General features: G+C 49.8%; 7 protein-coding genes, 1 long non-coding RNA gene and 2 pseudogenes across 27 annotated transcripts; 5 read left to right on the top strand and 5 right to left on the bottom strand.

The window, feature by feature from the left end:
• Positions 1 to 16,935: 16,935 nt before the first annotated feature.
• On the bottom strand, positions 16,936 to 17,049 carry LOC112131426 (small nucleolar RNA SNORA26; annotated as a pseudogene).
• Positions 17,050 to 18,982: 1,933 nt separating this feature from the next.
• Positions 18,983 to 37,948, top strand: SLC25A44 (solute carrier family 25 member 44). 8 transcript variants are annotated; one of them, XM_063724126.1, is made up of 5 exons: positions 18,984 to 19,257; positions 21,161 to 21,317; positions 24,992 to 25,629; positions 33,106 to 33,182; positions 35,401 to 37,948. In XM_063724126.1, the coding sequence occupies exons 3-5, from the start codon at positions 25,005 to 25,007 to the stop codon at positions 35,590 to 35,592; spliced, it is 894 nt and encodes a 297-aa protein (XP_063580196.1). In that variant the 5' UTR covers positions 18,984 to 19,257; positions 21,161 to 21,317; positions 24,992 to 25,004; the 3' UTR covers positions 35,593 to 37,948.
• Positions 37,949 to 38,086: 138 nt separating this feature from the next.
• On the top strand, positions 38,087 to 65,557 carry PMF1 (polyamine modulated factor 1). 3 transcript variants are annotated; one of them, XM_002810035.5, is made up of 5 exons: positions 38,087 to 38,328; positions 57,865 to 57,970; positions 59,167 to 59,267; positions 61,826 to 62,021; positions 65,064 to 65,557. In XM_002810035.5, exons 1-5 carry the CDS (start codon positions 38,168 to 38,170, stop codon positions 65,115 to 65,117), a joined length of 618 nt encoding a protein of 205 aa, XP_002810081.1. In that variant the 5' UTR covers positions 38,087 to 38,167; the 3' UTR covers positions 65,118 to 65,557. The 3 variants fall into 3 exon arrangements, with proteins under 3 accessions (XP_002810081.1, XP_009241342.1, XP_054407323.1); XM_009243067.4 differs by having other exon boundaries at positions 38,141 to 38,328; positions 61,887 to 62,021; positions 65,064 to 65,103; XM_054551348.2 differs by lacking the exons at positions 38,087 to 38,328; positions 57,865 to 57,970 and adding an exon at positions 58,202 to 58,405.
• LOC129058455 (uncharacterized) lies at positions 38,335 to 50,182 on the top strand. Its single transcript, XR_008523550.2, has 3 exons — positions 38,335 to 39,927; positions 44,732 to 44,824; positions 48,908 to 50,182. It is a non-coding gene; the product is annotated as an uncharacterized LOC129058455 (long non-coding RNA).
• Positions 65,558 to 65,670: 113 nt separating the features above from the next.
• Positions 65,671 to 68,981, top strand: BGLAP (bone gamma-carboxyglutamate protein). Its single transcript, XM_002810036.6, has 4 exons — positions 65,671 to 67,959; positions 68,217 to 68,255; positions 68,426 to 68,495; positions 68,697 to 68,981. The coding sequence occupies exons 1-4, from the start codon at positions 67,896 to 67,898 to the stop codon at positions 68,824 to 68,826; spliced, it is 303 nt and encodes a 100-aa protein (XP_002810082.1). The 5' UTR covers positions 65,671 to 67,895; the 3' UTR covers positions 68,827 to 68,981.
• Positions 68,974 to 74,337, bottom strand: PAQR6 (progestin and adipoQ receptor family member 6). Of its 4 annotated transcripts, XM_002810033.3 has the most exons (8): positions 73,666 to 73,754; positions 72,383 to 72,458; positions 71,830 to 71,957; positions 71,489 to 71,694; positions 71,247 to 71,373; positions 70,792 to 70,888; positions 70,411 to 70,561; positions 68,974 to 70,053 (listed from the first exon to the last, which is right to left on the bottom strand). In XM_002810033.3, exons 2-8 carry the CDS (start codon positions 72,431 to 72,433, stop codon positions 69,779 to 69,781), a joined length of 1,035 nt encoding a protein of 344 aa, XP_002810079.1. In that variant the 5' UTR covers positions 72,434 to 72,458; positions 73,666 to 73,754; the 3' UTR covers positions 68,974 to 69,778. The 4 variants fall into 4 exon arrangements, with proteins under 4 accessions (XP_002810079.1, XP_054407256.1, XP_054407252.1 ...); XM_054551281.2 differs by lacking the exons at positions 71,247 to 71,373; positions 72,383 to 72,458 and having other exon boundaries at positions 73,666 to 74,337; XM_054551277.2 differs by lacking the exons at positions 70,792 to 70,888; positions 72,383 to 72,458 and having other exon boundaries at positions 69,524 to 70,053; positions 73,666 to 74,337.
• A 593-nt stretch (positions 74,338 to 74,930) lies between these two features.
• On the bottom strand, positions 74,931 to 108,507 carry SMG5 (SMG5 nonsense mediated mRNA decay factor). The gene is made up of 22 exons (XM_002810027.6): positions 108,385 to 108,507; positions 104,715 to 104,813; positions 103,710 to 103,833; positions 102,905 to 103,061; positions 100,413 to 100,502; positions 99,175 to 99,264; positions 98,110 to 98,188; positions 94,081 to 94,206; positions 93,905 to 93,973; positions 93,260 to 93,468; positions 92,322 to 92,459; positions 91,562 to 92,161; positions 89,142 to 89,317; positions 87,070 to 87,145; positions 86,205 to 86,380; positions 84,663 to 84,821; positions 79,110 to 79,169; positions 78,595 to 78,754; positions 78,084 to 78,174; positions 77,073 to 77,147; positions 76,540 to 76,678; positions 74,931 to 76,352 (listed from the first exon to the last, which is right to left on the bottom strand). The coding sequence occupies exons 1-22, from the start codon at positions 108,456 to 108,458 to the stop codon at positions 76,269 to 76,271; spliced, it is 3,051 nt and encodes a 1,016-aa protein (XP_002810073.1). The 5' UTR covers positions 108,459 to 108,507; the 3' UTR covers positions 74,931 to 76,268.
• Positions 108,508 to 108,650: 143 nt separating this feature from the next.
• Positions 108,651 to 118,781, top strand: TMEM79 (transmembrane protein 79). 2 transcript variants are annotated; one of them, XM_002810030.5, is made up of 4 exons: positions 108,651 to 108,844; positions 110,965 to 111,764; positions 112,043 to 112,256; positions 117,507 to 118,781. In XM_002810030.5, exons 2-4 carry the CDS (start codon positions 111,008 to 111,010, stop codon positions 117,718 to 117,720), a joined length of 1,185 nt encoding a protein of 394 aa, XP_002810076.3. In that variant the 5' UTR covers positions 108,651 to 108,844; positions 110,965 to 111,007; the 3' UTR covers positions 117,721 to 118,781. The 2 variants fall into 2 exon arrangements, with proteins under 2 accessions (XP_002810076.3, XP_063573152.1); XM_063717082.1 differs by lacking the exon at positions 108,651 to 108,844 and adding an exon at positions 109,197 to 110,177 and having other exon boundaries at positions 117,507 to 118,537.
• Positions 114,428 to 121,805, bottom strand: GLMP (glycosylated lysosomal membrane protein). Of its 7 annotated transcripts, none has more exons than XR_010137693.1 (7): positions 121,624 to 121,779; positions 120,857 to 121,114; positions 120,455 to 120,655; positions 120,109 to 120,327; positions 118,979 to 119,302; positions 117,095 to 117,224; positions 114,428 to 115,212 (listed from the first exon to the last, which is right to left on the bottom strand). XR_010137693.1 is itself a non-coding variant. In XM_054551318.2 (6 exons), exons 1-6 carry the CDS (start codon positions 121,741 to 121,743, stop codon positions 117,171 to 117,173), a joined length of 1,176 nt encoding a protein of 391 aa, XP_054407293.1. In that variant the 5' UTR covers positions 121,744 to 121,779; the 3' UTR covers positions 116,187 to 117,170. The 7 variants fall into 7 exon arrangements, 4 of the variants coding, with proteins under 4 accessions (XP_054407293.1, XP_054407279.1, XP_024098919.2 ...); XR_008523534.2 differs by lacking the exon at positions 114,428 to 115,212 and adding an exon at positions 116,187 to 116,475 and having other exon boundaries at positions 117,076 to 117,224; XR_008523538.2 differs by lacking the exon at positions 114,428 to 115,212 and adding an exon at positions 116,355 to 116,475.
• VHLL (VHL like) lies at positions 124,800 to 125,219 on the bottom strand (annotated as a pseudogene).

Here is a 134,026-nt window from a genome sequence, read left to right as displayed (position 1 = left end):
TCCACACCTCTCCCACACTTCTCGTGACTCCAATTCAGCCCTGCTTCCCCACTGCAGCAGTTGGCTTCAACTGTTGGTAGACAAATTTATAGAAAGACTGTGCATCCACCCCCATCCTGGCCACATCTTTCTCAGTATCTGATAATGCTCTGTCCACACCTCCACACCACCTTCCTCCTCTACCCTCTGTCACAAAGGCACAGGTCCCTCTTCCACCAAGGCTAACCAGCACATCTCTCCCCCCATCACTGCCAGGGATCTGTTCTCTAACCATCTGACCTCCAGCATCCCCACTCGCTTTACCCACTTCCTCCTCTTTCATCTCTCCTCTCCCACCTACAGGTGTGTTCAGGCGTTCTCTACATAAAAAAACAACAAAACACTCATCTTACCCCAAACTCTACCCATTCACATCACCCCCACTCAGTCTTTCTTTCCTGGTACCACCAAACACAGGAGTGGGTCCATTCTGGCTGCCCCCACCTCCCTCCATTGTCACCTGAGCTCTCTCCGATCCCCTGAGGTCTGGCTTCTTTCCCCACCTTTCTGCTGAAATGGCTGTCTCCAAAACTACCCATAAACCCCTAATGCCAAATTTGACCTTGATGTGTGTATACCCCTCACATATTGACCACCCCATTCTCACAATTCTATTGTGGGTTCTTAAATTTTTTTTTAATTTAAATCTTGGTTAAAAAAAAAAAACATATAATGTACCCCCTTAGCCATTAAAAAAAAAAAAAAAGGCTTGGCATGGTGGATCATGCCTGTAATCCCAGGATTTTGGGAGGCCGAGGCGGATGGATCACCTGAGGTCAGGAGTTCAAGACCAGCCTGGCCAACATAGCGAGACCCCATTTCTAAAGTACAAAAAATTAGCCAGGCGTGGTGGCAGGCACCTGTAGTCCCAGCTACTCTGGAGGCTAAGGTAAGAGAATAACTTGAACCCAGGAGGCGGAGTCTGCAGTGAGCCGAGATTGCGCCACTGTGTGTGTGTGTGTGTGTGTGTGTGTGTGTGTGTATATATATATATTTTTTGAAACAGAGTCTTGCTCTGTCGCCCAGGCTGGAGTGCAGTGGCACAATCTCAGCTCACTGCAGCCTCTGCCTCCTGGGTTCAAGCGATTCTCCTGCCTCAGCCTCCTGAGTAGCTGGGACTACAGGCGCCTGCCACCGCACCCAGCTAATTTTTGTATTTTTAGTAGAAACGTGCTTTCGCCATGTTGGTCAGGTGGGTCTGGAACTCCTGGACTCAGCTGATCCGCCCGCCTCGGCCTCCCAGAGTGCTGGGATTACAGGTGTGAGCCACTACACCCAGCCTAATAAGTATATATTTATTTTTAAAAATTAGAGATGGAGTCTGACTGTCACCCAGTCTGGAGTGCAATGGCGCGATCCTAGCTCACTGCAGCCTCATACTCCTGGGCTTAAGGGATTCTCCTGCCTCAGCCTCCTGAGTAGTTAGGACTACAGGCACATGCCACCACACCTGGGTATTTTTTTTTTTTTAGAGATGGGGTCTCGCTATATTGCCCAGGCTGTCCCGAATTCCTGTCCTTAAGCAACACTCCTCCCTCAGCCTCCCTAAATGCTGGGATTACAGGCATGAGCCACCATGCCCACCCCTAACCCTTCTTAGCCATCTCTACCTATATATATATGTATATAAGTCGGATATGGTAGGTAGCCCATGCCCATAGTCCCAGCTACTCAGGAGGCTGAGGTGGGAGGATTGTTTCAGCCCAGGATTTTGAGGCTGCAGTGAGCTATGATCATGCCACTGCAATCCAGCTGGGGCAACACAGTAATCCCCGTCTCTAAAAATAATAATAATACAAAAAATAAAATATATTTACTATTCATTAAGTGGAAATGGATCATCACAAATGTTGGCTGAGTAGTCTGAGGAGAAGGAGAAAGAGGAGGGGTTTGGTCCTGCTGTCTCAGGGCAGAGGCGGTAGAAAATCTGCTTAAGCCGGGCGCAGTGGCTCATGCCTGTAATCCTAGCACTTTGGGAGGCCGAGGTGGTCAGATCACCTGAGGTCAGAGGTTCAAGACCAGCCTGGCCAACATGGTGAAACCCCATCTCTACTAAAAATACAAAAATTAGCCAAGTATGGTAGCACGTGCCTATAATCCCAGCTACTTAGGAGGCTGAGGCAGGAGAATTGCTTGAACCTGGGAGGCGGAGGTTGCAGTGAGCCAAGATCATGCCACTGCACTCTAGCCTGGGTGATAGAGCAAGATTCTGTCTCAAAAAAAAAATCTACTTAAAAATGGACTTACAACAATTCCATTAAGAGTGAAAATATCTTCTCTCCCTCTCGCTCTCGCTCTCCCTCTCCCTCTCCCTCTCCCTCTCCCTCTCCCTCTCCCTCACCCTCACCCTCACCCTCACTCTCCCCTTTCTTCGGTCTCCCTCTCCTTTTTTCGGTCTCCCGCTGTTATCGAAGCTGGACTGTACTGCCATGATCTCGGCTCGCTGCAACCTCCCTGCCTCGGGCTCCTGTGACTCTCCTGCCTCGGCCTGCCGAGTGCCTGGGATTGCAGGCGCGCGCCGCCACGCCTGAATGGTTTTTGTATTTTTGGTGGAGACGGGGTTTCACCGTGTTGACCGGGCTGGTCTCCAGCTCCTGGCCTCGAGTGATCTGCCTGCCTCAGCCTCCCGAGGTGCTGGGATTGCAGACGGAGTCTCGCTAACTCAATGCTCAATGGTGCTCAGGCTGGAGTGCAGTGGTGTGATCTCGGCTCGCTGCAACCTCCACCTACCAGCCTCCTGCCTTGGCCTCTTAAAGTGCTAAGATTACAGCCTCTGCCCCGCCGCCACCCCGTATAGGAAGTGAGGAGCATCTCTGCCTGGCCGCCCATCGTCTGGGATGTGAGGAGCCCCTCTGCCCGGCCGCCCTATCTGGGAAGTGAGGAGCGCCTCTGCCCGGCCGCCCATCGTCTGGGATGTGAGGAGCGCCTCTGCCCGGCTGCCACCCCGTCTGGGAGGAAGTGAGGAGCGCCTCTGCCCGGCTGCCCCATCGGGGAGATGAGGAGCACCTCTGCCCGGCCGCCCCGTCTGGGAGGTGAGGAGCGCCTCTGCCTGGCCGCCACCCCGTCTGGGAGGAAGTGAGGAGCGCCTCTGCCCGGTTGCCCCATCTGGGAAGTGAGGAGCACCTCTGCCTGGCCGCCACCCCGTCTGGGAAGTGAGGAGCGCCTCTGCCCGGCTGCCACCCCATATGGGAAGTGAGGAGCGCCTCTGCCCAGCCGCCCCTTCTGGGAGGTGAGGAGCGCCTCTGCCCAGCCGCCCCGTCTGGGAGGTGAGGAGTGCCTCTGCCCGGCCGCCCCGTCTGGGAGGTGAGGAGCGCCTCTGCCTGGCCGCCACCCCGTCTGGGAGGAAGTGAGGAGCACCTCTGCCCAGCTGCCCCATCTGGGAAGTGAGGAGCGCCTCTACCCGGCTACCACCCCCTATGGGAAGTGAGGAGAGCCTCTGCCCGGCCGCCCACTCTGGGAAGTGAGGAGCGCCTCTGCCTGGCTGCCCACTCTGGGAGGTGAGGAGCGCCTCTGCCTGGCCACTCCGTCTGGGAAGGGAGGAGAGCCTCTGCCCGGCCACCCCGTCTGGGAGGTGAGGAGCGCCTCTGCCCGGCCGCCACCCCGTCTGGGAGGAAGTGAGGAGCACCTCTGCCCGGCCGCCCCGTCTGGGAAGTGAGGAGCGCCTCTGCCTGGCTGCCACCCCGTATGGGAAGTGAGGAGCGCCTCTGCCCGGCCGCCCCGTCTGGGAGGTGAGGAGTGCCTCTGCCTGGCCACCCCGTCTGGGAAGTGAGGAGCGCCTCTGCCCGGCCACCCCGTCTGGGAAGTGAGGAGCGCCTCTGCCTGGCCGTCACCCCGTCTGGGAGGAAGTGAGGAGCGCCTCTGCCCGGCCGCCCCGTCTGGGAGGTGAGGAGTGCCTCTGCCCGGCTGCCACCCTGTCTGGGAGGAAGTGAGGAGCACCTATGCCCGGCCGCCCCATCTGGGAGATGAGGAGCACCTCTGCCCGGCTGCCCCATCTGGGAGGTGAGGAGCGCCTCTGCCTGGCCGCCACCCCGTCTGGGAGGAAGTGAGGAGCGCCTCTGCCCGGCTGCCCCATCTGGGAAGTGAGGAGCGCCTCTGCCCGGCCGCCACCCCATATGGGAAGTGAGGAGCGCCTCTGCCCGGCCGCCCCATCTGGGAGGTGAGGAGTGCCTCTGCCCGGCCGTCACCCCGTCTGGGAGGAAGTGAGGAGCACCTCTGCCCGGCTGCCCCGTCTGGGAGATGAGGAGCACCTCTGCCCGGCCGCCCCGTCTGGGAGGTGAGGGGTGCCTCTGCCCGGCCGCCACCCCGTCTGGGAGGAAGTGAGGAGCACCTCTGCCCGGCCGCCCCCTCTGGGAAGTGAGGAGCGCCTCTGCCTGGCCGCCACCCCGTCTGGGAGGAAGTGAGGAGTGCCTCTGCCTGGCTGCCTCATCTGGGAAGGGAGGAGCGCCTCTGCCCAGCCGCCACACCGTCTGGGAAGTGAGGAGCGCCTCTGCCCGGCCGCCCAGTCTGGGAAGTGAGGAGCGCCTCTGCCCGGCCGCCCTGTCTGGGAGGTGAGGAGCGCCTCTACCTGGCCGCCACCCCGTCTGGGAGGAAGTGAGGAGCGTCTCTGCCCGGCCGCCCCGTCTGGGAAGTGAGGAGCGCCTCTGCCCGGCCGCCCGGTCTGGGAAGTGAGGAGCGCCTCTGCCCGGCCGCCCGGTCTGGGAAGTGAGGAGCGCCTCTGCCCGGCCGCCCCGTCTGGGAGGTGAGGAGCGCCTCTGCCCGGCCGCCCCGTCTGGGAGGTGAGGAGCGCCTCTGCCTGGCCGCCACCCCGTCTGGGAGGAAGTGAGGAGCGTCTCTGCCCGGCCGCCCGGTCTGGGAAGTGAGGAGCGCCTCTGCCCGGCCGCCCCCTCTGGGAAGTGAGGAGCGCCTCTGCTCGGCCGCCCCGTCTGGGAAGTGAGGAGCGCCTCTGCCCGGCCGCCCCGTCTGGGAGGTGAGGAGCGCCTCTGCCCGGCTGCCACCCGGTCTGGGAGGAAGTGAGGAGCGCCTCTGCCTGGGCGGCCCCGTCTGGGAAGTGAGGAGCGCCTCTGCCCGGGCGGCCCCGTCTGGGAAGCGAGGAGCGCCTCTGCCCGGGCGGCCCCGTCTGGGAAGCGAGGAGCGCCTCTGCCCGGCCTCCCTGTCTGGGAGGTGAGGAGCGCCTCTGCCCGGCTGCCCTGTCTGGGAGGTGTACCCAACAGCTCCGAAGAGACAGCGACCATCGGGAGCGGGCCATGAGGACGATGGCGGTTTTGTTGAAAGGAAGGGGGGGGGGAAGTGTGGGGAAAGGAAGGAGAGATCAGATTGTTGCTGTGTCTGTGTAGAAAGGGGTGGGCATAGGAGACTCCATTTTGTTCTGACTAGGAGAAATTCTTCTGCCTTGGGATGCTATTGATCTATGGCCTTTCCCCCAGCCCCATGCTCTCTGAAACATATGCTGTGTCAACTCAGGGTTAAATGGATTAAGGGCGGTGCAAGATGTGCTTTGTTAAACAGATGCTTGAAGGCAGCATGCTCTTTAAGAGTCATCACCACTCCCTAATCTCAAGTACCCAGGGGCACAAACACTGCAGAAGGCCGCAGGGTCCTCTGCCTAGGAAAACGAGAGACCTTTGTTCATGTGTTTATCTCCTGACCTTCTCTCCGCTATTATCCTATGACCCTCCCATATCCCCCTCTCCGAGAAACACCCAAGAATGATCAATAAATACTTCATAAATTTAAAAAATAATAATAATAATAAAATAAAAAAAATTAGCCAGGGGTAGTGGCGGGCGCCTGTAAGCCCAGCTACTCCGGAGGCTGAGGCAGGAAAAAAAAAAAAAAATGGACTTACATAATTAAAACTCATGTTGGTCAAGGTTCAACTGTATAAATAAGTAAGCTAGGTAGTGTGGGGAAAAGAAAGAGAGATCAGATTGTTACTGTGTCTGCGTACAAAGAAGTAGACATAGGAGACTCCATTTTGTTCTGTACTAAGAAAAATTCTTCTGCCTTGAGATGCTGTTAATCTATAACCTTACCCCCAACCCCGTGCTCTCTGAAACATGTGCTGTGTCAACTCAGGGTTAAATGGATTAAGGGCTGTGCAAGATGTGCTTTGTTAAATAGATGCTTGAAGGCAGCATGCTTGTTAAGAGTCATCACCACTCCCTAATCTCAAGTACCCAGGGACACAAAACACTGCGGAAGGCCGCAGGGACCTCTGCCTAGGAAAGCCGGGTATTGTCCAAGGTTTCTCCCCATGTGATAGTCTGAAATATGGCCTCGTGGGAAGGGAAAGACCTGACTGTCCCCCAGCCTGACACCCGTAAATGGTCTGTGCTGAGGAGGATTAGTATAAGAGGAAGGAATGCCTCTTTGCAGTTGAGACAAGAGGAAGGCACCTGTCTCCTGCCCGTCCCTGGGCAATGGAATGTCTCGGTATAAAACCCGATTGTATGTTCCATCTACTGAGACAGGGGAAAACCGCCTTAGGGCTGGAGGTGGGACATGCTGGCAACAATGCTGCTCTGTAAGGCATTGAGATGTTTATGTGTATGCATATCTAAAGCACAGCACTTAATTCTTTACCTTGTCTATGATGCAGAGACCTTTGTTCACGTGTTTATCTGCTAACCTTCTCTCCACTATTATCCTATGACCCTGACACATCCCCCTCTCCGAGAAACACCCAAGAATGATGAATAAATACTAAGGGAACTCAGAGGCCAGCGGGATCCTCCATGTGCTGAACGCTGGTCCCCTGGGCCCCCTTATTTCTTTCTCTATACTTTGTCTCTGTGTCTTTTTCTTTTCCAAGTCTCTTGTTCCACCTAATGAGAAACACCCACAGGTGTGGAGGGGCAACCCACCCCTTCAAGGTAGGGCACATTAGATGATGATGTACTACAGGGAAAAAATGGATCTGGGGAAAGCAGTTTGGGAGTAGGAAGGGTGTCTACAATTTTTTTTTTTTTTCTGAGACAGGGTCTCACTCCGTTGCTCAGGCTGCAGTGCAGTGGCTCAATTGTAGCTCACTGTACCCTCAACCTCTTGAGCTCAAGTGAGCTTCCTGCCTAGCCTCCCAAGTGGGTGGGACTGTAGGCATGTGCTATCATGCCTGGCTAATTTTTTATTTTTATTTATTTATTTATTTATTTATTTATTTATTTATTTGAGACGGAGTTTCACTCTTGTTGCCCAGGCTGGAGTGCAATGGCGCGATCTCTGCTCACTGCAACCTCTGCCTCCCAGGTTCAAGTGATTCTCCTGCCTCAGCCTCCCAAGTAGCTGGGATTACAGGTATGCGCCAACACGCCTGGCTAATTTTTGTATTTTTTTTAGTAGAGACGGGGTTTCTTCATGTTGGTCAGGCTGTTCTTGAACTCCCGACCTCAAGTGATCTGCCCGCCTCAGCCTTCCAAAGTGCTGGGATTACAGGCGTGAGCCACCGTGCCCAGACAATTTTTTATTTTTTGTAGAGACAGGATCTTACTATGTTTCCCAGGCTGTTCTTGAACTCCTGGACTTAAGCAATCCTCACTCCTTGGCCTCCCAAAGTGCTGGGATTACAGGCATAAGCCACATTGCCTGCCTTTTTTTTTTTTTTTTTTTTTGAGATGGAGTCCCACTCTGTCACCTAGGCTAGAGTGCTGCAGTGGCGTGATCTTGGCTCCCTACAACCTCTGCCTCCCAGGTTCAAGTGATTCTCCTGGCTCAGCCTCCTGAATAGCTGGGATTACAGGCACCTGCCACCATGCCTGGCTAGTTTTTGTATTTTTAATAGAGACAGGGTTTCACCACGTTGGCCAGGCTGGTCTCGAACTCCTCAGGTGATCTGCCCACATCGGCCTCCCAAAGTGCTGGGATTACAGGTGTGAGCCACGGCGCCCGGCCCTTTTTATTTTTTTTATTTTTTTTTTTAGAGATGGGGTTCTCACTATATTTCTCAGGCTGGTCTTGAAGCAATCCTCTCACTTTAGCCTCCCAAAGTAGATTTTTTTTTCCTTTCTTTTTTTTTTGAGATGGAGTCTTGCTCTGTCACCCAGGCTGGAGTGCAGTGGTGTGATCTTGGCTCACTGCAACCTCTGCCTCCCGGGTTCAATCAATTTTCCTGCCTCAGCCTCCTGAGTAGCTGGGATTACAGGCGCATGTCATCACACCTGGCTAATTTGTGTGTGTGTGTGTGAGACGGTGTTTCACCATGTTGGCCAGGCTGGTCTCGAACTCCTGACCTTGTGATCCGCCCGCCTCGGCCTCCCAAAGTGCTGGGATTACAGGCGTGAGCTACTGCGCCTGACCAGTAGACATATTTTTAAGATAAAGCTAATGGTATTTGATGATACATTGCACATGGGGTGTGAGAAAAAGAGACCAGTCAAAGGGTGACTTCCATATTTTTGGCGCGGTCAAGTGGAAGATGGTGTTGCTAATAAACTGAGATGAAGACAGCAGATAGCTGAGATTTGGGGGAACAGGATTCCATTGATGCTAAGTATCAGTCCGGGTTATTCGAAGAAACAGAACAAGTGATTTTTTTTGTCTTTTTTTTTTTTTGAGACAGAGCCTCACTCTGTTGCTCAGGCTGGAGTGCAATGGCACAATCTCAGCTCACTGCAACCTCTGCCTCCCGGGTTTAAACAATTCTGTGTGTCAGCCTCCTGAGTAGCTGGGATTACAGGCACGTGCCACCACGCCGGGCTAATTTTTTTATTCTTAGTAGAGATGGGGTTTCACCATCTTGACCAGGCTGGTCTTGAACTCCTGACCTCGTGATCTGCCCACCTTGGCCTCCCAAAGTGCTGGGATTACAGGCGTGAGCCACCGCGCCTGGCCACAAGTAGATTTTATATATATATGTTGCCAAGTCTGTCCCACAGACTCTGGCCGAGCAATGAATGAAAGGAGTACTCAGACATGGGTATCCAGTGAATTCACAGCCCCCCTAAGCTGGTAATCCATTTATTTAGTGCAGATTTTTTTTTTTTTTTTTTGAGACGGAGTATCGCTCTGTCGCTCAGGCTGGAGTGCAGTGGCACGATCTCAGCTCACTGCAAGCTCTGCCTCCTGGGTTCACGCCATTCTCCTGCTTCAGCCTCCCAAGTAGCTGAGACTACAGGCACCCACCACCGCACCTGGCTAATTTTTTTTTTTTTTTGTATTTTTAGGAGAGGTGGGTTTCACCACTTTAGCCAGGATGGTCTCGATCTCCTGACCTTGTGATCCACCCACCTCGGCCTCCCAAAGTGCTCGGCTTACAGGCGTGAGCCAATGTGCCCGGCCTATTTAGTACAGATTTAATGACAAGGGCTTGGAGCAAACACAATTTGTGGGTAATAAACATTGTCAACCCCCCAAGTAGAGAGCAGTCCTGCGTGCGAATGATCAAAGGTTGGTTTCTGGAGATAGGAGTAAACAAATTTATCTAGATAAGTTCCTTTACATTCCCCTGTTATCTACCCTTTGCTCTCAGGCTCTGGATAAGAGAATTTGGCTGCCTTCAGCCAAATTTTCTTTCCAAGCTTTTGCAAAACCTCCCGGCCTTCCAAGAAGGTTTGTGTCTTTCCCTATAATTTCTCCCACCACCCTGACCAATTTCCTACATCTCCCCCTTTTCTGTTTTTTGCATCAGGTTTTGTTGATTGAAGAGTGCAGATGTGTGCAGCAACAGGTTTGTCAGGCGTAGCGGTCACTGCTTGTATTTTGGCTTTGCATCCTAGAGTTAGTAAATAACGTAAGACAAACATGAGTATAATCAGTAACATTCCTTTCCAATCAAGGAGTGACATGTAGTGTTATTTGGCACCTCAGTCTAATGTGTGCCATTACTGAGGAACCCCACTTGGGGTAAGTCAATCCCTTCTAGCCTAGCAGTCGCTTTATTAGAAGCTGGGAAGGGGGTGTTTGTCTAAGTAAAAGGGTGGAAGAAAGGCAGAATTAGAAGATGGGCCTAATAGAGTGTAGCAGATACAGGTAGTAGGCAAAGTGAGAGAATAAAAAAGGAACAAATTATTTGGAGTGAACATGTTTGTGTTTGGAGCAGGGTTCGCTTAGCCTCCTGAGTTGTTTTCTTTAGCAGTCCAGGGCCTGTGTCGTCCGAGGAAGCCACATTGTCCAGGGCTATGGGTCCTGCAGGATTATTTTCTTTATTACTGGGTTAGGTTCTACCCACGCTCTGGTAAGGTTTGATGCACTGTGCTGGAATCCAAAGAGGACCTGAGGGGGTGTGAACACAAGCATATCCTCTTCCTCATGTTAGCAAATCATCTGGACCACACCATACATTACTATTTACATCTTTCCATAAAACTGTGGGTTTTATGTCTTGAGAGGTTTTAGCAAAGTGCTTTTCTATAGCTGATTGAAATTTATCATTTAAATTTAAGAAATTAAGGGTAAATAAGGCTTGTGCTAGTAGTGTTGCAGGGTCCTTACTCATAATTCCCCTTTTTAGTTTTCTGAGCATATTTTTAAGAGAGGAATGGACACGTTCTACTATGGCCTATCCTTGGGGGTTATACGGGATGCCTGTGGAATGTTGGATATTCCATGTATGACAAAATTGTTGAAATTGTGAACTAGCATAAGCCAGACCATTATCACTTTTAATTTTTGTGGGTCACCCCATAAATGCAAAGGTTAAAAGAAGATGTTTAATGACATACCAGGTGGACTCTCCAGGAAGAGCATGAGCACTAATTAAGTGAGAATTGGTATTAACAGATACATGTACATATCTTAGTTTTCCAAATTCAGGTACTTGAGTAACATCTCTTTGCTATAACTGATTAGGTTCTAGTCCCTAGGGTTAGTACCTGTTAAAGGAGGGGACATGCCTGTGAGCTGGCAATCTGGGCACCGCAGGATAATTTGTTTAGCTAGTCTTTGGGTAAGTTGAAATTGTTAAGTTCCTCCAATTTTGGTGGAAAAATTGATGTGATTGTGTGGTTTGGTCAAGCAGTGACGTCATAACTTGCAGGTCCGCTTGATTATTGCCATAAGCCAGTGGACCAGGCAGTGAGCTGTGGGCTTGAATAGTGTGTGATAAAAATAGGGTGTGTACATTGATCCAGCAATTGCTGAAGTTGAAGAAAATGTGCACACGGTGGGCTCAAGAGTAGACTTAATGAGGCCTGTTTCAAGGTTCTGCAATAAACAGAGTAAGCAAAGTCACCAACAATATTGATAGGCTCAGTGGAAAATGTCTCCAGGCCAATATTAAGGCTTCAACCCCAGCTCTCTGAGTGCCAGTAAATCCAGAACAAGTGAGGGAATTATGTGGTCTCCACCAAATAGCCACTTTTCCATTTTTACCAGAGCCGTCAGTAAAAAGCATTAAAGTGTTAGGTATGTGCCTACTTTTGTAGGCACAATTACAGGAGTACAAGAACTGAAGGAGTTTGTCAGCAGTAAAGGCATGCTCTATATGGCCTACATAATTAGAAAGTGTTATCTGAAGATTTAGAGACGGGGCAATGCTGCTTCAAATTGCTTTTTACTCAAAGGAATTCTTATGACATCAGGGTCATAACCTAGCAACTGATTGCATCATCTGCGGCCTGTGTAGATGACTTCAATAACTAGCTGGATATAGGGAGATGGTGTTTTAGTCCCGGTATGTGAGCAAAAAACCCATTCTAGAAAGCATAGCCCTGGGGCCATCTGTCCTATTAATTCTGTTGGGGAATGTTTAGTAGGAAAAACAAACAATAGAACTGAATATCATGGGTCTAAGCGATCTAGCTGCCTCTGAGAAATAGTGTGCTCTATTTCCTCAATTTCCCTTTTTGCTGCAGGAGTTAAATACCTGGGAGTGTCTAGGGCTGTATTGCCCTTTAGGACAGAAAACAGGTTTTGTAACTTATCAGTAGTTATGCCCAAGATGTGGTGAAGCAAATTAATACCGCCCACTATTTTTTGATAATCTTTTTTTTTGTATTCTTTTTTTTAATTTTTATTATTATTATTATACTTTAGGTTTTATGGTACATGTGTGCAATGTGCAGGTAAGTTACATATGTATACATGTGCCATGCTGGTGCGCTGCACCCACTAACTCGTCATCTAGCATTAGGTATATCTCCCAATGCTATCCCTCCCCCCTCCCCCCTTGATAATCATTTAAGGTGTGTAAGTTGCTAGTATTTAATTTAACCTTTTGAGGTCTTACTGACCGAGAAGTTAGTATGTATCCAAGATACTACCAAGGAGAGGACAACTGTACTTTTTCAGGTGCTATGATTAAACCTCTTAACTGTGTATTCTTTATGACAGAGGCATAGAAACTTAAAAGCATTGGCTCTGTTGGGGCTGCTAGTAAAATATCATCCATAAAACGAATAATCTTGCAATTAGGAAATTCTTTTCTATTGGAGAGCAAAGCCTGATTTATATGATACAGACATATCCAGACACAGGTATCCAGTGAAAGAGTGGGCTAGGACTGTTCAGCATTCCTTGAGGAGGAACTTTCCAATGAGACTGGTGAGCTGGCCTTTCATTATTGACAGCTGGTATTGTATACGCAAATTTTTCTCTGTCCTATTCTGCAAGGAGAATAGCATAAAAGCAGTCTTTTAAGTCAATAACGACTATAGGCCAATCTTGAGGAACTACCATGGGGGAGGCCCTGTTGAAGGGGCCCCATAGGTTGCAAATTAGCATTGATAGCCCGTAAGTCATGCAAAAGTCTCCATTTGCCAGACCTTTTGGGAATGACAAAAATGGGCGAATTCCAAGAGCTGTTTGATGGTTCTATATGGCCGACTTTTAATTGTTCCTCAACTAATTAATGGACTCCTTGTAATCTGTCTCCCTTTAAAGGCTACTGTTCTACCCAAATAGGATTTGGAGAGAGCCACGTTAGGGGATAGGGGAGGAATAACAGTGGCCATTACTAGAAGAGGGTTTGTTGTTTACATTAGTCATCAAATTCTGCCCTCCAGAGGGGGTACTGACTGGTGTTTAAAGTTGTTTTTGCTAGCATTGACCAGTCCCATGGAGTCATAAGGAAGTTGTCTGCTACGGCCTCAGTTAATCCTTTCGTAAATGGGCTAGTGGCTCCGTTTTCTCTAATGCTTTTTCTTATCTCTTTACAAGCGTCAGAAGAAATGAGTTCATGTACCTGATTGCCTTGTCGATCTTGCATTACCAGGCAAGCTAAGAGCTCCCCTTCTAATGCCACTTGCCTAAGATAGGGTCCCATAACTGTAGCATATCCCTTGTCTTTTTAACAATTTATAGGAGGCCGGGCACAGTGGCTCACACCTGTAATCCTAGCACTTTGGGAGGCCGAGGCGGACGGATCACCTGAGGTCAGGAGTTTGAGACCAGCCTGAACAACATGGAAAAACCCCATCTCTACTAAAAATACAAAATTAGCCGGGCGTGGAGGTGCATGCCTGTAATCTGTTACTCGGGAGGCTGAGGCAGAAGAATTGCTTGAACTTGGGAGGCGGAGTTTGCGGTGAGCCGAGATCATGCCATTGTACTCCAGCCTGGGCGACAAGAGCGAAAACTCCATCTCAAAAAAAAAACAATTTATTGGAGGAGGGGGCTCAGGTATTTTTGCCCAGTGATAGTGGGGCTGAGGGAGAGGGAGGCAGATAGGAAGGTGATGGTTTCTCCTCCCTTCGCTTTTGAGGCTCTTCTGTGTAGAGCAGGGCCAAAGCAGCCCTGACTAAGGCCCATAACGTTAGAGATGTTACTGGGACCTGTTGCCCTTGTGCATAATGTTGTTTAAGATTTCTCCTCACTTGTTCCCAGAGCTCTATGTCTAGCATGCCTTCTTCTGGGAATCATGGGTTAGGGGAAACAACAGTCTGTATTAGGTCCCTTAATTCAGCCTGTGAAACCGAGGCTCTGCTAGCTTTAAGCAGCTGTTTCAATACTTTTATATACTGTTGCTGTTGAGCTGATAACTGTTGTCCATGATGAAACCCTAGCATGAACAATTCCCTCGAATTTGGAAATCCTGAGCAGGCACCAATGACTTACTGACTTACTGACCGCACAGTCTCTTCACCTTCGTTTTCGAGGGTTCCATTGCAATCCATTAGAGCACTCCTCACATGGGGCACCACCTGCCAAGTCTGTCCCACAGACTCTAGCCCAGCGATGAATGAAAGGAGTACTCAGACATAGGTATCCAGTGAAAGAGCAGGATAGAGAACTACCAGCACTAGGGGCTGAAAAGAGTTCGCAGCCCTGCTAAGCTGGTGACACTCACATTTATTTAGTACAGATTTAATGACAAAGGCTTGGAGCAAACACAATTTGTGGGTAATAAACATTGCCACCCCCCCAAGTAGAGACCAGTCCTATGTGTGAATGATCAAAGGTTGGTTTCTGGAGACAGGAGTAAACAAATTTATCTAGGTAAGTTCCTTCACATTCCCTTGTTATCTACCCTTTGCTCTCAGGCTCCAAATAAGAGAATTTGGCTGCCTTCAGCCAAATTTTCTTTCGAAGCTTTGCAAAACCTCCCGGCCTTCCAAGAACGTTTGTGTTTTTCCCTGTAATTTCTCCCATCACCCTGACCTCTCTCCTACAATATATAAAATTTATAATATATAAAAATATATTATAAATAATATGTAAAATATGTATATATAGAAAATATATTCTATATACAGAGCACTTATATACATATGCACAGTTTTTCTTTTTCTTTTTTTTTTTTGAGACAGAGTCTCATTTTATCACCCAAGCTGGAGTGCAGTGGCATGATCTCAGCTCACTGCAACCTCTGCCTCCCATGTTCAAGCAATTCTCATGTCTCAGCCTGTCGAGTAGCTGAGATTACAGGTGCACACCACCAAGCCCAGCTAATTTTTGTATTTTTAGTAGAGACGGGGTTTCGCCATGATGGCCAGGATGGTCTTGAACTCCCAACCTCAAGTGATCTGTCCATCTTGGCTTCCCAAAGTGCTGGAATTACAGGCATGAGCCGCTGCGCCTGGCCTGCATATTTCTTTTTTCTTTTTTCAAGGAACTGGCTATTTGATTGTAGGAGCTGGCAAGTCTGAAATCTGTAGGGCAGGCCTGCAGGCTGGGAACTCTGGGGGCAGGAGGTGATGTTACAGTCTTAATGCAGAATTTCTTCCTCGGGGAAACCTCAGTTTTGCTCTTCAGGCTTTTCAAATGATTAGATGAGACCCACCCACATTATTGAAGCAATCTCCTTTACTTATAGTCAGCGGACTAGATGTTAACTGTGCCAGCAAAATAACCTTTATAGCAACATCTAGATTAGTGGGGTTTTTGTTTGTTTTTTGAGACAGAGTCTCCTTCTATTGCCCAGGCTAGAGTACAGTGGCGCAATCTGGGCTCACTGCAACCTCTACTCTCAAGTTCAAGTGATTCTCATGCCTCAGCCTCTCAAGTAGCTGGGACTACAGGCATGTGCCACCACGCCCGGCTAATTTTTGTATTTTTTTCTTTTTAGTAGAGACAGGGTTTCCCCATGTTGGCCAGGCTGGTCTCAAACTCCTGATCTGAAGTGATCCACCCGCCTCTGCCTCCCAAAGTGCTGAGATTACAGGTGTGAGCCACCATGCCTGGTCTATATTAGTGTTTGATTGAATAAAAAGGTAGGATAACCTAGCCAAGTTGATAGAAAACTAACCATCATACTAAGATTGAAATGTCCATTAGATATTTTAAGGCAGTTATAAATAAGTCTGGAGCTTAGGAGGAGGGACCCATCCTAGAAATATCAATTTTTAAAAATAGTAGGCCCAGCATGGTGGCTCATGCCTGTAATCCCAGCACTTTGGGAGGCCGAGGCAGGTGGATCACCTGAGGTCAGGAGTTTGAGACCAGCCTGGCCAACATGGTGAAACCCCATCTCTACTAAAAATACAAACAATTAGCCGGGCACGGTGGCTGGTGTCTGTAATCCCAGCTACTCGGGAGGCTGAGGCAGGAGAATCACTTGAACCCGCGAGGCAGAGATTGCAGTGAGCCAAGATCATGCCACTGCACTCCGGCCTGGGAGACAGAGTGAGACTCCGTCTCCAAAAAAATAAATAAATAAAAATAAAAATAGTAAAATACACACAACATAAAATTTACTATTAATAACATTAATACATACACAATATTGTGCAACCATCACCACTACCTAGTTCTAGAACATTTTCATTGCCCAAAAGGAAACCCTGAACCCATTAGTTACTTTCCATTCTCTCCCTCAATCTCCAGACTCCCGGCAATCACTTATCCACTAGTCTGCTTTTTGTCTCTATTGATTTGTCTATTCTGGTTATTTCAAATAAATAGGATTACATAATATGTGGCCTTCGTATCTGGTTTATATCACTTAGCTTAATGGTTTCAAGGTTCATCTATGTTGTAGCATACATTCATTCCTTTTTATTGCTTAATACTATTCCACTGTGTAAATATACCACATTTTGTTTACCCATTCATGGGTTGATAGACATTTGGGTTGTTTCTACTTTTGGCAATTCTGAATAGTGCTGCTAAAAATAAACATTTGTGTATGAGTTTTTGTTTGAATGTCTGTTTACAGTTGTATTGGGTATATACCCAGGAGTAAAATTGCTGAATCATACGCTAATTTTATGTTTAGCTTATCGAGGAACTGCCACTGTTTTCCACAGCAACTGTAGCATGTTACATTCCCACCAGCAATATCCAAGGGTTCCAATTTCTCCACATCCTTACCAATGCTCATTTTCTGCTTTTTGTTTGTTTTAATTTTAGCCACCCTAGTGGGTGTGAAGTGGCATTTTATCAACTTGGTTTTGATTTGCATTTCCTTAATGACTAATGATGTTGAGCATCTTTTCATGTGCTTCTTGGCCATTTGTATATCTTCTTTGGGGAAAGGTCTATTCAAGTCTTTTGCCCATTTTTCTTTCTTTTTATTTCTTTTATTTCACCTGTGACTATAGACAGGATCCAAAAAGGAGATTTCCAGTCTCTTTCCTGGGTTTAATGGAGACTTACCTTACCCTTCTGTGTTATTTTTTAATTTGGTTGTGTGGGCGGCAAGCCACTCAGGTGCCGAGATAAGAGACCGAGGACATGAGCTGTTCCAGTATAATAAAATATAAAATAAGAATAGTTATACCAGATATAGATCTTAGATATGATTATATATGAATATCATTAATCAGTAGTTTGTAGCAATTACTCTTTATTCCAATATTATAATAACCCTCGCTCTATAATCATAACCCAGGAAAAACCAGGCCATACAGAGATAGGAGCTGAGGAGACATAGTGAGAAGTGACCAGAAAACAAGAGCGTGAGCCTTCTATTATGCCGCGACAGGGCCACCAAAGGGCTCCTTGGTCTAGCGGTAACGCCAGCATCTGGGAAGACGCCCGTTGCCAAGTGGACCGTGGAGTCTCCCTTTCCCTGGGGGAGTTTAGAGAAGACTCTACTCCTCCACCTCTTGTGGAAGGCCTGACATTAGTCAGGCCCGCCCGCGGTTATCCGGAGGCCTAACCGTCTCCCTATGATGCTGTGCTTCAGTGGTCATGCTCCTAGTCTGCCTTCATGTTCCATCTTGTACACCTGGCTCTGCCTTTTAGTCAGCAGTAGCAAATTAGTGAAAGTACTAAAAGTCTCCGATAAGCAGAAATAATAGTATAAGCTGTTTCTCTCTTTCTCCTCTCTCTCTGCCTTGGCTGCCAGGCAGGAAAGGGCCCCCTGTCCAGTGGACATGTGACCCATGTAGCCTTACTTATCATTGGAGATGGTGCACACTCCTTATCCTGCCCCCTTTGTTTTGTATCCAATAAATATCAGCACAGCCTGGCATTCGGGGCCACTACCGGTCTCCGCATCTTGGTGGTAGTGGTCCCCCAGGCCCAGCGGTCTTTTCTTTTATCTCTTTGTCTTTTGTCTTTATTTCTATGCTCTCTCGTCTCCGCACACGAGGAGAAAACCCACCAACCCTGTGGGGCTGGACCCTACATGTTGTTTGTCTTTTTGTTGTTGAGTTGTAGAGATATCAACTTTGAAATGAACTGACTCTTCAGCCTATGCCTCCTAGCCCCTCATTTAAAGTGCTCCTCCTCTTCTTTTAAGTCTATATACAGGCAAATAGCTTCAAAAGCTGGAAGAGACCCTTAATGTCATTTTTCTCCACCTTCAGGTTGTCCCCCATTCCTGCAGTTTTTTGAGTTCCCAAACTTCAAAATTGGCTGTGTATCCTCAGTGATTCCTGCTGCATGTTGTCCTCTACTATTTTGGCTCTATAAATAATCAGAAATGTGGCCAGCGCAGTGGCTCATGCCTGTCATCCCACCACGTTGGGAGACTGAGTTTGCAGCATCGCTTGAGCCCAGGAGTTCAGGTTACACTGAGCTATGATCTTGCCACTGCACTCCAGCCTGGCCTATAGAGTAATATTTTGACTCTAAAAAACAAAAAAGAGGAAAGAAGAAAAGTTATACAAAAATCACACATTAGATTTGTTCTTTTTTTTTTCTTTTTGAGACAGAGTCTTGCTCGGTCGCCGTCCAGTGGCACGATCTCGGCTCACTACAACCTCTGGGTTCAAGCGATTCTCGTGCCTCAGCCACCCGGCTAGCTGGGATTGCAGGAGCGCGCCATTACTCCCGGCTAATTTATTTCATATTTTTAGTAAAGACGGGGTTTCGCCAAGGCGGCCAGGCTGGTCTCGAACTTCTGACTTCAGGTGATCCGTCCGACTCGGCGTCCCAAAATTCTGAGATTACAGGCGTGAGCCACCGTGCCCGGTCTTGATTTGAACATAAAGGTTCCAACACTCCCAAACACAAGGTGACCCCATTTACAACTGGATCTTCAATAAGCCTCTGGTGATTCAATTTCCACCAATTAGAAAGAGCCCAACCAGAACACGCAGGCGCCTTAACGCTGAGGGCATAACGAAGGCAAAGAAGGCGTGGCTATTGCCCAAATCCAAGATGGCTACCAGGAGGCCGTCAGTTCTCGGAAGTGCGGCCCATCCTCGCTCCTGGGAGGCTCAAAGGCTCAAACGCCATTGGCAGAATCGCCGACAGCTCATCCTCCGCCCCCTGCAGGGGGCGGTAATGACAGAGTCCTAATTTCCGGTTCCGGCAGTACCGGGAGCCGAGTCGAGATGGAGGAAGATGCGACCGGCAGACGGCATTCGCTGGGAACGACGGATAGACTGGGGGCTGCGGCCTAGAGGTCCGGGCTTGGAGTTCGCCTCAGACGCGGTGGAGCCCCCGGAGTCTGAGAAGGTAAGAAGCCACCGGCTTGGGGTCCCTGACAACTAAGGTCTCTGAGGATCTACACTTGTCAAGGAGGCAAAGGATGCCTGGGGTGCCAGGCTGGGGTACCATGCAGTTTTGGGAATGAAGGACAACTGCGGTGAGGCGTCTATTCCTGGCAGAGGAGCGTGAGATTCGCTGACAGCGAAGAAGCACGGCAAGGGGCATGTTCGAAGACCTAGAGTTGGGTGTGCGGGGACCAGGACAGAGGCTGCATAAAGGGGGTGTCCCACGGAGTATCTTGAGAGGATTGTCATGTGGTGTCTGTGACGAGGGATCACGTGGGTACCTATGGAAGACCAAAGGAAAGCTGGGTGGGAATCTCACCATGTCCGAGGTAGGGAGGAGATGATCTCGAAGGAGGGTTCGGAGGCATCCCCAGGCATTCCCCTAGGGAAATGTATATTCAGTAGGACAGGTGGGCAAGCATATACGTATATTCACGTTCATGTGGTAGATAGCTCCCAGGATGCAGATGCAATAGGGAGAACAGAAGGAATGGAGGATGTTGGTCTCTATTCCCTGTTTCCAGCTGAGAAGTGGGGACCCATGGGTGTCTTGTCAGGAGTTGTAGAAGATGATTTGATTTAAAAACATCCGAATCGATCGAACGGTCATCATTGTGCTCAGTTCCAGTGACAAGTCAGGATGGAGTCAGAGGGCTCCTAACCTAGTCATTATGATCCCAGAGTCCTGGAGTAGTTGTTATAATTCTTATATATATTATGAAAGTTTGGTTCTTATTCAGCAGGTCTAGGGTGCACCCTGAAATTCTGTATTTCTAACAGGCTCCCAGGTGATGTCCATGATGCCAGTCTGTGGACCACCTTGGGTGGCAAGGACTTAGAGCGTCACTGTCCAGTAGAACTTTCTGTAATGATAATGCTTTGCTGTTAACAAAATGCCTTCACAATTATTAACTCATATGAGTTGTACTACAACTTTTTTTTTTTTTTTTTTTTTTTTTTGAGACAGAGTCTGGCTCTGTCTCCCAGGCTGGAGTGCAGTGGTGCAGTCTCCGCTCACTGCAAGCTCCGCCTCCCGGGTTCACACCATTCTCCTGCCTCAGCCTCCCGGGTAGCTGGGACTACAGGCGCCCACCACCATGCCCGGCTAATTTTTTGTATTTTTAGTAGAGACGGGGTTTCACCGTGTTAGCCAGGATGGTCTCGATCTCCTGACCTCGTGATCCGCCTGCCTCGGCCTCCCAAAGTGTTGGGATTACGGGCGTGAACCACCGCGCCCGGCCTCACCTCAGTTCTCGGAAGGTCAGCCCGTCCTCGCTCCTGGGAGGCTCAAAGGTTCAAATACCATTGGTGGAATCGCCAACAGCTCATCCTCCGCCCCCCGCAGCAGGTGGTAATGACAGAGTCCAAATTTCCGGTTCCGGCAGTACAGGGAGCCAAGTCGAGATGGAGGAAGATGCGACCAGCAGACAGCATTCGCTGGGAATGACGGATAGACTGGGGGATGCATATCATATACAGCATTGATAGGCTTTATTAGCCTGATTCAACAGACAAGGAAACTGAATTTCAGTGAAGTGACTTGGTTCCAGTCTTACACTACTGAGTAATGGAAGTGAAACTCAACATGGATCTCCTGATTGCTGGTGTTCTTTCCGTTGTATGACCTTGCCTTCTAGGTGACACTACCTTCTCTCGAGCCAGAATCTTATCCCAGAACCTAGTGAATAGTCAGTCCCATGTGAATTTTCTGGTACAAGGAGAGTAGAGGTGGAGAGGAGGAGGCATACGCCCCTGGGCCTATTTGTCCCTTTCCATTGGTGGGGTCAGTAGTGAGAGCTCTGCCTCTAACATTTCACTTGATTACTTCAGGACAAAGTGCTCACTAATTCTGGGTCACCTATTAGGTCCCTTGAGGAAGCACTTCAACATTTGTGCCTGAGCAGTGTTAAAAAGTGGAAGAAAATCCGGAATTGGAGCCATGCACATGAGGGTCTGAGAAAGAGCCCTAAAGAAGTTGGGCTAAGCTGGGAGAAGGGAAGGCTGGAGGAACTTTGCATACAGGTATCTGCAAAGAGGATTTTTTCAGAGGGTAAAACAAGAAGAATGGGATTGATATTTCCGCAGGAAGTTTGGAAGTTATGTAACAAAGAGCAGGTTGAGATCCTACCTTTTACGAGCAGCCTGCCCCTTTTGAAGGGGTAAAGGGAATGGGTGCAGTGCCCTCTCTCCTTCTGTTGTAGTGGCTTATCCCTCTAAGGCATGACCCTTGGATAGGGGTTACCTGCCTCGAAAAGTCCCCACTTCCTTGTGGGAGTTTAAAATAGATTGGCATATGTGAGAGATGGAGACAAGGTGGGAAATCGGATCCTGTCTTAGGATTTCTCATCAGGAGATGCTGGTACTTGGTGTTTCAGCTTGATAAATTGAGAAGGTGCCGTGAAACCAGGTCCTGGAACAGAATCTCTGGTTGCTCTGTCTTTTAGCTGCTCTGACCCTCTGCCCTGCAGAGCATGCATTTTGCATGTGCCTGGCAGGAGGCCCTCCTGCTTCAGCCCTGCTGTGTTTGTCTGTGTTGACAACGTGACTGCTCAGCCACTAAATTTGGTCACTCCACAGACACACTAGGAAAGCAGAGGCAGCTCATGGTTTCTCTGGAACAGAGCTGCAAGAAGTCTCTGGGCATCTGCATGGCCAGGAGCTTATGCTTAACTGTTGAGTGACCTGCAGCCATAAGGGCATTAATTCTGCCTTCCAGAGGTGGGAATGACTTGGCTTTAAACAGTGATTTGTGTTAGAATTCTTCAAATCCCATTAGGTAGAAGCATGGTGGAGTAGAGGAGAAATCTTAGCTCATATCTGCTTCTTCCATTGACCAGCTGTGTGACCTTGGGCCTGTTACTTTTAACCTACCTGACCCTCCATTTCCTCATTTATCAGAAGTGTCTAACTGTACACAAGTTAAACTGTAAGGATTACATGAGGTAGTAGTCAATCCTGGTGTTTCTCTGTATCTTCTCACCTCTTACTGTGTTGGAAATATGATCTTGCGACCCTGGATGGCAGCCACTCTGGGGCAGGAGAGACAGTCACCACCTTCTGAAGGGCTCAAAGGAGAATATTGCCCCACAGGGCTTAGTGGGTACCCCAGGCTGAGGCTGGGGAGGAGGGCCACTTTTGCCTACAGCAAGTGGCATATCATTGTTCTAGGGGTTCTCTTGATGGCCGAACTTTGCCTCTAGCTCATTTTCCACAGCCTAGATTTTCCAATCTTGCCAATCCAGTTGACTTCTGTCTTCTCATTTCCAAGCCATTGTTCTCTCTCTTTCACTATCTACATGGATTATCCTTCATTCAAACTGCTTTGTCCTGGCTGGGCGCGGTGGCTCACGCCTGTAATCCTAGCACTTTGGGAAGCCGAGGCGGGTGGATCACGAGGTCAGGAGATCGAGACCATCGTGGCTAACATGGTGAAACCCCATCTCTACTAAAATTACAAAAAATTAGCCGGGCATGGTGGCAGGCGCCTGTAGTCCCAGCTATTTGGGAGGCTGAGGCAGGAGAATGGCATGAACCCGGGAGGTGGAGCTTGCAGTGGGCGGAGATCGCGCCACTGCACTCCAGCCTGGGCGACAGAGCAAGACTCTGAGACTCAGTCTGAAAAAAACAAACAAACAAACAAAAAACTGCTTTGTCCTGTAGGAAGCCTGTGCAGGTTATGTGCACCTCCCTCAATCCTTACCTTGAAGCTGAGGTTTCCCCTCAGCTCTCAAATACTCAGTTTGCACTGCAGGTAGTCCCTATTTTAATGAAAGTTATACGGTCCAGCTCAGGGAATCCTGAAAAGCTGCCCTTGCTTCCATGGTAACCAAAAGGCAGTTCTCATGGAATAAAAGCTACCTGAAGCCTGAGTTGGGACCTTTGGTTGGGGAAGGACGCTGATTAGACGCTTGGCATGAGGTTTGCTACTGGAACTGCTAGTGTAGAATGTTTCAGCCCCCCTAGAGTTGTCCCTGTGATGTGGCTACCTCCTTTCTCTGGGATTTCTCTTAAAGTCTGGGGAGCCCCTGCTTCTCATTTCCTGGAATTTATCTTCCCAGTCTCCCTTTCTGGCTGAAAATTTCTAGTATCTTACAGAACAGTAGTGGAATACACTGGAGCACATCATATTACCACTAAGTATGTCTAATAAATGATGTCCTCTGATTTGACATTTCCTAAATGTGAAGCTCCTGATTTTATACAATTTTGAAATTAGTAAGCTTGTTAGTTTTGTTTGAAATTCTAGGCATTGGATACACTTAATATGAGGGCTACATGTGCATCAACATACTCTGGTTTCCTTCCCTCTGTATCTTTTTTTTTTTTTGAGATGGAGTCTCACTGTCTTCTAGGCTGGAGTGCAGTGGTGTGATCATGGCTCACTGCAGCCCCAACCTCCTGGGCTCAGGTGATCCTCCCACCTCAGCCACCCAAGTAGCTGGGACCACAGGTGCATGCCACCATGCCCAGCTAACTTATTTTTATATATTGTAGAGACGGAGTCTCCCTGTGTTGCCTAGGCTGACCTTGAACTCTTGGGCTCAGGTGATCCTCCCACCTTGGCCTTCCAAAGTGTTGGGATTATAGGCGTGAGCCACCGTGTCCAGCCTTTTCCTCTGTATCTTGTGTCCATTCCCCAGAGCGATACTGTGTATCCTTGAACAGACGGTTTCTTGAAGTCAGAGTCTATCTCCTCTGTCACTTCTCCCCCTTCATTATCTAAGACTGAGGTTGTGGTTTATATGCTTAGAGTTGAAAGCATGGGGTCCAACGTGTTCTGTACTCTGTAGTTCCCCAAACTCTCCAGGGAAACTACTTAGCTCTCAGGTGGTTCTTTTCTGTTTTTCTCAGAGTGAGTTATCTAATAACTGAAGAGGACTCTGCCCTTTGGCCTGTTCCTGACCTTCTAACTCCTTTTGCTGGAGGAAGGGGAGGTTGGGGGGGAGGGGTGCCCTGTGGTGTGAAAGCCCCACTTGTCCTCTCCTCTGTACTTTCTTCCAATGCAGACAGGAGAAAGTATCATATAAATGTAGTGACTGTGGGTCAGGGGAGCTCTGAGAGGCCAGCACAGGAAACCAGAAACAAAATGAGTCAGTTGGTAGGTGGCAGTCAGAGGCACCCTGCTGAGGGTGCAAGGTCAAAGGTGATGCCCCCTCAGTAGGCCCAGGAGCATCAAAACGGGAACAGTCCCTTTGAGCTTTCAGGAGCCTCCCAAATGTCACTTAGTGACGTCCCATTCACCTGCTTAAAGGCCCTGCATCCTGCCAGGTAGTTGGTTTGTCCATAGCATCCTGAGCTCTGCTTGGGTGAGCCAGACAAAAAGAATGATCCCTGGCCAAAGTAGTGATACCAGGGCCCAGACAGAGGCAGAGAGTCCGGATAGAAGATCCTGTAAGCTGGGGTAGGGAGCTGAGGAGGCCATGGAGCCAGGGGAATCATTGAAGTGAGGGACAATTTCTGGAGGAGGGAAACTGAGTAAGAAAGGCCTGGCCAAGGACCGAGAAGGGGACAGTATCCTGATCTATGAAAGAAGACTTAAGTGGGGATTGACAGAGCCAGATTGGGTGGAGTCCAAGCTTTGGGCAGGTGAGTGTCCAGGAGATGAGGGCTGAGAATGGGCCTTCAGAGCTCAGCCAGAAGGGGAAAGCAAAAAGCTCCACCCTCCTTCACATCCCTCCATGCTGCTCAAATCCCAGGTCTTCAGGCACCATGGAGGACAAACGCAACATCCAGATAATCGAGTGGGAACACCTGGACAAGAAGAAGTTCTACGTGTTTGGTGTGGCAATGACAATGATGATCCGTGTCAGCGTCTACCCATTCACCCTCATCCGCACCCGGCTGCAAGTTCAGAAGGGGAAGAGCCTCTACCATGGGACCTTCGATGCCTTCATCAAGATCCTGCGAGCAGATGGTATCACTGGCCTTTACCGAGGGTTCCTGGTCAATACCTTCACCCTCATCTCTGGCCAGTGTTATGTCACCACTTATGAGCTCACCCGGAAGTTTGTAGCTGACTACAGCCAGAGTAACACAGTCAAATCACTGGTGGCTGGTGGCTCAGCCTCCCTTGTGGCCCAGAGCATCACAGTGCCCATTGATGTAGTCTCCCAGCACCTGATGATGCAACGCAAGGGTGAGAAAATGGGCCGCTTTCAGGTGCGGGGGAACCCAGAGGGACAAGGGGTAGTTGCCTTTGGCCAAACCAAGGACATCATCAGGCAGATCCTGCGGGCTGATGGACTTCGCGGCTTCTATCGAGGCTATGTGGCTTCACTGCTTACCTATATCCCAAACAGTGCTGTCTGGTGGCCCTTCTATCACTTCTATGCAGGTAAGCAGGGACCAGGACAGTGGGGGAGGAAGGTGGGATTTCTAATGGGGCTGAGATACTGTTGCTTTATGCATGTTAGAGTGGAGGTGAGATTTAATGGGGGAATGGGTCATTCATTCAGCAAATGTTTGAATCCAAGAGGATTTAAAGATGCATAAAACATGGTTTTTACTTTCAAGGAGCTTCTAATGTAGTGAGGGAAGCAGACAGGTAAAAAGACTAGAACAGTGTGCAGCATATGCTCTGTGTGCTTTGGAGTCACTGGAAGGTGGGGGAGGACAAAAGCCATGGGATGTTTAGGATTTGAAGATGAATCTGATGGGTAATAGTGAGCTTTTGAGTTGGATGTTTTCCTTAGCATTTTTTTTTTTTTTTCGAGATGGAGTCTCACTCTCACCTAGGCTGGAGTGCAGTGGTGAGATCTTGCCTCACTGCAACCTCCACCTCCCGGGTTCAAGCGATTCTTGGGCTTCAGCCTCCCGAGTACCTGGGACTATAGGCGTGTGCCACCATGGCTGGCTAACTTTTGTATTTTTAGTAGAGATGGGGTTTCACCATGTTGGTCAGGCTGGTCTTGAGCTCCTGACCTCGTGATCTGCCCACCTCGGCCTCCCAAAGTGCTGGGATTACAGGAGTGAGACACCAGCCCCTCAGCATTTTAAATTCAAGGTGTGATATAACCTTGAACCTCTCCACTCCTGTAATGTATCTTTGTTCATAAGACATTTTACTTTTCAAGTATTTCCTATTTCCTAGAAATGGGGTTACTGAGTCAAAGATATAACATTTTTGAGGGCTTCCATAAACATACTGCCAGATTGCCTTCTCAAAGGGCAGGGTGCATTGTTGAAGACCAGGACTTGAGTGTGCCTGCTACCCTGGGACATCCACCCACAGCTTTGAGTAACCAAGACACTCGCATTAGGGCAGCCTATGTTTGCAGCCTCCCTAATCCCTGCTGTTGGCTTCCAACCCTTGGTAGTGGGCATTCTGTCCCACCCCATTGGAAACTTCTGACCAAAATTTTGATGCCTTCTTAACCTGTAATGATTTTGTTTCTGTGGCTCTGTACTTTCCTGGTGCTTCTTTTGTTTTTCTGATTATTGCTTCTTTCTTCTTCTTTCTTCCTCTTCCTCTTCTTCCTCCTCCTCCTCTTCTTCTTTCTTCTTCTTTTCTTCTTCCTTTTTTCTTTCTTCTTCCTTCTTTTTCTTCTTTCTTCTTTTTTTGCGAGCTCTATTACTTCTATTTAGCACAATGTTTCTTCTGGGGTATTTGTTAAAAGTCAGGTTCCTGGACTCTACCCTGACCCTTTAATGTTAAAAAAGCTTCCCAGGAAATGTGAGCATTTTCTCTGGAGTCTGTCTTTAGCCTTCTCTCCTCACTTGACTGCATTTACAATTAGAGCTGCATTTTTCTGACGTGTCCATCATCTCTACTTCCATTCTCAGACTAGCCTGTTGAGAGTTACGGACAGACATTCTGACTGTAGGACTTCTCCATCTACATGCATCAACTTATGTCTAAAACTTTCTTCAATTAACTAGTCTTCATCCCAAGCTGGCTCTCTTTTCTGACTTACTTTCATCGGTCAGTGGCCTTATTATTCTTCAGTTCACTGAGACTGAAGTCTTGGGGATTGTGCTTGACCACTTCTTCTTTCTTGTCCCCATGTCTAGTCCTGGTAACTCTAGAATTTCTCTCCCAACTTTCTCTTCATTCCTGCTGCCTTCCCTGGAAACCATGCCTCTGTTACCTTCCTCCTAGACTGCTGCATCAGCTTTCTAGCTGTTCCCTCCTGAGTTCTCTTCTTTCCCGTCCATCACATACATCTCTAATGGACTGACCTTTTCAACTCGCGTTGTCATGTTCAATGGCTTCCACTGCTTACTGAATAAAATCCAAACTCTTCAGCCTGGCTTCAGCCTCCCTTCACAGTGAAATCTCTTGCTTCTCCCCTAGGTATAGGCAGTCTGTGCTGTAGCCTGGGCAGGTAGTGCACAATTCCTCAACCATATATCACCTCTCCTACCACCGTGTTTTGTTCCTGCCACCCCCTACCTAGATGCCTCCCAGGTTTGCTTACCCCTGGCGCAATCATGACTTACCTTAAGTGCTCCTTATTGCCTCCTCTTCCTTCCTCTCCATGTAACCCTTAACCCAGAAGTGATCTTTCCCCTTTTTCATCCCCATGACATTGAATCTTTCTTAAGGCAGTTATACATTTGCCTTGATGTTATTTGTGTGTGCCCTATCTCTTCTGCTACGTGGAAAGGTTCTTGGAAGGGGGAGGAAACTAACATTTATTGAATGCCCATGTGTGCCAGGGCTCTGTGTGAGGGCTTGTATATCTCATAATTCCAATCTCACAATAACCCTGCTATGTAAGTGGTCTATAAGAACAGGGATCATGTCTGTTTCTGTTCACTATTGTACCTCCCAACACCTAGCTCGGGGCCTCATGAACCTTAATTGCTCAGTAAATATTTTTTGAATTAATAGACTGGTTCTTGCCACTCCTTTTTGCTTAAAGTTGCCAGTGGTGCCTTACCGGCATCTAGAATAAAATCAATTTTCCTTTCCATGGTCTATACATCTCTATTGACCTGACTTCTGTCTGCTTTTCCAGCCCCACCTTGTGCCATGCCACTCTGCTCTTCCTCACTGCTCTTCCCTCAGTTCCTGGTATACATCAAGCTCTGTTCTTGCCTCAAGGCCTTTGCAGATACTGTTCTCTGCCCGGACACCCTTTCCCCTGTTCTTTATGTGGTTGGCTCCTTCTTATGCTTCAGGCTTCAGCTTACATGTCACCTTTGCGAAAAGGACTTTATTCTATTGGAAAGAGGGCTCTTTCTGTTTTATATTTCAGCACCTTGTTTCCTTCTTAGTACTTGTCATAATTTGCAGTTATTTTACTCCCAACTCCCAGCTCCTTAATTAGAATATAAATTCCATGAAGGCATCTCCCTGTCCATGTCTCTGTTCTATGTCTGGTACTTATCATGGTGCCTGGCAGCTATTATTAAGTAAATACTCATTTATATCATTAAATACTTGTCCAGAGTCAAGCCAGTCTTAGCCAAGAGGGACTTAAACCAAGTCAGCCTGAGTTCATCTTTTGCCTGGTAGATAAGAGATTCTTAAATGTTTCTTGAATGACTAATGGAGAAAAATGAAAGATGTGGAGTCCCTCTCTCTCTCCCTCCCTCCCTTCCTTCCTTCTTTCATTCTCTTTCCTTTTTTTTTTTTTGAGACAGAGTCTCACTCTGTCGCCCAGGCTGGAGTGCAGCGGCGCGATCTCGGCTCACTGCAAGCCCTGCCTCCTGGGTTCACGCCATTTTCCTGCCTCAGCCTTCTGAGTAACTGGGACTACAGGTACATGCCACCACGCCCGACTAAGTTTTTTGTATTTTTAGTAGAGATGGGGTTTCACCATGTTAACCAAGATGGTCTCGATCTCCTGACCTTGTGATCCGCCTGCCTTGGCCTCCCAAAGTGCAGGGATTACAGGCGTGAGCCACCGCGCCTGGCCCTTTTTTTTTTTTTTTTGAGATGGAGTTTCGCTCTTGTTGCCCAAGCTGGAGTACAATGGCATGATCCTGGCTCACTGCAACCTCCACCTCCCAGGTTCAAGCGATTCTCCTGCCTCAGCCTCCCAAGTAGCTGGGATTACAGGCATGAGCCACCACGCCCAGCTAATTTTGTTTTTTTAGTAGAGATGGGGTTTCTCCATGTTGGCCAGACTGGTCTCAAATCCCAACCTCAGGTGATCCACCTGCCTCAGCCTCCCAAAGTGCTGGGATTACAGGCATGAGCCACCGTGCCCTGTCTGACATGGAGTTATTTCTACCACTTTCTTGCTTTTGTGTTTCATCTTCTCCCCAAGCCCCAGGAAAATGGCATATGTGCATGATTAAAATTGGAATCTGGATCCTGCTGTAGCTTGCAGGCCTGGAGGCCAGAATAGACAGGCCCAAGGAGGCAGGCAGTGCCAGTCCACATGCTACAGTTGTTTTTTTTGTTTGTTTCAAACGGAGTTTCACTGTTGTTGCCCAGGCTGAAGTATAATGGCATGATCTTGGCTTACTGCAACCTTCACCTCCCAGGTTCAAGCAATTCTCCTGCCTCAGCCTACTGAGTAGCTGGGATTACAGGCGCCCGCTGCCACACCTGGCAAATTTTTTGTATTTTTAGTAGAGATGGAGTTTCACCATGTTGGCCAGGCTGGTCTTGAACTCCTGACCTCAGGTGATCCACCTGCCTCAGCCTTCGAAAGGTGCGAGCCACCACGCCCGGTCCAGATGCTACAGTTTAATGATTGCAAAATGCCTTTTTCTTGGGAGAAACAGGATACCAGTGAGGCTGAGCCACCAGTTCACTTTGTTTCTGTTTGTATGCTGATTCTGGGGAAGACAGTATATTAGAACTGGGGGAGAGGTGGTTCTGGTGAAGTTTAGGGAATTCTGCCATCCCAGCTGAGACTTGGAAGCTCTCACTTCTGCCCTGCCAGCCTCCACCTCCCTGGCCACAAACTACTAAAACTAGGAGCATGAGGAAAAAAAATTTTTTTTTTTTTTTTTTGAGATGGAGTTTTGCTCTTGTTGCCCAGGCTGGAATGCAATGGTGTGATCTTGGCTCACCGCAACCTCCATCTCCCGGGTTCAAGCGATTCTCCTGCCTCAGCCTCCCGAGTAGCTGGGATTATAGGCATGCGCCATCACACCTGGCTAATTTTGTATTTTTAGTAGAGATGGGGTTTCTCCATGTTGGTCAGACTGGTCTTAAACTCCCGACCTCAGGTGATCGCCCGCCTCTGCCTCCTAGAGTGCTGGGATTACAGGCGTGAGCCACCGCGCCTGGCTGAGGGAAAAATTCTTAAAGGTATGATAACTGAACTATAGAAGAGAAAACCCTAAGTGACTTACCTCTTGGATCTCATATGCTGTTCCTTCCCTTACTCATACTGCTCCAGGGTACTGGACTTGGCTGCCCCTCGAACACTTGCTGTATGCTTGTCCTCAGGGCCCTTGCATAGGATGTTATCCCTTGCTTTGAAAGCTCTGTCCACAGATCCATTTGGCTTGCACTGTCTCCTTCAGGTCTTTGCTCAGACTTCACCTTCTTGGAATGGGCTTTCATCCTTTATCCCTGAGAGGTCTGAGAAAAAAAATAAAAAATCAAATGACAACCCCTTCCCCTCCACCGTTGGCCTCCCTATCTCCCTTTCCTGCTTTATTTTTATCTATAGCACATACCTGCTGACATAGTTGTGTATTTTGCTTTTTATTTGTTTATTATCTCTTCACACTATAATATAAATTTCCTAAGCACAGGAATTTGAGGCTCTTTTATTTACTGTTAAATCCTCAGGATCCAAGATGACCAGCTCATGGTAGTCGCTCAATAAATCTTTGTTGAATAAATGAATGAACATGTTGTCTTTCACCTCCAGAGAGAGTAAAAAGAAAATTCAATTGCAGGTAGACTTCTCAGTGGTACTGGGATGGGTTAACCTGGGTACCATTCTATCTTCATTAGCATTTTGAAAGATGAATTTTCTTTCTTGATATAGGCTGGAGAAAAGTGCTTATTATTGTAGGACATGACTTTCTATTTTAATATTGTTTTTATTTTTTAAAACATGCACGTTTCAAAATTCAAAAGTTAAGAAAGGGTATGTAGTATGCAATGAAAAGGCTCCTTACCCACCTGGTTCCCTTCTGTAGAGACAGTCAGTGTCACTAGTTTTTATTTCATTTTTAATTTTTTTTTTTTTTTTTTTTTTTGAGATGGAGTCTTGCTCTGTCACCCAGGCTGGAGTGCAATGATGAGATCTCGGCTCATGCAACCTCTGCCTCCCAGGTTCAAGTGATTCTCCTGCCTCAGCCTCCCGAATAGCTGGGATTACAGGTGTGCACCACCACGTCCGGTTAATTTTTGTATTTTTGGTAGAGACGGGGTTTCACCATGTTGGTCAGGCTGGTCTCAAACTCCTGACCTCAGGTGATCTGCCCACCTCTGCCTCCCAAAGTGCTGGGATTACAGGCGTGAGCCACCACATCCGGCTCTAATTTTTCTTTGAGACAGGGTCTTACTCTGATGCCCAGGCTGGAGTGCAGTGGCTCTCTCATGGCTCACTGCAGCCTCTACTTCCAGGACTCAGGTGATCCTCCCACCTCAGCCTTCCAAGTTGCTGGGACTACAGGCCCGCACCACCATGCCCGGCTAATTTTTATATTTTTGGTAGAGGAGGGGTTTCACCATGTTGTCCAGTCTGGTTGCAAACTCCTGGGCTCAAGTGATCCACCCATCTTGGCCTCCCAAAGTGCTAGGATTACAGGCTTGAGCCACCACTGCCTGGCCATGTCACTGGTTTTTAATATATCCTACCAGAGTTACTCAATGCATATAGAAGCAAACATTTAGTGTGTGCTTTTCTACCCTATGAGTTGGGAGGAACAGGGCAAGAGGCATAAGGTTTTTACATCAGGAAGGATTTTCTGCCCATCAGATGAAAGAAGTCAGCAAGCAAATTTTGAAATCTCCCTCTCCAAGGAATCTTGTCCTGTTTAAATGGATGATGTTGGCCAGGTCCAGTGGCTTACACCTGTAATTCCAACACTTTGGGAGGCTGAGGTGGGAGGATTGCTTGAGTCCAGGAGTTCAAGACCAGCCTGCGCAACACAGTGAGACTCTGTCTCTACAAAACATTTTTTTTTTTTTTTTTTTTTTTGAGACAGAGTCTTGCTCTGTCACCCAGGCTGGAGTGCAGTGGCGCGATCTCGGCTCACTGCAAACTCCGCCTCTCGGGTTCATGCCATTCTCCTGCCTCAGCCTCCTGAGTAGCTGGGACTACAGGCGCCTGTCACCATGCCCAGCTAATTTTTTTTCTATTTTTAGTAGAGACGGGGTTTCACCATGTTAGCCAGGATGGTCTTGATCTCCTGACCTCATGATCCACCCGCCTTGGCCTCCCAAAGTGCTGGGATTGGAGGCGTGAGCCACCGTGCCCGGCACTACAAAACATTTTTTAAAAAATTAGCTGGGCATGGTGGCACAAGCCTATAGACCCAACTACTGGGGATGCTGAGTTGGGAGGATTGCTTGAGCCCAGGAGATTGAGGCTGCAGTGAGCCATGATCATGCCACTGCACTCCAACCTGTGTGACACAAAGAGACCCTGTCTCAAAAGAAAAAAATCAATCAAAATAAATGGGTGATATCACCAAGATGACTCCTGGAAAGGGCCTGAGACTTAATAGTTTTTTGAAGGAAGCAGAGAAAATAAAAGATAGGAGTTAGGTGGCGAAAGGTGGAGGGTTTGTCTGGGTTGGGGTTGGGAAAGCCACCTGGTAGAAGCAGCAAGCACAGTGAGGGCAGACTGGTGGTGCTTTGTGTCTTTAGCCATTGTCTTTCCCTGGATTCCAGAGCAGCTCTCCTACCTGTGTCCTAAGGAGTGCCCTCACATTGTCTTTCAAGCTGTCTCGGGACCCCTGGCTGCAGCCACTGCCTCCATCCTCACCAATCCCATGGATGTCATACGAACCCGCGTGCAGGTAAGACTAGCCACTTCCCTTACCCTCCTCCTGGAGAAGCCATTAGAAGCATGACCTTCAAGCCCTCCATTGTTGCCCTCACCTCTTTGTGTCCTGGCCCTCTAGTCCAGTCAGTCTTCTCCTGAACATCTAAGCCCCTTCTGTGTGCTTAGCATCTGCAGAAGCCAGCCCACAGCCAGGCACAGTGGCTCATGCCTGTAATCCCAGCATTTTGGGAGGCTGAAGCAGGCAGATCACCTGAGCCCAGGAGTTCAAGACCAGCCTGGCCAACATGGTGAAACCCTGTCTCTACTAAAAATAAAAAATCAGCTGGGTGTGTTGGCATGCGCCTGTAGTCCCAGCTACTCGGGAAGCTGAGGCAGGAGAATCACTTGAACCCAGAGGTGAAGGTTGCATTGAGCCGAGATCGCGCCACTGCACTCCAACCTGGGTGACAGAGTGAGACTTCGTCTCAAAAAAAAAAAAAGAAGCCCGCCCAGCACTTAAAGTACCTGGAACGCTTCTCACTCTGTCTGCTACCTTGCATACCTCTCCTCCATCACATGCCCATGCCTCCAGGAAATCTTACTGGTTTCTTCCAGCCTTTACTGGAGTCCTATTCCATAGCCTATTAGCATAGCCTATCAACGACTCTTTCCTTTACCTTGCAGGTTTGTGGTTATAAGAAATATTGATTTCAGTTAATTCATAAGTCTGTCTGGTTCTTCCAGTAGGCCATAAGTTCTCTGTGGATTATGAGAATGACTTAAATAGGTTTCACAGATTTTATGGTGTGGATGCAGCAAAACCCTGACAAAGCCCTTAGTAATGCTTGTCTTCAGTCAGCTTAAAGACAGTTACACAGCACCTAGACCAGGGAAATAGAATCTGAATGATGATATGTAATATGCAAATAGTAGGTGTTGCCATATAAAGTTTTATGTCTGATTTGAGGTGGAGAATCAAAGTTGTACAAGAGAATGAAGTCACTGGGTTATGGTGAGGGGAGGCGGGAAGGAAGATAACCTTAACAGGTTGGGGATAAACTCAGCTTGCCTAGTACCAGGATGTTGGGAAGCAGATAAGTAACAAATATAGGTATTTTTGTTCCTAGGAAAGAATGCCCCCTCATTCGAAAATGAATACACTGGCATCTGGTTGGTTTGCAAATAATAAAGTGCACAGGGTCAGTCCTCATTCTTTCCTGAGCCTTATTCTGGGCGTTCTAGGAGGAGATCCAAGGGAAAGGACAGGTCTCTACTTTGAGGAGCTTCCAGGCTGGAAAGACCCAGAGGCATAGGTGAAAAAGTCCTTGACATGGCTGTGGGAAAAGTGGAAGGGTTAGGGAAGCAGAGATGGTCACATGAGAGAGTATTGGAGAGGAAGAAGGGAGTGTGGAGGAGGGTGCTGAAGGAGGTAGGGCAGAAGTGGGGGATGTTCTTAGCCATGGCTGGGATACCTTGTGAAGGTCATATCATATAAGGGGAGGTATGAACAAGGAGTGAGTCTGTCCTGTATTGGCCGAGGGGCTGAAGAGTGGTTTCTAAAGGTGTAGTTTAGGGGTAGGGGAGGGTGTGGGACTGTTGAGAAAGAAGAGAGAAGTGATTTCTGCTTGGCCAGGCTTTCAGTGTGATAGGGAAGATGCCTATATTTGTTCATGGGGTGTGTGAGAGATTGCAGAGATGGAGAGGAAGTTTCCAGCTCTGAGGCTTCAAGGGATTGAAATGATCAGAATCAAAATCAGACTGGCAGAGCTGCAGAGCGTCTTAGAGAGGATTTAACCCAGCCTCCCTGAGACCAGAGAGCAGCATCCAGTCTAAAGACTCATAGCTACATAGATTATCTCATGATATCAATGATAGCTAACATTTATTGTACACTTAACTATCTGTCACCACTCTTGTTAGTATTTATGAATATTATTTTTTTTCTTGCTCGTAACAACCTCATGGTGCAGGTACTATTATCACTGTTTTATATTTGAGGAAATTGGGGCACAAAGAGTTAAGTAAATTACCGAAGGTTATGTTGTTAGTAGGCTGGGGAGCAGAATTCAAACTCAGGCAGTCAGGCACCAGGGCTCATACTAAATCACTGTGCTGTACCATCCCTCACAAGCAGAATCCACGCCTTCCGACGTCAGAGTCTGTTTCTCCCCACTTTAGCCTAAGGCAGAGGGAAATTGAGCAGAGGGGCTCTGACTACAGACAATGGCCCTCCACTGTGTTGACTTTTCCAGGTTGAGGGCAAGAACTCCATCATCCTGACCTTCAGACAGCTGATGGCAGAAGAAGGGCCTTGGGGCCTCATGAAGGGCCTCTCAGCCAGAATCATCTCAGCCACACCTTCCACCATTGTCATTGTGGTGGGCTATGAGAGCCTCAAGAAACTCAGCCTCCGACCTGAGCTGGTGGACTCGAGACACTGGTAACCAGTGGTGGGGAGAGAAGCCTGCTGTTTTCCATACTACCGTGGGTCAGGGGCGGAGTGGAGAGGACAGCACCCTCTCCAGATGCCCCCACCACACACCCAGCCCTGCCCTGGGCCAGGTGGCCTATCTGGGATAGGGATAGAGAGACTTTGAACTGCTCTTGCTGAAGAGGCTCCACGCCTGGATCCCTTGCCTCCACTATTTAAACTTCTCTTCTGAGCTGGGCTCCCTCACTCAGTCCCTGTATTCGATACTGGCCTAAAGACCCCACCCCCAACCCTGCCAGCCCTTCTTCTGGCTTCCCCTTCCATCTGTGTCCCTGAGACCCTGAGAAGAGCTGTACATAGAGCTTGCTTACTACCACGGGTTCTTCCTCTTGGGCTTTCAGCCCAGACTCCAAGCAGCTGCTATCAACCCTCTCTCCCTTCATCTCTTAGCCTTGCTTATTTTTATTTTGGGACCGAGCTGCCCACTAGATGACTCTGCTTTTCCCTGCATTTGGGGCTAAGGTGCCAGGTACTTATTTGCACAGGGAGCAGGAGCAGCAAAAAATCTCTGGTTCTCCAGAGCACTCGTCCTCTCTTTGGAGGGGTTATTAGGTTGGGGAGAAATGTTGATACTTTTGTTTTGTGTGTGTGTGTGTGTGTGTGTGTGTGTTTTAACATCTGTGAACCAGGCTATTAGTCCTGCTAAAGCGCCAATCCCGCTGTCAGAGCTCACCCCCTTCCTAAGACAGGTAGAAAAATGTAATGTAGCTTTTTCCACAATCCAGTTCCCTGTCCCTTCAGTCTCAGGAGCCCTAGGAGAGTCTAAGCTGGGGCATCCCCTGGCCCAGAGGACTCCCGTACTGGGCAGTTCTAAGTGGATCAGGCTGTCTTGGGTGCACTGGACTTAGAGCACTACCTTGAGAAATCAGGTTGAGAAAGTAGTTGATCTAGAAGGCAACAAGTGGGCATGTGTTCCCCAGCACATTACCCAGGCCAGCAGAGCCAAACCTAGAAGAGGGCAGTGGGGAGATTCTCTGCCCCAGGCAGCCATGACATAGACATAAATACCCCAATCACTCACTTACGGCAACAAGTGTTGTCTCACTATGGTGATCTCTAAGATCCACATCACTGGATGCGTGGTCGTCCCAGTCATGGTACCCTGTGGAGGGATGCTGGAAGAACACAAAGAGCAGTTCAAAAAGTCACCCAATACCAGGACCACTGCATTTACCAGCCTGATACTGCCAAGATTATCTGATGCTCTCCTCAGGAGCTAGGAGAGGAGTGCTGCTTCTTCCCTGCCTCATTCTCCCTACCGCTACTCTCCCCAAGCCTGTGTTGCAGGTAGAGAGGTGCAGCAAATAGAGAAGGCATGTCAAACCCTGCATTTCTACCTGAGACGTGTGACCTGGATGATCCTCCAAACCCTATTGGTCCCACCCCCTGGGAAAGGCCATGGTGCCAATTTGAAAGGTGCTAGCTACCTGAAGCCTTGATATTTCTTCATGGCTGCCGCACATTCTTCCACCTTGGCCAGAACAGGTTCTGAAAACCGCTTCTCTACCTTCACCACCACCACTGCCCATCTTGATCTCTTTGAGGGTTTTCCCATTTCACTTGATTTTATTTTTGTTTATCCCTTCCTGCACTTTGTCAAGAGAGTCCTCCAGGTTCTATCCAGGAATGTTCACATCCAAAGGGTTGGACCCACCGATCATTCTGAATCTTCCTGCCCCTCCTCACTGCTTTACCCTGAGAGCCACAAATATAATGGAAGCAGTTCCCCCCACCCTCACCCCATCTCTTTAAGCTCATCCTAGCAAGACCTCTAGAGACTCAACTTTAGTCCTTCCCCGCCATTGCACAGTGGGGAAGGTGTCAGTGGGGAAAGTGTCACGGACAGGATGTAGGATCCTGCCGCTCGCGTCTTAGTGTTTCTCCCCCAAGACTCTCCTTCTGTTTTGTTGTCTTGTGCAGTGTTTTACAGCCCCTCTTGTGTTTTTCTTTATTTCTCGTACACACACGCAGTTTTAAGGGTGATGTGTGTATAATTAAAGGGACCCTTGGCCCATACTTTCCTAATTCTTTAGGGACTGGGATTGGGTTTGACTGAAATATGTTTTGGTGGGGATGGGATGGTGGACTTCCATTCTCCCTAAACTGGAGTTTTGGTCGGTAACCAAAACTAAAAGAAACCTCTGGGAGACTGGAAACCTGATTGGAGCATTGAGGAACAAGGGAAATGAAAAGGCAGACTCTCTGAACGTTTGTTGAAATGGATTCTTGTGAATATTAACAGTGAATATTCACTGTTGCACTGTACGAAGTCTCTGAAATGTAATTAAAAGTTTTTATTGAGCCCCCGAGCTTTGGCTTGCGCGTATTTTTCCAGTCGCGGACATCCCACCGCGCAAAGCCTCGCCTTCCCGCGACCCTCAGCCTCCGATGACTTCCTCGCCCCCGCCCTGCTCGGTGACAGACGGTCTACCGCTTCCAATCGGAGGCGCCCGTCGCGGGAGTGGCCAATCGGGAGCTCCGGCGGGCGGGGAAGCCGGGCCAGTTAGATTTGGCGGTTCAACTTCAACATGGCCGAAGCAAGTAGCGCCAATCTAGGCAGCGGCTGTGAGGAAAAAAGGCATGAGGGGTCGTCTCCAGAATCTGTGCCACCCGGCACTACCATTTCGAGGGTGAAGCTCCTCGACACCATGGTGGACACTTTTCTTCAGAAGCTGGTCGCCGCCGGCAGGTAAAGTGGAGGCAGCCGCGGTGGGAGTGTTTGTCTGCACCGAAGCTCAAATCCCGCGAGGTCAGGACGGCCGCAGGTCGGCGCGCGGTCACGTGGGTCCGCGTTGGGGGCGGGGCAGTCGGACCAGGCGACCCAGTCAAATCCTGAGCCTTAGGAGTCGGGGTATTCACGCACTGATAATCTGTAGCGGACCGGGATAGCTAGCTACTCCTTCCTCCAGGAAGCCCCGTTTTCACTAAAATTTCAGGTGGTTGGGAGGAAAGATAGAGCCTTTGCAAATTAGAGCAGGGTTTTTTATTTTTTTATTATCTTTGAGATAGGGCCTTGCGTTGTCGCCCAGGCTGGAGTGCAGTGGCGTGATCACTGCAGACTCGACCTCCTGGGCTCAAGCGATCTTCCCGCCCTAGCTTCCCAAGTAGCCGGGACTACAGGCTCGGGCTACCGCGCCCGGCTACAGATCAGGGTTTAAGTCGCGGCCCACGACTATGTGAGCAAGACGTAAGCCCCCTGTCCCTCGTCGGCTCCTTGTCAGTCAAGTGACAGCAATAGTACCTTTCTCATAGGGTCGTTCTGAGAATTAAATCAGTAAATACACCTAAGGCGCCTAGGACAGGACCTGCCACATAGGAAGATTTATTAGCTATTATGAGAATATCTTCTTCACTGGGAGATTGCCAGGACTAAATGTGTTACCATGAAAAGAAACATTTTTCCTTTCTCGACTTTTATTTTTTTTATTTTTATTTTTATTTTTTGAGACGGAGTCTCATCCTGTTGCCCAGGCTGGAGTGCAGTGGCGCGATCTTGGCTCATTGCAACCTCCGTCTCCCGGGTTCAAAGGATTCCCCTGCTTCAGCCTCTCAAGTAGCTGGGATTACAGGCGCACACTACCACACCCGGCTAATTTTTTGTATCTTTACTAGTAGAGACGGGGTTTCACCATGTTGGCCAGGCTGGTCTTGAACTCCTGAGCTCGTGATCCACCCACCTCGGCCTCCCAAAGTACCAGGATTATAGGCGTGAGCCACCGCGCCCGGCCTTGACTTTTATATAACGTATATGACTCGAGTTTTGCCCATGATCCCACCACCCCAGCACATCAGAGTTGAAACGCTTCCAGGAGTTCGGTGCCCTGACCACAGCCTCTCCTCCTCTAGCCCTCTCTATCCCCACTTCCCTGTTCTTTGGCTTCATCAGGACTCTCATCTATTCCCAGTCCATTGCTCCTGGATTTAGCACTTTACCTTTCCTACACATAATTAATGATCTCTTCACTCATGACTCATCAACGATTTGAGTGTCAGGTGCTGGGGATACCATGAGGCAGACAAGGCCTCTTGTGTTTTTGGAGCTTGCATTCAATGGGTAGAGACGCCAACAACATCATCACATAGCCTGGTAAGACAGTAAGGCCATTATTATGTGTCAGCAGTGACTCATGCCTGTAATCCCAGTGCTTTGGGAGGCTGAGGCAGGAGGATCATTTGAGTCCGGAAGTTTGAGGCTTCAGTGAGTTATAACAGCCCCATTGCACTCCAGCCTAGGTGACAGAGCAAGACCCTGCCTCTAAAAAAGAAAAAAAAAAAAGATAATGAACAGGTAATGATACCACTAGATAGGATGGTTGGGGCGCCCATTCTGAGGTGGCATTTCAGCTGGAACTTGAAGGATGAGAAGGAACCAGATTATTATTATTATTATTTATTTATTTATTGTTTTTTTTGAGGCAGTGTCTAGCTCTGTTGCCTAGGCTGGAGTGCAGTGGCTCGATCTCGGCTCACTGCAGTCTCCACCTCCTGGGTTCAAGTGATTCTCTTCCCTCAGCCTCCCGAGTAGTTGAGATTACAGGCGCCCGCTACCACGGCCAGCTAATTTTTGTATTTTTTAGTAGAGACAGGGTTTCACCATGTTGGCCAGGGTGGTCTCGAACTCCTGAGCTCAAGCGATCCACTCACCTCTGCCTCCCAAAGTGCTGGGATTACAGGCATGAGCCACCGCACCCAGGCGGAACCACCTTTTTGAAGAATTACAGAACCAGTGTATAGGAAAAGGGGACAGCCTGTGCGAAGTGCCTGAGGTGATCAGATATTCCAGGAACTGGCAGAGAACTTCTTGTCTACAGCATAGTGATCAGAGTAAAATGAGATGAGGCTGGAGAGGCAGGTAACAGTCTTATCATGCAGGGCCTAGTTTGCCATAATAATGAATTTGATAAAATAATTTGTAATCACTTTTATGAACCAATCATGGCACGTCATCATCATATGTCCTGGCACGGTCCCTCCCTTGTATTTATTTTTCCCTACTCATTCTTGCCCTTGTCTCCCCTCCCATAGTCCCCACTTTCTCTTAGTTATATGTCCCACATTTATTTATTTATTTATTTATTTTTATTTCTTTTAGAGATGAGGTCTTGCTGTGTTGCCCAAGCTGATCTCAAACTCTGAGGCTCAAGTGATCCTCCCACCTCAGCCTCCCAGAGTGCTAGGATTATAGGCATGAGCCACAGTGCCCGGCCCATTTATTTATTTATTTATTTATTTATTTATTTATGAGACAGGGTCTTGCTCTGTTGCTCAGGTTGGAGTGTAATGGCACAATCTAGGCTCACTGCAACCCCTGCCTCTTGGGTTCAAACGATTCTCCTGTCTCAGCCTCCCAAGTGGCTGGGATTACAGTCATGCACCACCATGCCCAGCTAATTTTCGTATTTTTAGTAGAGATGGGGTTTTGCCATGTTGGCCTGGCTGGTGTTGAACTCCTGACCTCAGGTGATCCACCTGCCTCGGCCACTTACTTATAACACAAATATTTACTGAGCATTGACAGTGTCAATAAATTTGTTCTAGTTCTAGTAGGGTTCTAGTTGCTGGAGATAAGGCAGTGATCAAGATGGACAAGGTTCCAATCTTCTTGGAGTAGACATTCTGGTACCATTTAAAAAAAAATAAAATTGAGCCTGGCGCAGTGGCTCACACCTGTAATCCCAGCACTTTGAGAGGCAGAGGCGGGTGGATCACTTGAGGTCAGAAGTTTGAGACCAGCCTGGCCAACGTAGCGAAACCCCATCTCTACTACAAATACAAAAATTAGCCGGGCCTAGTGGCGCATGCCTGTAATCCCGGCTACTCGGGAGGCTGAAGCAGGAGAATCGCTTGAACCTGGGAAGCAAAGGTTTCAGTGAGCCGAGATCCCACCATTGCATTCTAGCCTGGGCAACAGAGTGAGACTCTATCTCCAAAAAATAAATAAAATAAAATAAAATCAATGTAAAGGAATAGAGAGCAATGGGGAAAAGGGGTCAGGGTGAGGAGGAGGGTAAGGAAGTGGCATTTGACTGTATCCTTGTAAAATATGTTATATTTTTGTCTGTGTATGTTTTAAATTTATATGAATGATATTGTGCTACATATGCCATTTTTTACTCAACAACATTGTTTTCAAGATCTAAGTATGTCAGGCCAGGTGTGGTGGCTTATGCTTGTAATCCCAGCACTTTGGGAGGCTGAGGTGGGTGGATCACTTGAGGTCAGGAATTTGAGACCAGCCTGGCCAACGCGGTGAAACCCCGTCTCTACTAAAAATACAAAAATTAGCCGGGTGTCATGATGCCCACCAGTAATCTCAGCTACTTGGGAGGTTGAGGCAGGAGAATCACTTGAACCCAGGAGGCAGGGAGGTTGCAGTGAGCTGAGATTGCGCCACTGCACTCCAGCCTGGGCAACAGAGCGAGTCTCCAACTCAAAAAAAAAGATCTAACCATGCTCTAAAAGTGCACATGCACATGGTTCATAGCTTCTTAGTGCTGCCTGTCAGTCCTTGATATGCATCCATCACTTACCCATTTCCTATCAGCTCCTCATCCATAAATTATTCCAGGATGAATATCCTTGTACATTTCCACAGGAGCTAGTGCTAGAATTTCTCTGAGATGTATAACTGGGAGAGGAATCACTGGATCCTAGAGTTTACACCTACCTCTCTTCCATCAGATTACTTTCCAGAAAAGCTGTTCTTGTCTGCCACCTCCTCACTGTCACTGGGTTTTTACCATTCTAATATTTGTCATTCTGCCAGGTGTGAAAGGGGTATCTTGTTTTAATTTGTGTGTCCCTGATTCCTGGCAGGTTTGGGCATTTCTTCATGTACTTAGTCATTTTGGCTTCCTCTTCTGAGAACTGCCTGCTCATTTCCTCCAGCCTTTCATTTTCAGACTTTTTTAAAAATGGAGGTTTTTATCTTGTTGATTTGCTAGAGTTGCTAGTATAGAAGGAAATATCTGTCTATTGGGTGATAACTTTGTTGATGATGTCCTTGAGGAACAGAAGTCTTCAATTAAATAAAAAGCAGCACACATTTTAACTGTTTCCATTTTCCCTTAAGAGGATGACACAGAAGGGAAATGCAGTTATCCCTGCAGACCCTTCATGAGCTGTATGGATCCTCCTGACTCCTTTTCTCAGCCTCTTGACTAACTCAAAGAGCCATTTAAAAAAATGCCAGATATAGGCCAGGCGCAGTGGCTCATGCTTGTAATCACCAGCACTTTGGGAGGCTGAGGCGGGCAGATCACGAGGTCAAGAGACTGAGACCATCTTGGCCAACATGGTAAAACCCCATCTCTACTAAAAATACAAAAAAATTAGCCAGGCATGGTGGTGCGCACCTATAGTCCCAGCTACTCGGGAGGCTGAGGCAGGAGAATTGCTTGAACCTGGGAGGCGGAGGTTGCAGTGAGCTGAGATTGCGCCACTGCATTCCAGCCTGGGTGACAGAGCGAGACTCCGTCTCAAAAACAAAAACAAAAAAACAGATATTGCCTAATCCATTTTTTTTAAAATCCTAATTTTCATGTAATTACTTCCATACATTTTTTTTCACCTTATGATTTGTGCTTTTGGGGTCTTGTTTATTTTTTTATTTTTTTTAATTATTATTTTTTGAGACAGAGTCTCGGTCTGTCACCAGGCTGGAGTGCAGTGGTGTGATCTTGGCTCACTGCAGCCTCCTCCTCCCAGGTTCAAGCAATTCTCATGCCTCAGCCTCCCAAGTAGCTGGGACTACAGGTGCATACCACCACACCTGGCTAATTTTTATATTTTTAGTAGAGACTGGAGTTTCACCATTTTGGCCAGGCTGGTCTCAAACTCCTGACCTCAGATGATTCGCCCGCCTCAGCCTCCCAAAGTGCTGGGATTACAGGCGTGAGCCACCATGCCCGGCCCTTGGGGTCTTTTTTATAAAGGCTATGCCCACATCTAGGTCACAGAGATAATCTCCAGTGCTTTCTTCTGTTAGCTGTTTCATCGTTTTACTCTTTAAATCTTTAATCTGGCTGGATTAAGGTATAAAGTGATAGTCTCAAGCCAGGCTTATTTTTCTAACTTTCCCAAATACCATCAACTACACAGCTCATCTCCATTGCTTGATGGAGCCCCCTTACCAATGGCCAGCTCCTAGCCCACTGTGTCCCTGAGTCTCTCTCCTGCCCCACTGATCTGCCTGTCTCTGCCAGTGCATGTGGGTTCTTAAAACCAGGCCCTTGTAGGAAACCTTATGTTTGGTCCAGCAAGTCCCATCTTTTCTCTTTATTTATTTATTTAGAGACAGGGTTTTGCTCTGTTGCCCAGGCTGGAGTGCAGTGGCACAATCATGGCTCATTGTAGTCTCAAACTCCTGGGCTCAAGTGATCCTCCCAGCATAGCCTCCCAAGTAGCTGGGACTACAGATGTGTGCCACCACACTTGGCTAATTTTTTTTTTCTCTTTGAGACTGGGTCATGCTCTGTCGCCCAGACCGGAGTGCAGTGGCTTGATCACAGCTCACTGCAACCTCCGCCTCCCCGGCTTAGGTGATCCTTTCACCTCAGCCTCCCGAGTAGCTGGAACTACAGGCACACACTACCACACCCAGCTAATTTTTGTATTTTTTGTAGAAATGGGGTTTTGATATGTTGCCCATGCTGGTCTTTTTTTTTTTTTTTTTTTTGAGACAGAGTCTGGCTCTGTCGCCCAGGCTGGAGTGCAGTGGCGCTGTCTCTGCTCACTGCAAGCTCTGCCTCCTGGGTTCACGCCATTCTCCTGCCTCAGCCTCCGGGTAGCTGAGACTACAGGCGCCCGCCACCACGCCCAGCTAATTTTTTTCTATTTTTAGTAGAGATGGGGTTTCACTGTGTTAGCCAGGATGGTCTCGATCTCCTGACCTCATGATCCACCCACCTCGGCCTCCCAAATTGCTGGGATTACAGGCGTGAGCCACCACGCCCGCCTGCCCGTGCTGGTCTTGAACTCCTGGGCGCAAGTGATCCTCCTGCCTCAGCATCCTGAGTAGCTGCCTGAGACTACAGGCATGCACCACCTCACCTGGCCAATTTTTTAATATTTTTGTTTTAATTTTTTTGTAGAAATGGGGTCTTGCTACATTGCCCAGTCTGGTCTCCAACTTCTAGGATCAAGTGATCGTCCTGCCTCAGCCTCCTAAAGGGCCGGGATTACAGGTGTGAGCCGCTGCACCCAGCCTGTCTCCAGTTTTTCCTCATCTTGGGGCATTCCGCCACCCTTCCTTTAAAACTACCCCTTTCAACGTAGTTAATAACCTCTTTGTTGCTACTTTGGAGATATATACGTGTGTGTGTGTGTGTGTGTGTGTGTGTGTGTGTATATATATTTTATTTTTTTTCAGACAGAGTTTCACTCTTGTTGCCCAGACTGGAGTGCAGTGGTGTGATCTCGGCTCATGGCAACCTCCACCTCCTGGGTTCAAGCGATTCTCCTCAGCCTCCTGAGTAGCTGGGATTATAGGTGCCCGCCACCATGCCCAGCTAATTTTTGTATTTTTAGTAGAGATGGGGTTTCACCATGTTAGCCAGGCTGATCTCGAACTCCTAATGTCAGGTAATCCACCTGCCTCGGCCTCCCAAAGTGCTGGGATTACAGGCGTGAGCCACCGCACCCGGCTGGATATATATTTTTTAAATATTTAATGTACTTGCTTTCCTTGTAGGCTTTGACATTGTCAACCACTCCTCTGTTCTTCAGATTTCTCCCTTGGTTTCCGACGTCATTCTCTGCCCCTTTACCTGACTAGCTGCTCCTTCCCGGGCTCCTCTCCTCCTGTCCTTTAAACGTGTGAATGTTGCCCTCTCCTTACTTTCACCCCCTCCTCCCATCTGATGTCTCACTGCTACTGAAAGCCTTCGGTGACTGTCCATTGCTCCTCACCAGGGCTTCTAGGCCCTGCCTACCTCTTGTGCCCCGCTGCACTCATACTCACTCATACTGACCTCTTCATTGCCTGGAACTTCAAGTGCTTTCCTGCCTTGGCATCTGCACTTGCTGTTTGCTCTGCCAAGAATGGTCTTCCTCCATCTCTTCCCTGACCCACTCTAAGGCCACCTTGCTCCCCTGGTGATTTGTCATGATAGATACCGGTTATTTCTTCTTTCATAGCACATATTGCAGTCTACTGTTCTGTTGTCTGCTTGTTTACTTATTTGTGGTCAGTCTCCCCTACATAAAACCTAAGGTCCTTGAGGGCAGAATCTTGTCTGTCTGTTCATCATTCTCTATTCTTTACTCATCACGGTGCCTGGTATACAGGAGGCATTCAGTACATAGTTTTAGATAAATGGGGATTCTCAAGCAGTATCTCCCCTGAGTTTCAGACCTCTAACTCCAAACAGTCTACTACTACAAATCTCCATTTGGTGTCCCACAGAGTCATCAGCTCAGCATGGGAACAGGATTTCTCTTCCACCTCTTCCCTTCCTGTGATCCCTGAGTTGGTTGAAGGGATTACCACTATCCATTCTCTAGGCTAAAGATTTGAGAGTCCTCATTGGCCTGTCCATCACTTTCACTTCCATTCAACTGCCCACCCCTGTTGGCTCCAGCCTCTCTCGCCTCCGACTCCTCCTTTCCACCCTTGCTGACGCTGTCTGAGTTCAGGCCCTGACTGTCTCTCACTGGACTCTTGCACCTGCCTCCAAACTGGCCCTCCAGCCTCAGTCTTGTGTCCTTCCTCCAGTCTACAGCTCAGATTTGATCCCCTTCTCCTGCTTAAAATGTTTAATTGGTTCAGGGTTGCTTCCAGAATGAATGCAAGCTCCTTAGCACAGCATACAAGGCCATTCCTTCCCATCTCACCAACCGCAAGTCAGGGCCGTGGGAGTACAGCACATGCACACCTGAGTGCCGGTGCAGACCACACATGGGCACGGAAGCTCTTCTGCACCGAGTGCTGTCCCCCTGCCTTCACCCCTGCCACCTTGTCTTCCCACTGCTGCTTCTCCTCACTAGAACATCCTTCTTCTCATTTGATTAAATAGGAACTTAGCTGGTTTCCAGAAAAAGGGCTCAATAAGTATCATGTATGAATACATACTTTTTTTTTTTTTTTTTTGAGATGGAGTTTCGCTCTTGCTGCCCAGGCTGGAGTGCAATGGCACGATCTCAGCTCACCGCAACCCCCACCTCCTAGGTTCAAGCGATTCTGCCGCATCAGCCTCCCGAGTAGCCAGGATTACAGGCATGAGCCACCATGCCCGGCTAATTTTGTATTTTTAGTAGAGATGAGGTTTCTCCATGTTGATCAGGCTGGTTTCAAACTCCTGACCTCAGGTGATCTGCCCGCCATGGCCTCCCAAAGTTCTGGGACTACAGACATGAGCCACTGCTCCCAGCCGAATACAGACTTTTAAGATGTATGCAAATACTTGATTTTTCTCCAGCCCCAAGCCATTAAGTTAAAAGCCTTTAAAGTCCTCAGCCCCAAGAATGAAGTACTTATACCTGGGACAGGAGTCTGAACATAGTTAATCTGAGTTTATTCACATGTTCATTATCCAAAAGGATAACAACTAGATAGATTTTCCCCACAATTCAGCATATTTTCCATATAAATGTCAGTTTGAGTGAGAGGGTACATTATATGATGCACCCGAAATGACTGAAAGATGATTGGCCACGGTGGGCTTTCAGATCCCGTGGATTCACACCCTGCTGTCTTCCTTTAAGCTATCTTCCTTTCATTGTCTTGGGAAAGACTCCCCAATATGTTCTCTCTCAGGCTTCAGAGCAGAGAAACATGGCCCTGTTGGAGCCTACCCTTTGTAACCTCTGCCTTGGTCTCTGGAAACGAAGGGTTCTTTTCTGTCCCCATGGCCTCCTGAGCCATCTGAAAACCATTCTCCTGTTGAGCTAAAGCAAGCAGACAAGGGTGCTTCCTTTTTGTGTTTTGTTACAAACCACGACCCACCAAGAGAGACAGTTGGTTAGAGGCATCATTAGTGGGGCTCAGATTGAGGACCAGTTAGTACTATTCAGAGAGAAGCTGGGTCTGCTACAGGTGCTTTTGGCACCCTGGCAACTGTGCCCCATGTGTCGGTTTGTGGGGGCTAAGGAAGTGAGAGGTGTTTGACAGTTTTGGTTTTTTTGTTTTTGTGAAATGGAGTCTCGCTTTGTCACCCAGGCTGGAGTGCAGTGGCACGATCTTGGCTCACTGCAACCTCCGCCTCCTGGGTTCAAGCAATTCTCCTGCCTCAGCCTCTGGAGTAGCTGGTACTACAGGCGCATGCCACCACGCCCAGCTAATTTTTGTATTTTTATTAGATATGGGGTTTCACCATATTGGCCAGGCTGGTCTTGAACTCCTGACCTTGTGATCTGCCCGCCTCAGCCTCCCAAAGTTTTGGGATTACAGGTCTGAGCTGCTGCGCCTGGCCTTTTTTTTTTTTTTTTTTTTTTTTTTTGAGACGGAGTCTCACTCTGTCACCCAGGCTGGAGTGCAGTGGTGCAATCTCTGCCCAGTGCAACCTCCACCTCCCAGCTTCAAGTGATTCTCCTGCCTCAGCCTCCTGAGTAGCTGGGATTACAGGCACCCACCACCATGCCCAGCTAATTTTGGTGTTTTTAGTAGAGACAGGGTTTCACCATGTTGGCCAGGCTGGTCTCAAACTCCTAACCTCAGGTGATCCGCCCGCCTCAGCCTCCCAAAGTGCTGGGATTACAGGCGTGAGCTACCGTGTATGGTGACAGTTCTTAAGTTCTTAGATGCCATACTTAGAGATGTCCTTGTGGTCCAGTCTTCTGGCCTGGGATATGCCGCACAGGGTAAGATGTGTAAAGTGACTTAAAGCCTACGTCTAGCAGTGACCAAGAAAAGAAAGCAAATTGCATTTGTAATGAACTCAGAGTTTTAAACTAGGGCCAAAGACTGTTGGTGTTCATAGGAAATAGTTCATCACAGGAAAAAGAGTGGTTTAATATATAAACTATTCTGACTATAAATGCCCTGGAAATATCTCACCCTCTTTGAATATGCAGGTGATGCCTGCTACTGGTGGTGATTTGTTTCTGAAGGGTGGGCATGAGTCATCAAACTGTGGTGTATGGCTCCAGGCCTGGCATGCTCATACTTTCCCTCCGTATGTTTCCAGACCATCCACCTCTTTCTGTCCCCACTGTTTCTGCCTTGCTCCGGGCTGCTATTGTCTCAGCTGTGCTTCCTGAAGCCACCCTCACACAGCAGCCAAGTGCATGTCCTAAGGTGTAGATCTGTTCATATCACATCTCTGCTTCAGTCCCTTTTCTAGCTCCTCCGGTCATGATACATCCACACTCCAGACTGTTTCTGGCCCTGCGTGGAAGCCAACATGGCCAGATGGCCTGGTTGAGTCCCAGCTGGCTCCATCACATGCTGGTTGTGTGACCTTGGGCAAGCTTCTCTCTGCCTCAGCTTCCTCATCTGAAAAATGGGGGTGATGATAATAGAACCCTGCCTCATAGAGTCATGGTAAGGATTCAGTGAGTTATGTAGAGTACATAGAACAGGGCCTGGCACTAATCAGTCCTCAGTTTCCTATTATTACTGCATCTTCACACACATGCACATATGTGCATGTGCACACACACACACACACACACACACCCCGCCCTTCAGCTACACTGCCTGAACTTACTCCATACTGCTCTTCTCCTGTCTTGTGGCCAGCTCCTGCTTCTCTCTCTGACATTGCTTCCTCTAGGGAGCCTTCCCTGAGCCCCTGCTAAGACCCCATGCTGTCTCATACCCATTTTCCCGAAGGTTGATCTGCAATCCCTTTGACGGCAGGAATTGTACTGTTTCGTCTTTGGGTTTGTACCACTAAGCTTGGCCTGGTACCTGGTCGGTGCTCAGTAAGTGTCTATTAAATGAATATAATTATCCTGCTGGTATTTTTTATCTTCATGCTAATATTTATCAAACCACAAAGTTTCTTCCATCTTTCTCAGGAAAAGTATCCCAATTTCAGATTTTTGAAGTTTTCCCAGCAGTTTTCAAAGGAAGAAGCTAAACAATAAAAGACTAAATTAGTCCAAGAGACCAAATAACCTAAAGATATAATTAGGATTAATTTTAAGTATTTATTTTTAATTGACACATTGTAATTGTACATATTTATAGCGTACATATCTATGTTGTATAATGATCCAATCAGGGTAATTAGCATGTCATCTCATGGATTTATCATTTCTTTGTGGTGAGAACCTTCAAAAGCATCTCTTCTAGCTATTTGGCAATATGTATTATTTTACGGTTAACCACAGTCACTCTACTGTACAACACCAGAACCTATTCCTCCTTTCTAATTGTAACTTTGTACCTGTCGAAAGGCTAATTTTTAAAGGATAACCTTTTAATACAACGATTCATCTTGAATCACTGGCCTGGAGACTTTCCTCTTATTTTCATTAAGAAACATTTATCAGGCCGGGCGCAGTGGCTTACGCCTGTAATCCCAGCACTTTGGGAGACCGAGGCGGGCAGATCACGAGGTCAGGAGATCGAGACCACGGTGAAACCCCGTCTCTACTAAAAATACAAAAAATTAGCCAGGCGTGGTGGCGGGCACCTGTAGTTCCAGCTACTTGGGAGGCTGAGGCAGGAGAATGGCGTGAACCCTGGAGGCGGAGCTTGTAGTGAGCCAAGATCGCGCCACTGCACTCCAGCCTGGGCGACAGAGTGAGACTCCGTCTCAAAAAAAAAAAAAAAAAACCCAAAAAAAACCATTTAGCTCTTTCTTCTTTCCTTCTTTCCTCCTCTCCCTTTCTCAGTCCTGGGGCTTCCCAGTGTACACAGGACCGGAAAGTGGAGAGAGAAAAAGACCAAATGGATAATTTTTTTTTTTTTTTCCTTTTTGAGTCAAAGTCTTGCTCTGTTGCCCAGGCTGGAGGGCAGTGGCGCCATCTCGGCTCACTGCAACCTCCGCCTCCTGGGTTAAAGCGATTCTCCTGCCTCAGCCTCCCAAGTAGCTGGGATTACAGGCGCCTGCCACTGCGCCCTGCTAATTTTTGTATTTTTAGTAGAGAGGAGGTTTTGCCATATTGGCCAGGCTGGTCTCGAACTCCTGACCTCAGGTAATCCGCCCACCTCAGCCTCCCAAAGTACTGAGATTACAGGCATGAGCTACCATGCCCGGATGAGAAACATTTCTTAATGAAATGGACAGCCGTATAGTGAATAGGGGATGAAGAGCAAGAATTTCTGTCACTCCAGTCCTCAGCTTTTTTTTTTTTTTTAATTTTTTAAATTTCAGTAGTTTTTTGGGGAACAGGTGGTGTTTGGTTACATGGATAAGTTCTTAAATGGTGATTTCTGAGATTTTGGTGCACCCATCACCCGAGCAGTGTACACTGTACCCAATATGTAGTCTTTTATCCCTCACCCCCCTCCCACCCTTTCCCCCCCAGTTGGCAAAGTCCATTGTACTATTCTTCTGCCTTTGGTCCCCAGCTTCTATTTGTTTTGTTCTCAACCTTCCCGGCTCCCCACTCCTTCATTGGGACGGAAGTGCTGGTCCCCGCCTGCCCTCTGGTGGACAGCCTCTGAAACAGGCCTTCAGTTGGGCGGCGTGCAGGTTACCACAGGGGAGGAAGGCAAATCCTGGCTCCTTTTTTGGCTCCCTTAGCACTGTGTACACCGTGACATTGTGTTACCCTCTTTTATCTTTCCATGCTGTCCTGCACAGTTTATCTGCATATGTAAACCAGATTGACATATGACCAGAGCCTGATTCTGTGCTTAAATATTTTGAAGTCAAATTTATTTAAATATTTTTATTTATTTGTTATTTTTTTGAGGTGAAGTCTCACTCTGTTGCCCAGGCTGGAGTGCAGTAGCACTGTCGCTACTCACTGCAGCCTCCACCTCCCGGGTTCAAGCCATTCTTCTGCCTCAGCCTCCCAAGTAGCTGAGATTACAGGCATGTACCACCACACCTGGTTAATTTTTGTATTTTTAGTAGAGACGGGGTTTCACCATGTTGGCCAGGCTGGTCTCAAGCTCCTGATCTCAAGTGATCCTCCCACTTCGGCCTCCCAAAGCACTGGGATTACAGGCATGAGCCACTGTGCCCGGCTAATTTTTTTATTTTTATTTTAAAAATTTTTTTGTGAAGACAGGGTCTCACTATGTTGCCCAGGCTGATCTCGAACTCCTGGGCTAAGTGATCCTCCTGCGTTGGCCTCCCAAGAAAAAATAACAGGTTAAAATCGGTTAATATAGTCGTCTCAGTTTTGAAACTCAATAAATGTGGTTTTTAAAAGTTACTTTCATTTCTTATAAATTTAGCCTTTTTGAGGCCACAATTTGGCCTTTTCTCTCTAGTGGGGACAAATCCTAACAGCTGGTTCTTACCCCTGCTGGGTTGGTTTCTGCATGTGCAATTGCACACAAGCCTCATTCACTAGCACCTGCCTTCCACCCGGGAGGAGACTTCCCATCTCTGGGGAGCCAAGTTACTGACTTCTATACTTCTGAAGGGCAGTGAGGACTGTTATTTTGAGATTAGTAAGAATAATTGTAGCTAACATGAAGCATTTCAGTGTGCTGGGCACTGTACTGAGGACTTTGTATATTTTACCTCACTTAATCTGCACAGTAATTTTGTGAGGCCTAGATAGTTATTATCCCCATTTGACAGAGGAGGAAACTGAGGCTTATAGAGGTAAAGAAGTTGTCTGAGGTCACTAGTTGATGAGTGGTAGAGATAGGATTTGAATCCAGGGAAAATGACAGGTAGTCTGTCCAGAGAACCAGTAAAGTTACCCAGTATGCACTGGGTAGCTGGGTGACCTCTTATGTACCCTTGGAAGCCAGGGCCAAGAGACCATCCCCATCATGGGGTGAAGAGGGGCCTTGGCAGAGAGGTTGCAGAGGAGGCTCCTGGGGGAGGACTCCTCTTCCCAAGCTTTTCAGGTCCTGGGATCCTGGGGTCCAGGGTGGGCAGCCCAGGCCCTACCTTAGCCCCAGTCGCCCAGTCTGCAGAGTGTCTTACATGCTGCTGTGCATCTAACATGGTTGTAGGCACCCTGGAGATCCCAGCAGCATTGCAGACAGCATCCTTGTCCACAAGGATATTATAATTTGCGTAAGAAAATAAAATTTGACACTTGGGGCAAATGGTCATGAATTAAAAAAATTTTTTTTGGCCAGGCTCAGTGGCTCACGCCTGTAATCCCAGCACTTTGGAAGGCTGAGGTGGGTGGATCAGCTGAGATTGGGAGTTCAAGACCAGCCTGGCCAACATGGTGAAACCCTGTCTTTACTAAAAATACAAAAATTAGCTGGGCGTGGTGGTAGGCACCTGTAATCCCAGCTACTCAGGAGGCTGAGGCATGAGAATTGCTTGAACCCGGGAGGTGGAGGTTGCAGTGAGCCGAAATTTAAAATTTCTTTTAATTTTTTAAAAATTTTATTTTATTTTATTTTTTGAGACAGAGTCTTGCTCTGTCGCCCAGGCTGGAGTGTAGTGGCGCGATTTCAGCTCACCACAATCTCCGCCTCCTGGGTTCAAGCGATTCTCATGCCTCAGCCTCCTGAGTAGCTGGGATTACAGGTGCTTACCACCACGCCTGGCTCATTTTTTATATTTTTAGTAGAGATGGGGTTTCTCCATGTTGGTCAGGCTGGTCTCGAACTCCCGACTTCAAGTGATCCCCCTGCCTCAGCCTCCCAAAGTGCTGGGATACAGAGGTGAACCACTGTGCCTGGCCTTAAATTTTTTTTTATTGAGACAGGGTCTTGCTATGTTGCACAGGCTGGTCTCCAACTCCTGGGCTCAAGTGATCCTCCTGCCTCAGCCTCACAAAATGCTGGGATTACAGGCATGAGCCACTGCACCTGACTATGATTTTTTTTTTTTTTTTTTTTTGAGACGGAGTTTCGTTCTTGTTGCCCACACTGGGGTGCAATGGCATGATCTCAGCTCACTGCAACCTCTGCCTCCCGGGTTCAAGTGATTCTCCTGCCTCAGCCTCCCAAGTAGCTGGGATTACAGACATGCACTACCACGCCCAGCTAATTTTTGTATTTTTAGTAAAGATAGGGTTTCATCATGTTGGTCAGGCTGGTCTCGAACTCCTGACCTTACGTGATCCGCTCCTGACCTCAGGTGATCTGCCCGCCTCAGCCTCCCAAAGTGCTGGGGTTACAGGCGTGAGCCACCGCACCTGGCAAATTTTTTTTTTTTTTTTTTTTTTTTTTAGTGTATCACTTTCCTGCTTCTCCCTGAGTATATTTTTCAGAAAATCCACAAGGGCATTCAAAACATTCCCAGTTCTGCATTGGCTCTCAAGAAAGACATCACCTTCCTCCTGTACTCACTGATACTGGCACCAATCTGGCTGCCTTTCTCCTTGGTTAAGCCACATTGTCCTGTTAGCATATATTTTATCTTGTGTCTGTGTATGAGTGTGTGTGTTTCTGTGGTCCTTCACTTTCGCTGAATTATCATACCATAAAGGAGACCTCAGAACAGGTCACAGGCAGCGCTAGCAGTGAGAATTTGCTTTACCCCTGCCCTGGGCCCTATCCGCTGTCAGCTGCCTGAGCTGAAGAGAGATGCGTCCAGCTCAGACCCTCCGCCTGCTGAGTAGGTTGGGTGGAGGAACAGGATCTCCCATGTCTAAGCCAAACCTGTTTTAAGCCACAATTACCCAGTTTCAATGCCAGCCCTGCTTGGTCAGCATCATGTGTTCCTCCACGTTCCTCCTGGTAGCCACAGACTGCGTGGCTAGTCAGGCCAGCAGCAAAACAAGATGTCTGGGAGTCTGCTGAGGGTTGAAGGAATGCCCATCGTCTATTCTGTGTACAGTATTGTTTTTGTTTTTGTTTTGTTTTTTGAGACGGAGTCTTGCTTTGTCACCCAGGCTGGAGTGCAGTGGCATGATCTCGGCTCACTGCAACCTCCGCCTCCCAGGTTGAAGTGATTCTCCTGCCTCAGCCTCCTGAGTAGCTGGGACTACAGGCACGTGCCACCACGCCCAGCTAATTTTTTGTATTTTTAGTAGAGACGTGGTTTCACCATGTTAGCCAGGATGGTCTCCATCTCCTGACCTCATGATCTGCCCGCCTTGGCCTCCCAAAGTGCTAGGATTACAGGCGTGAGCCACCACGCCCGGCCTACAGTATTGTTTTTCAGATACCTAAGCTTAGCTTCCAAGGTGTACTCACATGGAATGTGTATCACTGAAAAGGTGAGAGACCACCACTCTGACCCAGAAGTGTACCTGTAGTTGCTTACAACCAGCTTTCTGAAAAGAGAGCCCTGGTTTGCAGTGTTTGCCAATTTCCAAGGTGTAGATACTCCTAAGCTACCAACATGGCATCACTAGACACAGAGTTGAGAAGAGCTGGGCAGCAGCATACCTTGATCCAGTATTTCCACCAGACAGAGACAATATATACGAATTATCTCAAGAGCAGAATAAAAGGTGGTAGAATGATTAGGAAGTGGTATGTTTGGAGTCTTTAGGACCTTTGTTTTGTTTTTGTTTTTTTTTTGAGACGGAGTGTCGCTCTTGTTGCCCAGGCTGGAGTGCAATGGCATGATCTCAGGTCACTGCAACCTCTGCTTCCCGGGTTCAAGCGATTCTCCTGCCTTAGCCTCCCGAGTAGCTGGGATTACAGGCGTGCATCACCATGCCCGGCTAATTTTTTGTATTTTTTAGTAGAGACAAGGTTTCTCCATGTTGGTCAGGCTGGTCTCGAACTCCCAACCTCAGGTGATCCACCGGTCTCTGCCTCCCAAAGTGCTGATATTACAGGCATGAGCCACTGCGCCCAGGACCTTTGCTTTTAAAGTTAATTTATTGTCAGTTTATGTAATTTAATTCTTAATAATGGCTGTGTTTAACACTTGGCCCAGAGTTCCTGGAAATTTGGCAGTTCTGTCTTGCAGGCCGCTGTGAGCTGGCTCCAGTATACCACTGCTCTTAGTCTTCACCTGTTTCCAAAAACATTGTTTGGGGGCGGGTTTCATGAGGAGGCTTAAAGAGCCATGAGAAAGGGAGGACCCAGCAGTGACTCCCTGGCTGGGGGTGGGGTTTTGCGTTGGGCATCAGGGCCCTAATGCCCTGTTTACCCAGTGGCCCGCCAGCCTGATCCTCACAGCCAAGGAGCATCCTGACCTATAGTACAGCATCAGTGTGAGCTTTTGTGTATTTGAAGATCTTCCTTGGCTCAGGCGCTTTCTGCAAGTCACTCAAACACCGCTTCATCTGACCACACCCGCTCCCAATTTAAAGAAGATCCTTGATAACACTGTTAGCCCTATAACTCTGGCTTTTTTCTTTTAAACCACTCTCCACAAGAGATGATTATCACTTGCATGTGAGTTTCTGCATTTCTGCCATCTCTCCTCTACTGGAAGCTCTGGGAGGGCCGTGTCAGTCTTATCCACCCCAAACACCCAGTTCCTGGTGGGCGATCAGCATATAGCAGACACTCAGTGAATATTTGTTGAAGGGGAAGGGCCTGAGAGAGTGGACAGAGAGACACAGGCAAGGGAGAGGGAGGAAACAAAGAGGAGGGAGAAAAACAGCCAAAAGGGTTCATTTAACTTGAGTTTCTCTGTCCAAGAGGAATGAGCCATTGGGAATATACTGGATACCGTTTAATACTTCCAACTGCAAAGGATTTATCAGTGAGGAGCTCTCAGCTGCTAGTGGCAGAGACCTGATTTAAAATCAGGCTTGGCTGGGCACGATGGCTCACCCCTAGACTCCCAGCACTTTGGGAGGCTGAGGCAGGAGGATTGCTTAAGCCCAGGAGTTTTTTGAGACAAGTCTGGGCAACACAGTGAGACCCCGACTCTACAGAAAAATAAAAATAAAAGAATTAGCTGGTCATGGCAGACGCGGTGGCTCATGCCTGTAATGCCAGCACTTTGGGAGGCCGAGATAGGCGGATCACGAGGTCAGGAGATCAAGACCATCCTAGCTAACACGGTGAAACCCCCGTCTCTACTAAAAATACAAAAAAATTAGCTGGGCATGGTGGGCGCCTGTAGTCCCAGCTACTCAGGAGGCTGAGGCAGGAGAATGGCGTGAATGCGGGAGGCGGAGCTTGCAGTGAGCCGAGATCGCGTCACTGCACTCCAGCCTGGGCGACAGAGCGAGACTCCATCTCAAAAAAAAAAGAATTAGCTGGTCATGATGGTGTGCACCTGTAGTCCTAGCTACTCAGGAGGCTGAGGCAAGAGGATCCCTTGAGCCCAGGAGTTGGAGTTGGAGGTTGCAGTGAGCTCTGATTGTGTCACTGCACTCCAGACCGGGTGATGGAATGAGATCCTGTCTCAAAAAGAAAAGTAGAAAATCAGGCTTCAGGCTGGATTACACCTGTAATCCTAGCACTTTGGGAGGCTGAGGCGGGTGGATCACCTGAGGTCAGGAGTTCAAGACCAGCCTGGCCAACATGGTGAAACCCCATCTCTACTAAAAATACAAAAATTAGCCAGGCGTGGTGGCAGGTGCCTGTAATCCCAGCTACTCGGGAGGCTGAGGTAGGAGAATCGCTTGAACCCAGGAGGCGGAGGTTGCAATGAGCCAAGATCACGCCACTGCACTCCAGCCTGGGCAACAGAGCGAGACTGCCTCAAGAAAAAAAAAAAGGAAAGAAAATCAGGCTTCAACAATAAGAGAAATATATTACCTCATGTAACAAGAAGCCCCAAAGTAAAGTGGCTGCAGGTTGGTGTAAACTCTGCCCTCAGGCCAGGGCCCCCATGGTTGCCAAAGAGCATCACCTGGATATAGTAATGTCCTGCTGAGAGAGCATCAGTTGCTTTCTATGTGGCTCTTTTTAGGAGTAAGCCAATCTTTCCCAGATGTCACATGCCCTGTCCTAATCCAAGTCCTTCAGGGCACTGGAATGACCAGAGGCTCTCAAAGTGTGGTTCCCCAGACCAGCACCATCAGCCTCACCCGAGAGCTTGCTAGAAACTGTGGAAGGAGTGAGGAGTAATCTTCAAGAGATAAACACTTAAACTCACCGGGGGCTCTCCTAAGAAGGAGTGAGGATGCTGGTGGGGCATTGATGGGGTTGAACCATCCTCGGTGACTCGTGCTTAGATGAGAGATTTGCATCCACTGCCTTTAACCAGGGCCATGAAGTGGACAGAGCTCAGAGTCCCGTAATGCGAACCGGAGGTGCCCAGGCAGGCTGATGGCCGACCTCGTGCTTGGCCCTCCCCACCTTTGCTTCTCTCCTTCCTGCCAGCTACCAGAGATTCACTGACTGCTATAAGCGCTTCTACCAGTTGCAGCCTGAGATGACACAGCGAATCTATGACAAGTTTATAGCTCAGTTGCAGACATCTATCCGGGTGAGTGGTGGGAAGCCCGGCAGGTGCTGTTGACTTGGGTTCTGTCTCCAGATTGTCAGTCCCCTGAGGGCAGTGGCTCCACCCTCTATACCTCTGTCTCCTCAGCCCCTAGAGCTGTCCTGGGTGCCCAGCAGGCTGCAGCATCCATCATCCCTCCCCTCCAAATGATGCGGATATCTTAGATGCAGCCTTTGCTCACTGTCCTGTATTGTGATTATGTGTTTTATGTTGCCTGCTCTCTAGACCATGCAAACTCAGCAAAGGCTGATGGGGTCTTTTTTTTTTTTTTGTCAGGATCTTGCTCTGTCACCCAGGCTTGAGTACAGCGACATAATCACAGCTCCCTGCAGCCTCAAACTCTGGGCTCAAGTGATCCTCCCACCTTGGCTTCCCAAAGTGCTGGAATTACATGAACTACCAGCCTGCAGGCTCTTTGTAAATATTTCCCACTTTAGGCCGGTACAGTGGCCTAAAATTTTAATTTTTTTCTTCCTTTTTTTTTTTTTTTTGAGACAGGGTCTGGCTCTGTCACTCAGGCTGGAGTGCAGTGGCATGATCTCGGCTCACTGCAGCCTCTGCCTCCTAGGCTCAAGCAATCCTCCTACCTCAGATTCCAGAGTCACTGGGACTGTAGACGTGCGCTACCACGCCTAGCTAAAAAGATTTTTAAAGTAAAAATAAATAAAACATTTTCCCCACTTTATATTTTATTTCCTTAATTATTTTTGTTTGCTTTTTTGAGGCAGAGTCTCAATCTGTTGCCCAGGCTATAGTGCAGTGGCGCAATCTCGGTTCACTACAACCTCCGCCTCCCAGGTTCAAGCAATTCTTGTGCCTCAGCCTCCCAAGTAGCTGGGATGACAGGTGAATGCCACCACGCCCAGCTAATTTTTTTTTTTTTTTTTAAGTAGAGACAGGGTTTCACCGTGTTACCAGGCTGGTCTCGAACTCCTGGTCTCAAGTGATCCACTTACCTCGGCCCTCCCAAAGTGCTGGGATTACAGGCGTGAACCACGGCACCCAGCCTATTTTCTTAATTATAAAAGCCACATGTAGAAAAGTTGGAATGTTAGGGAAAGCATAAAGACCTAGAACAGAAATTAGCCAAAATCTTACCAAGTGCTGTCAGCAGTTTAGCATATTTTTGCCATGAGCTCATCTCGTGTCATTACAGCTCTTTCCTCCTTTCTCTTCAGGAGGAAATCTCTGACATCAAAGAGGAGGGGAACCTAGAAGCTGTCTTGAATGCCTTGGATAAAATTGTGGAAGAAGGCAAAGTCTGCAAAGAGCCAGCCTGGTGAGAGTGGGGTGGGGAGGTGAGAAGGCACAGGAAAGAGGCAGCAATTAAGCTTTTTTTTTTTTTTTTCCTAGAGTCAGGGTCTCACTCTGTTGGCCAGGCTGGTCACAAACTCCTGGCCTTAAGCTGTCCTCCCAACCTTGACCTCCCAAAGTGCTGGGATCACAAGCTTGAGCCACCACACCTGGACAGTTCAGCTTCTCGAAGGAGACTTTAAGACTGACCCAAGCAGGGAGTGGTGACTCATGCCTGTAATCCCAGTTATTCAGGGGGCTGAGGTGGGAGGATCACTTGAGACCAGGAGTTCAAGAGTTCAGAACCAGCCTGGGCAATATAGTGAGATCCTGTCTCTAAAAAAAACTTTTAAAAGGCTGACCCTGTGTCCACCATATCCATGAGACTCTGGGCTTGTTGACCCTGAGAGAGAACCTTTTGACAGGGACAAGTAGAGCAGACAGACACCAAACAGTAACCGAAAACTGTTGTGCTGCATAGTTCCCTTCACGGGAGGAGAGCCCCAGGTAAGCCATGTTGTTGAGGGGATTAGGGAGGGAAGTAGTTTGAGGCCAGACTGAAGAAGCCTTCCTGAGGGAGCTCATTTTAGGGCCTGTTGGTCCTGTGGGAGAAAGGGAGGGTGGGGGGAGTGGGAAGAGGCAGAATCGTGAGGTTTGGAATCACCATGTACATCTTATAGGTGTAGATGAGGCTGGCGGGGCAACTGGTTTTTATACATTTGTTCATTCAACAGGTTAGGGAGCACCTACTATATGATCGATATTGGTTTTTTTATTTTTTATTTTTTAAGACAGAGTCTTGCTCTGTCGCCCAGGTTGGAGTACAGTGTTGTGATCTTGGCTCATTGCAACCTCCACCTCCTGAGTTCAAGCAATTCTCCTGCCTCAGCCTCCTGAGTAGCTGGGATTACAGGCGCCCACCACCATGCCTGGCTAATTTTTGTATTTTTAGTAGAGACGGGGTTTCACCATATTGGCCAGGCTGATCTCGAACTCCTGACCTCAGGTGATCCTCCTGCCTCGGCCTCCCAAACTGCTGGGATTAAAGGTGTGAGCCCCCGCGCCCAGCCTCGATACTGTTTTAGATGCCAGAAACTTAGCAGTGAACAAGACAGACCAAATATCTGCTCTCCTGGAGCTGACATTTCAGCAGCAGCCGGCTACCTGCTACACCAAGTGCAAGGTGGAGAAGTGGGGCCTGGGATGAGCAGTGGAGAGCAGGGGCCAGCAAGACCCCAGCAGCTGAGCCCCTGCCTCCTGCAACCCTCCCTCCCTTAGTAGAATCCTAGGCCAGAGGGATTAGAAATCTTTTTTGTAATTTCCAATTTTTAAAAATGCTCTGTGACCTTAATACTTAAGAGAATTAAGTTTCACAACTGAAAAAGAACTTTTTTTTTTTTTTTGAGATGGAGTCTCACTCATTTGTCCAGGCCAGGCTAGAGTACACTGGTGCAATCTCAGCTCACTGCAACCTCAGCCTCCTGGGTCCAAGCGATTCTCCTGCCTCAGCCTCCCGAGTAGCTGGGATTACAGGCGCCTGCCACCACGCCTGGCTAATTTTTGTATTTTTAGTAGAGATGGGGTTTCACCATGTTGGCCAGGCTGGTCCCAAACACCGGACCTCAGGTGATCCACCTGCCTTGGCCTCCCAAAGTGCTGAGATTACAGGCATGAGCCACCACGCTCAGCCATTGAAAAATATTTTTTTTTTTTTTTGAGACAGAGTCTTGCTCTGTCTCCCAGGCTGGAGTGCAGTGGCGCAATCTTGGCTCACTGCAAGCTCCGCCTCCTGGGTTCACACCATTCTCCTGCCTCAGCCTCCCAAGTAGCTGGGACTACAGGCGCTCGCCACCACGCCCGGCTAATTTTTTGTATTTCTAGTAGAGACGGGGTTTCACCATGTTAGCCAGGATGGTCTCGATCTCCTGACCTCGTGATCCGCCTGCCTTGGCCTCCCAAAGTGCTGGGATTACAGGCGTGAGCCACAGCACCCGGCCTGAAAAAGAATTTTTAAAGAACTCACAGTGCCTTCCACCTCTTGTGTAATCTTGCCTCCTCAGACTTGACTTTCCTTATCTTCCCAGATCAGCCAACACTTTTGAGGGCCTCCCACAGTCTGGGCCCTCTGTCAGGAGCCACCCCCAACCTCTCAAGCTCACAGTCTGGTGGACTGGATGCACCAGCCGGGCACATGGTCACAAGGACAGAGGCAGGGGCTAGAAAGTCACCCTGAAGTGTTCTGGATGGGGGAGTGTGTGTGGAGGAATGGAGGGGAATGTGGGGTATGGTCGGGAAGGCTAAGATAGGGGCTGAAGTGAGAAGGGGGAGAGGTGGACCCCTAAGCATTGAAACCCAGGGAAAGGAAGTGAGCATTCCTATGAGGAACAGGTCTTGGGAGGTGAGAGGGACCACGGGAGAGACCTGGGAAGCCAGCCCAACTTGGGACAAAGTGGGCATGTCACCGAGTGTGGGCTTGGAAGCCGAACCCTCTTCCACGAGGGCCTTCCGCCTCCCTCATTCCTTGTGCCCCGTGTGGCCCTCCAGGCGCCCCAGCGGGATCCCAGAGAAGGATCTGCACAGTGTCATGGCACCCTACTTCCTGCAGCAACGGGACACCCTGCGGCGCCATGTGCAGAAACAGGAGGCCGAGAACCAGCAGCTGGCAGATGCCGTCCTGGCAGGGCGGAGGCAGGTGGAGGAGCTGCAGCTACAGGTCCAGGCCCGGCAGCAGGCCTGGCAGGTCAGTGCCCCAGCCTGCCTCTTCCTCTTCCTTCTCTAATGGGCCCTCTGAGATCCGCAAATTGGTGGCTTCCTCCATTCCAACACAAGGGACTCCCACAGCGGGTAGGAGAGCTTGCCCCCTGGGGAACAGCCATGAATTATCTCTCCTTGGGCATGTGCAGTAGTCTCTGCCAGCCTCAGCAGACGGTCTCCCCCAGATCCTCCACCACGCATAGGCATGTGTTCCCCTGATGGAGCAGGTGAGGACACAGGCCCAGAGAGGGCAGGTGAGTCACCCAAGGTAACGGCGCCTCCACATCAGATTTGAAGTTAAAACCTGGTGGTGGTTCTAGTGCTCCATGTGACCACTGCCCAACATAGATATATATATTCTAAACCCGGTATATGGTAGGGGGATGGGTAGAGAACAAGAACAGAGGATGAGACAGTATTTTTTAAAATTGATACATCATATTTTACATATTTAGGAAGTACATGTGATATTTTGCTACATGCATAGAACATGCAGTGATCAAGTCAGGGTATTTGAGGTGTTCATCACTTTGAGTATTTATCATTTGTTTGTGTTGGGAGCAATTCAAGACCTCTCTTCTAATTACTTTGGTTTTGGTTTTGTTCTGAGATGGGGGGGTCTCGCTATACTGCCCAGGCCAGTCTCGAACTCCTGGCCTCAAGCAGTCTTCCTGTCTCAGCCTCCTGAATAGCTGGGATTACATGTGCTCATCACTGCACAAGGCTCTTAGCCACTTTGCAATATGGAGTACATTGTTGTTAAGTATAGTTACCTTACTCTACTGTTGAACAATAGAATTTACACCTTTTACCTAACTGTATGTTTATACCATTAAACTACCTCTCTTCACCCCCCACCCCTTCCCCCAGCCTCTGTTAACTATCATTCTACTCTTTGCTGTATGAGATCAACTTTTCTCTGCATCCTCACCAGCATGTTATTTTTTGTCTTTTTTTTTTTTTTAGACAGAGTCTCACTCTGTTGCCCAGGCTGGAGTGCAGTGGCACAATCTCAGCTCACTGCAACCTCCACTTCCCAGGTTCAAGCCATTCTCATGCCTCAGCCTCCTGAGTAGCTGGGATTCCAGGCGTGAGCTGCCATACCCAGCTAAATTTTGTATTTTTAGTAGAGATGGGGTTTCACCATGTTGGCCAGGCTGGTCTCAAACTCCTGGACTCAAGCAATTCACCCACCTCAGCCTCACAACGTGCTGGGATTACAGACTTGAGCCACCACACCGGGCCCCAGAAATGTTCTATTTCAACTTTGTTTTTGAGACAGTCTTGCTCTGTTGCCCAGGCTGGAGTACAGTGGCATGATCTTGGTTCACTGCAACCTCCGCCTCCTGGGTTCAAGTGATTCTCCTGCCTCAGCCTCCCGAGTAGCTGGGATTACAGGTACCTGCCACGCATGGTTAATTTTTGTATTTTTAGTAGAGACGGGGTTTCATCATGTTGGCCAGGCTGGTCTTGAACTCCTGGCCTCAGGTGATCCACCTGCCACAGCTTCCCAAAGTGCTGAGATTACCCACTGTATATTCTTGACACCTTTGCCGACAATCAGTTGGCCATAAGCATACGGATTTATTTCTGAGTCTGTATTCTGTTATACTATTGGTTATGTGTCTGTTCTTATAACAGTACCATGCTGTTTTGGTTACTATAGCCTTGTACAATTTGAAGTCAGGTACTGTGATGCCTCCAGCTTTGTTCTTTGTGCTCAGGATTATTTTGACTATCTGCCATTGCCCAATATTTAAATAACGTGTATATTAGAATGACTTGTAGAGCCTTCACACATCTAACACATATCCTCCATGCCACAATTGTGTGTCCTTTGAGGGCGAACTTAACTTTTGAAAGTGGCCCGACGTCACTTGGGGCCACGTTGGGTGAAGAAAGGAGAAGAAGATGATCAAGCTGGATGACACAGTAGCAGCTTGGCTGCACCGCAGTGAGACAGATTTTCCTATGGGCTCAAAGTGCATTTCCAAGAGAAGCTTTCTAGTAGGGCTCAAGTGGCGGCATCTCTGTCGAACCCTCTCCATTCTTCATGTCAGTATCCAATGTACATCTACTTATAGCCACTTGACAGCCCCCTTCCTGGGGCAAACCCTCATATTCCTGAGGGATACAGGTCCCCAAATTTATGGCTCCTGGATCTCCCTGGTCTTCTCTTCCCAATACCAGTTAGCTGCGCCTGAAGGCCCTGCCACAGCTTGGGAGGGGCCCCGGCCGGGAGGCAGTGACAAGTGGAAGGCCGGCAGCCGCTCTGCTCCCTACTGTCCCCACTCCCTCTGCTCTCCCCATATCACAGACTGGCCTGGGGGACTGGGCAGCAGGTGCGGAAGTGGTGGTGACAAAGGCCCCCCCACCAAGCCTAGTGCCATCTCGCAGGGCACAGCTCCGAGTTGTGTCTCGGGCACTCCCAGGGCCCCCTGCTGAGTCCTCAGGCAAGGTGCTCCTCCACCATCGCCACTCAGTCATCATGAGGCCATGGGTCACCCTGTCTCTGGGTCCTGGCTTCCAAATTGGCCAGATAATGATCCCAGGGCCTCACCAGCTCTGAGATTCAGTGCTATCCTAAGAGGAACAAAGCCCCCTGCTCTTAAAGCCATGCCCCACCCATTCCAGCTACAGACCCTCACGTTGTTTGACGTGGGCAATTTCCATGTCTGTAACTCAACTGAAAGTGTACTTAATTCAAGAAAGTTTCTTGCTAGAAAGCTCTGTTGAGGTCAGAGGATCGAAGGGCCACTTTGGGGACCCTTGCTGAAGATGGGCTCTGCTCTGGGGATGCCCAGCCTAGGTGGTCACAGAACCCAGCTTGCTATAAATACTTGCCGAATGGTGGGGACTTCCTGATGTGCCTTCATCCTAACATGCTCTGCAGGGCCCATGACTTAAGCCACAGACTCCATCCATATTGTCCTGGGGGAAACCCCAGGCCTGGAGTCAGGGACAGTGGAGGGCGAGGATTTGGGTTTTCTTAGATCCCAGTTTGTCTGTTGTCTCCCATTGATTTCAGGCTCTACACAGAGAACAGAGGGAGCTGGTTGCTGTGCTGAGGGAGCCTGAGTGAGGAGACCGCCAGCCCCAGAAGCAGAGGGCAGTCAAGGTCAAGAGCCTGTGGTCCAGCATGCCTGGCCTGGGCGGGCTGCCTCTGAGAACGGCTGAAATGGTGCCCAGTCCATCAGCAGTGATGGAATTTGCTGGAGGACTAGGCCAGAGCAAGCCTCACTGCCACTGTGCCTTTGGGGCACCCTTGGGGTTGGACATACACCCCCTTTAGATTCCTCTGTTTCTTCTACCTGGATAATTCTTGGCCATGTTCTCTCTTCTCTAGCTTCAGGTCAGCTCTGCCCCTCCGCCCCCCTCCTGCTGGTTCCTCAGCCCTTTTCCCGGGCCTGGCTTGGAGAATCTGTTTTCAATCTCCACTGATTGCCCCCTTGCTGGCCAGCCCAGGGGCCTTTACCATGTTCTCCCCACATCCCTAAATAAACTTCCTCCACTACACTGTAATCTGTGAGGGTGCTTCCTCTGCCCTGGCCTCTCTTGGGCCAAGACCTGCTCCTGGGCTCCCAAATGCTGGCTCCAGTCAAGGCTTCAGTCGTGGTCCTCTGGGAGCGTCCAGGCTGGGGTGGTTTGGCAAGGGGCTTACTAGACCATCATGTGCAGAGAGCAGCAGAGCCCCTTGTACAAAAACCAGGACCCCTGGGTTCCCTGTGGATAGGATGAGCTGCCAAGGAGGTGTCACTCTTGGCACCTTCCAAGAATCGTTACGGCCGGGTGCGGTGGCTCATGCTTGAAATCCTAGCACTTTGGGATGCCAAGGCGGGTGAATCACCTGAGGTCAGGAGTTTGAGACCAGCCTGGCCAACATGGTGAAATCCTGTCTCTACTAAAAATACAAAATTAGGCCGGGCACAGTGGCTCATGCCTGTAATCCTACCACTTTGGGAGGCTGAGGTGGGCAGATGACCTGAGGTCAGGAGTTCGAGACCAGCCTGGCTAAAATGGTGAAACCCCATCTCTACTAAAAATACAAAATTAGCCAGGCATGGTGGCGTGCGCCTGTGATCCCAGCTACTCGGGAGGCTGAGGCAGGAGAATCACTTGAACCCGGGAGGCGGAGGTTGCAGTCAGCCAAGATTGCGCCACTGTACTCCAGCCTGGGCAACAAGAGTGAAACTCCATCTCAAACAAACAAACAAACAAAATTAGCCGGGCATGGTGGCGTGTGCCTGTAATCCCAGCTACTCAAGAGGCTGAGGCAGGAGAATCGCTTGAACCTGGGAGGCAGAGGTTGCAGTGAGCCGAGATCCCACCATTGCACTCCTGCCTGGGCGACAGAGCGAGACTCCGTCTCAAAAAAAAAAGAATTGCGGGCACTTTGTTTCTTTTGCTTCTTCTACTTCACTCTTCTTCAGCCAGGGCAGCCAAAGGCAGGATGGGTGCTTCCCGGATCCACCAGAGGGGGAAAGGGGTTGGGCGTGTATGGGGGCAGAACTTTTTCCTAGTGAGAGCCTTGGTGAGGTCTGCTGGAGGCACACTGGGGACACAGGCAAGCATCAGGTGGTCCCCACTTCCCACCCCCCTCCCATGAACAGCACTTGGCTCAGTCTCCCTCTGCCCACCTTGTCACCATGGAGCTGTGGCATTCAAGCATCCAGATGCCCCGCTTCTGTCAGGCCTGCCCCGTCGGGTGCTTTGTTTACTTGTCAGGTTGGGCAGATGATCTCAAGCCCTGGTTGGTGGGTGGGTGAGTGAGTGAGGACACAGGTTAGACAGGGGAAGGTCCCAGGACACGTCTTCCCTCTCTGGGCTGACCTGAGGCAGTGGAGGCTCTCAGGTGTGGGATGGGGTTTTCAGGCCAGGATGTTCTGTACCGTAGAGGATAGGCCTTCCTATTACTTATAGCAGCACTACGGGAGGGCAGGTCCCTCCCCAGGGTGGTTAACACTGTGGAGGCTGCAGGGTCAGGAGCAGAATCGGGGGGCCAGGAGGGCAGAGGCACACTGCATCTCTGTGCTCCTCCCAGGCCCTGCCTCCCTGCCTGCTAAGGGCACAGGGAAGGGGGTCCCCACCTCAGTGAGTGCCTGCCTCCCTGCCCTGTGCCTGTGTACCTGGCAGTCACAGCCACCTGGCGTATCCCAGAAACCAACCGGCTGACCTCATCTCCTGCCCGGCCCCACCTCCATGGGCTTTGGCTTTTGGCCTTGTGCTGCCCGACCCTTTCTCCTGTCCGGATGCGCAGGGCAGGGCCTGAGCCGTCAAGCTGCACCCACAGCAGGCTGCCTTTGGTGTCTCACCGGATGAACGAGGGCATTGCGAGGCATCCCCTCCCTGGGTTTGGCTCCTGCCCATGGGGCTGACAGTAGAAATCACAGGCTGTGAGACAGCTGGAGCCCAGCTCCGCTTGAACCTATTTTAGGTCTCTGACCCCCGCTTCCTCTTTAGACTCCCCTAGAGTTCAGCCAGTGCTCAATCTGAGACTGGGGGTCTCTGAGGAAGAGTGAGTCGGGGCTGAGGGGTCTGGGGCTGCCCCCTGAGAAAGGGGCCAGAGGCAGTGTCAAGAGCTGGGCAGTCTGATTGTGGCTCGCCCTCCATCATTCCCAGGGGCCCCTGGCCCAGCAGCCGCAGCTCCCAGCCACAATATCCTTTGGGGTTTGGCCTACGGAGCTGGGGCGGATGACCCCCAAATAGCCCTGGCAGATTCCCCCTAGACCCGCCCGCACCATGGTCAGGCATGCCCCTCCTCATCGCTGGGCACAGCCCAGAGGGTATAAACAGTGCTGGAGGCTGGCGGGGCAGGCCAGCTGAGTCCTGAGCAGCAGCCCAGCGCAGCCACCGAGACGCCATGAGAGCCCTCACACTCCTCGCCCTACTGGCCCTGGCCGCACTGTGCATCACTGGCCAGGCAGGTGAGTGCCCCCACCTCCCCTCAGGCCGCATTGCAGTGGGGGCTGAGAGGAGGAAGCACCACAGCCCACCTCTTCTCACCCCTTTGGCTGGCAGTCCCTTTGCAGTCTAACCACCTTGTTGCAGGCTCAATCCATTTGCCCCAGCTCTGCCCTTGCAGAGGGAGAGGAGGGAAGAGCAAGCTGCCCGAGATGCAGGGAAAGGAGGATGAGGGCCCTGGGGATGAGCTGGGGTGAACCAGGCTCCCTTTCCTTTGCAGGTGCGAAGCCCAGCGGTGCAGACTCCAGCAAAGGTGCAGGTATGAGGATGGACCTGATGGGTTCCTGGACCCTCCCCTCTCACCCTGGTCCCTCAGTCTCATTCCCCCACTCCTGCCACCTCCTGTCTGGCCATCAGGAAAGCCAGCCTGCTCCCCACCTGATCCTCCCAAACCCAGAGCCACCTGATGCCTGCCCCTCTGCTCCACAGCCTTTGTGTCCAAGCAGGAGGGCAGCGAGGTGGTGAAGAGACCCAGGCGCTACCTGTATCAATGGCTGGGGTGAGAGAAAAGGCGGAGCTGGGCCAAGGCCCTGCCTCTCTGGGATGGTCTGTGGGGGAGGTGCAGCAGGGAGTGGCCTCTCTGGGTTGTGGTGGGGGTACACGCAGCCTGCCCTGGTGGGCACCCTGGAGCCCCATGTGTAGTGAGAGGAGGGATGGGCATTTTGCACGGGGGCTGATGCCACCACGTCGGGTGTCTCAGAGCCCCAGTCCCCTACCCGGATCCCCTGGAGCCCAAGAGGGAGGTGTGTGAGCTCAATCCGGACTGTGACGAGTTGGCTGACCACATCGGCTTTCAGGAGGCCTATCGGCGCTTCTACGGCCCGGTCTAGGGTGTCGCTCTGCTGGCCTGGTCGGCAACCCCAGTTCTGCTCCTCTCCAGGCACCCTTCTTTCCCCTTCCCCTTGCCCTTGCCCTGACCTCCCAGCCCTATGGATGTGGGGTCCCCATCATCCCAGCTGCTCCCAAATAAACTCCAGAAGAGGAATCCATGGGCCTGTGAGTCTGTCCAGTTTATGGAATGTGGGAGGGAGGTCTCAGGAGGATGGGGGTGAGGAGGTTTTACTTTCTTCAGTTCTAGAAAGTGCTTTCCAAAGTTTTGTTTTTTTATTTGTACCTGCCTTGTTCCAGAAAACATTGAAGGTAGCTTCCCAAAGTCTAACTAGGGATCCCCCCTCTAGCCTAGGACCCTCCTCCCCACACCTCAATCCACCAAACCATCCATAATGCACCCAGATAGGCCCACCCCCCAAAGCCTGGACACCTTGAGTACACAGTTATGACCAGGACAGACTCATCTCTATAGGCAAATAGCTGCTGGCAAACTGGCATTACCTGGTTTGTGGGGATGGGGGGGCAAGTGTGTGGCCTCTCGGCCTGGTTAGCAAGAAGCATTCAGGGTAGGCCTAGGTTAGTCATGTTAGTTCTTCCCTGTGCTGAGCAGGGACTTCCAGGAGCACCAGAAATGGAGCCAGATGAAAGGACCCCAACACCTCCCCACCCCAACCTTTGACAGAGTATAGGGGCATCTTCAGCCTGGACACGCATGCATCTCCCCTCTCAGACCCTCAGCACTTCTTCCACTCCCATCAAGAGCCCCGTCATGGTCCCTCTCACACTCTGCCAGTCCTCCTAGACACCTCTCCTCTTCTCTGCCCTCTCTCCTCAGCCCCTGTTGGTTCCAGGCTGAGATGCGTCCCCACCTGATTAGGCCCAAATCTGGGCTCCTCGTCAGCACTGGGGCCTGGCCTCTGCCCCCTCCAGAACAGGGTCAGGGATGGCACCTCACTGTTGTTTGGCCTGGGTACCCCCCTCCAGTGGGCCACCCTGCAGCAGAGGGCATGTACTGGGGGCCCGAAGCAGGGTGGCTGTGAAAGCAGCAATAATGAGTAGGTTCCCGGCTACAGCCAAGACCAGTGTGGCCACTGTGCCTGCCAGGCCCAGGGCAGGTTCCTGTGTGGCCAGCCAGGCTCTGCGTGATCCCATATCAGCCAGCACTGCCTCCAGCTGGAAGTGGGTGCCCAGCACTGCACAGATGTGGAATAGCTGGTGGCTGTGGCCTGTGGAGAGGATGGGCAGGTCAGAGCCACACCTTTCCCAGTGCAAGTCACCCCATCCTCTGGGCCTGCTACTCCCCTATAAATTGAGAATAAGAAACCCTGACTCCCAGAGTGACTGAAAGGAATGAATGAACATTTGTGCATGTGGCCCCAGCACATATGCTACTAGTTTTGCTACCTGAGAAGTGGCAGGTGGAGGACGCTTCCAGTGATGCTCTCGTTATAGGAAGACAGGGAAGTCCCTCCTATAATTTGCCTCCATCCTGGGGCTGTAATACCCATTTACCCAGTTCATTCTGTGCTCTGGGAAGGCATCTGCCCCTGCCTCTTCCCGGGCCGGGCCAGTTGTGCCCTCACCGATGTAGTCAAAGCGTCCTGGTGCCAGCCTTTCGGGCAGGTGGGAGGCGAAGAGGAAGCCAGTGAGCAGCGCGCAGAAGAGGTGGTAGCCATGGCTGGTGCTCAGGGCCTCCTGCCCACAGCTGTGGCCCCTGCTCCAGCACAGCCCGAGCTGGCAAAGGAAAAGCAAGGCTGCTGGGGAGGGACTTGGGAGCCAAAACATGGGGTGTATCTGGGATCTGGTGAGGATGCAGAGCGGGCGGGCACAGCTAGGCGGGGTGCTGGACCCCAAGAGAGGCGGCTGGGCTGAGGCAGGGACTGAGGGGGCAGGGCTGGAAGTGGGCACCTTGAGGGTCAGGACAGGAAAGCAGGAATCTGGGCAGGGGCCCCAGGCCTCCTTACCCGATAAAAGAGTGGGAGGTTGTCGAACAGGAAGGGATAGGCGAAGGCTCCTGTGCGGAGGACCTTACTGAGCCCAGGGCTTTCCAGCTCCAGGAAACTGGGAGGCGGGAGGAAAAAGCCGGTCACCATCGCTGTGCTTGGGGTAGGGGTCAGAGAAAGGCAAGAGGACTTGGGCAAAGATGGAATATCAGCACAGCCTGCAGCTAAGAAAACCGTTAGGGCATATGACCTCTTGTGTAAAGGACCACATCTGTATGTGGGGATAAAGACACCTGCCTTGTATGGTGGCTTGTGAGAATTAAAGGAGACAGCATGGGTATGAGCATAAAGGGTCTGACAGAGGAAGTCCTCAGTACATGGTCCCGATGTCACCAGTGCTGTTCGAGAGCAGTGAGATGTGTCCTCTCCTGTGCCTCCGCCTTCCCCGTCCCCACTGGAGGGGCCTGGGAACCCACCGGGAGTAGCAGGAGAGGCCGGTGCACAGGAAGGAGTTGAGTGCGGCGGCAGGCACAAAGAACTGGTGCAGGCGGCCGTGCAGCCAGGAGGCCGGCATGGAGTAGGCGGCATAGGGGAAGGCGCAGCCTGCGGTGAGGTGGGGGCGTGCAGCTGAGGCCTGAGGGGCGCGCCCGTATGTCCCGCGTCCCACCCCTCGCTCCGGGACGCCCAGACCCCGCGCTCCCGCGCCTGTCCGGCTCACCCAGGCTGTAGAGGCTGAGCGCGCCGTAGTCCAGGAAGTAGCAGATGTGGCGCGCGCGGGGCGACATGGAGCTGAAGGTGTGCGCGCAGCACGACGCGAAGGGGTAGAGGCAGGCGGGCAGCAGGAAGACCAGCAGCGGCCAGTGGTACGGCTCCGCACGGAAGCCGGGGCCGCCCGCCAGCGCCAGGAGCCGCCACAGGAAGTACCTGCGGCGGGCGCGTGCTCAGGCCGCCGCGGACCCCCGCGACTGCCGCTGCAGCCCGTGGGCCTGGACGGTCCCTGCCCGCCTGGATACCCCCTCTGAGCTCAAGGCCGCGGCCTGGGGCAGAGCCTCCCCTCACCAGGTGGGCAGGAAGTGAGTCCAGATGTTGACCGTCTCGTTGGTCATCTGGAAGGAGCTGAGGACACAGTCCAAAGCCGAGCTGGTGGGGCGGCGGTAGCCAGACATGATGCCATCTTCCCAGAACACCTAGGGTAGTGGTGGGAGAGGAAGGGCGTCACTGTGCCCGGACCCTTTCCCTCCATTTGAGATCTCTGGAAGCAGGGTCAAAGAGGCTGGGCTGGAGATCAACGTGACCCCCAAGCCAAACTAAATCTGATCTGATCTTACCACAGGTCCCAGTACCCACAACCCACAAACAGGAAACCGAAGAGCCAGATTGGGGTGGGATGGGGGTGGAGCGCGGCACACAGGTCGCTCTGGGGAAGGGGACTCCAGATGGAGGGCCACAAGCTTGTTCCTCAGAGAACAGAGGAAGAGTCTCACACTGGAATGGGAGGGTAAGAGTTCGCCTGCAGGAGGGGCTGCCCCAATAGCTAAAAGAGAAGAATGTCAGCCCCTAGTCAGTCCTCTAGGGAATGGGGGTTGGTGGGTCAGTGGGTGGAGCCCCTCACCCGGGGGACCTGGTGGACTTGAAGAAGTTGGGGCAGCTTGAGACTGAGCATGGTGGCCTGGTACCTCCACGTTGACCTAGAGACAGAGTGGGAGGTAGGGGATCAGATATCTGCCCCCATCCACAGGCCCCTTTCACCTGGGTTCAGCCCCAGGATGGGCTGTGCGTGTGGGAGGCAGATGGCACCCTCCCTCCTGGAGCTGCTTCCTTCAGGCCTAGGGAGGCTGGTCCACCTTCCCCAGCCCTTGCACCACTTAACTCCAATCCCTGTTCTCCTTGGGGCATTCAGTCCCCACACTGAGGGGCTTGGCGGCCTCAGCCCAGCATAGAGTGGCGGGGTCCTCCCAGCTGGGAGGCTGCCTCAAATAGTGATCCAGCCTCCCAGGCCGCAGTTTTTGTCTCAGGAAGAATCCTGACTCCCGGAGGCCAGCACAGAGACAGCCCGAGTACCACTCCCTTTCCCACCAGAATGTGCTTCGCCCACAGAGCCTGAACTGAGCACGGAACACTCTTGGCACTCAGAATCTCTGGAGAAGCCAGATGCCATCAGGTGGGACAAGGAGTTAGGGGGATGCCTGGCTTCTCTCTGAGGACTACACTTGTGGCCCCAGTAGAGTTTTGGGGTCCCTGCCCCTCCTGAGCCCCGGTATCCCTCAGCCCCACACCTGTGCACTGCCTCCGGGCGGCCGCGGCTCTGCTGCCCCGCCCGCCTCTCCCAGCACATTCCTTGGCACAAGTGGAGGAGCTGGGCCAGCTGGGCAGGCGGAGCTGCCCCAGGAGGAGGACTAGGACACTCCCCCCACCTCCCCAGGCCAAAACTTTGCAGCAACTCTATAGCCTAGCCCCTCCTCTTCCTGCCACCAGCTCTGCATCCGTGTTTTTGCCGCGTGCACTTTGGGGCTTGCACCAGCAGTCACTCCCCCAGCCTCTGCCCCTGAGATGGGTGCTGGAGATCCTGCTGGGCACAAGGCAAACCTGGCCCTAGTCCCTGCACCCCAGCAGAACAAAGATGGATGAGGGCCTCCCAGGGTATCCCTTGCTCGCTCCCACAAGTGGGATGAGGGGGAGGTCTCCCCCACCCTGAGTGCTGCCCATCTATCTGGGGGAGGAGTGAGGAATACGCTGGGGTCTAGCTGCCCTCACGGTGCCTTCCCTTAGTAGTAGGGTTTGGAGATCTCTGGAGTGGGGTGTGTGCAGTTGCTATGGAAATGGGGGAGGGACGGCTGGAGCAAGATGCTTTACCTCTATTTTCCCATAAGAGCCCCAGAAGGTGAGCTTCCTTACCCAGAGCTTGGTGAGTGCTCCTAAGCTGGTGGGTCAACAGGCCCAGGGCTCCACGGGCGGAGTCCGAGGCTGCTGCCAGCCAGGCTGATGGAGGAAGAGTGGCCAGGCAGGCGGGCCAGGCCTGGGCGGGGAATGGGGAGACAAAGGGGAGCCAGGGAACAATCCCAGCCTTGTCCAGCCTCCAGGGAGCAGCACGGGGTGGCCCAGCCCCATTAGCAGGCAGCTCACTCAGCCGCCTGCACACAGCCAGCTCCTCCAGCACGACCCAAACTCCTTGTGCTGACTGGCTAGAACAGGCTACTGGCCCAAGCCAGGATGTGGCCACGGTGCTGTAGAGTCCCCCCGGCGACTCAGAGCAGTGTTCCCCTGTTCCAGGTTCTCCCAGCAGTTGGGGACAGCTCTGCCTTAGGCTGGCAGAGGAACCCAAATCCCCAAATGCAGAACAGATTTCAGAAGCCATCTTTCACCATGCTTTGCTGCCTCTTAGCACCTGGTGCTGGGTAGGGCTCAGAGCAAACTGCCTTTGGTAAATGTTGGTTCTATCATGAGGGATTCACCAGACTCACCACCTCCCCATCCCCACCCTGAATACAATTTGAGATGCCAATCCTTGCAGGACAGGCACTTGAGGACTCAGAGGCTGGTTTCTTTTTTTTTTTTTTTTTAGGTGGAGTCTCGCTCTGTCACCCAGGCTGGAGTGCAGTGGTGCTATCTCGGCTCACTGCAAACTTCCGTCTCCCGGGTTCACGCCATTCTCCTGCCTCAGCCTCCCGAGTAGCTGGGACTACAGGCACCTGCCACCACGCCCAGCTAATTTTTTTTTGCATTTTTAGTAGAGATGGGGTTTCACCGTGTTAACCAGGATGGTCTCGATCTCCTGACCTTGTGATCCGCCTGCCTCAGCCTCCCAAAGTGCTGGGATTATAGGCGTGAGCCACCATGCCCGGCCAGAGGCTGGTTTCAAGGCTCACCTCCCCACCCCCTTGAGGAAGAGGACCCAGCTGGTGAGTGAACCAACCCCAGGCAGTGATGTCGCTGGCAAGAGATTTTCACTATCACCCCTGCAAAGGCACTGCCTCAGTTTACAGTCAAGGAACCTGACAGTGCCTATCAAACCATCTCCAGGGCTTTCACTCAAATTGCCTGCTTCTTGTTCTGTTCCATCCACTTCAAAGAAGCCTTTCCAAAATGCATTTCAGGATGCCATCTTCAGCGTCCCACCCCCCAATGAAACTTCTATACAGACAGGCACCAGGAGACAGGGATTGGGCTTGGGGGTTTTATTAAGTGATGCTTTAGTCTCAGTCTCTGCCAGCAACTGGGAGTGGGGTAACTCCACTCACCCCAGGATTTCCCAGACTTGCTGTTTTAGAGGAAAGAGGCAGGAAGCCAACTATCCTCTAAGCCACAGCTTGGGAAGCTAGGCTAGTACCGGGGTGGGGGCAGCAGAGCTGAGACCCTCCACCCCCAGCCTCTAGCCTGTGCTATCCTCCCAGCCTGAGGGGGAGGAGCTGAGGCAATCCTGGCCACAGCCTCCCACACACAGCCCTGCTCTTGGTGCGCCATTCACTGCCCTGAGCTGTTCATGGTCTCTGCTCCCACATATGCACCTCAACACTCCAACAGCCAGCCCTTCCGGTCTTTAGTCCTGCAGAGGGCACAAGGAGGGACAGGGGGCCTCTCCTTTCTGCTGCCCACTGAATGCCGGCCCCTTGTCTTCAGCCCTCCCTTAGATAGGAAGAGGGGTGGTGGCCTCAGACTGCACCCCCTTTCTTCTCTTCCTGGCATCCCATTCTGTCCCAGCACAGCAGCCAAGAGCACAAAGCACAGCACCTCTGGGGCTGGTGGGCACAGGAGACCGTGCTGGCACAGGCCAGACTGCCCACAGCCCTAGGTGGGGCCTGCTCCCTGCCCTGGAAGCTAGACAGAGGGAGACAGAAAGCAGAAGTGGGGCAATGGGATGTGCAGCCCCTGCAGCAGGAGGAGGAGCACACGAACCCTGACCCTGCTACTCGGTGCAGGCCACTCCAGGCCTTGCTTCTCTAACAGCCCCTGCGGCTGGCTCCAGAGTTGCCTGGTCCCCATAAAGGGGGCTGAAAGGAGGATGGGTGATCCTTGAGGAGGGGAAGGGTCTGCAGAGAATCACTCAGACACCAGGTATTACCCAGCTCTTCCCCCAAGACCTGGAGACTCCAAACTCCTGGCCCCAACCACCCTGCATCTTGGGTGAGGAAGAAGGGCCTCTTCTGCTGTTCCTTCCCCTCAGAGATCCAAGAACCCACTCCAGTGAAATGCAGGTACCCATGCCTGCCACCTGCCCCTGGAGACAGCAGGGGAGCTGAGGCAGGAAGGCTGGCCAGGGGCCCACAAGACTCTCCTACTCCAAGCACTTTCCTGGCTTTCCTAACGTCTTGGCAACAAAGGGACCCCACCCTCCCAGCCGGCTCCTGGGCCCTCCCTGCAGCCTCTGAGCAGCTAGGCCTCCCTCCTGTGTGCGTGCATGAGTCTGCGTGTGGTGGGGTGACTACAGGTGCTGGTCCTGGCTGCCAGGGAGGGCAGGAGAGATCTGGAGTCAGCCCCACTGCAGGGCCTGGGGGTCAGTATCAACCAATTTCCTTCCACTGCTTGTAGAAGTCCAGAACATTCTTGATGTCCACGCTGGCGTGGGCAGCGGCCTGCAGGGCTGCCTGTGGAATGGGAGAAGGAAAGATGGAGAGGGTCTGACCTCCTGAACTGAATAGCAAATCGTTGAGGTGCTGGGGAAGGAGTGATGGAAGAGAAAAAAAGGCAGCTATGTGGAGGGTCTGGGGATGGAGTCTGCTCTGGTACCTTGTCCCTATTCCACACCATCCCCCCACCTCACCCATGACCCACCTGCATGGGGCCTGAAAGCACGCTGGGGTTGTCCAGTGGAAGGCCTGTGATGATGGTCACCATGCCGCTCGGATCCTCCTCACCTGCCCCCTGGGCCAGAGTCAGCTGTTTGCAGCTGTCTAGGATCTTATAGAGAGTCCTGGGGATGGGGGGCAGAAGGGAAGATCAGCCAAGACCCAGCATTAGCACAGCCCAAACACCAGGATCTCCAGGGGACAGGGGCAGCTGGGGGCTGGGAGGGCAGCGAGCAGCAGTGGGCCCTGGAGACACTATGGGGAGCAGGCAAAGGTACACTGAGGGAAAACACCAAGCGTGAGCATCGCAAGGCCCAAAGAGGCTGACCCATCTGCAGAGGAAAAGCTCAGGGGCTGCAGCAACTTCGTACTCCCCGCAAGGTGAGGCCTGCAGGAGGGCCCTGGCAGGCTACGTGTGGAGCCTCAGAATTCTCCAGCCCTACCCATTCTCCCTAGGAATGCTCGTGAAGGAGCAAGGCAGGTGGCCTGAGGTTCTAGGGGTGAGGGCTAAAATGTTACCAGGCATCTGCATCCTGCCTCTTCAGCTTATGCCGCTCAAAGCTCTTTCCCACCTCTTTCTGGCAGCGAATGTACCTGCAGAGGAGATGTGCGAGTGGAAGTCAGGAGCAGGGGACTGGCAGGGCGCCTTACACAAAGCAGTCCGTTGTGGCTCTGGGGGCCTGGTTTTGCAGGCGGGGGTGGGGAACACGTCTCTCCCACCACAGCTCTGTTTGGAGCCATTCTTAAGTGGCTTCCTGGCTGCTGGGCCCAGCTCACTTTTCCTCCTGATAACATCAATTATTTGGTTCCTCTCAGGGGAGGAGCTGGAAGGGGAGAAGCAGCAGATGCTTTTCAAGTCAGGGCTTCTGGAGACAAGGTCCAAACAATCAGGCCTTGTGCAGCTTCCTGGCCAGCCAGAGCAGATGCAGAGGAGGGGGTGGGCCAGCTAGCAGGGAGAGGGAAGCTTTCTCCTTATTCCCTACACCCTCTGCCTAGTCCTCCTCCAGCCCCAAAGGCCAGAAGGGCAGGCCTGTACCAGCTGAGCATCTGCACACACTGCCAGCTGCCCCTCCCTGGCTGGCTTTGGTCTCACCACTCCCTCAGCTCAGCAGGGAGGTGGGAAGCCCCTGGGCAGCCTGGATGAAGGCCCTCACACTCTGAGAAACCTGATCACCTGTCCCAACCCTAAAGCAGGAGAAATTCCTATAAAGGAGTTCACAGTCTAAAGTTGGGGGAGGGAGGTCTGCTCCCTTCTCCCCAGTGGGTGCTGATCACAGGCTTGCCCCAGAGGAAGGACAGCAGCTCAGTGCTCCCCACAGGGCTCCTGACCTCTTTGGTCACCCTCTATTTCAGCAGCTACAACCTTGACTTCTAATTATCTCTGGTATCTCTCCCCAGGCAGTGAGCTAACTGTGAGTAGAGACGGGTATGTATGCGTCTTACCCATAGGGAGCAAGGGGCTTTCATAAGCACGTGTTGTCCAAAAGACAGACCCAGGGCTCAGCACAGGTCCAGCCAGGCCGCGCTCACCTGTTTCCTTTTTTAAACTCTGCCTCCAGGTACCGAATCCCATCCCGGGCCCCTGGGTGTTCCTTCTTCAGCAAATCCAGGCCATCGATCACTGGTGGGCAAGGTAGGGGTAGGGAAAGACAAAACAGGTAAGCTCAGACTGCTGTGACAAGGGGCTCTGGAGGAAGCATCTGAGCTCACCTCAGTACACTCTTCAGGCAGAGAAGAGACCCCGGCTCCCTAGAGGGCTCCCAAAGTTCTCTGAAAATGTGACCTTCTGCCAGCAATATACTTGGCAATTTACCAAGTGCTTTCACATTATATTCACTTACATTTTCTGTTTCTCCCAATTGTCTTGTGAGGCAGAATAGGGATTATGTCCATTTCACAGATGAAGTGAGGGGTTCACGAAGGTAGTAAGACTTGACCAAGGTTACTGCATATAAACTGGGCCCCAAATAAGGTCTCTTAATCCCAAGCCCAGAATCTCTTTTAGTCCTACTCTGTCTGCTTACCTCTCCAATGTACTTACCTGTCCTTGGGATGATGACAATGAAGCGGCCACTGGTGGCCAGTTGGCGGATGACAGGGAGATGGTGGCAGAGGGCCTGGGTGTCAGGGACGAGGTAGGGAGACATGGCTGACTGGGCCTTGGGCTGCTGCAGGCTGCCCTCCAGCTGAGACACTTCGAGCTGGTGAGAGAGGGCAAGGTGGGTACAGCTGTGGGGGACCCCTGCAGCCGGGCCAGGGGAAGAGTGGTGCTCAAGGTGGCTCTATGGGGCTCCTCCTGTTGTTAAGGGGATCAGAGGACCCTTTCTACCAATGGCTTTGGGGGAAAAGTAGAGAAAGGGAGAGACAGAAGTGAAGGCACGAAGGAGGCAAATGGCTGAGTGAAGAGTGAGTAGTAAGGAGGGTCATCTGGGAGAGGCAGAGGGACACAGAGGCAACAGAGCAGGGGGACTACAGCGGAAGGCGGAGACCTGCCAGTAGGGTTGACACAAAAGCTCTACCAAGTGCAGAAGAAGCACTTGGGCCCTGACTTCCTACCTGAAGTCGTAGCTGAGCCATGTCTCTCATGAGCCTGTTCCGACGAGCTTCCTCCTGTGCCTATGAGGGAAAAAACGAGCTGAAAGGAGTTGGGGTGTATTTTCCCTTCTCCAGTGATCAGGAAGACCAAGAGGGTTTCCTGGGGTCTCAGTGTGACCTCATGCAAAGTCACTCTCTAGCACTGCTGCTGAATAAGGGGAGGAGAGGCATGGAAGAAAAAATATTCTTCCGCTGCACTCTGAACAACTTCCATTACCAACCTGATGCAGGTCATGATGTTCCAGGCCCTGCAGGGGATGGGGAGCAGACAGCCATGTGCCGTCACCATGCAGGACATCACCTGGCTGTGCCTCAGGATTCAATCTCTGCTCTTCTCAATCTGGTCTCCCCTCCCAGGAGATCCTACCCATGCACTTCCTCACCTTCTACCCCCGTCCACTTGCCAACATCTTCCAAATCTGCAGATTCAGCCCAGGCCTGACCATCCTGAGCTCCAGACCCACACATCCAACTGCCTACTCAGCAGCCCCATCTGCTCCTCAGAACCTGCGTCTCTTCCTCTAGTGTTCCCTAGCCTAGTAAATAAACCAGTCTGCCCAAGTCAGAAGGCTCAGGGTTGGCTTTGAATCTTCCCTCTCTCTCAGCCCCAGAAGTTATCAGCTTCCCTGTCCTGTCAATTGTGCCCCCCTAAACAGCATGCAAATCCTTCCACCTCCACTGTGAAACCCTAGTCTAAGCCAACACCTCTCCTTGACTAATGTAACAACCACCGTACTGGTCTCTGCCTCTAATTCAATCCCTTTTCTCCACCTACAACCAAGGCAATCTTTTAAAAACCATCTGATGCCCATTATAGCCCTGCTTAAAAGTCTTCTGATGCCTTTCCTCTGTATTATGGGTAAAGCCCAAATTCCTTAGTATGGTCTAAAAGATGAGGTTAAGGATGGGGACTTTATCCTGTAAGATATGGGGAGCCACTGAAGACTCTTTTTATTATGTTTTTCTTTTTTTTTGAGACAGGGTCTCACTATGTCACTCAGGCTGGAGTGCAGTGCCACAATTCCCGTTCACTGCAACCTCTGCCTCCCGGTCTCAAATGATCCTCCTGCCTCAGCCCCCCAACTAGCTGGGACTACAGGCACATGCCACCATGCCTGGCTAATTTTGGTATTTTTTGTAGAGACTGGGTTTCACCATGTTGCCCAGGCTGGTCTCAAACTCCTGGGGCTCAAGCAATCTGCCCGCCTTGGCCTCCCAAAGTGCTGGGATTACTGGTGTGACCCACAGCACCTAGCCCACTGAAGACTCTTTGATGACCAAAGTGGCATCATCAAAGTGGTGCTTTAAAATATTAATCTTGGCCAGGCACGGTGGCTCACACCTGTAATCCCAGCACTTTGGGAGGCTAAGGCAGGCGGATCACCTAAGGTCAGGAGTTCGAGAGCAGCCTGGCCAACATGGCAAAACCCCATCTCTACTAAAAATACAAAAATTAGCTGGGTGTGGTGACGGGCACCTATAATCCCAGCTACTTGGGAGGCTGAGGCAGGGAAAATTGCTTGAACCTGGACGGCAAAGGTTGCACTGAGCCGAGATAGAGCCACTGTACTATAGCCTGGGCGACAGAGCAAGACTCCGTCTCAAAATAAATAAAAAAAAAAAAATAAGATAAAATATTAATCTTGGGGCCAGGCACAGTGGTTCACGCCTGTAATCCCAGCATTTTGGGAGACCAAGGTCAGGAATTTGAGACCAGCCTGGCCAACATGGTGAAACCCTGCCTCTACTAAAAATACAAAAACTGGGGCCAGGCACAGTGGCTCATGCCTGTAATCCCAGCACTTTGGGAGGCTGAGGCGGGTAGATCACGAGGTCAGGAGTTCGAGACCAGCCTGACCAACATGGTGAAACCCCGTCTCTACTAAAAATATAAAAATTAGCCAGTGGTGGTGGCATGCACCTGTAATCCCAGCTACTCAGGAGGCTGAGGCAGGAGAATCGCTTGAACCTGGGAGGCAGAGATTGTGGTGAGCCAAGATCGCACCATTGCACTCCAGCCTGCACAACAAGAGCAAAACTCCGTCTCAAAGAAAATAAATAAAAATACAAAAATAAAAATTAAAATTAAATAAAATATTAATCTTGGGGCCAGGCACAGTAGCTCATGCCTGTAATCCAAGCAATATGGGAGGCTGAGGCAGGAGGACTGCTTGAGCTCTGGAGTTTGGGACCAGCCTCAGCAACACAGCAAGATCACATTTCTACAAAAAAAATGTATTTTTTTATTTTAAAAATTAGTCAAGCTTGGTGATGCATGCCTGTAGTCCTAGCTACTCAGGAGGCTGAGGCAGGACGATTGCTTGAGCCCAGGAGTTCAAGGCTGCAGTGAGCTATGGTCGTGCCACTGCACTTCAGCCTGGGTCAACAGAGCAAGACCCTGTCTCAAAAAAAGAAAAAAAATTCTCATTCTCATCATGAGACAACATCACACAAACCCAAATTGAGGGACACTATGAAATAACTGACCAGTACTCTTCAAAAGTGTCACATCAGGAAAGAAAAGGAAAAACTGAGAACTGTCAGAGATTGCATGAGACTCAGGATACATGACAGTCAAACATACTGTGGGTCCTGGACTGGATTACAAAGAGAAAACAGACATTAGTGGGAAGACTAGGGAAAGAGGAATAACATCTATAGTTGCAAGATCCACTCCCAATCCCCTGCAGAGCCCTGCACAACAAAGAATTGTCCTGCCCAAGGTGCCAAGAGTGTCCCCTTGAGAAACAATGTAGACAAATGAAAGAATGGAAGCAGAAGGCCAGAGCCTAGGTGAGAGCCATCTTCTCTTTCTCCTTTTTTTTTTTTTGATGGAGGGTCTCACTGTCACCCAGGTTGGAGGGCAGCGGCAAGATCTTGGCTCACTGCAGCCTCAACCTAACAGCCATTTTCTCACAGGCCCTGTGGGCAAACTGGTAAGCAAGGGAGGCACCATAGACAAACTTTCCCTCTTCCCACTGCAGAAATCAAGCCCATGAGTTGCTTTTAGACTAAAATGGTAATTGTGAAACTCCATATTCAAGAGAGGAAGATGGTGACACTTGTGTAAAAGCTCCCCCAGAGAACTAGTGTAGGTGAGTGAGATCCGCCTGGACCCAAGAAGAGGGAGCTGTGCTAATACGAGGCTCTGACATTACCAACTCAGCATTTCAAACAGATGTGGGCCTACGCGTTCCTCAGAAGGAAAGCCTACCTTCAGAAGTCCCATCAGCAGGTACTACACCCCCCGCAACTCCTAGTGCCCACTTGGCCCACAGAGAAACTAAGTCTCTAAAGCAGCAGAAAAGAGCCAGGATAAGAAATCCACAGTGTGTCCAACTCCAGAGCCCTGGCTCTACCACCAACTATACTTTCTGATCTTGGGAATGTTCCTTTGTCTTTCTACATTTTCTTTTCCTTTATTTTTTTTTGAGAGAGTCTCGCTCTGTCGCCTAGGCTGGAGTGCAGTGGCACGATCTTGACTCACTGCAACCTCTGCCTCCCAGGTTCAAGTGATTCTTCTGCCTTAGCCTCCCGAGTAGCTGGGACTACAGGCACCTGCCACCATGCCCGGCTATTTTTTGTATTTTTAGTAGAGATGAGGTTTCACCATGTTGGCCAGGCTGGTCTCGAACTCCTGACTTCAAGTGATCCGCCCGCCTTGGCCTCCCAGAGTGCTAAGATTATAGGCGTGAGCCACAGCGCCCAGCCTAACGTTTCTTATCTATAAAATGGAGGATGCAAGCACCTACCTCACTGGGCTGCTGCAAGGGTTAATTGAGATGTCACATGCAAACCAGGCTGTGCACAGAGAAAACTCTTGATAAATGTGACAACGACAACACTCCTCTGGCTGGGGATAAGCCCTTCGGGGTGGAAGCCTGTGACTCAAGCAGAGGAGGAGGCAGCCCCAGCAAGCAACGTGGCCTGTGTCTATCTTGGCATGTGGAGTCTAGCACCACATGAGAAGGGCTTGCAGGTACTCCCTGCCCCCTACAGGAAGAGTGTCTTCAGGAGCTTTAGGCTAGAGGAAATGCCTGCAAAAACTCTTAACATTTTTTGAAGCTGTCTAACCTCCCCATAACTATTTTTGTAATCCCCCCCATGTCTTCCTCTATGGACTAGCAATAAAAGCCTTAACACAAAAGGTTTGTTTTTAACAAAATGTGCTTGTTTTTCAGATAGTAAGGAAGGGAGTTTCTGGGGAGCTTTTGCCCCTTTCCAGCCAAGCAGAATGCCCACAAGAAATGGCACTCAGACAGGGTGGGGAAGCTGCTGGCCCTGGGACAGGTGCAAAGGAAGAATGTGGAGGAGGGGATTGGCTTGAGATGAAGAAGAAACCCTGAGGGGTTGCTGAGGCACATCATACTTCCTGTACCAGACACTAACACCCCAAATGTACTGGTGCCACTTAGCTCAGGGTGGTGTGTTGGGAAACATGCCCAAGGCTGTGCAGGCCCCACTGTGAAAACCAGATGGTTGCCCACAAGAGAAAGGACTGTCTTGTTCACTGCTGTAACCATAGTGCCTAGAATACTGTCATGTCTGGCACAAAGTGGATTCTCGATAAATATTCGTGGAATGAATTACTGGATGAAAAAGATGTAACACAGGCCACTTTCCATCCTTTGGGGCCCCTGTGGGATGCGACCATGTCTGGGATGGGAAGGTTCCTTCATGGCCCCTTATATCAGGAGCCCTCCACTCCCTTCTATTCCTCAGTCTTTATCCCTCTTGAATGAAAGGGAACAGAGGGAGCATTTGCTAAGCACACACATGCGCCAAAGACAATGGGCAAGGCACCTCATATCCACTATCATTCCATCTTCAAAAAACTCCATAAAGTGGATTCTATTTGTTCCCACATAACTGACAAGGAAACTGGCGTGGTGAGGTTAAGTGACTTGCTCAATTCATAGACTAAGAGGTGACAGAGATGGCCTCAACCCCAGGTCAGTCTGGGTACAGGTCTTGAGCTAGGCAGCCTCTGCTCACAGCCCCTCTCAGGCCAGGCGTGGTGTCTCACGCCTGTAATCCCAGTACTTTGGGAGGCCAAGGCAGGCGGATCACAAGGTCAAGAGATCGAGACCATCCTGGCCTACATGGTGAAACCCTGTCTCTACTAAAAATACAAAAATTAGCTGGGCGTGGTGGCGTGCGCCTGTAGTCCCAGCTACTCGGGAGGCTGAGGTAGGAGAATTGCTTGAGCCTGGGAGCCGGAGGTTGCAGTGAGCTGAGATCACGCCACTGCACTCCAGCCTGGCAACAGAGCGAGACTCCATCTCAAAAAAAAAAAAAAAAAAAAAAAAAAAAGTCCCCTCTCAGTCCCTGTCTATCAGTTCCATCCCTTAGTCCCTCCCTCCCAGGCCTCCCTCCCAGCCTCCCCTCCCCTCTCCCTAGGCATCTTACTATGTCCTTCAGGTGGAGACCACCAGAGGGTCTGAGCCTCTTACCCTGGTTTCTCAGTGAGCCCAGTGGGAGCAGAGCTGACGGGGAGGGGAAGGCCTGACTCACCATTCGGAACTGTGCCTGGGCCTGCTGCAGCAGGCTCTCCTGCTCAGACTGGGCAATGCTGATGAAGATGCCAACCTCTGGGTTGAACTGCAGGATGCTGCCTTGCAGGCGGGCGATGAAATGACCAAAGCTGCGGATGCAGCAGATGCGCACCACTGACTGTGGGGAGATACAGGAGCCCAGCGCTGCTGAGCAGGGCCCTCTAGACCCACCCTGCCCTCCAGGACCCCCCACTCTCACCCTCCCACCTCCCTGCTGGCCCAGCCACCTCAGCAACAAGGGCTCCAGGGGAAGATTTGTGGTCTGTGGAGTGGGAAGGAGAAACACTAAGGCCCAGAGCCTCTAACTGCCAGAAAACGAGTAGGTACAGCAAGAAAACTCCTAGGAGGACCAGAGAACCAGGACTTGGGCTAAGAAACAAGAGCAAAGGACAATGGGCTGGAAGTGAGGAGACCTGGGTTCTGATACCATCTCTCTCCTAATGCTTCTCATAATGCTCCAGGGGACCAAACTAGATCACATTTTCCAATTTATTATTTTTTTGAGATGGAATCTCGCTTTGTTACCCAGTCTGGAGTGCAGTGGTGTGATTACAGCTCATTGCAGCCTCTACCTCCTGGGCTGAAGTCATCCTCCTGCCTCGGCCCCCAAGTTGCTGGGACTACAGGTGCGCACCACCATGTCCAGCTAATTTTTGTATTTTTTGATAGAAATGAGGTCCTGCCATATTGCCCAGGCTGTTCTTAAACTCCTGAACTCAAGCGATCCACCTGCCTTGGCCCCCCACCAATGCTGGGATTACAGAGGTGAGCCATTGCACCTGGCCCCAACTTATTTTTGTGGTCAGTAAAACCCTTCTTCCCTCTCAAATAAAAATCTTATCTAGAACTCTAAAATATAAAACAGAGCCAGGCAGCTCTGGTTGGAGGGAGCAGCCAGGTGGTTTGTGTATGTCAGGACTGGGTGGCCTGTCTGCTTGGCTTCCCTCTGCTGCCCCCAAATGGCCCATGTGGTGATGGAGATTTAAGGGTGAAAGTTGCTGGACTAAGGGGGCAGCACATTCCCTTCCAGCTCTAACTTTCTATGATTGTTTGATGTTCAGCTCGGAGCATCAGTTCCAAGCATCAGTTCGGAGCATCAGCTCAGATGATCAGCTCAGATGTTCAGCTTGGAGCATCAGTTCGGAGCATCAGTTCGGCCCAGATGTTCGGCCCAGAGTTAGAAAAGAGACTGATAAAGATTTCGAAGCCCTAATAACTATTTGTTCTGCTCTTTACAGAAGGCAGAGAAAGGAAGGGGGTGGTTGTTCTACAATAGTAGAAACTACCAATGGCAGACCTTTAGAAGGACACCCTGCCAAGGCAGGAAAAAAGCTAAAATGGCTCACTGAATGAAGAAGGAAGCACAGCCTGTAGCCCCAAGGACACTGTCCCTGTCTGGGTGGAAAAGGGCATCCTGCCCCCTCCCTCCCCAGACCTGAACCCGTTTGCCGCTGTTTGTGACTGACAAACAGAGCTGTGGCATAAGAAATGCTATCCTTACCTCCTCTAAGGTGCTGAGCAGGGGCCGATCCGTGTCAAAGTTAAAGCGTCTGTGGGCAGCTCGGAGCGGGGGCAGGTTACGAAGAGCCATGTCCTCCGGGAGCAGAAGGCTAGAGGGGAGGTCAGGCAGTTCACAACCTTCAAGAAGATCTTGGACCTCAGGACACAAGGCCAGGCCTGGGCAGAAGAAGGACACATAAGACCATCTGTCCTGTGGGAACTCCCAGTCAGAAAGACATAACCTTTCCCTTTGGGAATTATCAGGCTGATGAGATGATGAGACAGGACATACCCTAGGACAGTGGGGAGAGATGGAGGGAGTGAAGTAAAGAGAGATGGACACATAAGAGCCAGTCAGGCAGAGCAGAAGGGCTCAGGTCAGGAAGGCTTCCTGACAGAAGGGACAATTACATTGGGATGGAAATGAGAGGAGGGGCTCAGGATGAATGAATAGCCCTTGGCAAGTCTTAAGAGGTAGGAGCAGGTGGAGTTTTCCAGCTGGAAGGTGGTAGGAGGAGATGAGCCAGACAAACAAACTTGGTAGGTCAAAGTCAATTCTCAATGACCACAGGCATCAGTGCAACAGCAGCAGCTAGGTCTGGCTCCCAGGGCCCTCTCACTCTGCCCTTGCATTCCCCAGGGAGCACACTCCCTTGCTGACCAGGCCACCTGCCCACAGTACAGCAGTGTTAGGGTGGGAAACCGGAGAGGCCTAGACCACACAATGACTGCTGTGTGCTAGGGAGGCTGGCAGTGAATCCCATTAACCTCCTTACTCCAAGGGCTGGGTTATGGGGAGGGGGGATGGGCTTAGTGGGGCCAATGAGAGAGAAAAGAAAGGAGGGTAATGCCAGGGACCCACTCACCAGACTCCTGGAGTTCACCAGCAGCAGGCAACAGATTCAGCAACACAGACAGGCGGTTCCACAGACTTTGAGAGCTCTGGGGAGAGAGAAGGGAGAGGAGGCCTTCAGCCAGAGATAGTGGTGGAGAATAGCAGTGAGCAAGGAAAGCACCGCCCTGAGGGATGTGGCCTATGTTCAGAGGCCTTTGGTGGTTTGATTTTAAAATTAACAAAAGAAGCCTGGGCAACAAGGCAAAACCTTGTCTCTACAAAAAACACAAAAATTAGCTGGGCTGGCTGGGCACGGTGGTTCATGCCTATAATCCCAGCACTTTGGAAGGCCAAGGTAGGCGGATCACCTGAGGTCAGGAGTTGGAGACCAGCTTGGCCAACATGGTGAAACCCCATCTCTACTAAAAATACAAAAAAAAATTAGCCGGGCATGGTGGCAGGTGTCTATAATCCCAGCTACTCGGGAGGCTGAGGCAGGAGAATCGCTTGAACCCAGGAGGCGGAGGCTGCAGTGAGCTGAGACTGTGCCATTGCACTCCAGCCTGGGCAACGAGAATGAAACTCAAAAAAAAAAAAAAAAAAAGCCAGGCGTGGGGGCATGCGCTTGTAGTCCCAGCTACTGGGGAGGCTTAGTTGGGAGGACTGCTTGAGCCCAGGAGGTCGAGGCTGCAGTGGAGCCGAGGTACGCCACTGCACTGCAGCCTGGGCAACAGAGTGAGACCTTGTTTCAAAACAAAACAAAACAAAACAAAAAAAAGCCACATTCGGACTGGGCGCAGTGGCTCATGCCTGTAATTCCAGCACTTTGGGAGGCTAAGGCAGGCAGATCACTTGAGGTCAAGAGTTCGAGACCAGCCTGGCTGAACTTTTTCACCAGCTGAATGCTTCATGAAAGAAGAAAGCAGGCCGGGCACGGTGGCTCACACCTGTAATCCCAGCACTTTGGGAGGCTGAGGCAGGCGGATCAAGACCATCCTGGCTAACATGGTGAAACGCCGTCTCTACTAAAAATACAAAAAATTAGCCAGGCGTGGTGGCGCCTGTAGTCCCAGCTACTCAGGAGGCTGAGGGGGGGAATGGCGTGAACCTAGGAGGCAGAGCTTGCAGTGAGCCGAGATCGTGCCACTGCACTCCAGCCTGGGCGACAGAGCCAGACTCCATCTCAAAAAAAAAAAAAAAAAAAAGGAGAAAGCAGCAAAACCACAAGGACTTTCTGGATCTTGGTAGTGGGAAAAGCCAGGGTGTTAAGGGACGTGGCTTCTCTACGTCTAGCAGTAACCTATCCTTCCAGCCCTCCCATGTGCCCATACTGGAACACCTCTCTGGGGATGTGACCCAGCATCTCCATCTTCACCACACCTCCCTCAATGACTAATGACTGAGTAACTAACTGTCATCAGACATAAGCACACACCCAAGGGTGCACCTGGCCCTGACCCAAACCGTCTCATCTAGGGACTGGGGCGACCCACAGGGAAGAAAGTCTTCCACAGCAGGCCAGGTATGCCCCTAGAAGAAAACACTGAATAAATGCCTCTGGGAATTAGAAGTTCAAGGCTGACACTCTGAACCTGAGAAGGAAGGGAAAGCTACCATGGCCCCACCCAGCCTCTATGGCAGCCGGCTTGACAAGAGCTCGGTCCTGTTGTGTGACTCTCCTTAAGCTGTTTCCCCTGCCTAGTACATCTTCACAACTCTTGTCAGAAGTTCCCATCTCTTCTGTCACTATCCTCTACTCAATGTTCTCTCCCTTCTCTGGATTCTTTGGTATTTATCAAGTTTGGTCCTTGAACACATACTTCTACTGGCATTACTCATAATGGCAGATATTATGCCCAGCGTTGGGGATACAAAGCAAAATAAGCAGCTCGCTCATTGTTCCCTGGCCACAGGCTTTGTGAGGGCCAAGATCATGCCTAATCCTTCCCTGTCAGAGCATAAAGGCCCAGCACAGATAGGTGCTTAATTGCTTGGCAATAATTCTTGCCTTGGCCATCTGGGGGTTCCTCAGGCCCCATCCTGGCTCATCCCCTCCTCCAAGACCCTGGGACCTGACAGGGGCAATGGAGTGGACTGACACACCTGCGCACACACGATGATGAGGTCGGGGTTGGTCCGAAGCCAGTCCAGGAAGACTTTCACAGCAGGAAGCAGACCTTCAGCCATCAGGACCTGAAGCTTCTCCTGGATGCTGCGCTCATTCCGACAGGAGCGTCCACTGGACTCACTCCCCTCCGACTCAGAGCCCTCCTCAGAGGCTGGGGGGTAGGTGAATGGAAGAGAAAAAAACTGGGATAAACAACTGACACTTGGCAACAGGCCTCAGCTCTGTGCAGGGAGCATGCTTCCACCTGGCCTGGGCCCTTCTGAGGAATTTGGATATGAAAAATCTGGGGAACCACTTACAGGCCCTTGTTCAATTTTTCCAGGCCCACTAACTGTTGTTGTTTTTTAATCTCCTCAAATTCATTTTACCAAGGTTGCTTTTTAAATACGGTGCCTTTTAAATATGATTCTTATAGACTCAAGTAATTTGTGACATTGATCTACCGCTATTCATTCAACTAGGATTTATGAAGTGCCTACTCTGTGCTGGAAGGTAGGGCAGACAGTTAGAGGGGAGCTACAAGGGAGGGAGAAAAACAAGGGGTATGGTTTTAAAAGAGTTACTTTCAGGCCGGGCGTGGCGGCTCATGCCTGTAATCCCTGCACTTTGGGAGGCCAAGGTGGGTGGATCACAAGGTCAGGAGTTCAAGACCAGCCTGGCCAACATGGTGAAACCCCGTCTCTACTAAAAATACAAAAATTAGCTGGGTGTGGTGGTGCATGCCTGTAATCTCAGCTACTCAGGAGGCTGAGGCAGGAGAATTGTTTGACCCGGGAGGTGGAGGTTGCAGTGAGCCGAGATTGCGCCACTGCACTCCAGCCTGGGCAACAGAGAGAGACTCTGTCTCAAAAAAAAAAAAAAAAAAAGAGTTACTTTTAATTCCTAGCTCTTCTACTTTGCAAGTGAGAACACTGGACAGGTCCCTTCACATCTCTGAGCATCCCTCATTTCTGTCATTCACTCAGTCATTCTATAGTTCTTAAGTCCCATCCATGTGCCAGGCACTGTGTTAGGTACTGCGGATACAGCAATAAGTAAGATATATTCTGTCCTGCCCTCGAGCAGTTCAGACTCTAACTGGGGAGACAGACAAATCAACAGGCAACCTCAATAGAGTGGAAAAGGACTGGAGGCTGCAGAGGTGCAGGCGGCCACAAGAAGCAAATCTAACATACCCTTGAAGGAGTCCCAGACCAAATGACTTTTAAGCTAAAATCTAGTGGGGGCAAGTAAGAATTAGCTAAGTGATAGGCTGGGAGCAAGGGAGGAAAAGCACGTGCCAGACAGACAAAACACTATATGCATAAAAGTTTGGAGGGGCCGGGCATGGCGGCTCACACCTGTAATCCCAGCACTTTGGGAGGCCGAGGTAGACAGATCACTTAAGGTCAGGAGTCTAAGACCAGCCTGGCCAACATGGCGAAACCCCATCTCTACTAAAAATACAAAAATTAGCCAGGCATGGTAGTGCGCGCCTGTAGTCCCAGCTACTTGGTAGGCTGAGGCAGAATTGCTTCAACCTGGGAGGCAGAGGCTGCAGTAAGCCGAGATCGTGCCACTGCCCTCCAGCCTGGGCAACAGAGTGAGACTCTGTCTCAAAAAAAAAAAAAAATATATATATATATAACACACATACACACACACACACATATATACACACACATATATATACACACACTCACACACAAAAATTAGCTGGGCATGGTGGCACATGCCTGTCATCCCAGCTACTCAGAAGGCTGAGGTAAGAGAATCGCTTGAGCCTAGGAAGCAGTGGTTGCAGTGAGCCAAGATTGCGCCAGTGCACTCCAGTCTGGGCGATAGATAAGACCCTGTCTTTAAATAAAAAAAAAACTTCGGAAGTAAAAGACAGCCTAGAGTAGGGATGACAACTCTTCTACCACAAGACTGCTATGAAGGTCAAATAAGACAACACCCTAGAACAATGCATAGAGTAGCCTTAACAAATGGTTGCTGCTACTAAATGGGTACTCTGTTTGCAGGGAAGATCCTCAGGAGAGAAGTCTCACTCTAATGCACCTGCCCTGGTGGGTACCAGTTTTTCTAGCTTCCCGAAGCCCTGGAGGGACTTGGGATGGCATAGGGAAGGAAGCTGCAGCTCCAGTTGTTGTGCAGGGAGGAAAGCCCCAAACCCACAGGGCAGAGGGAAGTGCAAGAGAAATAAAACCAACAAATGGGTTGGGAGATGGGAATAAAGAAGTGAGCAGGAGAGCGGACCCTCAGGAAAAAACTCATGGGCTACACCACAGGCAGAGGGCCAAAGGTAAGGGTACAGACGAGAGGTCATTCACACAGATAGGAAAGCGGCCTCTCTGGTGAGTGTCTATGGCATGGAGGTGCGGACCAGAACAGGATGATGAAGTGGTCCAAATACCTGGCTCTGATGGCTTGTCCACATCCCCATTGACACAAGGCCTGTGGCTGGCCGAGGTATGAGGGTCGGTGGTGGGCTGGAGGAGCAGGTTGCTAAAGGTGGGGGCCAGTCGGAAGCAGCGCTTAGTCTGGAACATCTGGGTGGACATGGCTTGTAGATTGCTGGCAATGCTAGCCTCACTGGGGCCCAGTGGGCCATTGAGGGAATCAGGAGCCTCTGATCTGCCCCGAGGGGGCTCCAGGGTTGGTGACCGTGTCCCCTCCTCTTCCTCCATATCTTCCAAGTCTGATCGGGACTCCTGGCTATTCATTTCCGAGTCTGTTTCAGCATCAAAGGCCGTTCCCCCACCTTCAAGACTCTTGTCAGAACCACTGTCTGAGCCCTCACTGGCCCGGGCTGAGTCATGGCTTGAGTCCGATTCAAAGCCTTCACTCAGGTCACTGTCATCACCAACTTTGGGTGGGTGGCGGCGACGGCGGAGACAGGAGAGGCGAGAGAACTTACGGCTCTTTCTGCCCTCACCCACTTGGGGTGCTATAGGAGGAGGCTCAGGATCTGGCTCCTCCTCTTTCTCCAGAGGTTCCTTGGACTCTGGTTCATCTGCGGAAAGAGGAAGGTCAGGTGGAGCACGAGGAACAGGTGGGGCCTGGAAGCTGGAATGTGCTCTCCAACACCACTTCCCCCGAGTCTGTGTTCCTTTCCTTCATCCCCATGCCCCACACCAACCTTTCCATAGGGATGACCTCCCCCATTCTCCCACCTGTGCCATCACTCTGGAATGCCGGGACGGGATTCTCGCCCTCTTCCAGCTCAGCCTGCAGCCGTATGTTGACATGATTGACGAGATGGGAAAAGAGGGCCAGGGTGAAGGCAATGGCTGCACTGTACTGCTTGGATCCTGAAGTCAGGAAAGCCAGGCATTAGGGGCCTAGGGCCCTGATGAGGAGTAGGCACCATTAATTCCAACCACATCTCATCTGTTCTCAACTCTTCCAAGGATCCAACTACTCAACAAAGATTCTTTTTTTTTTTTTTTTTTTTTAACTTTTTAGAGACAAGAGTCTCACTAGGTTGCCCAGGCTGGGTCTTGAACACCTGGGCTCAAGCAATCTGCCCGCCTCGGCCTCCCAAAGTGCTGGGATTACAGGCGTGAGGCACTGTACATGTCCTATTATCCCTTCCATAATCTAGAATGTACCATCTCACCTTGTGCTCCTTCAGATAAGCATATCCTTCTGTCCCATCTCATCCTCCCTGGCTCTGAGGTTCCTCCCCATGCCTCAAGAGCCTTCACATCCAGTCCTATCCCTCCTTACCTCCCAATCTTGCTCTACATACACGTCTGCCAGAAAGGCTTCCAGAATTGCCTAAATGCCTCCAACAGAAGGTCTGAAATTCTGTTTGGATCATCACTAAGTATCCTGACCCTTGTCTCTGCACAGGCCCTGGCCAAGGGTGTGCATATTTATGGGAGGCAGTAAGGAGAAGGGGGAAGGAAATGTGCTGTTGCTTGTACTCAATTACCAGGAGCTCCTTTAGGGTAGGATCCCTTGGCCCTTACTCGCCCACAGCCAAGCAGTGACACAGGAGTGAAGAGGCTGCTTGTGGAAGGAAGTTTATGAATAAGGAGCTGCAGAAAAGGGGAGTGAGGATCCCCAAAGCCAGTGGAAGAGAAAAGAGGAACATAGGGAAGGTTACCTGCTCTCTCCAAGCTGTGCACACACATAAGGCAGATGATGACCATTTGAAAGATGAGAAGATCCGGGAGGAAAGCATATCCACTCTCATACTCCTCCTCATCCTCACTGGCCAGGCTGAGGTTGGGTGAGGAGGGCAGGTAGAAGAGGCAGAGGTTGAAGTCCTCCAGGACTGACTGGCAAAGTGAGGTCAGCTCTGAGTCCACGGAGCTACAGAGGGGCAGGAGTAACAGGGGAGGTCAGTGGTGGGGGCTGGGGAGGGAGAAGAGCAGGGAATACAAGATTCAGAGAAAGGACTATGGGATGCTGCAGGGGAGACCTGAAAGCACAGCAGGGAAGGGTAGTGCTAGATTGATCTCCACAGCAACTAAAACAGGGGAAGGGATGGGAGTAGGCTTCTCATTCAGCCATTCCCTCTTCAACATCTCCTAAGCACCCATTCTGTGCCACAGGGAGAGCTGCTGGGAGGAGGATGGGCACAGTACCCTTGGGAGAAACAGTGAGGAATGCCAAGAAAGGATGAATTGGCAACGGATGTTCAAACTGAGGGCAGAACTCGACAGTCCACCCTTGTCAAGGTTCCTTCTGTAAAGCATCATGGCTGGGGCTCACAGGACAGTTCAGGTTCATGCTCTCTTCCACTCACCTGCTTTTGGGCTGTAGGAGGCTTTGCAGATACATAAAGTTCACTAGCAACCTTTTAATGTCTTTACATCTGAAATGAGAAGAGCCCAAAGTAAATGCTGAATGGCCCCACAGTCCCTATGGTCCTACTGCACCAACTGCAGAAAAACCCCCCTCCTCCTCACAGGCCCCACTCACCGCTTTTTGCCAGGAGACAGTTTCCGAGTCTCACACTTCTTCAGTTGGTGGTACATTTTGGCTGCCTTGTCATACAGCCGCTTGAGGTTCCCATAGGCTCCCTCAAAGGACACTTCTGACTGGATGCTGTAGGAGATAGAGGTGAGCTACTGAGTCTTGGCAGGGGGAGGATATGTTACTCTGCTGGGGCTTTAGGAAACAATGTTACTAGTAAATACAGGCTGCTCCCAGCCTCAGCTTCCATGTACATACTCAGGGTAAAAGGCTCATGAGCTATCTTTCCCTGTAACACACACACACATAACTTCTAGATTAGTCAGAGGAAAAACAATGTCTTACTCTGCTTTGTAAAAGGAGAGTATCAATCCTACCCTGTTACAAACTTAGTTATTACCATCCCTGAAATACACTATCCTTCTATCCTTCACCTATTTTTAAGCATAGAATATTTTATAATGGATAGCATTTAACAAGCATTTACCATGTGCAAGGGTATTTACATGCACTATTTCAGTTAAGACTCCCAACATGCAAACACAAACATGTACTGAGCACCCACTGTGTCAGGCAATGTACCCGAATATTGTCCACATTCACAGATGAGGACACAGAGCCTGTGAGAGAACAAGCACACTGACCTAGGTCACACAGCTAATACATGGTAGAGAAAAGTCCCCAATCCAACTGTCTCTTTTTTTTTTTTTTTTTTTTTTTTGAAACTGAGTCTCACTCTATCAACCTGGCTGGAGTGCAGTGGCACAATCTCAGCTCACTGCAACCTCTGCCTCCCAGGTTCAAGCAATTCTCGTGCCTGAGTCTCCCAAGTAGCTGGGATTACAGGTGCCTGCCACCAGGCCCGGCTCATTTTTGTATTTTTAGTAGAGACGGGGTTTCACCATGTTGGCCAGACTGGTCTCAAACTCCTGACCTCAGGTGATTCACCTGCCTCAGCCTCCCAAAGTGCTGGGATTATAGGCACGAGCCACCGCGCCCAGCCCCAGCTCATTTTTTAGCTTTTCTTTTGTAGAGATGGGGTCTCACTATGTTGACCAGGCTGGCCTTAAACTCCTGGACTCAAGTGACCCTCAACCTCCCAAAGTCCTGGGATTACGAGTGTGAGACACTGCCCAGCCCTCAGCCCTGTCTTACTAAAGACAAACACACACACACAGCCAGGTGCATGGCTCATCTGTACTGGGATCTGTAAACCCAGCACTTTGGGAGGCTGAGGCGGGCTTATCATGAGGTCAGGAGTTTGAGATGAGCCTGGCCAACATGGTGAAACCCTGTCTCTACTAAAAATACAAAAAATTAGCCAGGCCGGGCTCAGTGGCTCACGCCTGTAATCCCAGCACTTTGGGAGGCCGAGGCAGGTGGATCACGAGGTCAGGAGATCGAGACCATCCTGGCTAACACAGTGAGACCCCATCTCTACTAAAAATACAAAAAATTAGCCGGGCGTGTTGGCGGGCGCCTATTGTCCCAGCTACTTGGGAAGCTGAGGCAGAAGAATGGTGTGAACCTGGGCGGCGGCGCTTGCAGTGAGCTGAGATCGCACCACTGCACTCCAGCCTGTGCGACAGTGCAAGACTCCATCTCAAAAAAAAAAAAAAAAAAAAATTAGCCGGGCATGGTGGCATGCGCCTTTAATTCCAACTACTCAGGAGGCTGAGGCAGGAGAATCGCCTGAACCTAGGAGGTGGAGGTTGCAGTGAGCCGAGATCGCACCATTGCACACCAGCCTAGGCGACAAAGCAAGACTGTCTCAAAAAAAACAAAAACAAAAACAAAAACAACCCAATGACCTTAACACTCATGACATTTTGTGTCTTGTTTCTTAAAAACATGTTTTTAATTATAAAAAGTGAGGTGTAAAATAGAAGAAACCAATGTCTGTGGTGAATTAAAGATAGCCAAAAATTATCTGACACTCCTTCCACTGAGAAGTGTGGTCTATATCTCCTCCCCTTAAATCTTGCAGGGGGCTGCGGGAGGAAGGGCTATGACCAATAGAATATTATAGAAGTAACAGCTTCCAAGTCTCTTAAGTTATTGTTCACTGTTGGAGCCTTGAGCCACTACATAAGAAGTTCTTCTACCCTGTGGAAGACACCACACGTGGTCCTAAGACCACACAGACGAGAGGGGCCAAATGACCCAACCCTCCAGACATATTAGACCTTCCAATCAGCTGAATACCAATGGCTAACCCTAAACAATGCCTCCAGGAGAAGGCAGATTGCCCAGCTGAGCCCTGCCCAATGTCTACCCATAAACCATGAGAGAGAATTGTTTTAGCAGAGTCAGGTGTGCCCTTAGTGGGCACCTCCCAAACCTGGATATGCCTGGCTCTCTTTTGGAACTGACCCACCCTAAATCATGCTTATGAGTATGATGAGGGACCCAGGACAAGTAAAGGGGGGTCATTCTCAGGAAGGCATTTAACAAATGGGAAAGATACAGCCGGGCGCGGTGGCTCACGCCTGTAATCCCAACACTTTGGGAGGCCAAGGCGGGCGGATCACCTGAGGTCGGGAGTTCGAGACCAGCCTGACCAACATGGAGAAACCCCGTCTCTACTAAAAATACAAAATTAGCCAGGCGTTGTGGCGCATGTCTGTAATCCTAGCTACTTGGGAGGCTGGGGCAGAAGAATCACTTGAACCCGGCAGGTGGAGGTTGCAGTGAGCCGAGATCACGCCATTGCACTCCAGCCTGGGCAACAAGAGTGAAACTCCATCTCAAAAAAAAAAAAGAAAAAAGAAATGCAAAAGATACACCAGGTTATAAACCTAGTAACGATACTTAAGAATGAATGAATATATCGGTATAGGTACAGAAGGCCAGCCTGAACTGATCTAGACGAGAGGGACCCCCAACAAGCTAAACTTAATACGGGGACTAGGTTACCTTGGCCAGGTGAACCAAAAGTCATGGCACATGGAATTATGAGGTACAATTAGTATTTCATTATTTTATACTTTATTATCTGATTACTTTACTATTTGGATATACTTTAGTAGTTGACCACTTAAGCTATGAAGACCACCCTACTCCTTTTGCTTGAAGCCCAAGCTCATTATATAACTTCTTCTGAGAATGATTTTGGCTTCTCAACTTTAGCACTGATTAGGTGACAAAGGTGAATTTTTCTGTTTTCCTGGCAGTTTATTTCTCAGTATAACTTAAAAGCATTCCAGGTAAAGTATTCTGGTTTACCTATCAGTCTCATGTGCTCTTGGTTACGGCAACTTGTACGGCGACTCAATACCCTAAGCTTAATCAATTTTGAGTGCCCTGAAAAGGTTTTTTTTTTTTTGAGATGGAGTCTTGCTCTGTTGCCCAGGCTGGAGTGCAGTGGCATGATCTCGGCTCACTGCAACCTCTGCCTCCTGGGTTCAAGTGATTCTCCTGCCTCAGCCTCCCAAGTAGCTAGGATTAGAGGCGCTCTCCACCACACCCAGCTGATTTTTGTATTTTTAGTAGAGATGGGGTTTCACCATGTTGGCCAGGCTGGTTCCAAACTCCTAACCTCAGGTGATCTGCCTGCCTTGGCCTCCCAAAGTGCTAGGATTACAGGTATGAGCTACCAGGCCCTGCCAAAAATGTTGTTTTTTATTTTAACAGCTAAGAGTCAGACCCAGGGAAGCAGTGACCCACCCTACTGGTCCTTCCACGTATATTACCACATTAACACACTCCAGAATTCTCATGCTCTTGCCAGAAGCCAACTTAGTAACATTTTACCAACTGTATCAAATTTATTTCCTTCTTCAAAAAAACAGCAATCTTGTATTTTGCGTAAGATATTAAATAGCTATTTTAGCTGCCCAAGTGTCTACAGATCCAGTGGTTATGTGAAAAGCAGCAGGACTGTGTCAGAGTCCCCCTGAATGGAGAGACCCTTCAATCTTAGCATTCCCCTAACTCAGCCACAAGCTAGAGGAAGGAGGAAAGGAAGACGGAAAACAAAGCCAAAATAATATGCACACAAAAGCAGGGCTGGAAAAAGAGCTGGCAAATACTCACCAGCGCAGGTAGCAATACATGGCTTCCACATTATAGTACTTGCTGCCTGCCAGGGTGCCCAGCTGATTGAAGGGCATTCCTAGGGAGAAAGAGAATTCATGCAGTCTAAGGCCACAATACTCATTCAAAGCTGCCAGGCCCAACCAATGCTAAGCATCAGAGAACCTGTGGGGAGAACAGCTGGGTCTGCAGGCAACACTCGTTGTCTCAGGTGATTAGCAGCTTAATCTTGTTCCTCTAGAGGATTATTGACCTCCTTTTTTTTTTTTTTTTTTTTTTTTGTGTGTGGAGACGGGGTCTCGCTCTGTCGCCCAGGCTGGAGTGCAGTGGTGCGATCTAGGCTCAGTGCTGCAAGCTCTGCCTCCCAGGTTCACGCCATTCTCCTGCCTCAGCCTCTCCCAGTAGCTGGGACTACTACAGGCACCCGCCACCATGCCCGGCTAATTTTTTGTATTTTTAATAGAGACGAGGTTTCACCGTGGTCTCAATCTCCTGACCTCGTGATCCGCCTGCCTCAGCCTCCCAAAGTGCTGGGATTACAAATGTGAGCCACCGCGCCCAGCCTACTGACCTCTTCTTATATCCATCAGCTTGTTCCCACCTGGTGTGACAGGCGTTACCTGAATTGATGGAGTACCATTCCTCTGGCTTCCACTATGGCTCCTCCAAGGTTGATGGAACTCCATGGAGCCCTCTCCTCTATCTCAGCTCTGAGTGCTTGTTCCTACATGCAAATCCCCATCTCTCTCTATAATAGAGTCTTACGCTTTATCTCATTGTGCTCCTCTTTCTACAAGAGACCTCAGGGAGAGGAAAGCCATCTTCTCTTTTCCTTGTACTCTGCCTCACTTCTTCTTAGTTCAAGACCTTCCCATTTATCTTCCCCTTCCACCATTTTCTGAGTGTGTTACAAGAGGAAAAAGGTATAAACAAGGTGAAGTACAAGAGAGCTGAGAATGAAGAGGAGCTGGGGAAAATGAGTATGAACTGCCTGCCATCTCAACAACACCATCTTCCCTAGGAAAATCCTACTGGATTCAGAGGCCCAAGTTGGGGACAACTTACCAATCTGAGGAGCTACTGACAGGGCTTGGTAGTAAAATCTCTCGGCTAGCAGCTCGGTATCTACGCCAGCTAATTCATTCTGATATCGGGCTGCACAAGAGAGAAAACGAAGGGAAACTCGATGATTTTAAGTTTCAGAAAACCCTCCCCCACATCTGGGAGTCCACTCTGAGAGCGGTAACAAGAGCCTGGAAGGAAAGTATCTGAGCTAGGAGGCAGGTTGCTGGGGTCTCTGGCACAGTCCTAAATCTGCATGACTATGGGCAAATTGTTCAACTCTCTTCCTTGCTGGTAGGTTCAAAATGTAAAGAATATTGTTTGTGAAGTAAATAAGCTCTTCTTTTTTTGTTTTGTTTTCTTTCTTTCTTTTTTTTTTTTTTTTTAGAGACGGGGTCTTGCTGTCACCCAGGCTGGTCTCCAACTCCTGGGTTCAAATGATCCTCCTGCCTCAGCCTCCCAAGTAGCTGGGACTACAGATGCATGCCACCACGCCCAGCCTGAACAGGTTCTTCTTGGTAATCTCTTCCCAATGAAGGGGAGCTGCAGCACACATAAATGCTTGCAAAGACCTCTGATATTTAGTTCTGAAATGCAAATGCTCAATTTCACAGAGAAGACGCTACTAATGATACTCTGGTCCATCAAATATGAAACAGCTGACTCTGCACACATTGCTCATGAGGGGTCCAGGAGTGGGCTGGGGGCAGGGATATGAGACCCAGGTCAATAACAGATAATGCACCCAACAGCCACACACCAGCAGCCTAATGAGAAACCATTGTCTATCAGGACGAGAGGCCCCAGGGGCTATAAAGCAAAAGAGTACTTTTCCATCCTTAGACACATCTGTTAGGAAGGTAAGTCCTCCTTGATGTCTAATTTCAATCCCTGTGCTGAAGTTTCTATTCATCTAGCAGTCCATAAAGATAAAAGAAACACTCAAAGAACAAAAATATCAAATTAAAATCTTCCCAACCCGCTACTGAAAGAGAATTATTGTCTTCATTTGCTCAAAGCTCAAAGAAATTTCCCTTTTTCCTATATTCACTGATCCTCTCTGACTCATGGAAGGGCAGTGAAAAGAAGGGATCACTGAAACAGATGGGAGAGAAAAAGTTATCAGAAGCCAAACTATCCCTCCTGCTCTCCAACCCTGTAATGGGTGTTACCAACAACTGAAGCAGCCTGGGCCTGTCCTGTAACCCAAAACAGAGAAAATGAAAGGTGCAAATTCTTACACAAATCCCCCAGGTACACTAGACATCGGTGACATGCCATCTGTGCCCAATCCATCTCCTTCCCTGAGGCAGACACTGGCTTCTTGCATCCTATGAGACAAAGAGAAAGAGATTTGTGAGCCCATTCTTCTGCCTCTCCGCACCTATGAGGAAATACCCCTCCGAGATGCAGAGACTAAGAATCCAGGGCCAGTCTTGGAACATTGTCTTCCAGGGCAGACACACACTCATCCAGGACACAGGGAGAGACACAGAGGATCACAGGTGGCCATACGTGGGGACTCAAGAGACTTACAGGCAGATTCATTCATAGGACAGGAAGGAACTGGAAAAGGAGGGCTAGGGCCCTCAATCTAGGATTGCACCTTGTGGGAAGGTCATCACAGGAAGGCTTCCAGAAAGGAGGAAGGGATGAGCTTCAAGTATGAATAGGGTCATGAATGTCTTGGGTAGAAGTTACACACATAAAGGTGAAAGGTTTGGGGTAAATAAGGGAAACTAACTTGCCCAAGAATGAAATGTGAATGACGCCAATTAAAAAAAAAAGCAAAAACGACAACAACAAAATTTAAAAAAGAAAAAAAAAGAAAGACATGTGAATGAGGCTAAGGCAGATGCTCCTAGTGGAGGTCCACAGAGAAGGCAGCCTACTGGAGAGTCTGCCCATGAAGGAGAAAAGTAGGCTTGCCCTGCCTGAGGCTGCTGATGGCCAAAGCCAAATATGCCTGAGCACTCACCTCTCCCTTCCAAGAAACTGCCTGGTAACTTCAGAGAGCTTGAGATCTTTGGAAGGCAGTTTTCTCATGTGCCAGAAACTTGTCTAAGCATTCTACAATATTAACTTAATCCTCACAGCAACCCTATGAAGTTACTCTTATTACTCCCATTTTACAGTTGAGGAAATTAGTCACACAGCTGCTAAGCAGCAGAGTTAGGATACAAAAGGCTCCAGAGACTGTCCTCTTATCCATTCCACCTTACTGCCTCACTCGGATGGGTTGCTTCCATTTGGAAAAGCCATTCCTAATGTTTTCTATAGACACTTCTCAGTTGACTGAATGGAGAAAACATCAGTGAACATAAAAACTAAAGTGGTTTGGGGAACTAACCCTTTGAAGTGATCTGTTTTTTTAAAGCTGTGGACCCCTCTAGCTATCTGGTAACCTATGGACATGGTCCCAGAATAATCTTGTCTTTTAGATAATGTGGTGGTTTTTTTTTTTTTTTTTTTTGGAGAGAAGGTCTTGCTGTATTGCCCCAGCTGGAGTACCAGCGATGAAATCATGGCTCACTGCAGCCTCGAACTCCTGGGCTTCGGCGATCCTCCTGCCTCAGCCTTCCAAGTAGCTAGGACAACATGCACGCACCACCATGGCCAGTTAAATTATTTTATTTTTTGTAGAGATGATGTAGGATCTCACTATGTTGCCCAGGCTGGTCCTGAATTCCTGGCCTTAAACAATCCTCCTGCCTTGGCCTCCCAAAGTGCTGAGATTACAGGCATGAGCCACCACGCCTGGTCTAGAGGTTTGGTATTTTTTTTTTTTTTTTGAGACAGAGTCTCACTCTGTCACCCAGGCTGGAGTGCAGTGGCGTGATCTTGGCTCACTGCAACCTTCACCTACCGGGTTCAGGTGATTCTCTTGCCTCAGCCTCCTGAGTAGCTGGGATTACAGGTGCACACCACCATGCCCAGCTAATTTTTATATTTTTAATAGAGATGAAGTTTCACCATGTTGGCTAGGCTGGTCTCAAACTCCTGACCTCAGGTGATCCACCTGCCTTGGCCTCTCAAAGTGCTGGGATTACAGGCATGAGCTACCGTGCCCGGTCTAGATGTTTTTAAATGCATAAAACACAGGTGCTCTGCTTCTGATCACAGAATTCCTCCATGTGGTGACAAGGACACAACCTCCATCTCTGACCCAGAATGTCTGTCTTGGTGATGGAGGGGACAGAGAGAGCAGAGAGAGCTGGGGAAAGGAGCTCTAAAGGATGGCTGAACTGAAGAGAAAACTTACCAACTAGAAAAGGAGTTAAAATTATAGCTGCCAGTACCTCAGCTGGTGGAAAAGGAACTTGCACTACCTTGAAAGACTGTCCACAATTTTCCCAACATATCTAAAGATTTCAAAACTTTCATCAAACGTTGGGAAATAATCTCTAAAGTCAAAAGAAACAGTGCTGGCCAAATTCAACTGGGAGAAGAAAAGAAATGTTATTAATACCACCTTCCAGTGCCAGACCTACTCTAGGTCTTTCTGTCCCTCCTCTGCCTTAGTCCACAATCCCAGGCCTCTCTCTTTCCTTAAGATCTTTACCCTAACTCATATGATTGTCTGGATAAATCCAAGCTTCATAAACCATTTGTATGTAGTTCTGCTAGAACTCTCTCTGCCTGGCTGGGTCAAAAGCTACATGAACCCTGAGGGATAAGGCCAGAGGTAGAAGCATGAGAACCTGCTCAAGTCCACCTTTCAGGTTTCACTGACCTATGAGGGGGTCAGTGACATGGGTCCAGTCGATGCAGCACTGCAGTTCCAGCTGGTAGTGGGACTGGATATAGAGAAGGAGATGCTGGTAGAAGCCAATACCAGCAACCAGGTGCGTCCTGTAGGCACATTCCAAAGTGCTCCGGCTGTGGATGTGCTACAGATTGCGAAAGGGAAGGGGCTGGTTAAGCAATAAACTCAGAGTCGCACTCACCCTCCCTTACCCTGTTCATCTCACTTGGCTCTGGAACTTTATCTACATCTACTCTCACTCATGAGTTAGTCTCATACTCTTAGCTGTAACTCTCTGGTCTTCCCATCTGGGACCAGGCTCTCCTCCTTCTCCAATCCTAATTACATCTGACTCTCCCTCCTTCCTTTCTGCCGTCTTTTTTTTTTTTTTTTTTTTTGAGATGGAGTTTCATTCTTGTTGCTCTGGCTGGAGTACAATGGCGCAATCTTGGCTCATCGCAACCTCTGCCTCCTGGGTTCAAGTGATTCTCCTGCCTCAGCCTCCCGAGTAGCTGGGATTACAAGCATGCACCACCACGCCCAGCTGATTTTGTATTTTTAGTAGAGATGGGGTTTCTCCATGTTGGTCAGGCTGGTCTCGAACTCCCAACCTCAGGAGATCTGCCCGCCTCAGCCTCCCAAAGTGCTGGGATTACAGGCATGAGCCACCGTGCCCAGCCTCTTTCTGCCATCTTTTCTTGGCTCCTCCACCTCCAACCATGTTCTGCGCCCACTTTCCTAGCTGTCTCTTCCTTCCTTGGCTTTCCCTCTTTAGACAAGGACCTTCCCTTACCTTTTTGTTAGTCTTGATAAGCTGGATAACTTCATAGTATACCTTTCTCCACAGCAGCTCCTCAGCCTTTCTCCCATAGTCCACTGGGTGCAGGAACATAAGCTTGACGCAGAGCTCACGCAGCCTGGGAGGGTGTAGAGGAGCATGAGAGACAGCCCATCCCTTGGAGCAGGGATATAAGAACTGAGGGCAAGGAGTCATGTGCCAACACCCCCACCAACAAATCTCTGTGCTTCCCAAGAGACATGCAGGGTCAATATGACCCAGCACAACAGCAGCCTAGGAAGGCAGTGGGAGCCCCAAAAGACAGAAGCACGAAGCACTAAACATTCTAATAATCCTCATTTTTTCCCTTTGTACACTTCAGTCCTTTTTCTCTGCTTTTTTATCCCGTTTTTCCCTTCATTATGCAGTATGGCCGACTCCCTTGACTCAAATGTATTTTTGGGGTTTTTTTTTTTGTTTTTTGAGACAGGGTCTCACTCACTCTGTGGCAATGGCGGGATCATAGTTCACCATAAACTTGAACCTCTGGGCTCCTCCCACCTCAGCCTAACTACAGATGTGCGGGATTACAGGTGTGCAGCACCATACTCAACTAATTTTTTAATTTTTTTGTGGAGACGGGGTCTTGTTATGTTGCCAGGTCTGGTCTCAAACTCCTGGGCTCAAATGTTCCTCCTGCCTTGGTCTCCCAAGGTGCTGGGGTTACAAACATGAGCCACTGTGCCCTGCCTCGAATGCCGTTCTTTTTATTTTATTTTACTCTACTTTTTAGATGTAGACACTGTGCTACTTTATGGCACCAGTCTATTAGATGTAAAACCTGCAGATGGAGTGAGGGATCCTATCTCCTCTCTTAGGAAGGCCAGAGATTTCAGAGACCATTAAGGCAACATGAGGTCAGGAGGTAAAACAGAGCGCATGTTTATATATCTGAGAAGGTTTCTGGTAGAGATAGGCAGGGAAACAGTAAGGATCGGTGGTTTAGAGTCTCTAGCTTACTTGTTCCTCAGGCTAATGTTTTCTGGTTTGAATACTTCTTGATAAGCAGTTTTGTTGCAAAGGATGAGGTCAAGTCGATGCACAGCCTCCACCACAGCCCTGCAGAGAAATACAGGCAAATATCCCCTCAGCCATATGCATGGTCCACGGAGGATGATGCTGGGACACTGATTCTAGAGGAAAAGCTACAGAATTAGGGGTGAGGAAAAAAGGAGAAGGCTGCAGGCTGAGCTCTGTACAAAACAAGATGAACACAGTCTCCATCTTGTTACAGTAACCCCTGCCCCTCCCCAACCCCTGCCCACCAGGGGACATTTGGCAATGGTAGAAACATTTAGAGTCATCACAACTGGGGGGAAAGAGGGTTGCCACTGGCATTTAGTGGGTGCTGTTAAATCTCCTGTAATACACAGGACAGCCCACCACAATAAAGCATTACCCTACCCAAAATGTCAACAGTGTCAAAGTAGAGAAACTCTGTGATATGGTAAGGCCGACTCTCCCAATGGAAAGAGCACACGCTGTGATGCCAGGCAGAAAATCTAGGGTTTGAACCCTGGCTGTGTCTTACTCTGTGCCTTTGGGCAAATTACCCACCCTTTTAAAGCCTTAGTTACCACATCAATAAAAACGAAGACAATAATAGCTACTTCAGAGAACTGCTGTGAGGATTAAATGAAATAATAATTTATATATAGCTCTGGTATATGGTAAACATTCAATAATAGTGGAATGAATAAATTATTATATAAGGCCTTATTATCCCTGACATAAAGGAAAGGCATTTCTAGTATAAAATTCTACTATGGAATCGTGGGGTATGATGGGGAAGTAGAGTGAGCCCCCTGGGCTGCTTAGCTGTAAGCAAGATTCTGATAAGCCTAGATTCTGCTGAAGGAATTATTTGTTGAACATAGTGGTTAAGAGTGGAGGCATGAAACCAGACCGCCTGGATTCAAATCTTAGCTCTACTTCTTACCAGCTATGTGGTCCTGGGCAAAACACCTAACTTCCTTACGCCTCACTTCACCCAACCATAAAATGGGAATATTATTACCTACTTTGTGAGGATTAAATTAGCTAATACATAAAGCACCCATAACAGTGCCTGGTATATAGTAATCACTCCAAGTGTTAGTCTCCATCTTTCTTGTTCTAAGGCTGAGGGGGAGACTCCAGGCACTAAGAGGTAAGTGTCATCGCCGCAAAAAAAAAGCCGCAGAAACTCTACAATGGATGGCCAAGAAGTCCCAGAGGTAGGTCTCATATCTGCAAGGGTAAAACTCAGAAGACATCAGGCAGGAGCTATAAGAACATGTGAATCAGGCACAACTGTGGACACAAAAGCAACAAAAACAGTGTGAAGATTCCCAAAAAAACCAAGAGGTGCTCCCGGGCCAGGGAAAGTGGGCCACAACAGTTGGCACCCTGTGGTGGTGGCTCAGGAGGCACACTACTAAGCTGCCCTACACAGGGTGAAGTGACTGCCAGCACCCAGCAGAGTGGATGGGATGGTAATCGATACCTTCTCACAAGCAATCATGTTTCTTCAAACTGGGCAGCCTAGAGATGGATGCCAAGCCCTTTTGGCCAACCTGGCCCTCGATGCCAGGGGCAGCACCAGTGATTTACTTTATACCAGCTCAGTCTCTAGGGCAGGGCTTTTATCTTTGGTGCCATGGAAAGAGCTAATGGGAGTGTATATTTTTATAGACAAGCTCCACAGCTCTCCTTATATCCTTAATCCAAAAAAAGGTAAATAACCACCACTCTAGGAAGTTCTAATTGAAAACACTTAAATATGAGAGGGCTCACCACTTTTTTCTCATTTTCCATCAGATCATAAGCTCCTCCACTGAACTATAATCTCTCTTAGAACAAAAACTACAAAATCTAGCCGTGTGTTTCATTCACTATTGTACTCCTGGGCCTAGCAAAAACAAAACTGTTTTTAAAAACAAATAACTAATGAATTGGCCTAATTAATTAATTGGTGCTTCCAGGCTCCTTTCTCCTGCTGCCCTTTCTTCTGACTTAAAATATTTCAGAATTTCATATCCGTAAACAGCTAGGTGTGGGAGTTCCCCAAATTTCTGAAGCTCAGAGTGACAAGTCCATAGTCTAACAACACATTTATCTTGAACAGAGAAATCAGACTTTCCTCCTAGTTCCTTCCACGGATCACCACTGCTACAATAAATTATAAAAACAGTGATTGGCTGCCTCAAATTTCTACCCTGCTCAAAGCCAACAACACAATTACAGGCAGATACCCACGTGCACATAGGTAAGCCACAAAGGCAAACACATCAGCTTAGGTGAGTCCTGTGAATATAGGTTTAAGAAAGAACTACATTTGACGACAACTGCAAGGATGACCAGAGCCATCCCCAAAAGCTGGAGACAAGGAATATTGCAGACACTGCCCACGCTCTGTCTGACAGGCAGCACTGACACTCGGCAGCATGATGAGGCACACGTGCCACCCCCAGCCAACTCCTCACCCGCCTGGGGACTGCTTGGGGCAGCCCATAGTGGGAGCCCAGGGGCCGCTAGATTGAATCACTTTTCTATTTTTGGAGCAGCCTATACTCCCCTCTGCCTCTGGCTTACAAAGCCAGAGAAGGCAAGATGCCTACTCAAAGAGGAAAAGACAACATGCTCTTGATTCTTTCACCATCAAAATGTGGCCAAGGCTCTGAGGGTCGTCTTCTCATGCAAAAACATCCGTGTTCTATAAAGCCTGAGCTAAATGAAAACCCCAAACTCTACTCTGTAGTAGAAGGCACAAAACTCAGTTTCCACGCTTCATCCTATTTTGACCTAGTTGTGGAGCCCATGTTCTAGTTGACCTACACAACAAATTCTCCACCTTTGATGGGAAGAGCTCATTCGGGCCTGTTCCCAACAGAGGGCTGAAGGGCTGAAGATGTGACTTGTGGAGCGTGGGTGGCATTATGGAAATCAGAAACCAGGAACGGAAGTTGCCTGGCAAGACTACAGTCATGAGGCTGGGAGGAAGGCAGGACTCAGGAGTCCCCATGTGCCCGGAATTGCCTCCCAAATCCCAAGAACGCTGTGGACACAAAGTCGTTCGTGACCCTTCCAGGCCAAGACTTTCTCATTCGGACTCCTCAAAATTAAAGCCGTATGGGACTTTAGAGCACATCCAATTCAAATCTTTCTTTTTAAGGATAAGGAAACTGAGGCCCAAGGTCACACCGTGAGAGAGTGGCAAAGGACGGACCTGAACCTAGCTCCACCGACTTCAGTCCAAGACTCTTCCTTGTAAATCCCACAGGATTCCAAGCACCGTTCCCTTCCGGGTTTTTCTACACCTGTGACCCCACCTTCACCTACCCAACCCTTCCAGCCTTCAATTCCCACACTATTACCACAACTCCACAAAGCTTAGTGCCCGCCCCAAGCAAGCTCACTGCAGAGGAGATTCCTCCACGTGCTTCCCTCCAAACCTCCCACCCACCCAATTGCTCCTTTCAGTTCCATCCCGAGTTACTACGGGACCCCGCCCCGCCTCCAAAATTGCACCCTCCTTTCTCGCCCTCACCTCACCCCGACACCCGGGCCCCGCCCGCCCGGGAGGCCCCGCCCCTCGCCGTCTCCCCACTTCCCTCGGCGGCTGGGGATCTCACGCCCTGGCCCCTCTCACCGGTAAAGCCGCTTAGTGTGGAGGACTTTTGCTTCGGGCTCGCTGCTCTCCCCTGTGGGGGGGCCTTGGCTCATGGTGCCCGGGTCCGGGGGCAGCTCCCGGTCACAGGCCCCCGCCACCCACCACTACCGCTACCACTGCCGTCTCCGGCCGTAGCCGCAGCCGCCGCCGCCACCGGCCCTGCTCGGCCGCCATCGCTGTGAGGCGGCTGCCCGCGACAGCTCCTCCTCCGCCTGCCAAATCTCGCGATGGCAGCCGCACAGTTGCGGACCAGTGGCCTGCTGCTACGAAATCTCGCGAAACTCGTTTTTCCCTCCCGGGAAGTTGCCAGAACTAACTCTGGGCAGCATGGCGTCTTTCCGGCTTCTCCAAACCCTTGCGAAAAACTTTATTGGCAAAGCTATCAGAGAACGGACAGTGTACCCACTGAGGCGGCCAAAGCTTAACTGGATCAGGGCAGGTGAGCTTACAGCTAGGAGCGTGACTACTTTGTCCTACAATAGTCATTTGGTCCATCCTTCTGCCCCTTTCCCGCCTCCCCGTTTGAGCCAATCCTCTTTCAGATTACTGGTTAGAGTGACTCCAGCTTTCCCTTTTCCCCCATAATTTAAACAAACAAAAAGTGCATGTGAAAGTTTCCTTGGAAAGGGCCGAGCATCACATAGGAGTAAAGCCCCGGAACAAATGACTTTTACAAGCGTCTCGGCCCTTCAGCTCCCCTCTCAAAGATTTCCAACTTGCATATCTATCTCTTACGAGCCAGTAACATTTATTGAACTGCCGTCTTCCAGCCACGGTGCAGGATTCTAGACACTATCCCTGCCCTCCCAAAGCTCAAATGATTTTAGGGATAAGGACTCATAGAAATGAGAAGCTAGTCCCTCACGTTTCTGTCTCCTGATCCTCACATTGGAAATCAGGGCAGGTGGGCTTACAGCTAGGAGCGTGACTGCTTTGTCTTGTTTTAGCTTAAAACCTAAGTTAAAAAGCAAGGGTGGTTTGTTTTGTTGTTGTTGTTTTTGCCTGTGTATGAATTGTAATGAGAACATAAATTGCCCTTCTACCGCTATGCTCCTGGCTCCAGCCACCCACCTTCTTTCTGTTCCTGAAACAGCCTAAGTCTTTCCCATCCATTTGGTCTTTCACTTGCTGTTCCTCTGCCTGTAACACTCACACTCCTGATTTCCCATCAGGTTTCAGCTCAAATATTACCTTACCAAAGAGGTCTTCCGTATTAAAATTGTCTAATTGATTTAGTTGCTAGGCTTCTTCATTATCTGTTACCCCAATAGAACATAAGCTTCTCAAGGGCAGAGACCTCGACTGTCATCTTGTTCTCTTCTGTGTCTGCCTAGAATAGTTCCTAGCTAATAATTGGTGTCTAGTAAATATTTACTGAATGAATAAGTGTACAAATTCCATTTCTGGGTATCCCAGCCTACTCCGAGCACACTTTGTTGCACAAATCCACTTTTCTCCCTCTGCTTTCCTGAGCTGGGAGCTCTTACACATTCCAGGTGCCTAGAATGTGAACTTACCCCTTTGCCCAGCTGCATCCCAACTTTCAGAAAGGATGACATCCTCCTCTAATGCTTTTTTTTGTCGGCAAATTCAGCAGGGCGGGGCCTGCCCCTTTAATCTGGGCCCCACCTGCTCTGGTCAGACAGGTTTTGAGACACAGGTAAAGGGAGGGAGACAGAGAGAAATACTTGCAGAGCCAGCAGGTAGCTGGGCAGCTCCTTCCCGGATGGACGGATGGACGGACGCTGGGGACCCTGCACTCCATATGGAAAGTAAGAGGATGTCATGGGTCCAAACTGCAAGGTTTGGAGGGCCCTTGAGATGAAGGAAGGGAATCAGTCCCATCCAGAAGCAATGAGATGGAGGGCAGCAGGGAGGAGAGAAAGACAGGAGAGAAGGCATAAAAAACAGCCATGATCAGACCTAAATATCAGAATAGCAGACCCAGGCCCTGCAGAGATGGATGAGGTGGGCTAGCGAGGAGTTTGGGAATTGACCAAGTACCAATGAAGGAAAAGGGTGCCTGGAACTGCCAGCTCTTTGGGTCAGATTAGTTGGCAAATCACTGGTCTCACTTGGAATGCAGGAGGGTTCCAAGCAGGGATGTGTAGGGAGAAGGGGAGATGGGATAGTGGAGGGGAAGCTTCTCTGTCTACAGCAAGATCCTCAGTGGGAAAGAAACTTGGCAAAGTTCTAGACACCTCTTCTGCCTCCTATTCCTGCATTAGAGTGGCCATGACTCCAGGGGTTTTGGTGGAGGGGCATAGAAGGCGTGGGTGGAGGCTGACTGAGGCCACAGCTGCCAGGGCCTGTGTCCCTTGACTCACCCTCTCCTGTTGGACGGCATTTGATGTCGAAAGGGTGCCTCCATTTCAGCTGCTCACTTCCTTGCCTCCTCCCTCTGTTTCGGTGTCTTCCTCTGTACCACGTTCTCCCTAAGGCTCCAGAAGGGGCCAAAACCCATGAAGCCAGTTGCCCTGGAGAGTATGAGTTCTGTCAACCTGTCCTAATAACTAGAAGACAGGGGTTTCTGACAGAGCTTTCCTCTGCTCCCTGCAGGATGACATGACCTTGTGGTAGATCCCAGAACTGAGGCCCCAGGATGACAGAACAGGAGACCCTGGTCCTGCTGGAAGTGAAGAGGTCTGATTCCCCAGAGAAGAACTCACCCCAGACCTTGGTTCCCAATGGCCGGCAGCCAGAAAGGGAAGGTGGAGCCGAATCCCCGGGAGCTGAGTCCCTCAGAGTGGGGTCTTCAGCTGGATCTCCCACAGCCATAGAGGGGGCTGAGGATGGTCTAGACAGCACAGTAAGCGAGGCTGCCACCTTGCCCTGGGGGACTGGCCCTCAGCCCAGTGCTCCGTTCCTGGATCCCCCTGGCTGGCGGGACATTGAACCAGAGCCCCCTGAGTCAGAACCACTTACCAAGCTAGAGGAGCTGCCCGAAGATGATGCCAACCTGCTGCCTGAGAAAGCGGCCCGTGCCTTCGTGCCTATTGACCTACAGTGCATTGAGCGGCAGCCCCAAGAAGACCTTATCGTGCGCTGTGAGGCATGCGAGGGCGAGTGCCGAACCTTCATGCCCCCCCGGGTCACCCACCCCGACCCCACTGAGCGCAAGTGGGCTGAGGCAGTGGTGAGGCCGCCTGGCTGTTCCTGTGGGGGCTGCGGGAGCTGTGGAGACCGTGAGTGGCTAAGGGCTGTGGCCTCTGTGGGAGCTGCACTCATCCTCTTCCCTTGCCTACTATATGGGGCATATGCCTTCCTGCCATTTGATGTCCCACGGCTGCCCACCATGAGTTCCCGCCTGATCTACACACTGCGCTGCGGGGTCTTTGCCACCTTCCCCATTGTGCTGGGTGAGCCTGTGAGAAGAAAGGGGGCATTGGGAAGTGGACTTGAGGAGGGCAGGGCCTGTCTGGCGTGGGGAGCAGGAGGGTTTCCCTTCACTTGGCCTGGGCCCCTCAGGGTCTCCCACCCCCTGCGAGTCTGCATGCCCATCTCCTCCCAGGACTACCTCCACCCCACTGTGTTGAGCCCATGCACTGCCCACAGTGAACCTGCCCCCAGCTTACTGCCTCTTGCGCCCTTCCCCTGCCTTTTCTGACCCTACCCTGTGTTTCCCAACTCCACCCAGGGATCCTGGTGTACGGGCTGAGCCTGTTATGCTTTTCTGCCCTTCGGCCCTTTGGGGAGCCACGGCGGGAGGTGGAGATCCACCGGCGATATGTGGCCCAGTCGGTCCAGCTCTTTATCCTCTACTTCTTCAACCTGGCCGTGCTTTCCACTTACCTGACCCAGGATACCCTCAAACTGCTCCCCCTGCTCACTGGTCTCTTTGCCGTCTCCCGGTAAGTTGGGACAGGAGGTGGAGCATGGGAGAGGGGATGGTGCTAGAGAACCTAGGTATCTGAATGTCTGCAGAGCGAGGGTCAGGAGCTTTCCGGATTCTACACTGGCCCAAATGTGTGCCCTGGGGAGATAAGTCCACCTTCTCTCTTGTACCTTACCTCAGCTGGTCAGCAGATGGAAGCCGATTTCAGAGACACATATAACCATGTGGAACAAGAAGGCTTTCAGGTGTCATCTAGATCAATGCACCCATTGCAGCCACTCCTATGGCAATCTGGTCAGGTAGCTGTTTTGGTCTCTAGTTGAACACCCCCTGTGACCAAATGTACAACTTAAAAATAGATATATTTTTTCAAAATAGAGACAAGACTGGGTGCAGTGGCTCATGCCTGTAATCTCAGCACTTTGAGAGGCCGAGGTGGCAGATCACTTGAGGTCAGGAGTTCGAGACCAGCCTGGCCAACATGGTGAAACCCTGTCTCTACTAAAAATACAAAAATTAGCTGGGCATGGTGGTGCACACCTGTAGTGCCAGCTACTCAGGAGGCTGAGGCAGGAGAATCGCTTGAGTCCAGGAGGTGGAGATTGCAGTGACACAAGATCGTGTCACTGTACTCCAGCCTGGACAACAGAGCTAGACTTCATCTCAAAAAAATAAATAGCCGGGTATAGTGGCTCACGCCTGTAATCCCAGCACTTTGGGAAGCTGAGGTGGGTGGATCACAAGGTCAGGAGCTCGAGACCAGCTTGGCCAACAAGGTGAAACCCCAAGTCTACTAAAAATACAAAAAATTAGCCAGGTGTGGTGGTGGGCATCTGTAATCTCAGCTATTCGGGAGGCTGAGGCAGGAGAATCGCTTGAACCTGGGAGGCGGAGGTTGCAGTGAGCCAAGATCGCACCATTGCACTCCAGCCTGGGTGACAGAGTGACACTCCATCTCAAATAAATAATTAATTAATTAAAATAAAAAAAATATAGAGATGAGGTCTCACTATGTTGCCCAGGCTGGTCTCAAACTCCCAGCCTCAAGCAGTCCTCCTGCCTCAACCTCCCAGTGTGCTGATTACAGGCATGTGCTACTGCTTCCAGCCTCAATTCTTCATATAAACCAGTCTTTTTCCATTTTTAAAGGTCCTAATTGTTAGACATTTCTTTATACTACACTAAACATTTTTGCCCAGATTCTGACCTCCAGAATTGCCTAGGACAAATTTAGATATTTGACACGACCTCTCAATCCCCCCACTCTAACACCCTGTCCCCCTAGTGTCTACTTTGCAAAATGGCCCTGGTTTCGTCATTGTCCTGGGAAGAAACTTCTGCCTGTCAAGGTTGGGGGGCCTGGTTGAGGGTACTGTCCTTCTCTTCCTGTTTGTCAATGAGGGGAGGGCCCTGGTAGAGGGTACTGTCCTTTTCTTCATACAAACCAAGGACGTGTGAGCTCTCCTCGCAGCCTTCTTACTCTTTTTTTTTTTTTTTTTTTTGAGACAGTGTTTCACTCTTGTTGCCCAGGCTGGAGAGTACAATGGCACGATCTCAGCTCACTACAATCTCCACCTACTAGGTTCAAGCGATTCTCTTGCCTCAGCCTCCCAAGTAGCTGGGATTATAGGCGCCCACTACCAGGCCTGGCTAATTTTTTATATTTTTAGTAGAGAGGGGGTTTCACTATGTTGGCCAGGCAGTTCTTGAACCCCTAACCTCAGGTGATCTGCCCGCCTCAGCCTCCCAAAGTGCTGGGATTACAGGCGTGAGCCACTGCGCCTGGCCCTTACTCTCCTTTCATTCAGACTTTGCCATCACCTAAAATCCTTAAGGGTACTTTGGGAGGCCGAGGCGGGCGGATCATGAGGTCAGGAGATTGAGACCATCCTGGCTAACATGGTGAAACCCCGTCTCTACTAAAAATATAAAAAAATTAGCCGGGCACGGTGGCGGGCACCTATAGTCCCAGCTACTCGGGAGGCTGAGGCAGGAGAATGGCGTGAACCCGGGAGCAGAGATAGCGCCACTGCAGTCTGGGCTGGGCGAAAGAGTGAGACTCCGTCTCAAAAAAAAAAAATCCTTAGGGGTATTTTCACATGAACTACTGTTAATCTAGAAGGCATCTTTGAATTTCTTAACCCAAATGCAGGTCTTTTCTTTCCATTTTCCCTAATACATATGCTCTTGTTACTTTTTTTTTTTTAGATGGTGTCTTACTCTGTTACCCAGGCTGGAGTGCAGTGGCGCAATCTTGGCTCACTACAACTTCTGTCTCCTGGGCTCAAGCAGTTTTCCTGCCTCAGCCCCCCGAGTAGCTGAGATTACAGGTGTGAGCCACCATGCCCAGCTAATTTTTTTTGTATTTTTAGTAGAGACAGGGTTTCACCATGTTGGCCAGGCTGGTCTCGAACTCCTGACCTCAGATAATCCACCCACCTTGGCCACCCAAAGTGCTGGGATTACAGGCATGAGCCACCACACCTGGCCTGCTCTTGTTACTTTTGATACAGGATTCCAGGTAGCTTGCTAAAATAAAATATTCTTCCTATTGAGCTAAAATTAGTCTTCCTGTCACTTCTGATTGTGGTCCAGCAGTCAGTTGTCCCACCAGCCTCCTGACCATCATGCAGCCTTGCATTTTCTCCCAGTAGGTTTTCCCGAAATAAATATGTTCCTGCTCATGTAACTCAGCCTCCCATCTCAAACTCTAGGGGAATACCGGTCTCAGATAGAAGTTGGCTTAAGCAGTAAAAATCATCAGGGAGCTAAAGGAAGACTCAGTGATTGTCTGGTCCAGGCTTCCCATTTTACAAAGGGAAAATCACAACAGATTAGGGGAAGAGAGTTGCTCAGGTCAGTCGGCAATAGTGGCAGGACTGGAATCCAGGTCCTTTCCCTCTCTTATCCAGGGTCCTTTCTTCTTCACCATGGACAAGTTCATTAAGCAGTTTGTGCCTCAGTTTCATCATCTGTAAAATGAGGTTGTTATGAGGATTAAATGAGTTAATTCATGTAGAGTGCTTAAAACAATCTGGTACTTGGGGCCGGGCGTGGTGGCTCACACCTGTAATCCCAGCACTTTGGGAGGCCAAGGCAGGTGGATCATGAGGTCAGGAGATCAAGACCATCCTGGCTAACACAGTAAAACCCCATCTCTAATAAAAATACAAAAAATTAGCCGGGTGTGGTGGTGGGTACCTGTAATCCCAGCACTTTGGGAGACCAAGGCAGGTGGATCACCAGGTCAGGAGATCGAGACCATCCTGGCTAACAGGGTGAAACCGCGTCTCTACTAAAAATAAAAATAAAAAATTGGCTGGGCATGGTGGCGGGTACCTGTAGTCCCAGCTACTCGGGAGGCTGAGGCAGGAGAATGGCATGAACCTGGGAGGTGGAGCTTGCAGTGAGCTGAGATTGGGCCACTGCACTCCAGCCTGGGCGACAGAGCGAGACTCCGTCTCAAAAAATAAAACAACAAGAACAACAAAAAAACAGTCTGGTACTTGGTAAGGGTTCATTATGCTATGCTGCTTCCTAGTGCAGAAGAGAAGCAGCAGTTACTCTTCCCTCCCTTTCACAGGTAAAAAAGAATAGAGGCACATGAATTATGTAATAAGTGGTCCTTCATATATTAAGAAGTGATCCTTCATATATTAAGAGGAAGTTGCTCTCCCCTCCCTCCATTGAGGGGTGTGTATTGAACATATCTTCCACGAAATCTGTGGCTGACCCATCCTCTGGGCTTCAAGCTCTCCTGGAGGTGGCTTTTTTCCTCTCTTTACCTCTGCCCCTCAGATTGGCAGAAGGGAAGGTAATGAACAGGTTTGGGTTCAAATCATGGCTTTGCTATTTCCCAGATGTGTGATCTTGGACCAGTCTTACTTAACCCTTGGAATCTTAGTTTCTTCATCTGCAAGAGGATAAATACAATGGAACACACTGCAGCTATAAAAGAATGAGAAAACCATTTTTATATTGACATAAAATGATCTCCAAGTTATATTAAATGGAGGAAAAAAAAAATGCAGAGAACAGTCTATATAGTATGCTGCCGTACTTCAAAAAAGGGAAAAATAACTTTTTGCTCATATATGCACTTTTTAAAAAATCACTCAATGTACTATCACATTGGCTCTTCTTCCTTCTTCCTTTTTCCCCCTTCTTCCTCCTTTCTTTCTTCTTCTTCCTTCTTTCTTCTTTTCTTCTTCTTTCTCCAAGAAAAGCACACTGGTCTTTAAGAAAAAAAAAAAAAAAAGTCTGCTGGGCATGGTGGCTCACACCTGTAATCTCAGCACTTTGGGAGGCCAAGGCACTTTGGGAGGCTGTGGTGGGAGGACTGCCTGAGCCCAGGAGTTGGGGGCTGCCACTGCACTCCAGCCTGGCTGACAGAGACCCCATCTCTAAAAAAAAAAAAAAAAAAATAGGCCAGGCGCGGTGGCTCACGCCTGTAATCCCAGCACTTTGGGAGGCCAAGGCAGGCTGATCATCAGGTCAGGAGATTGAGACCATCTCGGGTGAAACCCCATCTCTGCTAAAAATACAAAAAATTAGCCAGGTGTGGTGGCGAGCGCCTGTAGTCCCAGCTACTCGGGAGGCTGAGGCAGGAGAATCGCTTGAACCCGGGAGGCGGAGGTTGCAGTGAGCTGAGATCGCACCACTGCACTCCAGCCTGGGTGACAGAGCGAGACTCCGTCTCAAAAAAAAAAAAATAATAATAATAATAATAAATAAAAATCACTCAGTGCACAAGAAACCACAATATTGATGCCTGGGGTGGGGGTGGGGGAAAATAGGGTGGGAATCGGTAAAGGGAGGAAGATATTTTACTATACTCATTGAATTTGCTCAAACATTTTAAAGTTTGTGCAGCCAGGTGTGGTGGCTCGCATCTGTAATCCCAGCTACTCAGCAGTCTGAGGTGAGAGAATCACTCAAGGCCAGAAGTTTGAGCCCAGACTGGCAACATAGCAAGACCATGTCTCTAAAAAAAAAAAAAAAAAAATCGAAAAGTAAATAAAAGAGGGAAAGGAATAACATACTCAACTTCATAAAGATGTGGGGAAGTCAAAATCAATCACTTATAGTAATTAGCGCTGTGCCTAATACATGTTAAATGCATAAACTTTGGCTGTATTTGGAAGTACCAGCCATATCCACCAACTGCATCTGCCTCCCCTATTTACTTCCCCCCACCGTCAGCCTATTGCCAATCGGCTGACGCGCTTCCCTGGAGAGTAGCCTGACCCTTTTCTTGCCCCCATAGGCTAATCTACTGGCTGACCTTCGCCGTGGGCCGCTCCTTCCGAGGCTTCGGCTACGGCCTGACGTTTCTGCCGCTGCTGTCGATGCTGCTGTGGAACCTCTACTACATGTTCGTGGTGGAGCCGGAGCGCATGCTCACTGCCACCGAGAGCCGCCTGGACTACCCGGACCACGCCCGCTCGGCCTCTGACTACAGGCCCCGCCCCTGGGGCTGAGCCGCTCCGCTCTCGCCCTCGGAGTAGCGGGTAGCGGCGTGGGTCAGACACATCTTTGAACCTTGTGGCCAGGCCTGGACTTCGCCCCCAGGCCTAGGACCGCGGTGGGTGGAACCCTGCTACTGCCCCAACAGGGACTCCAATCAGTCAGAGTTCTCCCCTTGCCGGAGCTGCCCTTCACCTTTGGGGCCCCAGACAGTCATAAGGGATGGACTTAGTTTTCTTGCAGGGAAAAAGGTGGACAGCCGTGTTTCTTAAGGATGCTGAGGGCATGGGGCCAGGACCAGGGGAGAGGCACAGCTCCTTCCTGAGCAGCCTCCCCCCACTGCCACAAGGCTCCCTAATGCTGGACTCTGCTCCACTCCCTGGCTTCCCGTGAGGCAGGAGGCAGAGCCACAGCCAAGGCCCTGACCACTTCTGTGCCAGTTGTCGAAGCAGAGCGCCTCAGGGACGCTGGAAATGCCTTAAGGATAGAGGTCGGGCATCACATCAAATGGGACTGTGGTGTTTGGTGAAAACCTTCCTGGGGATCTGGATTCGGGACCCTCCATGACTGGGCTATTTACTATTTACAGCTGGCCAGTCCAGAGCTGCTGCTCTTTTACCTATTTAGGCCCCTGTAACTTCCCACCTTTAAACTGCACAGAAGCCATGCCTCTCCCACGGGAAGAGGGGAGCAGACAGGGAAATCTGCCTCCCAAGAGGGATGTGTGTGTGTTTGTGCCCACACATGGTGGCTGGGGAGTGCCTGGATGGTGCGGTGGTTGATGTTAACCTAGTGTGAGTGTATGTGTGTAACAATAAATTACTACCAGTCTTTGCTGGCTCTTTCTTCCTGTTTGTCCCCCAGTCTCGAGTGTCCCTTCCCTGTTTAATTCAGATGACGATAGAAACCTCCCAGCTCTACCTGGTGGAGCGGGACTGGCAGGTTCCTTGGTTCCACAGCAAGGAAATGGAGCCTCAAACAGAAACTTGCCTTCCAAGCCCATCTCTTAGCCCTTCCATTCCCTGGAACCAGCCCAAGACCAGCCCAACAACACTCACACATCAAGAGACTGGAGCCCTGTGAAAAAAAATAAATCTATTTTCTTGTCTTCCAGGGCAGCCAACCAGTCAGAATGCCTCTCATTTAGGCCTGCAAGTCCCATCCAAGGGAAATGTGTGGAGATGCAAGAAGGCAACACCAAGGGGACCTTATCAATAGCCCTGTTCCCTGCCCCCCTCCAAAGTTCCCCCCAAGGTAGGAAGGAAGCCCCACCTGGGGGTCTCCAGGAAGTCGAGGCTGGCCTCTGAGGTTCCACAGAAAAGCAAGACGGGGGAGTGAAGGAGCCGGCTGGAACTTGATGCTCCAACCTCCAGAGTTTTGAGGCACAGCAAGACAGGTCCAGTAATGTCCTTCCCTCCAGAGAGCGGGCCTTAATTTATGGACTGGTACTCTGAGTACTTCCTGTGGTGCAGCAGCAGAACCAAGCCGCCCCCTAGCAGCATGAGCCCTGGGGCACCCAGGGCCACTGCCATGATGCCCAGGACTAGTGGGGACAAGCCGTCCACTGGAGGGAAGCCCACACCCAGGAGCATTGACCTAGAGCAAGCAGAGAGAGAGAGGTAAGCGGGCTTAGGAGGAAAGGCTGGGAGGCTCAGCCTTTGTCCACTTCAACTCCCCAAGTCCCCGGCCCAAGCCCTGGCTCTCACCAGCTGAGGTAGTGTTGGTCCCAGTAGCCAGGGCCTGTGGAAGCCCCGAACGTCAGATTGAAGGCACAGAAGTTATTCTGGGACCCAAAGAAGGCTCGGACAATGGGTGACTGGGGAAGAGAGTATGCTAAGGCAGGATGAAGAGGGGAAGCTTGGCAGGGCAGGGCTGATTCTCGGCCCCCCGGCTTCTGGGAGTAAGCCACTGGTCGCCACTGTGCGAAGCCTGCTGGGAGGGAGCCCCACAGCAGCTGGTCCAACTGGGAAGAAAGGCAAACAAGGGAGGGTAAAGAGGACCAAGCTGTGCCCAACCCTCTTTTCCCTGCCTCTCCCAGCCTTATTCTGTGACTAGCAGCAGGAGTCCTGAGTCCTAGGCAGGGCTTCAATCCCTCCTCTGTAAAAATGGGGAGTTTGACTGGGTGAGGACTGAGTTGTTTTCCAAGCCTCCAAGTCTGGACTCAGCCCTCCTCTCGGCCCCCAGGCCCTTGCAGATCTCCATCTGCCAGAGTGTAAGTCGTATTGCACTTCCTGTCTGTCTCCACTGAGGGCAGAGACTGGTCAGATTCATTAGCACAGTGCCTAGCTCTTAAACGACCCAAAGAAAGTGTTGCTAAATGGCAAATGGTTGAAAGAGTTTTAGGTCCCAATGGTGTCCCACCTGCATTCCTCACCCATCTGCCTCTCTCCAGGAAGCCTGACCTGGAAGACGGCCGGTGCATATTCATCATCGATGGAGTGCTGCTCCTGCATTGAGGGGCAGTCAGGGCCCTGGCCCAGTGTGGCTACCTCCAGCCCAAACAGGGAATGGTTTCCCCGGGGAGAGGCTCCAACCAGGGCCACCTCTAGCTGACAGGTGTCTGCTGTGTGCAGGAGGCGAGGGGGTTGGGCTGGTCGGCTGGACCTGGAAAAGGCCTGGACCTAGGAAGGAAGAAGCATGGGCGGTGTGGGAAACAGCTGGATGCCTGTGCTTAAGGGCCATCTCCATCATTAAATCCTACCCTCACAAATCAGGTTTTTGAGCTCTTTCCGATTTCCCACGCCTTACCCTGAAGGCCAGGCTGCCATTGGCAAAAGTCCTGGTAGGGTCGTTCATGGGGTGGCCTTGAAATGTGGCACTCAGGGTGGCAGGATCCAATGAATCAGTGATGTTGTTCCAAGAGAAATCGGCCAAGGAGTATGGAGGATACGGTCTTCCTGGAGGCTTTGCTGCCGTATTGGACACGTTGGTGCTGTCAAACTCAAGTAGCTGGAAGGGTGGGGGTGGGGTGGAACTGGGCTTGCCTCCGTTTTTCTCCCGAGACCACACCCCCCCACTCACCCCCTACCAAGGCTTTCATATCTGAGTCTATTTCACCCACCCCCAGTCTTTAGTTCCACCCTCTAATTGGAACTAATTCCAATTAGTTCCTCTGCACTCTTCTCCTTGGTTTTCTCCCAACCTCCTCACCCTGGTAAAAACAAGGGCAGAAGAAAACTGAATGCTGTCCTTAGGGAGCACCATCAGGCCCCCATCGGGCTCAGGGGATAGCAGGCGGCTCCAGTTGACGCTCAGGGTGCTGTGGGGGGTGTTGGTGGCCACCATTACCACTGCCAGAGGCCCCAGGCTGCTCCACACATAGTGCAGTGTGGAATTGGTGCCCACTGCCCGGATATGAAGCAGGTTCTGCAGGGGGCCCAGCCAGTTAGGGATGACCTCCAGAGACACCTGGAACATGGAGTAGTGGAGGGTTGAGGGAACAGGATCAAGGAGAGACACAGGCAAAAAAGAAGCTTGAGGGGAGGGGGGCTTGGAAAGTGCTGGAGAAAGGATGGGATCTTGGGGACTAGACAAGAGGAATGTGTGCGGGAGCTGAGGGAACCCTGGGGTAAGGGGCAGTGGGGGCAGGATGAAAAGGGGTAGGGTAGAGGGTACAGCCAGGACTCCCATGACCCTGGTGGGCAGGTCAGGGCACAGGGCTGGGAAGAAGAAAACATTCAACACTTGCCTGGACCTGGGTCACCCAGGGCTGAGTCAGGGTCCAGACATCACCCTCACATTCGCCCTACTCCAGAATCCCGCCCCATGACCCATGACCATCTCCCACACCCTCCAGGTTGAAGAACCTTCCTCTTGGCAGCCACCCTCCACCCCTAGCCCCTGGATGCCCGGTTCCAGCCACCCTGCCAGGGTAGCATTTCCTGAAACTTCTATCGCTGTAGCCCCAGGGCCCTCACCTGGCGGGTCTTCTCCCCCAGCAGGCCAAATGGGGCTGCAAACAGAAGTAGAGTCCAAAGGAGCAGGGGGCTGGAGGCACAGTGCCCCCAACCCCAGCCGTGCTCCACAGAGCCGCGCATACGGCCACAATTCAGCCGACGGAAGAGGTGCCAGAGGGTCACATGACTCGGGTTCAGCTGATCCCTTTCAAGGGCGGAGCCGCCAAACCAGTTTTTGCTTTTTTCAAAAATTTCCTTCCGTCAGCACCATTTAATGTATTAAAGAACAGCTTTGTATTCTATCTTAAAACAGGAAACGTCACAGTGTCTTACAAGTAATACAATTTAATATGGTCACAAGATTTTAAGTGAAAAAAATACATTATTCATGCTACAAGTTTTCAGTCTTCCTTGGACAATGCCAAAAACACAGTATTCAAATGGCATGTTGTAAGAGGAACGTGAAATCTCATTTTGACACAAAGACAGGTTAAAGAAAATAAACCCAACAGGGAACTACTCCAGGACCAGTACATTGCCTTAAGTCCCCGACCCTGTCCCATTGTGGAACTCATACACCTGCTTTCTACTCCAGCACGTGAAACTCTGCGGTTCTTCTTCCCTGTGAACTATGAAACTCTCTGGGGTTCTTCTTCCTTGCCTAACATTTCAACAAAAATTGTAAATATTTAGAGATGTGTCACTAAATGACAACAACATACTTCCAAAAAAGCCAACTTATTTGTTAAATGTTGAAAGAAAAGGCCGGGCGCGGTGGCTCACACCTGTAATCCCAGCACTTTGGGAGGCTGAGGCAGGTGGATCACGAGGTCAGGAGTTCAAGACCAGCCTGGCCAAGATGGTGAAAGCCCGTCTCTACTAAAAATACGAAAAATTCACTGGGCGTGGTGGCAGGCCCCTGTAATCCCAGTGGCAGGTGCCTGTAACCCCAGCTACTCGGGAGGCTGAGGCAGGAGAATCACTTGAATCCGGGTAGCAGAGGTTGCAGTGAGCCAAGATCGTGCCACTGCACTCCAGCCTGGGCGACAAGAGCGAAACTCTGTCTCAAAAAACAAAACAAAACAAAACATATATATATATATATAGAAAGAAGGGGCTAGGCTGGGCACAGTGGCTCACACCTGTAATCTCAACACTTTGAGAGGCCGAGGTGAGTGGATCACTTAAGGTCAGGAGTTAGAGACCAGCCTGACCAACATGGTGAAACCCCATCTCTACTAAAAATACAAAAATTAGCCAGGCGTGGTGGCAGGTGCCTGTAATCCCAGCTACTTGGGAGGTTAAGGCAGGAGAATCGCTTGAACCTAAGAGGCAGAGGTTGCAGTGAGCCGAGATCGTGACATTGCACTCCAGCCTGAGCAACAAGAGGCAAAACTCTATATCTCAAAAAAAAGAAAGAAAGAACAGGCTAAAATTTGGTGAAATTTAAAAGGGTTGTAGAAAACTTTGGAGTGTTTGTTTTCTTCCGTTCATTCTGATTTTATTTATTTTGAGACAGCATCCTGCTCTGTCACCAAGGCTGGAGTGCAGTGGCACAATCACGGCTCACTGCAGCCTCAAACTCTCGAGCTCAAGTGATCCTCCTGCTACTTAGCCTCCCAAGTAGTTGGGACTTCATGCACATGCCACCATGCCTGGCTAATTAAAAAATTTTTTTTTGTAGAGACAGGGTCACACTATGTTGCCCAGGCTGGTCTTGAACTCCTGGGCTCAAGTGATCCTCTCACATGGACCTCCCAAAGTACTGGGATTATAGGGGTGAGCCACCACACTAGCCATCACCCTGATTTTAGAACACAGGGCTTGTGCGCAAAGGTTAGGATAAGGAACTAAAGATGCCAAAAAATACCCCAAACATTAATTACAAAAGAAAGACTAACGTTTATGAAGAGCTTATAACATGGAAAAATATTTGTTATAAAATTAAATGAAAAAGTAGGATACAAAACTATATAAACAGTAAGATCTCAACTATGTAAAAAAGGATAAAGGAAATAGCTCAAAATGCTAATAGTGGTTGTATTTAAGTAGTGTATCTACAGTGATTTTTTTTTTCCTTTTTACTTTTCTGTCTCTTCCAAATTTTTCTCTACTGGGGGTATTTTTGTTGTTGTTGTTTGTTGTTGTTTTGAGACGGAGTCTCACCTGTCGCCCAGGCTGGAATGCAATGGCGAGATCTTGACCCACTGCAACCTCTGCCTCCCGGGTTCAAGTGATTCTCCTGCCTCAGCTTCCCGAGTAGCTGGGATTACAGGCACACGCTACCATGCCCAGCTAATTTTTTGTTTTTAAGATGGATTCTCGCTCTGTCACCCAGGCTGGAGTGCAATGGTGTGATCACAGCTAACTGCAATCTCCACCTCCCGGGTGGAAGCAATTCTCCCACCTCAGCCTCCCAAGTATCTGGGACTACAGGCGTGTGCCACCATGCCTGGCTAATGTTTATATTTTTAGTAGGGACAGGGTTTCACCATGTTGGCCAGACTGCTGTTGAACTCCTGAAGACACACACACAAAATTAGCTGGGCATGGTGGCGCCTATAATCCCAGCTACTCGATTGCTTGAACCTGGGAGGTGGAGGTTGCAGTGAGCCAAGATTGCACCATTGCGTGCCAGCCTGGGCAACAAGAGCGAAACTCTGTCTCAAAAAAAAAAAAAAAAAAAATTCTTCAGTCTCTTCTTCCATCCATTAATTTTCTTTTCTCTCTCTCTCTCTTTTTATTTATTTATTTTTGAGATGGAGTCTTGATCTGTCGCCCAGGCTGGAGTACAGTGGTGCAATCTCAGCTCACTGCAACCTCCACCTCCCGGGTTCAAGCAATTCTCCTCCTTCAGCCTCCCGAGTAGCTGGGATTACAGACATGTGCCACCACGCCCAGCTAATTTTTGTATTTTTTAAGTGGAGATGGGTTTCACTATGTTGGCCAGGCTGGTCTCGAACTCCCGACCTCAAGTGATCTGCCTGCTGCGGCCTCCCAAAGTGCTGGGATTACAGGCGTCAGCCACCGTGCCCAGCCATCCACAGATTTTCACTGTGCTCCTGCGTCAGCCGCTCCAGGTCTTTCAAGCATATTTGGATGATCTTCCAGATCGTCATAGAGTGATCTGACGATGTCCAGTCTCCTGTAATTCTTGGGCTTGACTAGGCTTCCGACAACCTGGAGGCATTGCTCTTTCAGGGTATACACTGCAGTGTGATGTTGGCAAAAATAGGCTGTCCGTTAACATTGGAAGATGGCACAAATAATTCAGTTTGGTTAACCAGAAGCTTATCGTGTGTCCTTGCATCTCTGAAGAGCCAAGCGTGGCTTTAGAAGTTGTGGATGCGGAAGTCCCTGCCAGGCAGCAGCGTCAGGTAGGGCAGCAGCTCGCCATAGTAGTTGAGCCACACAGGCAGCACGATTCGTGGGCTGTGATTGCAGATGATGATCCGGGAGAGCTCGCGCGAGTTCACAGAGCGCAGCACAGGCCATGCTGCTCTGGCTGCCATCTCCTCCTCGGTGCCCAACTCTTCCTGGCAGTACTCTTCTGGGCCTGCCTCCTGGGTGCCCGCCTTGGCCTCTAACCCCACCCCATTCCCCGCTCTCCAGGGCATTACCTCCGAAGCCTTGACAACTTGGGCCTGCCCATACCAGTTCTTAAAGAGACTACTTCCCTTCACCCGGATTTCGCCAAGAGTTACAATGGAATCAGAAAGGCTGGGGGTATATAACCCCCTACCTGAGTGGTAAGAAAGACATCCTAGATCAGACAGACTTACTCCCAGCCTCTCCTACCTAGCCTTTCCCACTGAAGAGCTACCTATAGAGGGAGAGATCCAAATGAGATCCCAATAATACAACTGTGATAGGAAGATCCAGGGAGGAATTTGAGGGTATTTCATGAGATAGCACACCTGCGGGTTCTTTATGTCAATCTAATATTTATTGGACACTTCATGGCTGGGCGCAGTGGTTCACACCTGTAATCCCAACACTTTGGGAGGCCAAGGTGGATCACCTGAGGTCGGGGTTCCAGACCAGCCTGGCCAACACGGTGAAACCTCGTCTTCACTAAAAATACAAAAAAATTAGCCGGGCATGGTGGCGCATGCCTGTAATCTCAACTACTCGGGAGACTGAGGCAGGAGAATTCCTTGAACCTGGGAGGCGGAGGTTGCAGTGAGCCAAGATCACGCCACTGCACTCCAGCCTGGGTGACAGAGCGAGACTCCCATCTTATAAACAAACAAACAAACAAAAAATTAGCCAGGCGTGGTGGCAGGCACCTGTAATCCCACCTACTAAGGAGGCTGAGGCAGGAGAATTGCTTGAACCTGGGAGTTGGGGGTTGCAGTGAGCTGAGATGGCACCACTGCACTCCAGCCTGGGCAGCAAGAGTGAAACTCCATCTCAAAAAAACAAAAAAACCATGTTGAAAAAAAACTGCGTCTCAAAAAAGGCGTGGTGGCCCACGCCTGTAATCCCAGCACTTTGGGAGGCCGAGGCAGGAAGATCACAAGGTCAGGAGATCGAGACCATCCTGGCCAACATGGTGAACCCCATCTCTACTAAAAATGCAAAAATTAGCCGGGTGAGGTGGTGCGTGCTTGTAGTCCCAGCTACTCGGGAGGCTGAGGCAGGAGAATCGCTCAAACCTGGGAGGTGGAGGTTGCAGTGAGCCAAGACCACGCCATTGTACTCCAGCCTGGGTGACAGACCTAGACCCCATCTCGAAAAAACAAACAAACAAACAAAACACAAACCAAAAAACAATGTAATATTTATTGAACACTTTGTTATTCGGGTTCTGGTCCAAGAAGAGTTCACAATTTTATTGTGGAGAAAAGACAGGATATGAGAAAATAGGATATGGGGGCAATACAAGTATTTGCCAAAACAGGGAGGTGATATCCGGTGGGATGCACTTTTAAAAAAATTTTTTTTATTCTTTGAGACGGAGTCTTGCACTGTTTTGTCGGGCTGGAGTGCAGTGGCGCAATCTCGGCTCACTGCAACCTCTGCCTCCCAGATTCAAGCGATTCTCCTGCCTCAGTCTCCCAAGTAGCTGGGACTACAGGTGCCCACTGCCACGCCCAGCTAACTTTTGTATTTTTAAAGTAGAGATGGGTTTTCACCATGTTAGCCAGGCTGGTCTCAAACTCCTGACCTCAAGTGATCTGCCCGCCTTGGCCTCCCAAAGTTCTGGGATTACAGGCGTGAGCCACTGCACCCGGCCTACTTTAATCTTATTTTGACTAGTAAATGAACGTGGTACAAAATTCAAAAGGTACCAAAGGGTTCAGTGTGGTATCTCATGCCTGTAATCCTGGCACTTTGGGAGGCTGAGGTGGGAGGATGTCTTGAGTCCTGGAGTTCAGGACCAGCTTGGGCAACATAGCCTGACCCCATCTCTACAAAATAATACGAAAATTAGCCGGGCATGGTGGTGCATGCCTGTGGTCCCAGCTTCTCCAGAGGCTGAAATGAGAGGATCCCTTGATCCTCCCATTGCACCACTGCACTCCAGCCTGGGCAACAAAGTGAGGATAGCAACAGGAGGCAGACAAATCCTAGGCAGACAGGGGCAGGTTCCCGATGAAACCCCACCTTCAAGCCGAAAACAGTTGAAAGCCAAGCTACAAGTCCTGGGTAAATGCACGGGCGGGATTGAGAACCCCTCTTCCCGTTTGTTGCACTTTCCTCTGATTGATCCCCACGCGTCACCTATTTTACATATACCCACCCTTCCCTAATTGGTTTGTTACACTGTCATGCCCATCTTTGAGAGGTGCCTTTATTTATTTATTTATCTATTTATTTATTTTTTGAGATGGAGTCTCACTCTGTCGCCCAGGCTGGAGTGCAGTGGCGCGATCTCGGCTCACTGCAAGCTCTGCCTCCCGGGTTCAGCCATTCTCCTGCCTCAGCCTCCTGAGTAGCTGGGACTACAGGCACCTGCCACCACGCCTGGCTAATTTTTTTGTATTTTAGTAGAGACAGGGTTTCACTGTATTAGCCAGGATGGTCTCGATCTCCTGACCTCGTGATCCACCCGCCTCAGCCTCCCAAAGTGCTGGGATTACAGGCGTGAGCCACCGCGCCCAGCTGAGTGGTGCCTTTATTTTAGTTTTTTTTTTTTTTTTTTTTTTTTTTTTGCGTACCCTCAAACCAGTCTGCACACACACACCCATTTTGAGCCCATCAAAGCCCCGGACCCAGCCACAATGGGAGAGAAACCACCTAACTTGGGAGACCACTCTCCTGTCCCTTCTCCATTAAGAGTTGTTTCGTCACTCAGTAAAATTCTCTCCGACTCTCTTCACCCTTTGAACTGTCAGCATAACCTCATTCTTCTTGGATGCATGACAAGAACTGCTGAACGTGGGTACAAGCTGAAACACAGGCAGCCTGGGGCATGCCCCAGCCCAGCCAAGAGCTGAGCCAGTGTGCAAGCAAGGCGTGGCCAGGTGGGCTAAGTGGGCAGGGTACCTCCGGCAGCAGGCCCGGGGCGCGAGGCCTGGGCAGGGGGCATCGCCAGCTGCAGAGGTCCCCGGCTGGCAAAGTGGCTGAGAAAAATCCTGCGTCATGGAGATCTTGTCACAAAAAAAAAAAAAGAAAAAAAAATGTACCAAAGGGCGTCATTTCTATTCACCAGCAAACTGGTCCCTCCCAAGACAACCATCACTATCAGTTTTTTGTTTTGTTTGCTCTGTTGGCCAGGCTGGAGTGCAGTGGCACGATATCGGCTCACTGTAACCTCCACCTTCTGGGCTCAAGGAATTCTACCTCAGCCTCCCAAGTAGCTGGGATTATAGGCATGTGCCACCACGTCTCGCTAATTTTTGTATTTTATAGTAGAGATGGGGTTTCACCATGTTGGCCAGGCTGGTCTCAAACTCCTCACCTCAGGTAATCTGCCCACCTCGGCCTCCCAAAGTGCTGGGATTACAGGCATGAGCCACCACTCCTGGCCCACTACCAGTTTCTTATGTATCCTTCTAAAGATATCCTATACTCAAGAATACAAATATATAGAAATTACATATAAATAATACACAGGTGGTACCCACTGTTCTTCAGTTTTTTTTTTTTTTTGAGACGCTGTCACACCCAGGCTGGAGTGCGGTGGTGAGATCTTGGCTCACTGCAACCTCCGCCTCCTGGGCTCAAGCTATTCTGCCTCAGCCACCCAAGTAGCTGGGATTACAGGCGTGCACTTCCAAGCCCGGCTAATCTTTGTATTTTTAGTAGAGATGGGGTTTTGCCATGTCGCCTAAGTTGGTCTTGAATTCCTGAGCTCAAATGATCCACCCACCTCGGCCTCCCAAAGTGCTGGGATTACAGGCGTGAGCCACCACTCCTGGCCCCAATTTGCATTTTTAACTCATATATTGAGGAATGTTCTCTATCAATGCACTTGGAGTTATCTGATTCTCCTTGCGGGGTATGTTCCATGGATCTATTTAACCAGAACCTTGTTGATGTAGTAATATTTTGCTGTGACAAACAATGCTGGAAAGAATATCCCTGTCTGAAATGGACTCAACCAAGGAGAAATACTGAGATCTCAGCATTTCATATTAATAACCAAATTCAGCAGGATAAGTACCAAGGAATGGAATGGCCAGCTCAAACTGCCCTTTATACGAGGTTTACCAATTGACACTCAAACCACATGCTTGAGAGCACATTGCAAGTGTTTACCAAATTACGCTTACATTTCCCTTTGAATAAGGTTAAGCATCTCTTCATGTTTTAGTCAATTTTTGCTCCTCTGGAGCTTTTTAAATCCTTTGCCTATTTTTCTACAGGCCTTTTCTTAACCGTCAAGTTCTAAAAGTGTTATGTTGTTGTTGTTAAGACAGGGTCTTGCTGCATCACGCAGGCTGGAGTGCAGTGGTGCAAACATAGCTCAATTGCAGCCTCAAACTCCGGGGCTCAAGTGATTCTCCCACCTTAGCCTCCTTAGTAGCTGGGACTATAGGCATGCACCATCTTGTCCACCCTAAAAGTTCTTTGAGGAAATTAACTTAATGTTGCAACATCCTCTCTCCCTTTTGTTTTTGCAGTGCAAACTTTGTATGGAGTTCCCTACCCCCTCACTTTTTTTTTTTTTTTTTTTTTGAGATGGAGTTTCGCTCTTGTTGCCCAGGCTGGAGTGCAATGGCACGATCTTGGCTCACCGCAACCTCCGCTTCCTAGGTTCAAGTGATTCTCCTGCCTCAGCCTCCCGAGTAGCTGGGATTAAAGGCATGCGCCACCACACCCGGCTAATTTTTTGTATTTTTAGTTGAGACAGGGTTTCTCCATGTTGGTTAGGCTGGTCTTGAACTCCCGACCTCAGGTGATCCACCTCCTCAGCCTCCCAAAGTCCCCTCACATATTTTAAACCCCATGTTTCTTCTAGTGCTCTTATGGTTATATTTTCTTATATTTACACCTTTCAGTTGCCTGGAATTAACTTTGTTGTAATTTAGTAGGGATCCAATTTCCTGCCTGCCCCCCAACCACAAATAGCTACTCCAGAAATAAACTCTCAAAATGTTCTCAGAAACTCATTTTTCTGGAGAAAAAAGGTATAGTTGGCTTGGCCCTCTGTATCTGCTGGCTCCTCATCCACAGATTCAACTGTGGATTGAAAATATTTGAGGAAAAAAGGCCGGGCGCGGTGGCTCATGCCTGTAATCCCAGCGCTTTGGGAGGCGGAGGCGGGCGGATCACGAGGTCAAGAGATCGAGACCATCCTGGACAACATGGTGAAACCTCGTCTCTACTAAAAATACAACCGGGCGTGACAGCGTGCACCTGCAATCCCAGCTACTCGGGAGGCTGAGGCAGGAGAATTGCTTGAACCCAGGAGGTGGAGGTTTTAGTGAGCCGAGATTGTGCCACTGCACTCCAGCCTGGCGATGCAGCAAGACTATCTCAAAAAAAAAAAAAAGAAAAAAAAAATATTTGGGGAAAAATTTAAAATACTACAAATAAAACAGTATAATAACTATTTACACAGCACTGACATTGCATTAAGTTACATAAATAATCTAGAGATGATTAAAGTATATGAAAGAAGGGCTGGGTGTGGTGGCTCACGCCTGTAATCCCAGCACTTTGGGAGGCCAAGACAGGCGGATCATCTGAGGTTAGGAGTTTGAGACCAGCCTGGCTAATGTGGGGAAACCCTGTAGCTACTAAAAATACAAAAATTAGCTGGGTGTGGTGGCGGACGCCTGAAATCCCAGCTACTTGGGGGGCTGAGGCAGAATCCCTTGAAACTGGGAAGCAGAGGTTGCAGTGAGCCATTGCGCCACTGCACTCCAGCCTGGGTAACAGAGCAAGACTCCATCTCGAAGAAAAAAAAAAGAAAAAAATTATATGGGAGAATGTACATAGGTTATATGCAAATACTATGCCATTTAATGTGTCCTGGCTGTGTGTGGTGGCTCATGCTTGCAATCCCAGCAATTTGGGAGGCTAAGGCGGGCGGTTCACTTGAGGTCAAGAGTTTGAGACCAGACTGACCAACATGGTGAAACCCCATCTCTATAAAAAATACAAAAATTAGCCAGGCATGTAATCCCAGCTACTCAGGAAGCTGAGACATGAAAATTGCTTCAACCCAGGAGGTGGAGGTTGCAGTGAGCCAAGATTGTGCTGCTGCGTTCCAGGCTGGGTGACAGAGATTCTGTCTCTAATAATAGTAACAATAATAATAATGATAATGATGATGATGTAAGAGTCCTGAACAGCTGCAGATTTTGGTATAGGGGAGTGTCCTGGAACCAATCCCTCACAGATACTGAGAAATGACTGACTGTACGTTTATCTTCTAAGGTATCAACTCTGGAATGTGATAAGGGAGAATAAAAAGTCTTGGCTGAGTATAGAGAGCTTAAATAGCAGTCAGGAATTCAAACTCCCACACCAGCCCCCAAATTACTGCTTTATGGCAGGAGAGATAGGACTTGACTAAAATGTAGGAATTTGACAGGGGGAAGGATCATCGGCAGAGTCAAGGACATGGGAAAATCACAATCATGGAATCAAATGTTTAGTGAATAGGGTTCACGCAGGGCAGCAGAAATGGCCTGGGCAGCCTTTCATCACTGTTAAAATTTTTGTTTGGGTTGGGTGCGGTGGCTTACGCCTATAATCCCAGCACTTTGGAAGGCTGAGGCGGGCCAGGAGTTTGAGACCAGCCTGACCAACATGGAGAAACTCTGTCTCTACTAAAAATACAAAAATAAAAAATTAGCCAGGCGTGGTGACGCATGCCTATAATCCCAGCTACTCGGGAGGCTGAGGCAGGAGAATCACTTGAACCTAGGAGGCAACAAGAGTGAAACTCTGTTTCAAAAAAAAAAAAATTTTTTTTTTTTTTAATTTTTTGTAGACAGGATTTTGCCAGGTTGCCCAGGATGGTCTTGAACTTCTGGGCTCAAGTGATTCTTCTGCCTCGGCTTTCCAAAGTGCTGGGATTACAAGCATGAGCTGCCATGTATGGCCTATGCTAAATTTGTAAATCACTAAGTTTTAGACGGCAAAGTGGGGCTTTGAAAGCTAAACAGTCCAAAGTGATCTAACATGCCAGAAGGATTTACACAGGTTTAGAAATGGCAAATAAAAACAACTAAAAAATAAATAAATAAAAAGGAAAAAGAAAGCAGATATTACAGATGCTTTAAAAAAGAGGTACCAATAGGCCGGGCGTGGTGGCTCACGCCTGTAATCCCAGCACTTTGGGAGGCCGAGGTGGGCGGATCATGAGGTTAAGAGATTGAGACCATCCTGGCTAGCACGGTGAAACCCCGTCTCTACTAAAAATACAAAAAATTAGTCGAGCGTGGTGGTGGGCACCTGTAGCCCCAGCTACTCAGAAGGCTAGGCAGGAGAATGGCATGAACCTGGGAGGCAGAGCTTGCAGTGAGCCGAGATTGTGCCCCTGCACTCCAGCCTGGGTGAGAGTGAGACTCCATCTCAAAAAAAAAAAAAAAAAAAAAAGAGGTACCAATAGGGCCAGGCACAGTGGCTCATGGCTATAACCCCAGCACTTTGGGAGGCCGAGGCAGGCAGATCATGAGGTCAGGAGATGGCAACCATCCTGGCTAACACGGTGAAACCTTGTCTCTACTAAAATAACGAAAAATTAGCCGGGCATGGTGGCACGCGCCTGTAGTCACAGCTACTCCGGAGGCTGAGGCAGGAGAATCGCCTGAACCCAGGAGGCGGAGGTTGCAGTGAGCCAAGATCGCGTCACTGCACTCCGGCCTGGGCGACACAGCGAGACTCTGTCTCAGAAAAAAACAAAAGAGGTACCAATAATAGTAAGGAAGACGATGACACTACCCAAGTGCTTAACTATTAGAGCTGAAAACAAAATGAACCTAGACTAAGGAACAAAGGGGAGGAAAGAATCTACAAGATGACTAGCTCTCCCAGGACTTTCATCATTTCTCAGGTGTTATGGGCAATATTTCACTATCTTGTTTTACTAATTAATTTAAGAATTAACTCATCGGCCAGGCATGGTGGCTCATGCCTGTAATCCCAGCACTTTGGGAGGCCGAGGCAGGAGGATCACGAGGTCAAGAGATGGAGACCATCCTGGCCAACCAACATGGTGGAACCTCGTCTCTACTAAAAATACAAAAAAAATTGGCTGGGCATAGTGGCACACGCCTGTAGTCCCAGCTACTCGGGAGGCTGAGGCAGGAGAATTGCTTGAACCCAGGAGGCGGAGGTTGCAGTGAGCTGAGATCACGCCACTGCACTCCAGCCCAGGTGACAGAGCCAGACTCCCATCTCAAAAAAATTAATAAAAAAAAAGAACTAACTCATCATCTCTGAGGAGTTAAAGCTCCAAGAGAATTAAAACACTGCAAGCAAAGAGGCAGAGATTTCAGCAAAAGGTAGGTAGGCTTATTTCTGAGCCCCCTGCAGAAGAGTATAGGCAGCGAGCTTTGGACTGACCTAAGCAGGAAGCTAAAGCCATAGGCATCTCACAAGCCCCTTTCCATCCCACACCTCAGATCAATCAGGATAGCAAGCTATAAATGCATGGCTTCCTTGGCCGGGTGTGGTGGCTCACACCTGTAATCCAAGCACTTTGCAAGGATGAGATGGGTGGATCACCTGAGGTCAGGAGTTTGAGACCACCCTGACCAACATGGAGAAACCCCGTCTCTAAAGCATGGCCTCTAGAACCACAGTGCCTACATATGAATTCCCGGTCTGCCACTTACCAGCTTTGTGACCCTTTAACAAGTTACCTATCTATGCATTAGATTTCTCCCTCACAAAATGGGGGATAACATTACCTGTCTTAGAGGGCTGTTGTGAGGATCCATTAGTTAACATTCAAATGACTGGAACACATCTGTTAGACAGTACTTACCATTATTCTACCAAGTATTCAACTTAATAT

Source organism: Pongo abelii, chromosome 1, assembly GCF_028885655.2.
Source record: "Pongo abelii isolate AG06213 chromosome 1, NHGRI_mPonAbe1-v2.0_pri, whole genome shotgun sequence".
Lineage (NCBI taxonomy): Eukaryota > Metazoa > Chordata > Mammalia > Primates > Hominidae > Pongo > Pongo abelii.
The sequence above is the reverse complement of the archived record's forward strand: the minus strand, read 5'-3'. Positions and strand labels throughout refer to the sequence as shown.

What these genes read in the sequence shown, in the direction of transcription:
- SLC25A44 (XM_054550177.2), top strand. Translation starts at nt 25,005, where the DNA reads ATGGAGGACAAACGCAACATCCAGATAATCGAGTGGGAACACCTGGAC. An exon ending in CTTCTATCACTTCTATGCAG is followed by an intron (nt 25,630 to 33,030) that starts GTAAGCAGGGAC and finishes TTGTGTCTTTAG; the next exon opens with CCATTGTCTTTCCCTGGATT. An exon ending in TCATACGAACCCGCGTGCAG is followed by an intron (nt 33,183 to 35,400) that starts GTAAGACTAGCC and finishes TGACTTTTCCAG; the next exon opens with GTTGAGGGCAAGAACTCCAT.
- PMF1 (XM_002810035.5), top strand. Translation starts at nt 38,168, where the DNA reads ATGGCCGAAGCAAGTAGCGCCAATCTAGGCAGCGGCTGTGAGGAAAAA. An exon ending in GTCTGCAAAGAGCCAGCCTG is followed by an intron (nt 59,268 to 61,825) that starts GTGAGAGTGGGG and finishes GTGGCCCTCCAG; the next exon opens with GCGCCCCAGCGGGATCCCAG. An exon ending in CCCGGCAGCAGGCCTGGCAG is followed by an intron (nt 62,022 to 65,063) that starts GTCAGTGCCCCA and finishes CATTGATTTCAG; the next exon opens with GCTCTACACAGAGAACAGAG.
- BGLAP (XM_002810036.6), top strand. Translation starts at nt 67,896, where the DNA reads ATGAGAGCCCTCACACTCCTCGCCCTACTGGCCCTGGCCGCACTGTGC. An exon ending in GTGCATCACTGGCCAGGCAG is followed by an intron (nt 67,960 to 68,216) that starts GTGAGTGCCCCC and finishes TTTCCTTTGCAG; the next exon opens with GTGCGAAGCCCAGCGGTGCA. An exon ending in TACCTGTATCAATGGCTGGG is followed by an intron (nt 68,496 to 68,696) that starts GTGAGAGAAAAG and finishes CGGGTGTCTCAG; the next exon opens with AGCCCCAGTCCCCTACCCGG.
- PAQR6 (XM_054551277.2), bottom strand. Translation starts at nt 74,125, where the DNA reads ATGGCTTCTGAAATCTGTTCTGCATTTGGGGATTTGGGTTCCTCTGCC. An exon ending in GAGCACTCACCAAGCTCTGG is followed by an intron (nt 71,958 to 73,665) that starts GTAAGGAAGCTC and finishes CCACTACCCTAG; the next exon opens with GTGTTCTGGGAAGATGGCAT. An exon ending in GCTCAGCCTCTACAGCCTGG is followed by an intron (nt 71,374 to 71,488) that starts GTGAGCCGGACA and finishes ACCTCACCGCAG; the next exon opens with GCTGCGCCTTCCCCTATGCC.
- SMG5 (XM_002810027.6), bottom strand. Translation starts at nt 108,458, where the DNA reads ATGAGCCAAGGCCCCCCCACAGGGGAGAGCAGCGAGCCCGAAGCAAAA. An exon ending in GTCAGTAGCTCCTCAGATTG is followed by an intron (nt 98,189 to 99,174) that starts GTAAGTTGTCCC and finishes CTTTCTCCCTAG; the next exon opens with GAATGCCCTTCAATCAGCTG. An exon ending in TGTCATCATCCCAAGGACAG is followed by an intron (nt 78,175 to 78,594) that starts GTAAGTACATTG and finishes CTTGCCCACCAG; the next exon opens with TGATCGATGGCCTGGATTTG.
- TMEM79 (XM_002810030.5), top strand. Translation starts at nt 111,008, where the DNA reads ATGACAGAACAGGAGACCCTGGTCCTGCTGGAAGTGAAGAGGTCTGAT. An exon ending in CACCTTCCCCATTGTGCTGG is followed by an intron (nt 111,765 to 112,042) that starts GTGAGCCTGTGA and finishes AACTCCACCCAG; the next exon opens with GGATCCTGGTGTACGGGCTG. An exon ending in GGTCTCTTTGCCGTCTCCCG is followed by an intron (nt 112,257 to 117,506) that starts GTAAGTTGGGAC and finishes TTGCCCCCATAG; the next exon opens with GCTAATCTACTGGCTGACCT.
- GLMP (XM_024243159.3), bottom strand. Translation starts at nt 121,743, where the DNA reads ATGCGCGGCTCTGTGGAGCACGGCTGGGGTTGGGGGCACTGTGCCTCC. An exon ending in TGGGGGAGAAGACCCGCCAG is followed by an intron (nt 121,115 to 121,623) that starts GTGAGGGCCCTG and finishes TCCATGTTCCAG; the next exon opens with GTGTCTCTGGAGGTCATCCC. An exon ending in CTGCCCTTGTTTTTACCAGG is followed by an intron (nt 120,656 to 120,856) that starts GTGAGGAGGTTG and finishes CCACCCTTCCAG; the next exon opens with CTACTTGAGTTTGACAGCAC.